The sequence below is a fragment of the Tiliqua scincoides genome, chromosome 8 (assembly GCF_035046505.1).
Source record: "Tiliqua scincoides isolate rTilSci1 chromosome 8, rTilSci1.hap2, whole genome shotgun sequence".
Lineage (NCBI taxonomy): Eukaryota > Metazoa > Chordata > Lepidosauria > Squamata > Scincidae > Tiliqua > Tiliqua scincoides.
This window is the reverse complement of record NC_089828.1, coordinates 48789922-48933454: the sequence shown is the minus strand read 5'-3', so window position 1 is coordinate 48933454 and position 143533 is coordinate 48789922. Positions and strand designations below refer to the sequence as shown.

General features: G+C 44.4%; 3 protein-coding genes and 2 non-coding genes across 9 annotated transcripts; 3 read left to right on the top strand and 2 right to left on the bottom strand.

Moving 5' to 3' along the window:
* Positions 1-24732: 24732 nt before the first annotated feature.
* Positions 24733-57592, bottom strand: RAD51C (RAD51 paralog C). 2 transcript variants are annotated; one of them, XM_066634873.1, is made up of 9 exons: positions 57452-57592; positions 54125-54383; positions 52654-52820; positions 49507-49640; positions 44376-44507; positions 41121-41187; positions 33590-33650; positions 30406-30466; positions 24733-24958 (listed from the first exon to the last, which is right to left on the bottom strand). In XM_066634873.1, exons 1-9 carry the CDS (start codon positions 57570-57572, stop codon positions 24851-24853), a joined length of 1110 nt encoding a protein of 369 aa, XP_066490970.1. In that variant the 5' UTR covers positions 57573-57592; the 3' UTR covers positions 24733-24850. The 2 variants fall into 2 exon arrangements, with proteins under 2 accessions (XP_066490970.1, XP_066490972.1); XM_066634875.1 differs by lacking the exons at positions 30406-30466; positions 33590-33650.
* An 8308-nt stretch (positions 57593-65900) lies between these two features.
* LOC136659580 (small nucleolar RNA U3) lies at positions 65901-66115 on the top strand. Its single transcript, XR_010794851.1, has one exon. It is a non-coding gene; the product is annotated as a small nucleolar RNA U3 (small nucleolar RNA).
* Positions 66116-72760: 6645 nt separating this feature from the next.
* On the top strand, positions 72761-72975 carry LOC136659581 (small nucleolar RNA U3). The gene has a single exon (XR_010794852.1). It is a non-coding gene; the product is annotated as a small nucleolar RNA U3 (small nucleolar RNA).
* A 2129-nt stretch (positions 72976-75104) lies between these two features.
* On the top strand, positions 75105-135583 carry TEX14 (testis expressed 14, intercellular bridge forming factor). Of its 4 annotated transcripts, none has more exons than XM_066634870.1 (27): positions 75105-75264; positions 76279-76415; positions 79615-79696; positions 80481-80611; positions 82658-82771; positions 84049-84172; positions 84685-84863; positions 85208-85359; positions 86330-86520; positions 87152-87302; positions 89008-89945; positions 90510-90616; positions 90960-91042; positions 92572-92832; positions 94846-94946; positions 99581-99703; positions 100703-100814; positions 104148-104232; positions 105724-105786; positions 107118-107239; positions 111199-111392; positions 115040-115118; positions 115982-116075; positions 117781-117876; positions 119462-119556; positions 120447-120504; positions 135409-135583. In XM_066634870.1, exons 1-27 carry the CDS (start codon positions 75178-75180, stop codon positions 135485-135487), a joined length of 4038 nt encoding a protein of 1345 aa, XP_066490967.1. In that variant the 5' UTR covers positions 75105-75177; the 3' UTR covers positions 135488-135583. The 4 variants fall into 4 exon arrangements, with proteins under 4 accessions (XP_066490967.1, XP_066490966.1, XP_066490968.1 ...); XM_066634869.1 differs by having other exon boundaries at positions 115979-116075; XM_066634871.1 differs by lacking the exon at positions 135409-135583 and adding an exon at positions 121445-124654 and having other exon boundaries at positions 115979-116075.
* LOC136658364 (pinopsin-like) lies at positions 133406-137869 on the bottom strand. Its single transcript, XM_066634876.1, has 5 exons — positions 137521-137869; positions 136859-137041; positions 135993-136138; positions 134448-134687; positions 133406-133546 (listed from the first exon to the last, which is right to left on the bottom strand). The coding sequence occupies exons 1-5, from the start codon at positions 137867-137869 to the stop codon at positions 133406-133408; spliced, it is 1059 nt and encodes a 352-aa protein (XP_066490973.1).
* Between the last annotated feature and the right edge of the window lie 5664 nt (positions 137870-143533).

Here is a 143533-nt window from a genome sequence, read left to right as displayed (position 1 = left end):
CTTCAGTCTCAAAAGACTATGGTATCACGCTCTGAATGGTGGTTCTGGCACAGCGTCTAGTGTGGCTGAAAAGGCCAATTCGGGAGTGACAATCCCTTCCACACTTGGAGCAAGTATAGTGTGTCCCTGGTCTGTCTCCCTGGCTTCCTTCTTTGCCTCTTTGCCTCAGTCTGTCAGCAAAGTCTCTTCAGACTGGGAAAGGCCATGCTGCACAGCCTGCCTCCAAGCAGAACGCTCAGAGGCCAAGGTTTCCCATTTATTGAGGTTCATTCCTAAGGCTTTCAGATCCCTCTTGCAGATATCCTTGTAGCGCAGCTGTGGTCTACCCGTAGGGCGCTTTCCCTGCATGAGTTCTCCATAGAGGAGATCCTTTGGGATCTGACCATTGCCCATTCTCACGACATGACCAAGCCAACACAGGCATCAGCAGTGTATACACGCTTGGGATTCCAGGACTGGGACTTTGTCCTGCCAGGTGATACCGAGGATGCATCGGCACAGCACATGTGGAAATCGTTCAGCTTCATCTCCTGTTGTGAGTGAAGAGTCCATGACTCGCTGCAGTACAGAAGTGTACTCAGGACGCAAGCTCTGTAGAACTGGATCTTGGTATGTTCCATCAGCTTCTTGTTGGACCAGACTCTCTTTGTGAGTCTGGAAAATGTGGTAGCTGCTTTACCGATGCGTTTGTTTAGCTCAGTATCCAGAGAAAGAGAGTCAGAGATTGTTGAGTCAAGGTACACAAAGTCATGGACAACCTCCAGCTCATGCACAAAGATTGCAATGCAGGGAGGTGAGTCCACATCTTGAACCATGACCTGTGTTTTCTTCAGCTTGATTGTCAGTCCAAAGTCTTGGCAGGCCTTGCTAAAACAGTTCATGAGCTGCTGGAGATCTTTGGCAGAGTGAGCGGTGACAGCTGCATCGTCGGCAAAGAGGAAGTCTTGCAGATGTTTCAGCTGGACTTTACTCTCAGTCTGGAGAGGTTGAAGAGTTTTCCGTATGATCTGGTCCAGAGATAGATGCCTTCTGTTGCAGTTCCAAAGGCCTGCTTCAGCAGGACAGCGAAGAAGATCCCAAACAAGGTTGGTGCAAGAACACAGCCCTGCTTCACTCCGCTACGGATGTCAAAGGGGTCTGATGTGGAGTCATCAAAGACTACAGTGCCCTTCATGTCCTCGTGGAAAGACCTGATGATGCTGAGGAGCCTGGGTGGACATCTGATCTTGGGGAGAATCTTGGAAGAGGCCATCCCTGCTGACCAGGTCGAAAGCCTTCGTGAGATCTATGAAGGCTATAAAGAGTGGCTATTGTTGTTCTCTGCATTTCTCCTGCAGCTGTCTAGGGGAGAATACCATACCAGTGGTGGACCTGTTGGCTCGGAATCCACACTGCGATTTTGGGTAGACGTTCTCTGCAAGTACCTGGAGCCTCTTCAGTGCAACTCGGGCAAACAGCTTTCCTACAATGCTAAGGAGAGAGATGTTGCAGTAGTTACTGCAGTCACCCCTGTGCCTTTGTTCTTGTACAGTGTGACAATGTTTGCATCCCTCATGTCCTGTGGTACTTCACCTTCTCTCCAGCAGAAGCAGAGGATTTCATGCAGCTCAGTGACGATGATCTCTTTGCAGCACTTCAGGACTTCAGCAGGGATGCTGTCTTTCCCAGGTGCCTTGCCAGAGGCGAGGGAGTCCAGGGCCACATGGAGTTCTGCTAGGGTTGGTTCACTGTCAAGATCCTCCACCACAGGCAGGCACTCAATGTTGTCCAGTGCTTCCTCAGTTACTGCATTTTTTTGGGAATATAGCTCAGAGTAGTGCTGCACCCAGCGTCCCATCTGCTGCGCCCGGTCCTGGATGACCTCGCCTGTTGCAGACTTCAGAGGGGCGGTTTTCTTCTGTGTTTGACCTAGGGCCAGCTTGATACCATCATACATCCCCTTGATGTTGCCCATGTCAGCTGCTATCTGGAAACAAAGTTGGAGCCAGTAGTCATTAGCACATCTCCTGGCAGTATGCTGGACTTTGCTGCAAGCAGCTCAGAGGACCTGCAGGTTGTGCTTACTGGGACAGGCTTTGTATGCTGCTAGAGCTCTCCTCTTTTCCTCAATGACTGGTGTCAACTCCTCAGAGTGGGCTTCAAACCATTCTGCCATCTGTTTTGCCAAATCCCAAGCCACTGGGCCTTGCAAGCCAGTCCAATCAGAGTTGCCAATAAGCCAAGTTCCAGTCCAATGGTCAGGTTCCAGGTAGGTCAGTCCAATCCGTCAGGGTATCCAAATCAAAGTCCAAAGCCAATCACAATCCAGTCTTTCCCAATTCCATAAACCAAGTCAGTCAGTCTCCTACCTCCAACCTGCATTCCTATCACCCACCACATTCACTCCTCCTACAACCCACCAAACCCTTTCTGCCTCAGGTGCTCCCTATATACCTGAGGGATTTCCTTATGCTCTAGTGGCTGCAGCTGTGCAGCACACCTCCAGCTACCACCTGGGCTTTAATCCTGCATTTACTCAGAGCAAGGGGCACTGTGGACACCACACCCTATCTCCTCGGTAATATCTTCCGCAATTCCAATACAATCCACCCCTTGGTGTCACAGTGGTTCCCTTGATCAATTGCTCTTTTTCCTTGGACCATCCACCCCTTGGTCTGTTTCATCTTTTCCATACCGGTTGCTGAAGCTCCCATACAGTCCAATCCATTCTGGTGCCCATTTGGTCTATATCATGCCCCATCCCAGAGGGCAGCCTATCAATCCCAGTGGTCCTGCAATTAAGTCCAGAGGCCATCCTATTAATTGCAGGCATGCTGGCTCCTCCAGTTCCATCTGTTCCCCTCTCTAGGGCATCCCCAAAACTACGAGGCATTCCCATTCTATTTCTTGGGGAGTCTCTTTCAAACCCCCTTCCAGCAGCAAAGCCCATTTTATTCATCCTGCCAAGCCCCATTCTAGGAGGATAATTGCCCAAACTCTCCATGCCATGGAAAGGGCCTTCCATTCCTCCCATTTTGTTCATCCTAAAATCCAAGCCTTCCATACCCATTGTTCCAGGTCCCAAGTTGCCTATCCCCATGCCCTTGGTCAAGTGGTTTGCATTAATAGGTCTCCCTCCTGGTCCCAGCCCCATACCAATGCCCCCAAGTCCATGAGGAAGCTGCTGGGGTTGCTCTGCAGGGAAGCAGTCTCTGTTTGATAAGGCTCGTTCATCCATCTTCACATGCATTCGTCTACCAAACAGTAACTGTCCATTGAACATGGAGATGGCCTGAACAGCTTCAATTACTTGCTCAAAAGTGACAGTGCCGATCCCTCGACTTCTGCCATCTTTGTCTTTAAAAATGTCCGCACGGACAACCACACCAGCCATGCTGAACACATCCTTCAGTTTCTTCCAGCCAACTTTGTACTTCAAATTGGCAACAAACACAGTGCTTCCCAATCTGCCAGCCTGAAAAGAGTCAAAGAGGCCCTCTTTGCTGCTCCTGCAGCCCCACCCCTTTATCTCTAGTCCAGACCGGCACTTCAGTTCAACCAGGCGTCCTGCCTGTGCCTTATACAGGCTCTCTGCAGCCTTTATATCTTTCTGGGCATTTGCAAAGGCCTTCACATATGTGAGATTCTTCTCTCTTTCAATGCAAATTAGCCCTTTTAACTTGGCAACTTCCTCCCTCAGAATTCTCTTTTCCACATCCTCCCCACCTGACCCCCTGAGCCTTTTCAGGGAAAGGATGCCATATTTAATGAGTCCTCCCATATACTGCACCATCTGGAAAATGGTCCAAAGAATGCTCAAAGTAGCCCAGACATTCCATAATAGGACAGGAGCATTTGCTTTCCATATAGCAAGGTCCAGGGCCTCCCAGATCTGCCAGAGATCCATTTGCTTGCTCTCTTGTTAGACAAGGGGATACTACTTGCCTTGGGCTTGTACCCCACTCCTGGTACCAATTGTTTTGCCAAATCCCAAGCCACTGGGCCTTGCAAGCCAGTCCAATCAGAGTTGCCAATAAGCCAAGTTCCAGTCCAATGGTCAGGTTCCAGGTAGGTCAGTCCAATCCGTCAGGGTATCCAAATCAAAGTCCAAAGCCAATCACAATCCAGTCTTTCCCAATTCCATAAACCAAGTCAGTCAGTCTCCTACCTCCAACCTGCATTCCTATCACCCACCACATTCACTCCTCCTACAACCCACCAAACCCTTTCTGCCTCAGGTGCTCCCTATATACCTGAGGGATTTCCTTATGCTCTAGTGGCTGCAGCTGTGCAGCACACCTCCAGCTACCACCTGGGCTTTAATCCTGCATTTACTCAGAGCAAGGGGCACTGTGGACACCACACCCTATCTCCTCGGTAATATCTTCCGCAATTCCAATACACCATCTTGTTGGTCTTCTTGCCAAATATGGGCAAGGTGGTGTTGTAAATGGCATTTTTGAAATGTTCCCATCTGTTGGATGTGTTTGCGTCGACCGGGCCTGGAAGAGATTCCTCAAGCGCTCGTGCAAATTCCTCCACTTTTCTCTGATCCTAGGTCTTGCCGATATCAATGTGAGGTCTTCCTTTTTCATGTGATACAGTCGCTTTGTTCACAGTTTCACTTTGCTGCACACCAGGGAGTGGTCAGTGTCGGAGGCAGCACCCTGATAACTGCGTGTGTTCTTGATGCTGGGAAGGCTGGAGTGTCTGGTGAGAATCAGGTTGAGTTAGTGCCAATGCTTTGATCTTGGGTGTCTCCAAGAGACTCTATGTTGGGGCTTCGTGTTGAAGAAGGTGTTGCTGACACAGAGACCGTGATGACAGCAAAACTCTAGCAGGCGTTGGCCATTTTTGTTCATCCTCCCAGTGCCGAACTGGCCTAAGCAAGTGGGCCACGAACTGTGATCAGCACCAACTCTACAATTGAAATCGCCAAGGATGAACAATGGCTCTTTTCTTGATAGTGGTGGCCAGGTCATCATAGAATTTGTCTTTAGCTTCTGCTGAAGATGACAGAGTTGGTGCAGATGCACTGATGAGAGTGACAAGTCCTACTCATGAGTGGAGCTGTAGGGACAAAATTCTTTCTCTTCCTGCAGAAGGTGGGATGATGGATTTCAGCAGGGTATTTCTGACCGCAAAGCCAACGCTGTGTTCCCTGGTCTCCTTTGGTGGTTTTCCCTGCCAGAAAAATGAGAAATTTCTCACCTTGACAGATCCTGAATCTGGCAGCCTCGTCTCTTGAAGGGCAACGATGTCCATCTGCAGTCCACTCAGCTCCATATCGATGACAGCTGTTTTGCGGGCATTGGCTATTTCTTGCAGGTCGTCAGAGAAGCCAGGTGTCATTGTCCTAATGTTCCAGGTGCCCAGCTTTAGGGCAGGTGTTTTCTGTTTTCTGTTGCCTGGTGCAGAGTTGTCGATCCGCTTGTCAGTTTTCACCCTAAACCCCATGCACCCCATGAGGTTAACGGACCGTGGCGAGGCAGCACCTTACTGGCTGGGGACTGCCCAGCTTAAGGCGGGCGGTAGCTGCCCAATGAGATGCAATGATCTCTCCCACTGTCGGAAGCAGCCCCTGGCGTCACGCTCTATGCCAATCGAGCAAAGACTTATAACTGGTAAACTGCTGCTTCCCATGTTGTGCCGATGCCGTATGGCAAAGTTGGAGTGTCCTCTCCAGTGCGCGAGGCCTGGGTAAAGTGGGTATGGAGGATAGACTTACCCATGCAGCAAATCCCACCCTCTCCACATCACTAAAATGGTTCAATGGAAAGACAAAAGCCAATACGGTTGGTTCCAGCGGCGTCACAGGAGTTGCCAGAGCGTGACTGTGTTCACCTGCGAACTGCCTCAGGGACTCTGGCTCTGGATTTTGCCTCGAGGTTGACTCCTGAAGCCTTTTCCACAACTGGATATAACCACAAGGCAGTGGAGGTTTGAGGTCAGAGTTTCCTTCTCTTAGATTAGCTGCCTTCCCAGGCTGATGAGCCTCATCTACCCAGTGGCTGTTTTGTCGCCTCTTACGACAAGTAATTAACAAAAATATAAAAGCCTAACAGATGCACAGTCCAAAACAAGGTCACAGGGCAATCCTGTGCATGTTTCTGCATTTAATAGATGTTTCAAATATTGTGGAGGTTTGGAAAGTAACAGAAAAGGCATGTACCAAACAGTTAGTGTTGGGAATATTAAACATACCCCCCATGCATACCTATAGTGTGAATGCAACTGAAAATAAAATTGAATTGATTTCTGGAGCTAAACAAATCCAGTTGCAGGCACCTCAAATCTCAACAGTTCAATGCCCTAATAGGCATATATTAAATAATAATGTCCTAAAAAAGAGAGATTTTTTTACAGAATGTAAATTTCAGTATATGTGACTGAATTTTCATGAAAAGTAGGTCCCATTTGTATGGTCAGTGAGGTTTACAGTGCAATCATATATACAGTCACTCAGAAGTAAGTCTCACTATGTTAATTGAGGCTTATTCCCAAGTAAATGTGCATAGGATTGTGGACCTCTGGGCAGCACACACAGCTATTTTCTCCCCTAGCCGTTTGAAATGTTCATGACAATGCTGTGAAGTTAGGCGGAGAGATGGAGGCTGCCCTAAAGTCACCCAGGGAGGGAGGATTCAACACCTAGGTCTTCCAAAATCTAGTATGATACACAGACCACTTCACCACACCTTTCTAGCTGGCATAGTTATTCCAAAAACCAAAGAAAATCATTTTGTGGTATCTTCAAGAATAACAGATTTATTGTGACATACACATTTGTGGACTAGATCCAGCAGTCAGATTTATGCACCTGTTGTAGTGGGCTCTAGTCTTCTGCCACAATAAATCTTTAAGGCGACACAAGACTCATTGTCCTTTTTGCAGTAGCAGTCTCAGGGCCAAATCCTATCCAGTTTTCCAGTGCCAGTGCAGCTGTGCCAGTGGAACGTGCACTGCATCCTGTGGTGGGGAGGCATTCACAGAGGCCTCCTCAAGGTATGGAAACATTTGTTCCCTTACCTTGGGGCTGGATTGTGGCTGCACCGGTGCTGGAAAGTTGGATAGTTTCCCACTTTTCAGCACCAGTGCAACTGCAAAGCAACCCAAAAGTAGGGGAACAAATGTTCCCCTACCTTGAGGAGGCGTCTGTGAATGCCTGCCCACCACAGGATGCTGTGCATGCCCCACTGGCACAGCTGCACTGGCACTGGAAAATTGGCTAGTATTTGGCCCTAACAGCACAATCTCTATGCATGTTTACTCAGAACTAAACCCTACTGAACCATTGAACTCAATGGACTTTCCAGTTAGTGTGAAGCCTTAGGGCCAAATCCTATCCAATTTTCCAGCACTGATGCAGCTGTGCCAATGGGGCATGCACTGCATCCTGCAGTGGGAGGGCAGTCATGAAGGCCTCCTCAAGGTAAGGGAACATTTGTTCCCTTACCTTGTGGCTGCATTGGCGCTGGAAAGTTGGATAGGATTGGGCCCTTAGGCTGCAATTTTATACACACCAGTAATTCTATACACTTTGTACTACTGTATACTTATTGAACTCAGTGGGGCTCTCTTCTGAGGAGACATACCTAGGATTGCACTGTTATACAGCTACCCCTCTGGAGATAATTACTGCAGAATTCTGACTGGGGAATATAAACTGGAAAAGTGCAAGATTCGAACACAGGGGGTTATTCCCAGCCTAAGCTTCCTGTCAATAATTTTGTACAGGCAATGCTGGCCTGTTCATGAGAGACTGAAGCAGTTGCCTTAGATGGTTGATTGACAAAGAGCACCTTTACCTGCCTGCCTCTGCCACTCCTACTCCTGGATTCAAAAAGGAAGACGGAAGTGGAGCGGAAGAGGAAGTGTGGAAGAAAGGAAAGTGGTGGGTTATCACAGATTCTCTTGCCCACCACTTTGCTCTTCTCCAGACTTCTACTGATCACTTTCCTCCTTCCATCTCAGATTTAGGAAGCAGCAACAGCAGTGGTGGTGGCTGGTGTGACACCAGGTCACCAAGAGAGCATCAGGACACCAGTTGGACTGCAGGTAACCAGAACGTGGACTTGGAGGGAGAGGAGACAGTACCAGCTACTGAGATGCAGCACCCAGATCGTAAGAGTGAAATGGGAGCAGACAGAGATAGTCCTGCTTGACCCAGGCTCTGCTGAGGACCCTGGCATAGCTGGATATACTTTTGCCCTTCGTTGCCTGTCCTCCAATGCACTGGATGGGACAGTCAAGAAGTGACTGAGAAGTGGCAGAGTGCTTGGCTCCAGTCATGGAGACTGCCCCAGTAAGGATCCTTATTCTCCAGCATTGAATTAGAGTGGGGGGAGGGACTAGTCTGAGTCAAGAGATATTAAAGAACACAGATCCTAAGCCTGTGCATGTTTACTCAGAAGTAAGTTCAATGCTAGTCAGTGGGCCTTACTTCCAGGAAAGTGCAGATAGGATTGTAGCCTCAGTTGGGTCTGGGACTCTTTCCTGCTTCCTTGGAGCTGTCTGAGGTCCTAAAGCCTTTCCCTTGCCTCAGGAGGTCTTGGGCTGGTTCTATGTATAAGAAAGGATCTTCCTTGGCTCTTCCTCTCCACACAGTCCCTCCAGAATTTGCCCTCCAAACAACAGAATCAAATGGTTTTGGCAAGATAATACTGTTTCTATAGCCAGAATGATATAATTTGCACGAAATCTTTGATTTGCATATTTTTTTCTGCTTTTAGAATGAAGGTATAGGTCTTGCTGTGGAATTTGTCTTGAGAATACCCTTTTACTTTTATGAAGGTGAATAAGATCAACAATAATGTACATTTTTTGTATGTTTTGCTAATATAATTGCACTAATACTTTAACTGAAATGTTGTATGTTACTGCCACCTGACTCCTTGCTTACGTGAGTGTTTTCTGACAAACAGCAAGACCAGGCTCAGCAGGAAATGCATAAACAAGTACTAGATCTCAGTTCTTATTTTATTCTGACCAAACACCCCCCAGAGACACAATTTTGGAGTTCGCATTACTAAATGTATGATGATTCGTGAAAATGTATGATAATTATACCAGTTCTATTTCATGTTTTCATTCAGTTAGAAATTACAACTGCAACTGCAATTGGAGCAAGACAGTGAAGCTGGAAACAAACGTTTCAAAAACGTAGACAACCTCAAGATTATTTTAAGATCCAGGGAGAACAGGCTGTTTAGGAGAACTGATCTGCCTGCCTAATTTGAAATCTTCTTTAACTTTATTTTATTTCGTGCAACAGGGAAAAAAAAATACATAAATGTGATCATTATAAATTTACCAGTTGCCACAAAATAAAAAGGTATAACAACAGTGGTTCTCAAACTTTTAGCACCAGGATCCACTTTTTAGAATGAGAATCTGTCAAAACTGATGCCATGACCGGAAGTGACATCATCAAGCAGGAACATTTTTAACAATCCTAGTCTGCAATCCTACCCACACTTACCCAGGAGGAAGTCACATTTACTATCATTGTTAAAAGCATATACATAATAGCCTGTTAAAAGTACAGGTCTGTAACATTTTCCCAGATGCAGTCACATATCACAGTAAAATCATCTAATAGATTAAAAATAAAATATAGAAATGAATGGGGACCCACCTGAAATTGGCTCATGACCCACCTAGTGGGTCCTGACCCACAGTTTGAGAAACACTGGTCTAAAAATAAATGTATCTACATGGTACATGCAGTTTTAAGTGCTTTGTCAAGGAATGGCCTCCAGATAGTTTCAAATTTGTGCACACACAATTGCCATCTATAAACCATTCACTCAAAAACCGATAGGCAGAGAATATCATCCATCTATTGAACACAATTTGGTGGGCTACATTCCTTCCAATTAAGTACTATAAGTCTTTTTGCCATTGTGGGGGCACAGAAAGTCCACTTTTGTTGACCCCTTATTAATCACAGGTAAATAGTTTAGAGAATTACATACATATCTGTAAATATCACTGGTTGCTGTAACACTATTTGAATAATATTAAGAACCTCTCCCCAAATGTTTATGATAATTGGACGTGACCATAACATACATGAAAGAGAAGGATCCATACTCCTATATTGCCAATATTGCTAAATCCTTTTATATATAGTCTCTGTGGTGTCCAGTAATACCCCCCCCCCCAATTTTTTTTACTGTATTAAATGTAATCAAAGATCCATAGATATTGCAGATACACTCTGGAGTACCACATCCCACTGATTACTCAGGACAGGGCAATCCAATTCCAAATTCCATTTATCCTGAAGCCCATGTGTGTCATACTTATTACATGACAATAAATATTTATCAACAAAAATTGCCGGCTTTGTCCATTCAGAGGACTGGATGACTTTAGCAGGGCTGGTCAAAGCATGAGACCAAATGAGGCAGTAGCTTCGGGCTGTAGATTACTGGAGGACCACCTGCCTCATTTCATCCACCTGCCTTCATTGTTTCTCCCCTTCCCACTCTCTGGATTCAAAATGAGGAGGACTCAACAAAGGAGGCAGTGGAGAGAGGTGGGTTAGGCCCAGCACTCTAGTCCACCACTCTGTTCTATACTCCTCCTCTTCTCAGCCACTGTGCTACCCTTTGATCAAGGTGCCCAGTATGTGACCTTCAATATATGGGTGATTCTTCTCCATCTCCAATTACCTTCCCCCACCAGTCCCTGGATTCCTTTGCCCCAGCCCTGGAGCACCCTGTTTACCTCTGCTTCCACCTCCTTTCTGCTCCCTGCCCTTTGAAAAGGCAGAAAAGGAGACAGTGAGGAGACAGCTGAGACTGATGACCTAGAATGACACCTCCCCCGCTTCTTCTGTGCCCTGTCTGCCTTTTCAAATGGCAGGGTACTGGGAGATGGAAGAGAGTGGTAAGAGTGGCTCCTTAATCGCCATACTGGCATATGTGGTCAACCAGTAGTAGGCAGCCAGGCCACTCTCCCTAATATACTGTCACATTCCATGGTCACAACGGAGCTTAATAGAGGGCTAGCCTTGTCCACCACTAAACTATGGCCTGCTCTGAGTAGGGAAGATGGACAACAACATTTATTTCATTTATCAATCCATATCAATTTCATTTATCAGTCCAGTAAAATGTTTATGGTATCCAACAATACACCTGTGTATTCCAAAGCCAGCAATGGGAAGCGTGCAAAGGAAATGTGAAAGTACAATAACAAGTCCACAGGCTGTGGTTTCTATTTCACGCCAGATTATGCGCAAATGAAGCCAATTAACCATGGACATTGTCCAGTGTGTTCTTTCATCCCAATTGGGTTGCCCACCCTTGCTTATGATCAATTACAACACTCATTAGGCATTTATCACCCTTGGCTTGACTGCAAAGGTCGTTTGAATATAAGAGAAGGGGGTTCTCTGGTTAAGATGCCAAGTCAAGATTTGGTTCTGGGAGGCAGAGTCTATTTTTGCATTTGAAATACAAAACAGTAGACCTACATTTTGGCAATGTCCCTTTTTGGGGAGGGCAAGTGAAAATACCTCTTTTATGATTCTACTGTGTGTAACATATGGTATTCAAGGGTGGTGTGGCTGAGTTAGGCAGCCCAGAAGCCTGTAACTGATTCATTCTGACATTATGATACAGCAGGAGGTTCTCGGTTAGTATTGCAGGGGATAAACTAGGTGTCACTTGGGTTTATAATGGCCAAAAAGTGGATGAAAAACATTTAAATCATGGGAAGTAATTGGTGAAGAAAGAAGAGTTTGAATGAAGGATGAGTTGATAGACCCTAAACTAGTCCTTTTGTCTATTTATGGTGAGCATTGCTTTTTCAGTTTCTATAGTGCTATTTTTGGCATTTTACAAAGTTCTGTAACAATTAGTACACCTGACCTCTCTCCACCCTTCTTACTCATGTCTTGGGCTTATATAAAAACAGAAATCTCCTAATTGGTTTCAACAACAGCAGACTACATGGAGAGGCAATTGGTACAATATTGCCCAATTCATGTACAAGCAGTTTTTCTTTTGAGATCCCCCCTCCCACCCCTGCCACACCTTCCCCCATCTCGTAATGCCTCCCCCATGCCCAGACTCACCTCTCCACCACTGGTGCTCACCCCAAGCTCTGGGCAGCAGTCCTCTGTCTGCTGGCCGGCACTGGCTCAGAAGAGACTTGCGCTGAGCCTGCTCTGGTGCTGGACAGTCGCAGGCATACCTTATGGCATGTTAGCAACAGTGCACTCGGGCACTGGGCCAGCGCGCATTGCTTAGGATCAGGTCCTCAGAAGTGCTACCTGACCACCCACATGCCACTCTAAAGGCAAGAGAAGTGTGACAAAATGGTACTTGTGTTAACAGAATTTGACAGCGGTCCATAATGGTGTAGTGAGAGCCAGGATGGTGTAGTGGTTTGGGAGGTGGACTTAGACCTGGATGATCCAGGTTCAAATCTCCCCTCAGCCACAAAGCTTCCTGGGTGACCTTGGGTCAATCACTTTCTCTCAGCTTCACCTACCTCACAGGGTTGTTGTGAGGACAAGAAGGAGGGGAGGAGCAGCTTAGCTCTTTGGAGGAAGGGCGGTATAAAAATGTGAATAAATAAATAAATAATAAAATAATGAAGTGGGGATAAAGTTTGAGGCCTTGACACACCACCCTTCACTACCCCTGAGGTTGGGAATTCCACATTCTGAGTGCCACTGATTGAAGATTGCCTTGTATCATCCTGGCACTCAGACTTCAGAAAGTTTTAGCTTTTGTTTATTCTATGTGTGGATGATGCTTCAGTGAAGGGCATTCAGTTATTGTGTTTCAAGGTCAAGCTTTTATTTTTCAGCTCCTTTAAATATTGTCCCACAGAAATGCTTGTCAAGCCTTCAGGCACCCTTTATAACACAAAATTGGTTTCTCTCTCTGTCTCTCCCCCCCCCCTCTTTCTGCCAGTGTTCTACACAAGGAAGCATTTCAGCAAAACCTTAATTTGCCATCCAATAATTATAACTCATAATGAGGGAATGAAGCCCAGGGAACCAATAAACCAGCCGCCAAACATTAAAATTGCTGAGAAGCTCAGACAAGAGTCTGAGTTACTGGTATGTGTTTGCCCATTCCATGCAACAAAAATACCTTTAGAATGTTTTTTATTATTAGAGGACTATTTTGAATTATTGTATTTCTCTCCTCCTTTCTATTTCATAAAATTTAAACATTTAAGACTCATAAAATATACCTTTTTTGCACATGTCAACACTCGTCAATGTCAACACTCTATTTTCAAATGAAGCACTAATAAAAAATAGTTATTTTAGCAATTCTTTGGGATGTGGCTTGTTTTTCATGTATGAAATTCTTATTAAATGTATGAATTCTTATTAGAAGTCCATATTGATGCTCTGCATTGACTGCACAGCTAGGAGCCAAAAATCAATCATTTTGCCATGCACTTCAATAGCCCCTGGAATCCATCCTATGTGGAAGATTGCATTATCTTAGAGGCATCATAAATTGTGTACATTGAGGTCTTTTAATATGCTTGAGTGGTATGTTCAGACATTCATCATTGAACAGCAAATGGAAATAGATTTGCAGCCTGATCCACAGTCCAGTTAAGCTGGAAATGCTTGGTTTGATGGGAGTTTTGTTCTGCTCAAAACCAACAGGGACTAAATCAAACGTAGTCTGAATATTTTGGGCCCTCTGTGAATCAGTAGATCGTCTATGTGAAAATGAGACTTTTAGCATTCAGCAGCTTAGTTAGGTGGTTAACTAAAAGCAATGCCAGCAGTGCTGCTAAACAGTCAGTTTTTTACTGATTGAACCAGTTCTGGTGACTGGGGAAAAAGGACAACTCCAGTTTCTGGTGTAGTAGCTGGAGAGCCAGGGATCCTTAAGTATGAGAACTGGGATACTGAAAAGACTTAACTGATGCAGGATTTTGTGTTCAGGTTCTTGCATACAGTAGCAAAGCATCCACTATCCTTCCTTTGTTCTAATTTCTCTTGTCTTTTTCAGTCCCAAAGTCCTGGAATGGATTAGCCTGTAATTAACCCAGGACATTCTAAAATACTGACCTGAATGAATGTTCCAAACACAAACATGATGATGTTTCACAAACATCACATCGTTTGAGGTTCACCCATAATCTTCTAAACTCTGTTTGAACATGTCTTGATCCACCAGATTCTGCTATGGCTTATCACTAGTTTCATTGGAAGCATGCAATAAACCAGAAGTCTGAATATAGATGTTCAGAATTTATCTAACTTTGTTATAAATAGGACTGGGCAAGGTAGTTGCATTTGTAAGGCACCTTACAGCTTAATCCTATGCATGTAAGAATGAGAATTGGCCCAAGGCCCAAGGTCTCCTGATCTTGAGGGCAGGAGGTCTGGTCTAGAGGGTAGAGCCTCCGTTAGCCCAAAGATAACATCAGAAAGTCACCAGTTCGAGGACACCGGCAGCTCCCTGAACGGCTGAGTATGGCGAGACCTTGAAGCAGCTGACAAAGCCGAGCTGAGTGATTCCACCTGCTCTTGGTGTGAGCAGGTGGAATCTTGGCTGCCTCCTTGTGAGAGATGGAGCTGCTTGTCAGCCTGCCTGGGAGAACTGGAGGCCAGAAGTGAGACCAAACCAGGAAGATCCATCCTGAAATGTTGTTGGTTCTTGAAAGGGTGAACCTCTATGATTGTAAAAATCCCCTTGAGGGATTTAGAAACGCCTGCCTATGTAAACTGCCTTGAATAAAGTCAGAGGAGTAATCCGATGACCAGAAAGGTGGTATATAAATACCTAGTTCTTGTTATTTTATTATTATCTCTGAAGCCATCAACCCCCCTTACCCCAAACAACTGCCTTTGCTGCTGCTTCTCCTCCTCCCAGGATTTTTTATAAACAGATCAGCAACTGCTTGGGAGGGTTAGGAGGGTTCTTCTTTATTTTAAATAAATTTTTACTTATTGTAAACTTTTAACTTACTTAATTTGATTTGATTTTGTCATATGGGGGATGTTAAAAATTATCCTGCTTGATGTCACTTCCAGCCATGACATCACTTCCGGGTTAATGACATCACTTCCAGGGGGGTCCTGAGAGACTGTCATTCTTAAAAGGGTCCCTGTGCTAAAATGTTTGAGAACTACTGCTCTAGATTATCACTCTCTTCTCTTCCACATTGCCTCTTATGCTCTGTTCCACTTTTCCCTTTCTTATCCAGAGAGCAGGAGAGGGAGGAATAGGAGAGGGAGGAGGGTGAAAATGAGTGGGTGGATGAAAGCAGGTGTCCTCTCTCCTCTGCCAATCCTGAGATGATCACTTTAGTCACCTTCATGGATGGGACATTTCTGATAAGAACTGGAAGAGAGTAAATGTATTCATTTATTAGTCTTTCAGAGATAGAAACCCATAAAACAAGACGATTCTTTTGATGAATTGCCTTAGTTAAAGCATTTGGGAGCTTCAGTACTTCTATAGATGTTCTCTATTTTAAGGGAGTGATGCTTTCAGATTCTGTCAGCGTGTACACATAAAAACAGTACAATCTGCTTTTTTAATATATCCAAAACATATGCTGCACTACATTCCATCAAGAAATGCTAAAACCTTTTGAACTGTGTTAAGTTTACATGTCTTGCAAGCATGACATGACAAGCAATGCAAGAAAACATACTGGCTAGTGTTCCCCCTCAGCAAATTATATACAGTTGCTTTTTTTAGCACAATAAACACACCACTAAATATACCATCCTGTTTTCCTTCTGATGAGCTCTCAAGGTACTGTAATGCTTCCAATAAGGGAAGGGACACAGTACATGCAGGAAGGAAGTGCAATGTGGGAGGCTATCAAGTTAGAGATGGAATTCTGAGAGGACATCAGCTTGGATATAGTGTAGAGAAGCAAGCAAAAGAATAGAAGCATATCAATTTAGGGCCAAATCCTATCCAATTTTCCAGTGCTGGTGCTGCTGTGCCAGTGGGGTGTGTGTGGCATCCTGTGGTGGGGGAGGCACTTACAGAGGCCTCCTCAAGGTAAGGAAACATTTGTTTCCTTACCTTGGGACTGCACTGCGGCTACACCAGTGCTGGAAAGTTGGATAGGACTGGGCCCCCATCCATGCATTCAGACCAATTTCAGAGCAGAAGTTTGTCTTGTGCCTCTCCCCTACACACCATCTGTTGTTTGGTCATGGCACTCAAACTGTGGAACATCCTCTTGAAAGATGATGTTTTCTTACCTGTGATCACTACTTACCTTTCAGTGAGTAGCAGATACTTGGTTCTTTCAGTGGGTACCTGTGCTGTATGAGCTGATTAAATTTGTGATGGCGACGGTGGTTTTGTATTTGTTTTTTTTTAGCTGTTTTGATTGAATGAGTGTGTGCCTTTGGACTGAGAAACAACATTTTAATAAATGAATGAATTAGCCTACATGATTGGCACTGCTGTATATATCACTTTTCAGCAAAAAAAAAGTTTACAAAGTGGTTTACACAGCAAAAGAAATTAAGAAATGGTTCCCTGTCCCCAAACAGATCACAATCTAAAAGAAAAAGACAAAAGAGAGACACCAGCAACCAGCCACAGGAAACTATGGTGTGCTGAGACAAACAGGGACAATTTCACCTATGTAACAAACTCAAATGGTGTCAAGGCTCCAACTGTGAGCAAAGGCCCAAGACTCAGACTCAGAGAGAGATATGCCAGTCAGAGTGTTGTCCGTGGTGCTGACTCCTGAGGGGCAGGCCCCAGGCTCAAGAGTGAGCATTCATCAGGCAATTAGGAGCACCAGGAATCTAAACCCATTCATTCAAAGGTGGTTTATCCTGGTCTTTCCCGTCAGGCCATGACATGTCAGGAATCTGTGACTCTCCCATGCCTGCTCCTGCTCACTGACTCAAACAACACATCAGGGAGGACGGGGTGGAAAGATGGGGGAGTGACCTAGGCAGGGAGCTGTTCTTTTAAAGATCTCCACACAGCTGCAAAGGAGTGCAGCTTGGGAGAGGTCATCAGGGCCTGGAAGCACAACAGGTTTCAGACAGAGTTGTAATACCATAAGATGAAGTGGCTGGTATGGAGCTATCCAAGGTCCTGCAAGTCTGAACTGCCTTGATGCGAGCCTGGGATAGCACAATTAGTTTAACAGCCACATAATCCTGGGGATTTTGCTTGGCAAGGACTACTGAGAATCCTCTCTATTAGACATCCACAGCCTCCCCACTCCTAGAACTTTCTCTTCCTGCATTTATTCCTCTGAACTGCTCTATCTGCCAACGCTCCTTTCCCAGGTCTCCTAATTTTCTTAGACCAACCATGTCTGTAAGCCCCTGCCTGCTCTTTTTTAAGGCCCTCATCCTTCCTGTTGCCCCCACTCTGTGATCTGAATAGCTCAATAGTCAATCATTGCTTGAAGATTCTTAACCCACATAAAACCCTTTGAAACATGTTTAGGGGAGATTTATATCAGTTTAACAACCAAATAATCCCTGGGATTTTGTTTGGCCTGCTCACTGACATCTCTGAAAGAGATGGGAACGTATGGAGCTGCTTTCTCCTGAATCAGACCCTTTGTTCATCTAGGTCAGTGTTTCTCAAACTGTGGGTCGGGACCGACCAGGTGGTTCGCGAGCAGGAAGCATGGACGAGAAAAGAAATCTCTTCTACACTTCTTTCAGACAGTTGAAAAGGAATGAAAAAGGCAGAAGAGGTTTGGAGGTAGATTCTTTCCTGCAAATCTACTACCTGAAACAAGTGCCTTATACAGAGTCAAACCAGTGTTTCCCAGCTGTGGGTTGGGACCCACCAGTGGGTCGCAAGCCAATTTTTGGTGGATCATGAGCAGTTTTTGAATCATTAAACACACACACCCCTTTTGCAAGCACCCTTGCCTGGTTTGCAGAAGAAAATAACTGGAATGCTGCTAACTTGTGGTATGAGATAATCTTCGTATCCCCAAATTAAAATGTCACATTTTCTCTAGCAATTGGCAAGGTGTAGATCACATGTGAACCCAGTTTCAGTCTTTTGTCTGGTCTGGAAGTTCCAAACTGCACATTTTACTCTCCTGTTCAGCCTTCTGGGTAACCTGGAATGACTATAAGGGTTTGAGGGAACAGTCCCTGAACTCTATTTATAGGGAAGGGTCTAGTCTACACACACAAACACACACACACTATGTAAGGTCTCTAGTGCACAGGCCCCAATCATTAATAATAGTTAGTTGGCAACCTTCAGTCTCGAAAGACTATGGTATCGCGCTCTGAATGGTGGTTCTGGAACAGCGTCTAGTGTGGTTGAAAAGGCCGATTCGGGAGTGACAATCCCTTCCACACTGGGAGCAAGTGTAGTCTGTCCCTGGTTTATCTCCCTGGCTATGGGCCTTCCTTCTTTGGCTCTTAGCCTCAGTCTGTTGGCAAATTGCCTCTTCAAACTGGAAGAGGCCATGCTGCACAGCCTGCCTCCAGGCGGGCCGCTCAGAGGCCAGTGTTTCCCACCTGTTGAGGTCCACTCCTAAGGCCTTCAGCTCCCTTTTGCAGATGCCCTTGTATCGCAGCTGTGGTCTGCCTATAGGGAGCTTTCCCTGCACGAGTTCTCCATAGTAATAATAATAATAATTTATTAATTATTATTATTATTATTAATAAAATATTTCTTTACACATCTTTTTCGTCTAGTGGGTCATGATAGATTGTTGTTTTAAAAAGTGGGTCCCAGCGCTAAAACGTTTGGAGTGCCAGGAATTAAACCTTGGTCCTTAGGCACAATATACAGGGGCCCTATTGCTGAGTCATGACCCCAGCCTCATGAACAGGCTGGCCATGGAAAACCTAGGGCCCAACCATACCCAACTTGCCAGTGCTGATGCTTCCTTACCTTGACGAGGCCTCCATGACCGTCCCCTCCCCATAGCAGAATGCACAGTATACCCCATTGGCATGGCTGCATCAGTGCTGGAAAAATGGATAAGATTGGGCTCTCACTTGCAAAAATCTTTCCTGTGCAAAGACCGTAGCTGCTTACAGTACTACTTGTCACTCAGCACTGGGTTTACTTAGGTCTTATGTGGAGTATAAACTTTGTATTGGCCCTCTGCCCATTTACACAGTCTAGAATAATGACACTTAATTTATTTTGTTTCATAGAGTCTCACTGCCTTTGGAAAATGTCAGACTCAGACAAACCTTCATAACCCCATAAAAATAAATTACAAATATAATTACTGTACACCAGGGCAGAATAATGCTAGTTAATTAGTCCTTCTATTGCAATTACAATTTCAAACTCAGTCAACGCAACCTCTGCCAGCACTTGGCGCCACACTGAATACCTATGCGAGGCTGTACTATTTTATTCCTTTTCCGATCAGGGGAAAGCTGTGCTGTGGGAAAATGTCTCTGAAGATGATTTATAGTAAGCCTCACACTGAGACTAGTTCTTTAAAGAGCAGCTGAAAAACTGGAACCTACTGCTCACCCATTCGAAACATCAATTTATTATAATAATGATTAATAATATCATTACTTCTGTTTTAAGATTGCATACCCCACCTCTCAATCAAATAACCTCAAGGATATTTACAACAGGATAAACAGAGCTGGACCAAGATCTCCTGGCTCCTCAGTGTGTCAAATGATGCACCTCCCTTACCCAGAAGTCTGCTGTTTTCCTCCCACTCCCCTGGAGAGGATGAGGAAGTGTGGAGGAGAGAAGTCTCTTCTACACTTCCTCTTTCACTCCATTCTTCTCTTTTCCTTCAAATTCAGGGAGTGGGAGAAAGAGGAGCAGGGCAGATGTCACCTGTGGAGCCAAGCCAGTCCCAATTTATTGACTCATGCTGCTGGCATGTCTGTGCCTGTCCATGATCCACTAGTCTGCTAAGGCTGCTTTCTCCCCCCCCTTCACCCAGGAAGTACCATTTAGCTTACCAGGCAGTGCGGGAGCAGTGCCAGAAGTCCAACTGCTCTACGAATGCTAGCTATTTCCCCTCAGACAAGGAGATTGAACATAGCTCTTAATAGAAACAAAAATTAGAGGTGATATTAGAGTCCACAAGGCCCCAGGGCATGGCCTGATGCAGCAATCTGGCTAAAGTTAAGCTAAACTGGTCAGGATCTGGATGAGAAACTATTTGGAAACCTTAAGTACATTGTTTGAGTTCCGTGATGGAAAAAGGTGGGGGGTTCAAATGTAATCAAGTATCTGGGACAAAACTGAACTCTTGTGACGTATTTTGTTTCCAAAGTCAAAACTGTGTTTTCTTGATTCTACATGCTTATTCTGCCTGGAACCTAATTGGTTCTCACAGAGCTTCTCGATGGGAAAAGTGTTTTTCTCCCACAGCAGAGAATACCTATAATAAGAAGGAATGACGTAGTTCATTTTCTCTCTCTCTAGAAGAGAGAGTTGAAGAGCAGCTCTTGGAATTTCAAAGCATGCCTCAACTATAGGGTAATCTTACTGCGAAGTGCTTTCTTATGAAACAGAGACTCATGGTGGTGATGATTATAGCTCCCTTACACCCTAAGCAAAGGGTTATGCTGCAGTTTCAAATTAGAGAATACTAAAATCAGCAGGATCTTTGGGATTCGTGCATTTAGACACAACTGGCATTTCAAGCAACAATTCAAAACAAGCTGACATTTACTTTTGAGTCAACGTGACAAAATTGGACAGTTAAGCATCTTATTTTGTACAATTATAGAATTCTCTCTCACAGCGTTGAGATATGGGATGTCCCCTCCCCGCCCCGTAGTATGCTAGGCCAAACCTTGTTTCAGCCTCAATTCAAAGGGAACCATTATTATGTCTGGCCATACAAATACATTTAAATCATAATTATAGCTCTGGCTTATGCAGCTACATATCCGCACCAGCTCTACAGAGGTGTCAAGGTCAAAGCATAGTCAGAGAAGAAAGAGTCAAAAGTCAATTCCTTGCTAGAGAACAAAGTCATATATAAGACAAAATTCAGAGTCAGAATCAGTCATGTAATAGGAGATGGGAGACAAAAAGATGAACGGATTCCGACAACTGAGAGTAAGACGCAAGGACATGAGATGTTGTATACCTAGATGAAAGCTTAAATCAGTGTTTAGAGAGAAAAAGATAATGAGAATCACTCAACTGCTGAGGTTATCGACAGCCAGCTCCGTACACATCATACAAGCTTGTATCTGTTACCAAAATAAGATTGGGGGGGACGGTAACATACAAGACCAGCATTCTGAGAACCTGAATTTTATTCACAGCTTTGCTACCAGTCTGCTGTATGCAAATGTTTCCCATGTTGGCTTTCATTTATTGATACTTTTAATAGAACAATTCATAATGTACTGAGAGGCAGTGTACCTTAGTGGTTAGAATATTAACTAGAGCTGAGGATATCCAGATTCAAATTCCCACTCAGCCAGGAAAGCCTATTAGGAACTTTGGGTTAGTCATTCTCTCAGTTTAACCTGCAAACAATACTAAAGGGCTGGTGTAGGTCTTTTGAATGGTCAAAGTGTTTTACCTGCATTATCTCTTATCATCTTTACAACAACCCTATAAAGAAGGCTTGTGTCATCATCATCATCATCATGGTGAGGGGGTAATTAGCTTACCTATGATCACTTAATAAATTCAGGGCAGAAGCACCATTTGAATTGGTGATGTCATAGATCACAGCTCAGTCTCTTAGGCACAAAGAAAAACCTATGCTTCTCATTCATATTTTAAGAATTTTTGAAGAGCTGAAAATGCAGTAATTTAAATGTGAGCATTAATACACACTTTCTTAAAAGCTTAAAACCTAACATTAGAATATATCTCAAAACCCCTCTCTATAAATGATTTAACTGTGAATAGGTTTGGAGGTCTCTGCATGCATAAGAATTGTGGTTATTGGAGGAAGCTGACACACTATTCATGAACAAGCAAAAGTCATGTATAAGACAATGAAATCAAAATATGTTTGAGATAGATCTTTAAACAAATGATACTCCCTGAAAAAGTAAGAGCGTTAAGCCATAACCACAACACATCAGAATAATCTTGACTGAACAGATCTCCTGCTCCAGAGTCTGACACAGTAAGCATCAATCAATGCCCAAACCAGTAGTAATCAAGGTTTTTGAGAAAGCCCTTCCAACAGCACTCCTAATCAGTGCCCCTTTTCCACGTGGCCAAGCAGGGCGTGCACAGTTTGTCAAACACCCCTCTCAGCTGGCACTGCCAAGACGTAAGCAGCTATTATTCCCAAATAAAGCGTTTTTTGTTGTTGGTTGTTGACATCACCCAAGGGTATATCCTTTTGTTTGCCCGCATCTCCTGCACCAAAACCGTTGCCTGAGTCACAGCTCAAGCTCCCCTCCTTCCCTGTTGTCTTCCTTTCTTTTGTTTCACGCTGGCAGGGAAAGCTCTTCCTGACTTATGAATTCTAAAATTTGACGTCTCATTCCCTAAATAGAATTTGAATATTTTATCATGCAGCTAAATCTCTACGTTACAAAAACACTAGCTCCATTTCATCCTATTTAAAAATAAAAATAAGGACTCTCTAACATCCTTTGGACCATTCATCCTATTTAAAAATAAAAATAAGGACTCTCTAACATCCTTTGGACCAATCCTTTGTTTCAGAACAACAAAGCAGGTACCCCTGCTCGCACACATTTCTTTAACTCCTTCCTCACCATGTCTATTTGCCAGGAGGACTGGACATTTTTTCCTATCAACTGGACACTGATGTCACAGTTAACATCTGTTGACAGTTCAGGTGTAATGTAAACAGAGCAGTAGCTCATGCTTTGTCCCTTTAATGAAGCCAAAATGTTGTTCACTGTATCTTTTAACATAAGATAAATGAGCTCCCTTGGATGCTTCCAAAGAGCTATCTGAACAGACACAGTTCCACTACATTTGGGAACTAGCTCAGAATGCTACAGTGATTGCTGATGAGTCTCCTGAATTGAGTACAAGTCTCCAATCTTGCAGATATTGCACCAACTTCCCATATTTCTAGGTCCATTTCAAAGGTCTGGTTGTTACCTTCAAAGATTACATGGTTTAAGGCTCCAGGTATCTTAAGGGTTGCAGCCGTTTGCCACATAAATCCACTGACCTACTAGAATCTTTTTTTTAGGGGGAGGGGGTTGGCTGCGCTCTGCAAGCCATCATCAACTGAGACTCAACTGACATGGAACAGAGATTTCTTTGGGGCAGGGTATAAGCCCTTGGCTGCATAGCATCTCTCAAGTCTGTGACGCCCTCTCTCTTCCAGTGTTTATAAGATACTAAAAGCACACTTGTTCCACCAGGCAGGGCGGGGGGGAGGGGAGGGCAGGGAAAGAGGACCTGATTATGTTTTAGTTCTGCTGTTGATGGGAGAGGAGTCATTTGTTTGCTTTCTGTTGGATGTTTGATTTGGGATGTCTTATTTTTATTTTTAACTTGTTAGTGTTTTTAAATTTTGACTATATTTTATTTTGTTTGCAGCCAGCTTTGGCCCATATGTGAAATACTGGATCAAAAAATGTTTAAATAATTTAGACAAAAGTTATTTTCCCCCTTCTCAGTTCTGCTGGAGAATGACCAAGAAACAGAACCTAGCATGGGTTTCAAATATTTGGTCTTAATTCTCAGCGATTCTCTGGGGGGGACACGGGACATTTTGTATGTTTTTAAGTACTGTATTAAAAATCCTCTCTTAAATAGCCCCACCCTTTTAAAAACTTTTTCACTGCTTTAAGTAAATTCCCCCTCCCTTTGTTGGCATTGAAAGAAGCTCCTATGTTCCACAGTGGGCAACCTTAAAATTTGCAGGCTCTAGAGACCTGTTTTGATTGATGACCTTGCAACTCAGGACTTTTTCCCCAGGAGCCTGTCTGCTTAGTCATGCTACATGGTTGTAGAGCAAGAGAAAAGGAAGACCAAGAAAAGTCTTTGACCAGTAGTGACTGGCCATGGAATATCAGCTGGCCACAGATCTTCCTAGCCCACATTTTCTGCTTAAGGATGTGATAATGATGGTCAAAACCAGTCATAGTAGAAGTAAGATTAGACCAGAACTGGAGTCAGAGTTGGTCCCATCAAGTTCTGTGAAACTGAGAGCCCAATCCTACGCATTTCTACTCAGAAGTAAGTTCCATTATAGTCAATGGGACTTACTCCCAGGAAAGTGCGGATAGGATCATAGCATTAAGCCCAAATCCTAACCAACTTTCCAACAATGATATAGCTGGCCAATTGGGGCATGTGCTGCATCCTGTGGTGGGGGGACGGGACAGTCATGGAGGCCTCCTCGACATAAGAGAATATTTGTTGTCTTACCTCAGTGCAGCACTGCCCTTACCCCGGTGCTAGAAAGTTGTTTAGGATTGTGCCCTAAGTTAAATGGACTGCAATCAATAAAACTATGTAGGGAGGGAAATTAGTTGATCACACAAGAGGGTAGGTTTGGCCTCTCACTCTGTGTCCCCGAGTGCACCTCTGATGGCCATTCACTGGCCTTGGGAAATACCACTGTAGAAGGCGTAAAACTTTCCAGGCAATTTAAATAAAATCTTGATACGAGGAGATCTGACCACTGCAGACAGGGATCCCATAGTAAGGGCAAAGCTTCAGTTTTATACCCTTAAAGCAGCTGGAGTCACATGTATATTTCCTGCTCTCCACTCCAAGTAAAACTGAGAACAGTTTTGTTGTAGATACAATTTTCAACCTTCATTTGAAAAGAAAAAAAGATCACACAGGGAGGGAAAAAGTGACAAAAATAAAATAACCATAGTACTGATTAAATCAACATATCTTTTATTCAAGTTGAATGAACTCCCATGCACCCTTATGTCCACCTGTAATACAGACATTCTCAGAATGCACTGCTTGTTGAAATGCTGTCTTTTATATTAATGTTCTTCCACTTGTTCTACACGCGGCCTTTTACAAGGGTTTGTGTCATTTTCCACTGGGGTCAGATTTGGAGGTGGAACCTGAATATCTCTGAAACCATGAGGCTGCAAAACACAAGAAATGTATATATTTAAGTAGCAGTAATGAAAGTTTAAAGATACCCTATAAAGAAACCCTTCCTATAGCATCCCTTACAGATCAGGACTAGGCTGGAAAAGGGATGGGGTAATTTACATGTTACAATGTCCTTCTGTTCTCCAGCTTGCTTTGGGGGTAAAAAAAAAAAAAAAAAGCAAGATGAGCTTCAGGTGACTTCCAATTGTTCAAAAATGCAGCAAAGCTGTTTCAGAAGAGATGACATTCAAACTGGCACAGTGTGAAAAAATCAGTAGAATTATGATCAAGAGTGTGACTTTTACAAAATGCCAGTAGGTTCAAATGAGCAAGACCAACCTGATCTGTAACAAAAACAGCAAACATGTTTTTGCTGATCTCTGGGACTTCTGGTTTACTGCATCTGAGCTGGTTTTACCACATGTAAGCCTACCATATTAAAAGGACAAAGAGAGAAGTCAGAAGGGCAAATTTAGACAAGTCCCCTCTGCTATTTGGAGTAATTAAGGGTCAGACTATAAGCTGAGTAATTTTAAAGTGAAATCCTTTGCTGTTTCTACAACATCCCTTTGTTGCACATGCAGAAAACTTCCCCAAAACCTGGTCCGTTTTCTTCCCCAAAAACGGTGGCCAAGAAAGTACCAGCAAAAACATTCCAGCTGTTATGTAAAGCAGAAGTGCTAAAATTTTTTCAAGAAAATAATACCAATGCCACTGGGGTAGTGATATCAAAAAAATCAGTATCATTCTGTGAAGGTCATTAGTATTTATATGACTTGACAAAGGAATTGTAGCCATCCAAAATGTTGCATGCAACATACATCTTTAATATGTACGTGTGTAGCCATTTCCCAAGATATTCGGCTTTCTTGGTGCCTAAGTCAGTCACCATCAACCTCAGTGACTTCCAAAGTGGGTTGCAATGTCATTGCTTGGTTGTGTCAGAATGGGTAGGAAGGAACATCCATCTGCTTAAACAACGTATCCAGGAATTAACAGTACAGAACTAGGCACTTAATAGGTTTCTAAGTGTTCTGCATGAAATAATAATGCTCCATTGTTCAAGAGCCTGGTAATGGAAGCTAAATATTATGATCTCTGTATTACAAGGGAAGAAATTGTGTCATTAAAAGATGTGAAAGCGTAGATGAAGATGGCATCTCCTATTGCACCAACTTGTTCTCTGGGAGAAGAGAATGTTGAGACTTACTTGATAAGTTCCTTCTCTGCAGGGGAATGGAGGGGATCCTACAATAGGTGCTCCTGCCATTGGCTCTAGAGGCCCCCCCAGGGATTGATTTCCCATGGTTCATTGGGTAGTAGTCATGCCCCCATTTACAGCCATTCTTCAGCTATCAAAAAATTCTTGGCCTATAACATTGACCTGATCAGAAAAAATACATAGAAAAACCAGCCACAAACAAGATATGATACACACAACAATAAATAAAGCACTCCTTGAGGTTGTTCCTGGGTGGGAAGAATTCTGTCCACACCACTGAAGAGAAAGAACTTATCAGGTAAATCCCAACAGTCTGTTCTCTTGCAGCAGAGGAGGGAATTCAAGAGTGGTATTTTCAAAAGTGGATAACACTGCTGCTGGGAACCTTGTCAAAACCTGATCATTTCTCCACCACTTGCTGATGCATCCTCCAAAAGAAGTGTCAGAGGATGCCAAAGTGTTTAACTTATAATGCCTAAGGAACAGGGAGACTGATGATCAGGCAGCAGCATAAGCCATATGCTTGTAGCTTCCATATGAGATGGACCACTCCCTGAAATCAATGGGGCGGGGGGGGCACAGCTTTCTGCAAGGGTCCCTGAGTCTTAGAATGCTGAAAATAAGCTATTGCCAACCACTTCCTGTTTGCGATCGCTTATTTTCAACATTCTAAGACTTGGGGACCCCTGTGGAGGGTTGCGTGGGGCTCCCCGCAACTCCTGGACATTGCAGTTGCCCTCAGTAAATAAAAGCAGCCCCCCCTTGCCCCTGTTAGCAACGCAATCCTGGGGATTGCACAGCTGCCTTCGCACCCCCCCCCCCCGCAAAGACTTACTCCTGGCAAAGTTTTACTCCCAAGAAGTTTGAGAATCTGAATCAGCTTCTCAATGGAGGTGGAGAAGTGATCCTGTCCTGACTAAACTACTCCCTGTTTTGACTAAGGGATGAATATAAAAGAAAAGGAAGCAAAGAATAGACCTCTTAGGCCTTGAAAAAGGCAAGCATTATAGAATACCACTGTCTCAGAGCAAGACACAATCAAAACTGGGGGCATAGCTACCTCTCAATGCACCATAAGCAGTGAAGTCCTTTTTTTCAGCCTTGAATCTGGAGTCGGTGGAGCATCAATTCTAGGATGCCCCCCTCCCACTGCAGAAATTGTCAGGGTTTAAGCTTCTCATAAAAAAAACACAGAAAGTCTGCCATTTTTGTGTCAAGAAGAGCTTTAAATAAGAGCTTGAAATCTATCATTTCCACCAACAACCACTGTTTCACTAAAAAGCTATCATCTTATTCTCATTCTGTGTCTCACTCTGTATAACCATGACAACACCATCTCTAACCTAAAGAAGCAAGTGTCTCGCCAAGCTACAAATGGCAGGAAGCCTCCAGTAAGAGACTAAGGAGTTTGTAGTCTTCCTGGATCTTCGCTGATCCGCATGGCTAATTAAGGACATAGAAATTTCTACAGATGTGCTCGTTGAATCACACACTCCATTGCACTGAACAAGCTAGCTAAGGAAAAATCCAGAAGAGGAAGAAAGCAAGACAGGGAAAAACCACTGATGGGATACTCAGGAAGGTGTTGCAGTCTTCTTCTCTAGATGTACTCCTGGAGAAACTGGGTGATCACCTGCAAAGATGGCTTAAGGTTCTACTAGCAAAATTTTAAACACTGTATAGAATTGGTTGTAATGAACCAGTAAGTTGAACAAAGCCTGAATTTTCTCACAACTTGATATTCACTGACCAGTTTTGTTGTCAACCAAGTAGTAGCATAAAGTAATTGGAGTGATGGATAACAGCACATCCCAAAGCAGTCCCATTCCAAGAAGCAAAGTTTGAGTTTCTATCTGAAAAACCTTCAGTGCCCAAAAGGCAGCCTCAACAGTCAGCACAAACTGCTATGGCAACATGTTACCAAGAGCACACATAACAAGCAAATCATTATAATGTGGTAAACTACACTCGTGGCATTTGAAGAGAGTTTAACCCATTTCTGCCTGGCCCACACTGTGTACATATTGATGCCTGTTGCGTATATGCAACATGGAGCAGAAATGGCTTAAAATCAGTTTTGCTCAATTTCACCTTCAGGAGAAGTTGTCCATGAAGAATTAAGAGCATGTGCTGCTATAACAGTATTTACCTCAGGACTATTCTAGGACCTTTCAAATTCCAGAAAGCTTCTGTCACTGGATCCTGGTCACTCAAAACAGCAATGGGTGTTACAATCCCATTCAGCCAGCCCAATGCATAGTTCATTCTACTGGCAGTGCCAGATCACAACAAACCCTTTGGACTTTACAAATCTCTGCTGACAGCCACACTTAGAAGCCATAAAGCATTTGGTTGCTTGCATGGAACTAAAGCATTAGTAGTCTCTCTAAGACAGTGCTTCTCAAAGTGTGGTGCACTGGCGCTGGTCTGTGAGCCACCAGCCGCCAGTCCACAGCAGTCAGCTGCCAGTCCACAGCTGCCCACTATCTATCTATCTGTCTATCTATCAGTCCACAGCGCAGCTCCCATTGGCTTTTGACTTCTATTGGGGTCAAAGAGTGTTTGGAGACATCGGAACTGTGAATTCTCCCGAGGCTTACCACAGAACTTGGACACTAACTCTGAGATTGGTGCACCAAGCCTCATGAGAGGCTACTAGACAGTAGAGCATGAGACAAGGGAAAAGAAAAGGGAAACAGGAGACTTAAGAGCAGCACAGGCACAGGGAACAGATGGGCCAGGAGGTATATAGGGGAATGGAGTCAGGAGAGATAAGCCTATGCAGAGAAGGAGCAGAAGACACGAATAAGACAAGGCTAGCCAGAAAGGGAAAGCAGACATGCTATCTGGCTATGCGAAAATTTTTATATATAGCTTGAGAAGCAGTGCTAAGAGAAACTCTGTGGTGGCTGGATTAAGTAGATTATGAAATGTTAAATTGGATTTGGTAGCTGGTGTTAGGTCTGTTGTATGGAGAAAACAGTTATAAATAGATTGTACAGAAGTACATTTTTATAGTGTTGCTAGGAGCATGTGGGCAAGCTTATAGATGGACAGTGGCAACAGGAGGTTTTGGGCATCAATCTGCTCTGTGGCAAGACAGTAGATGAATGGAAGTGATGGCTCACGAAGACATCATACCAACCATGATTAAGGAAGTTTAAGTAAAGTGATTTGGCATGATACGTGAAATACAAATATGGTGTTTATAAACACAAATCAGAGTAAGAAACCTGTTTAAGTCCGTTTGTAAATGAATTTGGTGCCACAGGACGTGTTATGACTCCTGGCTTGGGTGGTTTTAAAAGGGGATTAGACAAATTCATAAAAGAGGACTAACAACAACAACAACAACAACAACTTTATTTATACCCCGCCCTTCTCCCCAAAGGGACCCAGGGCGGCTTACAACGATTAAAAACAGATTAAAACATGATTTAGCAAACAGATAAAAACATAATAACACATTGACAGATATGATAAAGACAGTAATCAGATAAAAAGTCAGGTAAAAAAAGAGCATATAGCAGCAGATCATAAGGAATCAGGCCAGTAAAAAATACTAAAAGATGTAGAAAAGATGTTAAAAAGGCCATGAGCTCAGAAGGCTTGTTTAAACAGAAGGGTCTTCAGGCCTCGCCGAAAAGTCTCAAGCGAGGGAGCCATTCTCAAGTCAAGGGGAAGGGAGTTTCATAAAGTTGGTGACACTATTGAGAAGGCCCTATTTCTTGCCGCCACCCCCCATACCTCCCTAGGCGGCGGCACTTGTAAAAAGGCCTTCTCTGATGACCTAAGAGAACGAGCCGGATTGTACGCAAGTAGACGATCTCTAAGATACCCTGGCCCAGAGCAGTATAGGGCTTTAAAGGTCAAAACCAGCACCTTGAATTGGGCCCGGAAACGAATGGGCAGCCAATGGGCAAACTATCAGTGGCTACTGGTCCTGATTATTATATGGAATCTTCCTGATCAGAGACAGAATGCCTGTGAAAACCAACTGCTGAAAAGATACAGGAAAGAGGGCTAGTGCTTTCATGCCTTGCTTGTGGGCTCTCTAGAAGTATCTGGTGAGCCACTGTGGGAAACAAAATGATGGACTTATTGATCTTTGGTTTGATCTGGCAAGGATACTCTTACTTTCCCCTTCAAGGCATTGCCACCCAACTTTTCATCTCCAATTTCTCAATTCTGTCTACCCAGCCACACTGGACTTACTGTAACACAAAATGGCACAGTTGACTCCTTTTGACTCGGTGACTTGTACAATGTTGCCAACCTAGAATGAAAAAGTCACTTTTCATAATATTGTCCTTGTCATTATCTGGTTCATTTACAAACTAGACGGTGCAGAATATAGATCCCCACAAATGTCCTTATCAGTCAACCAACACTATAGCCCAGGTGGGAAGTTCTCCATGGCATGCCTCAGTGCATCACCTGGGAGCTGCACAACGGCAATACGGAGATCTGTTTATTTTATTATTCAGAGATTTGCGTACTGCCTTTTCCTAAGTAACAGAGACTAGCATTCAAGGTAATTCTTCTATATTCCATCTTTTTGCCATCAGCATTTCAGACAGCCTGAGCAATTCCTATTTGGTTTAGCAGGGCTTGCAGCCTCAGCTGGGTTGTACCCAAAGCGTGAGAAATGAAATCTATGGATGGATGCCATCTTTGACTGCAAAGGCCAAAGAAATTATCCATCTGTGGCTCACACAACGGACATTTTGCAGCTTGCCATACACGAACATGTCTGACAGCGACCAAACTGAGAGCACATTGTGGTAAAGGTGTTTGAAGTAGGAAGGGCAAAAAAATTTCTTTAAGAAGCCGTTTGCTACTCTGTATTTCTTATTTTTAAACTGATGTTTTTAACTGGTGTTAAACTGCTGTTTTGTGAATTTTATTATTTGAAATTGATTTTGTTAGCCGTCTTTGGGATTTTTCAGTGAAAAGGCGGGGTGTAAATGTTTTCAATAAACAGCATCATGTTTCTATATTATTTTTAACCTAGAGTCTGGCCTCAGGAACTGCCTGCTGAAATCTAGAGTAGAGAGACAGGCTTTTGCCCTCAACAATTCCCAGGAAAGTGTTCTGACTAGCTCTGAAGTAACCTGCCAAGATTCCTGTTAATTATTTTTAGGGCTCTGGCTCCCTTTCCTTCCCCTTGGTGCCATTCTATTAGAAACCACATAATTACTGCCCGAGGAAGATTACCACTTCACATTAGCTTCACAGGGAATTCCTTAGAACATTTAAATTGGTGGGTTGCACTTTGCAGAACAGCCTCAATCTTGAGACACCCTAAGCCATGTTTTTAAGAGCCTCTTGGATGGAGTTCTGCTGGGTGCCTCTGACTCAATGGGGGCCTGTTCTCACGGCAACGGACCCCCCCCATTATAATTAAGTACTGACACAATTCTAACACTGAAGGGGGAAAGAGAAAAACAGTTTAGCACACACACAAAAATGAAAAGAGAAACAATGGACAAAATTGTTATATGCCTGCTGTCACACAAGCTACAGATCAAGAAACACCACAAAGACTATAGAGAAAGGTCTGTGCTGCTTACAGAGGAAAATTTTAAGTTTATTGCCTTTAAATGGGGTTTTACTCATCTTCCATTGGGCTTCCGTATAACATGAAGACAGCCTTAATTCAGTAATCTCTTCCCCCCCCCCTTTACAATTTAATTATTAGATGGGCTGTGAAATATGTAACTTCACTTACCCAACACTAGACTTATACCCAATATTACTAGTTTGGCCCAGAGAGGCAGATGTGCTCCTGAAGACCTCTTCTTAAGATGTACTGATGCTATAAATTTAAATCATATCATCTTAGTGAAGATCTAGTTCTCCTTTGCTTTTAGCTATTTGCTCTTCTCCTGCTCCCAAATCTGACCTACATTTTTTGCCACGACCTGCCTTTGCCACAGTAACTGCAAATCTCAGTGTTTTGCTGCAGACACTGGGTTGTCCCTGGGGACAGGTGGGCAAAATCTGCTTCTTTAGCAGCCCCCCCCAGAGTGTCATGTTCCGGTTTTGTTTTTAAAGCCTCCCTGGAGAAATGGGCAATTGCTCAGTCTCCACTTCTGCTGAAAACTGCGGAACTGCAACAAAATTAATGGTGCGCATTTATGCAACTGCCAAACAAGAGAACTGCATGAAGTAGGAGGAAAATGAGCTTGTCTAGATATCATCTTGTACCCTATGAATTGAATGCACTGTCACTGTGTCCATTTCCACCAACAATTAGCTGTGCAAGAGATATGAGTGGGAAGAGCAAGGGCTTGGTCAGAAGGCCTGGATCAAAAGAGGAGTTGTCCATGTTTCCAAGGAGTCAGACCTGTATCCATAAAGCTAGGGGATGAGCTTCCTCATTTAGCTGTTGCACCAATACTGAACAGTTTAGGGCTGATGGTTTCATAGCAGACTGGATGGCTCTGGATCTTCTCAGGATTCTGATCCAGAGTATGTGTGGGGTTTACCTGTTGTTCCTCCTCAGTAGGTTCAGGATGCCAAAATGACATTGTATTGGCACCAAGAGTTCTCCCCCTCTCTTTCTCAGCAACTGGTTAGCAAAACCAAGTCATCTCTCAACACACCCCAGTAGATGAGGAACACAGCTGCCATAAATGTCTGTCCCAAAATGCTGGATGAAACTTAATGCCTCGAAGATCACAGCCGTTCCTTTGGTGGCTGTAGAAATGCTGTCTTGGAGAAAGCAAGACCCAGACATGGAATTCATGAAGGTAGAGAACCCATGTCTTCAAGCATCTAAAGTGGGGTGGGTTGGTGCATGCGTACATGAGCAAATTGAATTCCAGGGCATTGTCTGAAGACAGCAACCTTGCTAAAGTATAGCAGATCTAGATCTGGTCTATGCCTAGACAGTCAACCACTGGGAAAACCCATGCACATTGCCATGAGTTTTGCCCTGGAAGCAGGGTGGCATACAAATATAAACTGATTAATAAAAGTACAAAAAAGGATATGGGCAGAGGGTGCTGAGTTTTCTAGCTAACTGCTGCTCTTATCTCTGAAGTCTTTCCCCCCACAACTGGGCTGCAGTACTGAAAATAAGTCCAGCTCCTAGAAAGATGCCTTCTAGAAGGAGCCACAAAGGAAGAGACAAGGTGCCCATCTCCCAGCTGGGTTCATTTCTAGTATCAGAGCCTGAGTGGGGGAAAAAAGGGTATCCAAGAGGTATGAGTGGCACTCAGTTCTGCACTCCCTGCTTGCATGCCCTTTTACCACTTAATAATCGCTCCCTACCCCACTGTGGGGTGAACATTAGTTTGAAGATGAAAATCTTCCAGCATCACATGCGGTTTGGGCTTTAGTCACTAGATCCAGAAAAATCCCAGATAGCTCATTTCACATCATTTTTACTCACCTCTGTTTATTACCCCAGTGTAGAATTAAACGGATGGTAGCTGCATGACCCCAGCTTTCTCCTAGACACACAAAAAATCCATTGGTAATAATATATTGCCCTGTGTTCATGCCAATAAAGGTTTTGGAATTGGATTGGAATATATTGCCCTGCATAAATATCCTAGCATTCAGTGTAACTCCTCCCCCCCAAAAAATTTTCAACAATGAGAACTCAAAGACGAAAAAGCCACACAACTTGCCTCAAGAACTTACTGCTACTAAGATAAGCCAACCTGTAAACTGATATAAAACAATATGAGGTAAATTAATGGTTATTAGATAAGAGGTTAGATACTGGTTATTAAATAAGAGATAAGATAATTATTAGATTAATGGTTATTACATAAGAGGTCAGAACTGACATCTCCTTCAGGGAATCCTTAAACCATGAAAGGGTAGAAGATGGAAATTAACTGCACAGAAAGAAACACTAAGGGAGGCCTGCATAAGATTAGGTTGTTGGGACTTACCTGATAAGCTCCTTCTCTACAGTGAAAGAGAGGATATTTTGAGAATGGGTTGCTCCTCCCATTTACTCCGAAAGGCAGGACTATGTCATCTCAAACATCCCACAGTATTGTGGTAGGCAGCCACAACTCTCAGTCCTTAAGTTACCAGAACCTGAACTTTTCTTAGCAAGTAGAACTTTAATTATAAAAACCAGAACACTAGAACTGAAGAACTGCAATCCTAACCTACTTTCCAGCACTGAGGTAAGGAAACAAACATTCCTTTACCTTGAGGAGGCCTCTACAAATGTCACCCAACTGCAGGATGCAGCACATGCCCCACTGGCACAGCAGTGTCAGTGCTGGAAAGTTGGTTAGGATTTGGGCCTAAGACAGGTATCACATACAACCACTATTCCCCTCTGCATCATACCCAGTACTCACCTCAGCATTAAGCCGTTTCTGCCCAACATTGGATATACACAACCAAATGTGTACACCTATGGGCCGTGCAAAAATTGGTTAAGTATGAGACAAAGGGCGCAATCCTAATCTGCGCTGGAGCAGGCAAGCCAGGAGGCTTGTGCTGCATCTAACGTGGGATTGCAGTGAGCAGTGGCTCAGCCACGGGCAAGGGGAAGCTCTTCCCCTTACCCATGCGTAAGGGCTGTGCGCCCCTATGGGTCTCCTCAGACCTGCGCCACCTCTGGAGGTGGTGCAAGTCCGAGGAGAGCGGAGTGGCTTGAAGATCCGGGATAACCGCTGGGTTCCAGCCCCACCCCTGGCTCCCTGCCTTGAAGTGGCCTTGCTGCATGTTCAATTAGCTGTGATGCTTCAGGGCACCCTGAAAGCTGCTAACTCATAGAAACAGACTCAAATCCAATGCCCCAAGGCTGCCTTGGAGCCTTCTTCCCTGGAGATTGCAGACAGAAAGATATGAAAAAGGAAGCCAATGACCAGATCGGTTTTATGCACTTCAGACAGATCCAGTCCTCTCCTAATATCTAACTTTTGCCATTCCCTTTTCAGCAACTGAACACCAGGCAAGACAAGCTTCCATGAATAATAATAATATTGAGTTCATCTTAGGAATGAATGTAGGATCTACGTGCACCACTGTATCTGGATACACAATGCAGTTTCTTTTTCCTGTGCCTAGAAAGCCCACAGTTCTGATATTCACCATGCAGAAGTAACTGCTATGAGAAACCAGACTTTTCAAGAAAGGAATTTCTGGAAATTCTAGGACACCTGTCTTAGCAGTTCAAACAAAATGTTGGTCAGAGCTTTCAGGACTGTATGCCAAACCCAGAATGCTGGTAGTCTGAAACGCTACCCTGGTCTCCCAATAAGGCATTAAAAATGTCACTTTCACTGAGAAGCCAGAAGTAGCAGTCCCGTCCCCCCCACTGTTGGGCTCAATCCAAGCCAGGCAGAGGTCGTGGATGGACATTCACGGCTTCTGCTGGGCTGAGAGGACCATCTGAAGTGATTGGACCAGAGCTCCCTTCAGCTCTGGAGGGTGGGGGGAGGCGTTTCCCTGTATCCACGGTTTCGCTTAACTGCAGGGGTTTCTGCAATGGAACCCCCACAGATACAGGGGCACGACTGTACAAAAAAAATGCAGCTTTGAAGGAACTCTGTTCTTTCTTAAAACTCTGTGGCTCTTGAAAGAAAGTAATCTCATCAAAGTAATCTCTCATCATACTAGCTCATTTCTGACCATATCATTCAATTCCCAGGCACAATTACAGCGCCTGCCTCTGAATACATTCTAGATGGTGCTCCAGAGTCAGAAGATGGAATGGTTTTTAAAGTAGTCATTTAAGGGAGACATTGCAGGCAGTCCCCCAATTTGTCTCCAGAATCTCCTAGTCAGTGCATATGTCAGCCCTCTGGCAGATGTGCTAGCAGGTCCACCCACTCATATCTTCATTACTGTACACAGAATGCGAAGCAATGTAAGTTCCAATGGAAGGATCTTCAAAATTAAATGCCTCCAGGGTCTAGACATTTTGCCAGCCCTCACCACTGTACTAGGGTAAGATGTGATGTTTAAAAGTTCAGATTAAAGTATGAATTATACAAATGAATGCTGTTTCCATTTTCAGTTGCATTTCCATCAGGGGAGAGGAACCACTGTATAGTCCATGACAAAATGCAATACTTCTAAATTAAACTGGTGGGAGATTAATATTTGGCCTTGTTACTAGGTATATGAAATAAAAATTGTCTAGAATTGTGCTTCCCAAACTTTTTAGCACTGGGACCAATTTTTTAAAGTGATAATCCATCATAACCCAATGGGCAAAAAAAAAAAAAAAAAGACACCTAGAAAGAAATATTTTATTTATTAATACCAATAATAATAATAATAAATAAATTATTAATTAATAATCGGGGTACTATGCTTCTTAGGCTGCTAAAGACCTTACATATACTATGTGCATGTAGACATTTGTTAGTCTCTCCCTAGAAACTGAGTTCAAGGACTGTCCGCCCAAACCTTTACAGTCATTCCAGGATACCCAGAAGGCTGAACTGGAAAGCAAGACTGTGCACTTAGAGTAGTGGTTCCCAAACTTTTTCAACTGGCTCTCCCTTGACCGACCAGTCCATTGGCCGTGGCCTCCCATTAGGGCTACAATCCTATACGTTGTATAGGGCGGCAGGTTTTTCACAATGATTCCCTGGCTTCCCTGGCTGGTTTCCATGGCTCCCTGGGGAGTCACGTCTCATAGTTTGGGAACCACTGACTTAGGGACTTCCAGGTCAGACAAAAGGCTGAAACTGGAAAGTTTCACATGTGAAACTGGGTTCGCATGTGATGTACAGCAATTACTAGGTTAAAACAGAAAGTATGACATTTTAATTTGGGGATATGAAGATCACCACATACCACCACATGTTAGCATCCCAGCCAACATTTTTTATCTGCAAACTGGGCAAGGGTGCTTGCAAAGTTTTTTTTTCAACATTTCAAATACATTTAGCAACTCATGCAAAATTGGCTCATGACCCACTGGTTTAGAAAACACTAGAATCATCCAGACTGGAGCTCAGTTCTGTGAAATATAGACTTCTCAACAAAGCCTCTGAATTATTGCAAACCCACTCCCCATGGGTTTCTTTCAGCTTTACAATAGCTGAAGAATTTTCCTCCAGCTAATAATATTTTACAAGTCTAAATACAATTTTAGGGATTTTGAAAAATATTTGTGGAACCCATAAAATAAAAAAACAGTGAGAAAGGGAGACAAATATAATGGGAGGAAGCAGGTATGAAATATCTTGACTCCTTAGGAAACAACTCTGCAAAGCTTCCTTTGGTAAGGGATTTGTTGCTGCTGGCACTACAAATTGGTCCCTCTGGTAGAAGCAATACTGGAAAGAGAATGAGTGTAGGATTTGAGAGGAAGAAAAATAAGATTATCTTAATCTTAATGTAATTTAAAGTTTCCCTCTTCTTCAGTTCAGAGATTGTTGCAACTAAAACATTATATTAATGCCACAGCGGATTCAACAGTACCATTATCCATTTCACAGATTAAGAACTGATATTCAGAGGTGTTAATAGCACATTCATAAGGTGACACTCTAAAGACAAACTCCAGTGCAAGCTTGCATCTGAAAACATCCATAAACCCCTTTTTGTGTAGTTTTTTTGCTATACCAACAACAGGAGAAAGGAGGTTCTCTTATGGACTTTAAAATGTTGAAAAAGGGCTTTCAGTGCTTAACCTCCCATCCCCATACACCCCCACCATCTTCTGCATGGTACAGCCGTACAAACTATGAAGCAATCCTTCCTCTTCTTTGGTTTTGTGCTCTTGTCTTAAGGCAGCATTTTGAAAGTACTATTGTTCATAACACCAAGCAATAAAAGTTCAGGCTACCTCCTTTACACAGAATCTCTCTTCACTGTTTTTCCACTCACACAAAGTGTTTTGGAAGTTTTTGTTTATTGGGTCGTAATGATGGCTGTTCATTTTCCTGGTCATCAACAGCGTTTAATGGAAGGTCAAGTTCCAATCTAAAAGGCTTTCTGGCATACCCAATAACTACTCCTGTGCTGCCTAAAAGGTAATGGATGGGGAAGAGGGTGAGGAAGAGGCTGGCAAGTAACAGCAAGAGGGTGATTACTTCTCTTTTCTGCACCCTAGGCTCAAATTTCCTCACCAACTTGATTCCCCAGGTGGGAGAAACACAGCAAGGAACATAAGAAGAAATTGTCCACTTGCTTCTTCAGGTTTTTGTTACTTTAGACTCTTTCCTTCCTTTAGGCTCGTCTAGGAAGTATGAAAGAGAGAGGATTGGCAGCTAAGGGACCAGATGGCACCTCTCAGGGAGACAGAGTCAGCTCATGGACCGCCAGTTGCTGACCCTTAAATCTTTTAGCTTTAATTTGCTTTCTAGTCTGAATGTCTGCCAAAAATCATGTATACAGCAGAGGGAAGGAGGCGCAGAAGACAAAAGGTCAGCATCTGAAAGCAAGGTCTTTATCTGCATGCACATTTCAAAACCAACATTCTCCAAGGACATGCCTTTTATTTTGTTCCATTTATCTTACATCTCTGCCAAGCGGTTGAACTGCTGAACACACACATTAAGAATGCCATTGCCTTAATATGCTTCCCCCAGCCCCAATAATCAAGGGAATCATTAACAGAAACCGACGCTGTAGGAATGCTTCGCTTCCAATTACAAGAAGATTTTTAAAACTACTATTCAGTTGTCAGCAAAAAGCTGCGGAGAACCTGGACTCTGAGAGTTTAAATTTGGAAAATGGATTTGGTTCAGTTCTAGCCAGAGTAGGATCCCTTTTAAGAACACCAGGGAATCTGGCATCTGGTAAAGTTGGCTGCTGCCAACAGGAAGTTGTCTTACATGAAGACATCAATACTCCTCACCTCTTCCTCACCCCCCCCCCATCCATTATCTTTTAGGCAGCACAGGAGTAGTTGCTGGGTATACAAGAAAGCCTTTTGGAGTGACCTTCCATTAAAAACTGTTGATGACCAAGAAAATGAACAGCCATCATTACGGCCCAATAGCTCAATATTGTCTATAGTGATTTGGTAGCTGCTCTCTGGGGTTACAGACATCTTAATCCTATCTGGGTATGCCAGGGATTGAACCTGGAACTTTCTACATTTAAGCAGGTGCTCAGCCACCAATGAAATGAATGAAAACTCATGTCACAATAAATGCAAACCATGCCATGTATCATAGAATCTGGTAATACGGTGGTCTTCTAAGACCCCATAAGGATTTCCAAGCCGGGGGGAGGCAGGGAGAAAGAAAAGGAAGGTTTCTAGAAGAGAGGTCAATCAAGTCAAGAATTATAGATGATTAGTTACAAGCAGGTGATTGACTGATTACATTTATATAGATGTACATACTGTCCAAGTAAAAAAATTGGTACTTTTTGAGGCTGAAGATTTATCTTACAGTATAATAATCAGGAATACTTCTCATTGTTAAAAAATAAATGGAAAAGGAAAATATAAATGATGGCAATTACAGAAGTGCACCAGAACTCAGACAGCCTCAAAAACAAAGGGTAGTCTGAACTCTCAGCAAAACTGATGAAAAACTTACTCTGACCAATAAAATTAGCCTCTGCTAGTTAATCAACCAAACCTCAACAACGTATTCTCACCTTAAATTAACAATACTGCTTGAGTCCTCAGATCTGTTTCTCCAAGCTGAAGTGATAAATCTGAAACATTTTTAAGACCTTACAGAGGTAGGTATGAACTACCAGCAGAAGCACTACCAGCAGAAGCTCCCCACTGCTTTCCAGCTGCTGCCCTTCTCTTCTTGTACCTGCACAACTCCACTGGAAGACAACAGATTCCAAAAACTGCAACAAAGAATCTCATGCCTTGCAGCTCTAAATAAGCAAATCAAGTCTAACAGTCTAGCTTATTCTGTACACAAAATTTGTGATTCCTGCATTCTTTATGTCTTACAAAATGGCTTACAAGGACCAGATGTGATGAAGAAGCACATCCCCTTCCCCTGCCCTTCCCGCAATTGCTCATGCATATATCCCCACATGCACATCTTGAAGCTGAACATGATTTAATTAAAGAGAGAGCGAGAAAGAATAAAGCTAATCATATTTCCATGTTGATGAAAGCATTAACTGCTATCTCCAAAAGAGTGCAATTAAAAACAATCCTCTCTTAGGGGGTCTTGGATGCTATATTTCAGTTTACAATGAGTTTGTTAAGAGACACTTGAGAGCTATGATGTTCATGTTGATATGAGCTGGTTTACTATGCATTTTTCCCCTAACACTGTGGATAATTAACCCCAGTTCCAATCACTCTTTTGCCTTCTCAAACGCCTGTAACTTAGGTGAACAGTAGATTCTAGAATGCTCCCTCAGCATTCCAAAGGATGCTTTAATGCAGAGAACATGCTGTAAGTATTTGAAAAAAAAAGGTGCTGCCTCTTGGTGCCAATTTCTGTGACCACAGTGGGCCATCCTTTTTTCCAGCTGGTGCAATCGTGGTACTTGGCCCTGAGAGACAGCAGCTCCTGGGTTCACATAAGATAGTGTTTCTCATCATTTGTCCCCCGCTATACCACTTTCACAGTCCACCTATTGGAAGTTCCACCAGAAGTAACTAGTGATTATGTCATCGCCAGTTACTTCCAGATTGGGAGGCCAGACGCAACACGACAAACACTGGTAATAGACTCAGGTGAACAGGAGGGTTTTTGAGCAGCTGAAAAGTACACTGCCCACTGAGCCTCCTACTGCTGCATTGCATTGCTGGTCTAGCTGCCAGCTGGTGGGGCTCTGGGGGTCCTGCATGTACCACCAGATACCACCTCAAGTACCACTGGTGGTACTCACACCACTGTTTGAGAAATGCTGACACAAGACATTATTGGTATGTAAGAGTCTTCAGAGAGAATCACTGGTGAGGCAAAATGAACCACTGTCATTGTTGCTGATGGCACCAGAAAACAAAAGTTAAAGTGCAGACAGAAAACTATCCTTCAACTTTCGGTCTAAACACTTACCTAAGGCAGGTACCAAAGACGAATGACCCTGGCCAATTCTTGTTGTCATTTGATTGGTTAAAACTACCTGGAAGAAAGGTGGAGTGAACAGAGGGAGGTAAGAATCCGAATCAGATACAGGACACTCACATGTAAAGGAGAGGGGCTGGTTCCATGTTAAGTACAAATACTTTTTCCAAGAGGAAGGAGAATTCTTTTCTGCATTTCTGACTTAGTGTTAAAATTCTAAACTATGTGACAAAATGTTCCCAATGTAGGCATACTTTATTGATGGATATGGTATTACTATACCTGAGAGACCAGGGCATTAGCAAAAATATTCCTTAAAAAACGTGTTAAATGTGTGGGAAGACTAAACAGGAGTACAACCTATGTAAATTAGTAATGATGTGCTTGTGTGGGTGGGTTGGCAGGAAAGGAAAAAGCACAGTCAGTTTATATGCTAAGGGGGTGGATAGTGAGGCTTTAGAAGGGCTCTTTTATATGTCAGATGAGGGGAAAAATGATCTCTATTTCACATGAGAACAGGAGCAATGAGTTTACAGTGAGATAAGAGATTTTCATGAAGAAGATTTACAGACATCTGTCAGGGAAGCCTTAGGGCATTCGGCTGGACTGGGTCCTTCACAACCCTATCATTCTGTTTACCAGAAACCTATCAACCAGCAAAAATGCTTATGCAAAAGCTAGCAATTGCAAATAACTGTATGTTTCCCTTCCCAACCTACTTCCATCACACAAGAAATAAAACCCACTGCAATGAACTGTGTGGGCCTTCACTGCATTCAGCAGCCAGAACTGTGAATGTCACAACTGCGTTACAAGACAGAACACACATTTGCTTGGCTTTCTTTCCTAGCGCTGTCTGAGTAAAAACATACGAAGGGAGGTTATTTTTAGCAGTAGAGAAATAAAAAAGAAATCCCAGTGTGCACACAGAATTGCAGCTTGGGAGGAGCCAAGTTACCTGGAAACGGGGTAGAGACAAATACCATTCCAGAACTTGCTTAAGCATCATTCCTGAACAATCCTTTTCTATGTGGCAGGGCTGGAAAAAGTCCACCTATAAATAGCTGTAGCTCGAGTATGCCCCCCACTGGTGTGAAGTCGATCACATCTGTGACACCTATTAAGGAGAGGTCCTAGGGTGCATCAACAAAGGATCTGCAGGCAGGAGGCTAAGGATTTCTCCACAAATGCATCCGCCAGCAAAATGGCTTCTCTTTTGACAAGTTGTTTGTCCTTTTGTGGAGGCCAGAGGTTAAGTTTCAGTACAGGACTAGCTGAAGGCAGGAAATTCTTACCCCATTTTGAAATGTGGGTGTTTGTAGAAGGGGGAAGAAAAAACTCTTGCTGTGCTCATGTTTGGAGATCAGCCAATGAGGCTCTGAGTGCCCTCACCATCTAGGATCTGGATTCTGGAGCCTTCTGAGTGATAGTGCCTCAGTTGTGGAATCTCTTTGCTCAGAGATGTTGGTCTGCCACACTTCTTGCTAAGTTTTACAGAGGAGGTTAAAGCCATTTTGCTTCAGATTGCCTTAAATCTCTGGACAGCTGACGTTCATTAGTACTTAGTGAATCCCCTCCCCCCCTTTGGCTTTTGTAGTCATGCTGAAGCAATAACCTTTTTTGAATCTCCCCATACTTGTAAAGGAACTGGATAGTTAAAAGATGCCTATTACCTCTTGTAACATATATGGGGAGAGGGGTTAGACTGCAGTTGCGGAAAGGACACCTCTACCTGGAATAACCTGTTTCTAGAGCCTGCTTGCCTCTCCTTGGTGCTTGTTGCCACTGCTAAAGGGAAACTTGGGGAACAATATGGAACACTATCCTTGGAACAGTTAAGATCCTAGGGAGACCAGGATATCACCTGGGACAAGATGGAGGCTATTAAAGTTGGGGGACATAGTAGCCAAGACTGTGGTTGACAGCAGCTGGAGTCATTTGATCTTGCTGGGTTTAGAACGTGCTACCGAGGATGATTTAGCATTTTGTGCCAGTTTTATAGGTGCTCCTGGTTTTGCTTTTGTTTCTACGTCTTTTATTTAGGTTTATTAATATGAACCATTAGAGGATAGTTTAATTTCTGTAAAATGTTGGCCTTAGATGCTTTGCTTGATTTATTGAATCGTTGGTGCTTGTTTGTTTAAGATGTGCTGTTCTGAATTATTAATGATCTGCTTTGAATTTTGATACTGATGCTGTTGTGTTATTGTTGTTTTCATGATGCCTATGCAATTTGACATTGTTATGGGTTGCTCAGAGTACAAGTCTGTTTGTGGAAGAGTGGCATATATTAAATCAATTTGCTTTTAAATGAAGGAGACAAAACTTGAATCTAGAAAATACATGGTTTTAATTTGTGCCTCAGGATGTTTTTATGGAGTTTTGCTTTTTAAATTATTTTATGGTTTTCTGTTTAATTATGCACCGTGAACCATTCAGAACCTTTGGAAGAGAACAGAAACTGAATACAATAAAATAAATGTATATTAAAGACCAGCCATTCACAGGAGGAATTTCAGCTTCTGTCTTCAGTATTTTTAGTAAGGATGTTAAAATCAATAATAAACTGGTAAAAGCAGGATAAGTATATAGCTATGTATGTAAAAGTTCTCCTTCAGCAGAAAGAGCCTCCCTTTTAAATGATCTGTGGAACAATAGTCACTATGCCTGACTGCATGGGACAATTACATGGGCCAAAGATTGCCAGAGATCTACCTGAAGGTGGTAGTGGAGAGTATGGAGGTCAACTCCTCCCCTACATCTGCCAGCAAAATGTGTGCCCCCTTCAAACAATTGCTTCACCATCCCCATTCTCCCCTAAGAATTGGGAAATTTCAGACTGATGAGGCATATCTGTAATTGCAGCAAAAGGTCATGTAGGTTACACTGTTTTTTACAATGAAAGTTTTCTCAGAAAACTGTTTTATGCCCTGTTCAAGATCATGCATTTTGTATAATTTTCAGAAGGTGTATATTTTGTATATTTTGTAAAATTTTGTATAATTTTCAGAAGGTGGTATGTTGAAATCCTAGGATTCTAAATTATGAATCTAATATCACCCTCTAAAAATCACACAAAACACTTCAAAAAAGCATGTTCCTGTATCTTTTTTATTCTGCTTTTCTGGGCAGCAACTTAACTGCACTTTGACCCATGCTCTGTAATTTGTATATTGCAAAGCTACACCTTGACTTGACTGAACCACATATTGTGTTTCCCCCACTTATTTCAATCCCTAAACTCACAGCTAATGTATGATGGTTTGCAAGACTGATCAGCTGTTGGGCCAGGCCGTTCAAGAGCCGTGTTCGCAGTGAGAGATCCTCAAAGTTGTGACGAAAAGGAAAGGCCACTCCATCAATTACAACTAATCGAACCTAATGGTAAGATATAAAAGGGAGAGATGTCATTTTCCACAATGAACGTAAAGAAAAGCATACAATATTTTTTACAATATAAAGATTGTTTCTTCACTGTTGTTGTAAGGTCACTTCACAAATTACATTTTTAGGCCTTAATATGCTTTGAGTTTATATCTAAAAATATGAAATCTAAATTCAGCACACATCCACATCACAAATTACTGCAGATACTCGCCTATAAGTCGACCCCACAGATAAGTCGAGGGCAGGTTTTGAGCCAATAATCATGGAATTTTCTATGACCCTCGGATAAGTTGGGGGTTAAACTTAGGTGGGGTGTCTGACTATAGTTTTGTCTGATTTTATCCGAGGTCAGATCCTGAAAAATAACCTACCACTAATTGTTACCTAAGAACTGTAGTCTCTAATTTATTAAAAACATAGTAAAAGATCATAAGATACATTTTTATTCTTTTTTACATTCTGGTCTTCACCACCTTTTTGTAAACACTATCAGAGTAAGTGCACTGTAAACTACATACCAGTAAAACAGTGGTTCCCAACCTGGTATTCATGTACTCCCAGGGACACTCAATAGGACCTTTAGGGGTACTTGAATGCCTTGCAAGGACCAGCAAGGCAGGAAGGGAGGTAGCTAGTTGGCTGTGAAAGCCTCACCAATAGCTAGTTTTTGGTCATCAATTCATGTATGAACCAGTGATTGAAAACCAGCACAGTAAAAAAGCTGAAACATAATATGGAAAGTGATCAATCACCCAGAATTTCTCAGCACACTTCTGGTGCAAAACAGTGCAAAGGCATAATATTCTGTTCTTCAAACAGATAAAAAGAGAAAACAATAAGTCTGGGCTTTCATATAGAGGAGATGAGGGCTTGTATTATTAATTACAAACATTTTGCTAATAGGAAGGGTACAATTTATGGAAATGGGCTGCCAAGGGATATGCAAGTGAAAACAGGTTAGGAACTACTGCAGGAGATCCATGAATCAAATCCACCTTTAAGCCCAAAGCTCTACATACAACATACAACCCATAACACATAACTGAGTGTGTGCAATTCAGTTCATAGCAGAGAGATGAGCTGCATATAGTTGCAACCCTTTTTACTCAGAAGTAGACCCACTGCTTTCCATGGGTGTTATTCTTAAGTAATGGTGCACTGAACTGTAGCCTGGGAAGGAGGATCCCATCCTGGTGTTTCAAAAAACAGCATTTGCAAAGCAGAACCAGGCTGCAGCAGAAGGAAGGAGAATAAAGGGTTAACTTTGGCTGGAATGTTCCAGGAAAATTACTATAGCAACTAAAGAGGTGCCTGCCTGAGCTGAGCTGAGCAACAAACTTTTCAGAGCTGAGAAACCAAACTTTTCAGAGTTGAAAGGCTCTGCCCTCTGACTGACCTGGAGATAAGGCAAAGTGATAATTGGAGCTTGATTACTTGGCAAAAATTTCAGGTACTATACATGAGTATCTACAGCAGGGATGCTCAATAGGTGGATCGCGATCTACCGGTAGATTGCGAGGCAAAATGAGTAGATCGCGGAGTGCTGACCCCCCCCTTCAGGTGCCTCTGGGAGGAAACGCCGGGAGTAAGGCCCATTGTACTCAATGGGGCTTACTCCCAGGTAAGTGTGGCTAGGATTGCAGCCTCACAGCCTAATCCTAGGCATGTCTACTCAGGAGTAAGTCCTGTTATACTCAGTGGGGCTCAAGGTACACCAACATACATTGTACACATAAATGTTATATGTTATGATGGCGCGAACATTGTAAAAAAAACTCTGGTAGATCTCCAGGCCTTGCTGGGTTTCAAAGTAGCTCTCGAGCCAAAAAAAAGTGTGAGCACCCCTGATCTACAGTAATCAGGGAGTCACAATTGCCTGCAGCTCCCCCTTGAGGATACACCCTGTAGTAAATCCAGATTTGCTCTATATGTAATGGCCTCTATCAAGTGGTTTATCTAACAATTCGAGATTCTCCATGCAGAATGTTATCTGACCTGCACATTGTCAACAACTCTCAAACAGACTGAAGTTCTGTATGAAGGAAATACAAATTCTGTGCTAAAAATAGATTATGCAAGGATATGAGTATAGTTTTACTTCTTACAGACAGTCAAGATTTCAAAGAATTTAGAATATTTTGGCAAGCCTGGGGTGAAAGTGACAGAGAGGAAGCAAATGATGGAGGGGAAAAAAACTCAGAAAGTATGTTTTAGGTGGTAAAAAATAGCAGGCAAGGGACAAGGCAAAGCTGCAAAGGTGCAATACCCACACACAGATAGTCATCCAAATCCCACACCAGCACCTCTGCATTTTTGTGGTTCACCAAAATGGTGAGTCTCAGGATGGAAAGACCAGAACCAGATATAAGGATCCTCCATTTGTGCAGCAAATCCACAGGCGCACATAGAACATCAGGCCGTGTACTATGGAGACTTGTTCCTGTCTTCTCCCTCTAGGTATTTGCTTTGCCTAAATGTTTCATTTATAATTAATTAGTTAAGAGGATGTCAACAAGGACGCTTAGGGCTCATTCCTATCACTGTGCTTAATCATGATTTATTTCAATTCCTTCACTGCAGCAAAAACTGATGCAAAAATTTCTTCTCTCATCAAATAAACCTTGGTATGCTTGCCTGCAGTATCTCCACTGCCTGGAAAGTTTCATCTTTTAAGATATGTGCCTGAAACAACCTGCACTTGTGCCATGTAGAATTTAGTGGTTTGTTCAGATCCTCTTTATGAAGGTGGAGCTGGAAGATTCTTTTCGTCATAAGCGCACCAGACTTTAAAAAGAGTATAGACCAACTGAAGTAGGTACAGCAGATGGCAATGAAGATGATCAAGGATTTGGGAAGTAAGTTTTATAAGGAGAAGTTGAAGGAACAGGTTATGTTTAAGCCTGGAGAACAGAAGACTAAGGGGACATGATAACACCCTCCAAATACCAGGAGGACTATCACACAGAAGAAAGTAAAGTTTTATTATCTGATACTTCAGAGAAGTAGACTATATCTAATGGGATTAAGTTACAAGAGGGTAGATTTTGAAGTAACATTTGCAAGAATGTCTTAGCAGTAAGTGCAGTTCAGCAATAGCACCAATTTCCTAGCTGGTCTCTCCTTTGCTAGAGGTCTTCAAGCAGAGGCTCTACAGCAATTGTTTGAGGATACCCTAGCTCAACATTTCTAGCATTGGACAGGACCAGATACTCCACAAGGTCTCCTTCAACTGTATGTTTCTATGTGTGTGACAAACCCTTGCTGAAACCTCAGCAGAGAGTGGATGAGATTCTTTAACAATTAAAATAAAGGCTGGACTTTTGAAAGTCAGAATATTCCCCTTTAACACCCCTACCCCCACCCTCAATATCTATTTGTCTTGATCCCCAGTCTCCATATTTTTCTTTTCCATCCTTGCAAAGAAGAAAAATACAAGATAGGAGAATGTGTGAATCTTATAACAAGTCAAATGATTAGTCCATCTAGGTCAGTGTTGTCTCTACTGAAGGGCAGAGGCGCTCTAGGGTTCCTGACAGATTGAACCTGCATACAAAGCAGCTGTTCTGCTACTGAACTACAACCCCATTATCCCAAAAACCAATGTATCTGAAAACTTTCCACGAAAATAAATACAATGCAAGACAATCGCACTGTATCAAATGTGTTTTAGAAGAATATTTTTAAAACTTTCCATATCCATTTGCCTGCCAGGCAATTCCCATGTGTTAGAGGGTACAAACTCAGGTCATGTAGAGCATGAGCCAGGCCTGCTGAGTCTCACCACTGCCCTACCCGAAAGGAGAACATGACCTATGACACATCCAAACTCCCTTGCAGTTGTACATTACATGGAGAATATTTCACAGTAGCAGGCAAGCAGTTTTTCAGGTAATTATCTGATCTTCTCAGTAATGAGAGGATCATTACATTGGGACGGTCATAGCTCAATAGAAGAACAGATAATTTACATGCAGAAGATCCCAGGTTCAATCCATAGCAAAGTTTTTAAGAAGTAGTGATAGAAATTAATCACAAATACACCCTTCTACGAAAGAAGATTCCTACAGACAGGAGAAAGATAAACACTTCATGACACTTCAGAGACAGCTGAGCACCACTTTTCTCAAGATGCAGAAATGGCATCACTGTTGCTCATAACAGCACATGCTGCAAGCTTAACACATTTAAAGCTCTAAGCTATTTTCCACTGATGCGCAAAGTCAATAACACAAGGACGGCTGTGTCCTTTTATAGCTGTTGCTCTGCCCAGTAATAGAGAATGTTCCAAGCTTATTCACTCTTCAGAGATACAATACAAAACTACACAATGTTACCCATAGAGGACAAAATCGGCCTAACTTGGAACAACTGCACTCCCATGGCTGGCTTGAGAGGGTAGCACTGTAGGGTAGACAGAATCCTGAGGTCAACAGTGGTCCAGTGAAGAGGTCAGAGGAAGCTGAAAAAAACCTTCTGGAATAGCTACTGTTTCTGGGTAATTTGTTCAATGTACATATAACATAAAGACTAAGCCAAACTCCAAGTGCAACAAGAGAGAGCAGTGACAGGCATTTAAACAGCAGACCTCCAGAAATAGCTGGTCTAGGCAACTGTTAGTAGATAAGACCCAGAGAGCATGCAAGACTGAGGACGAAGGGGCGATGTGTACAAAGCTGACTGGCTTGGGCAGCACTGTATCTTGTCCTGACTTGGGCAGCATTGGTCTGCTCTAGTCCTAAAACAATTACACCAGCAGACTTAAGCATATCTAACTGCATGCTGAATAATGACTACAGTCAGAAGTAAAATCTAAATAAACTTGTATTGATAGATGAGAAAATACTATTTAAAAAACAAACAAATCTGACATCAGTCCAAACAGACAAACAATACAACTTGGAGCAGAGGAGCCATTTATGCTACATAACAACAAGCAATTCCTGATGCACAAAGACCCTTTCACACATACAGACCTCCCTTGATCCCCTACCTTTGAGTGCTCAGAGAGGAAGTCTGGGAGGAGGTAGACCTGTGCCAGCAACTCCACATAGTCATGGCAACGGAAGTAATAAATATGAGAAAGAATATTTTCAAGGGAGAAAGTCTCCAGTGCTGTTTGATGATCTGAAGGAAAAGGAGAGACACATCTGTGCTGAATACATTGCCTGCATTATCCCATTATCTTGCCAAGCAGTCCTTTATACTAATCATGCAAAGACTGTGTGATGGGGCTAAGAGCATGGGCCAATAAATCCCAAAACTAAATAGATAAATCCCAAATGGAACCAAGAATTCACTAGGGGATCTTAGGCAGGGGTCCACAAACTTTGCCTGGTAGTCTTGGTGGTCAGCTACCATATCTATTAATAAGTGAGCTCAATTTTCTCACTTCCTGATCCATATCAGCAAAATATGTGTGTCCATTTTGTACTTGCTGCCTGGAGATTTTTTTAAAAAAATAAATTGGGGAAGTGGAAACAGGAACGTGTGTGTCTTTGGCAAGTACTCCCTCCCGGTCTATTCCCCCTCTCCCCCCTCACAGCTATTGCTGTGTCCCAGACACAGTACAAGTCACCGTCTGGTACCATTTTGAAAAAGGCTCACTCTGCTTTTATAACTGCTGGCAGCTTTTCAAAACTATGATATTCTTATTTTGGAGAACCCTGGAAACTTTCTCTGTTGCTTGCCAGAATTAAATTTCTGGTCACCACTAGAGATGGCAATTGCATTCAGATGCAGTAGGAAAACATGGTCTGCTGTTATGAGCATATAACCTTGAGCTCATATGCTCCCTCTTCCGTGTGCATAGAGAGGGGATTAGAAGCAAGCATCCAACTGAAGTTTGTGTCAAACTAGTTTGCTGTTCAAATCCAGCAAAAGATGGTTTGTTCATCCCTTATGCACATAGGAAGCAAAGGAGGGAATGTGCAGGCCTATCTGTGGATCTCTATCTTTAGGCAAGCCACGAACTCTCAGCTTCGTCCCCCGTGCTTGCGGTACAGGGATAATAATAGATAAAGGACTGCCTTTCACTTTCAACACTGAATAAGTGGTATATAAATATTGAGTGACTATTCAGGTAGCCAACCAGTTTATGAGTTGAATTTATGAGATGAATCAGCAGCAACGACTGTTTTGCTATTTCAGAATCTAGTTCAACATTCAGATGCCTATGAAAGTTGGTAAGAGTTCCCTCTCTCCTGCAAAGGTTATGCAGAGGTTGGTTAATTCCTGAGGTCTGTTGTCAGCAACTGGTATGCACAAGTACACTGCCTCTGAAAACAGAGGTTCTATTTGGCTACTGCAATATAGGAACACAAAATGCTACAATCATATGGCAGGGAACTGGAATACAAGAAATTATTATCTAAATGCAGAGCTTTATGTACACCACTATATGTCAGGAAAGTCCCAAATGAGAAATTATGTGCATAATTCAACATCCTAGAATTTCAACTTACTTTCTAAAAACAACAAAGTCAGCTTCTAGGCCTTATGGCTTTGAAAACAGGTTTGAAATGACAAAGGCAAAGCCTGCTGAAATCTCAGAAGCCAGAAGAGCTACTGACTGAGGGCCCAATTCTATCCAACTTTCCAATTCCAATGCAGCCACAATGCAACCCTGAGGTAAGGGAACAAATGTTCCCTAACCTTATGAAGGCCTCCATGACTGCCCTCCCCCACCACAGGATATAGTGTACACCCTGTTGGCACGGCTGCATCAGTGCCAGAAAGTTGGATAGGATTTGGCCCTAAGGCCAGGGATGGGAAAGGGAAAAGGGTCTTTAGAGTCCTGTAGAGCTCCTTGTTCCTCCCTAAGACTAACAGAAGTAAAATGAATTTTGCAACACAGGAGTCACTATAGAATAAATTAGGGCCCAATCCTATCCAACTTTCAAGCACTGGTGCAGATGCAATGCCAACCCAAGGCAAGGAAACAAGCATTTCCTTATCATCTGAAGGTCTCCATAACTACCCTCCCACCACAGGGTGAACTGTGTACCCTCCCACCACAGGATGCACCACAGGATGCACTGGTGTAGCCATTAGCATGGCTAATAGTTTTCCTATATTTTCCTTTGTAGTTTCCCTTTGTTTGCATAATTTACATAGGTCACAGAATTCAGCCTTGCTTGGTGCAGAAGCTAGAATAACTTTGTGCAGAGTCTTTAATCATTTTCTTTATAAAGCACAGGGCAGGACTGACCCGAGGGCTCTTAGTCCCTTAGGTGACACACCAAATGCCCTCCTTACTTGAAGCTATGCCAGCCATTGCCCTTTGAGCCTCCAAGACTCTAGCCCAGTGGTCTCCCAACTAACGCCTGCGTAACACATCTGGCCCACCAACACATTTTGACTGGTTCGCTGAGCCCAGTGGCACTGTAATCATGGGTAGTTCCCCATGACTTCTCCTTCTTCTCCCACCTTGCCCACCACCCTAAACTTTCTGCCTCCTGCTGGACGAAGTGACTGCTGGGCTGAGTTGCTCTCGCTGAGAGTGACAGCAAGCAGTCCCACATCTGCAATTTTTTTTCCTACTGTGAAAATTATTAATGATGTATAAAATGCATATATTTTCTATAATTGGCCCACCACAACCCACTGTAAGAGCAAAACAAAATGATGTGGCCCTGACAGCTAAAAGTTCATGAACTCCTGCTCTAGCCCATTACTCTCCTCTCCTCGCCTCCACATTTCTTCTTTTGTTCCACTTCCCTCTTCTGTTTCAAATTCAGGAAACAGGAAATTTGGAAGTGGGCAGGTGGGTTCCTCCTGCCAATATGGCACCTGAGGTGACTGTCTTAGGGCCCAATCCCATCCAGTTTTCCAGGACTGGTGCAGCCGTACAAATGGGCCGTGCACTGCATCCTGCAGTGGGGGCAACAGTCACATAGGCCTCCTCAAGGTATGGGAACATTTGTTCCCTTACCTCGGGGCTGCATTGTGGCTGCGCCGGAGCTGGAAAGTTGGATAGGATTGGGCCCTTAGTTAGCTACACAGACAACCAGACCTGGCACAGAAGATATACAGAGCTGTCTACACTGCACTATTACAGAGGTTCTGACAGAAAAAACAAGGTAGAAGTTAGATTTTTAGCTGATTACAAATTCAAGAACACAGCTTAATGAACACCAACCTTCCTCTGGGTGCATTTCAGCAATAAGCCGGCAATGTTGGATGCAGGCTGCTGCCATATCTGCCACTCGTTCTACCATAAAGCTCCCCTCTGTATCTAAGAAAACAGCTTCTCCTGCAAGCCCTCCAAAGCATTCCGGAATCTGCACGTCTACTGCCAGTTGCATGCTGAGAAAGAAGACACAAAGAGAGTCACAGGCTGAGAGATAATTAAATATCAATAAATAAAGGTTATTAAAAATCTACTCTAAAATTGTCTCTGGAGAAATCAATTCTTCTGGCGAAAAATAAACCAGACAGGAAACACTATAGAGAGATTTCTACAATGTGGAATGGGCAATCTAGTACTGTATGAAGCACCTTGAGATCACTGCTATGGTCATAAAGAGGGTAAACAAATTCTGTAGTGATTTTTTAAAACAAGACCAGATTTGGCTTTAGTTAGCTATTAAGACATGACATTTTAAGCACTGTTGCATCCTTAATTGGAAGTAAGATCTGTTGAAATTAATGTGATTAACACCCTGATCCTATCTAATTTAGAAGTCCCACTGAGTTCATTGGAGCATCCTGTGATCAGGGGATTGCTTATATTTGCTTATATGATGGCTACAAATCTGTGGTAACCAATAATGAGAAATAGTTACCACTGTGGACAAATGGAGCTCCAACAGGCTTGGGGAATGCATTTTGCTTGCTCACTTCTATACAGTGTGTCCTCTCCATCCATAATACTTAGCATTTAAATAGCACAATATTTATTCACAGATGAGCAATAGTTCAGTGGGTAAAGCACACAAACATGTTTGATACCCAGCACTGACCACTGATTCACTGAGGGATCAGACATTGGTCTTCTTAGTTCTGATACCCAAGATTATTTTAACTGGAGCTGCAGGAAAGCAAATCTAGGATCTTCTGTATGCAAATCATGCACTCTTTGCTTTGAGCTATAACCCTCTTCACCACATGCTTTGCATACATAAAGTCTTAGGTTCAATCCTTTGATAAATGAATCTCAATAGCAAGGCTGGGAAAAGAGAGTTGCCTTGGAGTACTGCTGCCAACTGGGGTAGATTGCACTGAGCTAGACCAACCAATGCTCTCACTGCAGCTCTCACTGCAGGCAGCTTCTTCTATTCACATGCCAAGCATTAAAAGCACTTCACATACATTATCTCAGTAACAGTTAAAGCAGTTTTTGAAAGTTAAACCAGTGTTATAATCCCACACATTAAAACACCATGCCCCCCCCCCAGACTGAGAGGATGGCAATTTGCCTAAGGCCACCCAGGCTAAGGAGAGAGATGAATTGGAGGCTTCCCAGCACACAATATGCTTCACAAAGACAAGAGAGCAGAAAGGTCCAAAATTTATCAGCATGAATATTACTTCCTCCTGCCCTACTTCTTCAGAAGTGATGGTGAACAAGAGTAGGTACAGAAAAACCTTCAAATGAGAGTTGTTTTTACCATAACTGTGTTTTGCCAACACCTGGTGCTCCACAGATTTCTGTTATTTTAGTCAACTGCATGCCCCCTCCCAGGGCATCGTCCAATGCAGAGCAGAAAGTTATTATGAAGCCCTGAGTTTGTTCTTCTTCCAAGAGTTCAAGTGCTGTGTACTTCCTGATCAGTCCTGGTTCCCCAGCAGGACTTGCTCCATTGCTGCGACAATCCCGTTTAATAATTTGCAAAATTTCTAAGGCCTCCTGTTTAGAAACTCCAATTTCTAGAAATCAAACACAAATTTTTTTCTCAAAAAACAGCCTGTTGACCAAACCTTTTTGTAATTTATCATCAAATATCGAGTGAAATCAAGTTAACTAGCTAAAATCAAAATGGATTAACCAGAATTACTAATTGGTGGAACTGAAATCTACTGACTTCCAATGTGATACCGACATCTAGTGGTTCCACAAACCATAATTCAATGCACACACAATGTGAGAATTTATTTCTGTTTTCTTACAAAAAGGCACTTCATTTGGAAACAATCTGTTTCATTATCATACTAAGTTTTTGTTATGGCTTAACCAAGCATAAAAACTTTTCTCCAGGATCTTTACTTATCTTTGTAAGTGCATTTTTCAACATGAAATACCAAGCCTAAACACAATAGCATACCATACCAAAGTTACCCAAACTTATGGGTGGTACCTCATAAGTCTTTTTCCTAATACTGTATTAAATAATATAAAGTGGTTCACAATTTAAAAAGAGCTGCAAGAGAGACAACAGAGGAAAGAGAGTGAAGGGGAAAAGAGGGGAAGAATAATTGATGACTACTTCGATTTAATCCATTTCTGCCCAGGCCACAGGTATACACATTTGATCCCTGTTCATATATGCAACTATGGGCAGAAATGGCTTTAATGACAGTATCATTCTGATCCTTGTGAGGCCAATAGAAGGGGCCTAGCTGTCTTGCTTCTCCTTTGGCTGCTGCCAGATTGAATTGAACTTTACAGATCCAAATGCCTCCACCACCAATGTGGATGGCTGGTAAAAAGATTAATAATTTCTTTTGATAATAGTGCCTTGGTTATGGAATGGTCTTCCTAGAGAGATTTATCTGGTGACCTAGTCATTTTTCTGGCAGCAGGTATTACTAGGTAATATTATTGCCTAGTGTCTGCAGATAAGCTGCCCTTAAAGGAGAAGACTACTAAGAAGGTTGCCAGTACAAATGGAATAGGATGGTCACCTTTTCTAAATGGGGTTCCTTGCTCCTGGGCACCTCCTAACAGCTGTCTGGGGGGCATCAACCCAATAGGTGCAGACTTTCTCCCCACCACAGAAATACAGCAGTGATGGGAGCTCTGTCACTCATGATTGAGACATACAAAATTATGCATGGGAAAGATAAAGTGGATAGAGAGATGCTCTTTACACTCTCACATAACACCAGAACCAGGGGACATCCACTAAAATTGAGTGTTGGGAGGGTTAGGACAGACAAAAGAAAATATTTCTTTACTCAGCGTGTGGTCAGTCTGTGGAACTCCTTGCCACAGGATGTGGTGATGGCATCTGGCCTGGATGCCTTTAAAAGGGGATTGGACAAGTTTCTGGAGGAAAAATCCATTATGGGTTACAAGCTCTGATGTGTATGTGCAACCTCCTGATTTTAGAAATGGGCTATGTCAGAATGCCAGATGCAAGGGAGGGCAGCAGGATGCAGGTCTCTTGTTATCTGGTGTGCTCCCTGGGGCATTTGGTGGGCCACTGTGAGATACATGAAGCTGGACTAGATGGGCCTATGGCCTGATCCAGTGGGGCTGTTCTTATGTATTGTATGAAAGGGACAAGGACATTGCTAGAAGAAAAAAGAATTGGTAACACCCTAGAAATGACTGTGAGTGACCCTCCCAAGAGGAAAAGGTAGAAAATTAAGATTTGCAGCTAACTGAAATGGGAGGTTAAGGGGCAATTAGAATAATGTACTTGAGGGTGAGAGTTATTTTAATTTTCGACTATCTTTGATCAGAGAATGATGGTCTGGTCTCTGACAGCTTCACCAGTTCTGACCTAACTGAATGGAGAAAGATGGCAGTACATTATTTTAACTGCAAACCACTGGCAGGTATTACAAAAAATTTAGGACAATAACTGTGATAAGACATTGTAGAAGAAAATGTATACTGTGATTCTCAAAAGTTCTGCTATTTTGGGGGTTGCAGAAGGGGGGCAAAGGAAAATATTTTTGGGGGGGTATTCTTTATCTCCTGGGAGGGAAGAAGGATTTGAGTTAGGACTGTAGAATTTTATTAACATTTATCCCATTCATCCTCCAGGAGCTCAGAGTTATATAAATTATTTCCTCCCTCCATTTTTTTTCCTTTCACAACCCATGCGGTATGTTAATCTGAAAGAGTGTGACTGGACCAAAGTCACTCAGTGAGTCTCACAGCTGAGGAGGGATTTAAATCCAGATTTTTTTTTAAATCTGTCTGACACTCTTAAACAATTTCACCATACTTATTGTATGCTCCTTGGGGCAGAAACCCATTATTCCTTTGTTTTCCCATACTGTATATTTTACCACACTTATGGTAAACTCCAGACTACAGGGACTTCTTATTACCTATTACATTTTAATATATACTTCACCAAATGTGCTGTAACTATCTTGGGGGCAGGAGCTTACCATTATACGTATATAGTAATGCAAAGATAAAGAGTCCAATCCTATGTCTGACTATGCAGAAGTCTCATTATAATGGGGCTTAGTTCCAGGTAAATGTGGATTGGATGCCAGCCTAAGAGCCCAATTCTCTGCTTATCTACTGAGAAGTCTCATTATAGTCACTGGGGGTTACTCCCAGGAAAGTGTGGACAGGATTGCAGCCTGAGAGCCCAATCCTATACTGTTGTTCAATCCTACACATGACCTACTCAGGAGAAAGTCCCATGATAGTCAATGGGGCTTACTCCCAGGAAAGTGAGGATAGCATTGCAGCCTGAGAGCCCAACCCTATGCCTGTCTACTCAGAAGTAAGTCCCACTAGACTCAGTGGGGCTTACTCCCAGGAAAGTGTGGATAGGATGGCAGCCTGAGAGCCCAACCCTATGCCTATCTACTCAGAACTAAGTCCTATGATAGGCAGTGGGGCTTACTCCCAGGAAAGTGTGGACAGGTTTGCATCCTGAGGGCACAAGCGTGTCCATACAGCGACACCCTGGAAGCCACCCTGAGACTAGACGACGACTGTGGCTAAGTTACAGCGGGGGTTTTTGGCGGGAAGCGTCTGCGCGGGAAAAAGCCTCTCCCCAGCTGCGGCGCCTCCTCCTGGGTACCTTTGCTGAGGTCGCAGGGCCCCACCTCCAGCACCTCCTGGGCCACCTGGAACCCGGCGGCGGCCAGCTTGGCCCGGTGACTCGGCGCCAAGGGGAAGCTGCCCACGGCCCTCTGCTCCATGATGGAGGAGGAGTCCCCGGCTTCTGGCCGCCCCTTTCCCCACCTACAGACCCGCTTTTGGTCCAAACGCCGTCGTGAGGCGGGGCTTAGGCGGCCCAGCAGCCCTTGCCAGGAAGGAAGGGATCCCCACTGACTGAATGAACAGGATCTAGGACTGGTTTCCCATGCAAGGCTGCCATCCTAGCCACACTTTCCAGGGAGTAAGCTCCACTGACTCTAGTGGGACTTACTTCTGTGTAGATATGCATAGGATTGGGCTCTCTGACTGCCATCCTATCCATGCTTTCCTGGGAGTAAGCCCCACTGACTCTAGTAGGACTTACTTCTAAGTAGACAGGCATAGGATTGGGCTCTTTACTGTTGCATTGGGCTCTCTGACTGCCATCCTATCCATACTTTCCTGGGAGTAAGCCCTACTGACTCTAGTAGGACTTACTTCTAAGTAGACACGCATAGGATTGGGCTCTTTACTGTTGCATTGGGCCGTCAGGCTGCAGTCCTATCCACACCTGGGAGTAAGCCCCATTGACTCTAATGGGACTTCTGAGTATACAAGCATAAGATTGGGCTTTCAGGCTGCAATCCTATCCACAATTTTCTAGGAGTAAGCCCCACTGACTATAACGGGACTTACTTCTGAGTAGACATGCATAGGAACGGGCTCTAAATCAAATACACTTTAATTCAGAACTCTTCAAAACAAGTGAACCCCAATGACCTCAGAAACATCTCTTTTACCCAGTGTGTGATAAGTCTGTGGAACTCTTTGCCACATGATATGGTGATGGTGTCTCTCCTGGATGCCTTTAAAAGGGGACTGGACAAATTTCTGGAGGAAAAGTCCATCACAGGTCACAAGCCGTGATGAGTATGTGCAACCTCTTGCTTTTGGTATGCTACCTTAAGCATGCTATGTGCAAGCAAGGCAACCACATGTCATTACCACAAAAGAGGACAAGGCATCCCAAAATGTAGGACATGACAAAATAAAAGCTAGAAACACTTGTATATTGATTTCATGTGGTTAATTTAAACACTAGATTACTTATTAAATTTAAATTTAAAATTATATTACATATAATGTACTAATTAAAAGAAGGCTATGCACTGCTTGCAGATACCCAACCACAGAGAAAAGGAAGAGTTCTTTTCCAGGACATGAGGCTAAAAAAGAGGACATGTTCTGGGAAAAAGAGGATGTCTGGTCACCCTGGGTGCAAGGGAGTGGCAACAGGATGCAAGTGTCTTGTTGTCTTGTGTACTCCCAGAGGCATCTGGTGGACCACTTATAAATATAAATGCATATGATGAAAAGGCTGTGGCTAAACTGTGAGATAAGGAAAATGGACTAGATGGGCCTTTGGCCTGATCCAGCAAGGCTCTTCTGATGTTCTTAGCATGGGACTTATTTTGAGCAAGGATGCTTAGGGATTGAGATGCACAGATGGTGAAACCACGCATGTATATACTGCATACTTATAAATATAAACACATATGATGAAAAGGCTGCGGCTAAAGCTCATATCTGGCAATCTACAGGGATCCCTCTGGATTTGCAGTTGCTCTCACTCCACTCTTGTGCCTCATAACAGGACAAAGGAGCTTCTTGGGGTTGGACTAGATGACCTATTAGGCCCCTTCCAAATTTATGATTTCTCAGCCATGAGGGGGAGACTAGTGGCTGCAAAAAGAGACTGCGGTCCCAATCCTATCCAATTTTCCAGCTCTGGTGTAGCCACACTGCAAGACCAAGGTAAGGGAACAAATGTTCCCATACTTTAAGGAGGCCTCTGTGACTGCTGCCCCACCACAAGATGCAGTGCACGCCGCATTAGCACAGTTGCACTGGCACTGGAAAACTGGATAGGATTGGGTCCTGCATCTCCACCTCCCACATATCTGCACTGCCTCTGACCTACTGAATGCAAAAAACTGGCCGGAGTCATTACACCACTGGTTCTCAACCTGTGGTCCGTGGACCACAGGTGGTCTGTGAGACCTTAGTCTGAGGTGTCAGAAAAATTGCCTTCCAGCATCACTTCCAGCATCTCACTGAGCAAGCACTCCCCCAAGGACCACCAGAGAGGGCTGAAAATGAAATGCCTGCAGTCAGCACTGAAGTGTTGGCTGCAGCTGCAGCTGCAGGTGGTCCATGACATTCCAATTTTTGCCTCACTAGTCCACAGGCTCCAAAATGTTGGAAACCTCTGCATTACACTGACAGTAATAGGACTGAGATTTTTAAAAAGGCAAGCAATGGAAGAGCCTTGCCACTGAGCCTCCTGAGGAATGCCTGACTGATAACCTCATTCAGGGCTCTCTGGGCCCTCCTGGCTTTGCTTCAGGCAACTTCTGTGGGTTTGAGTTGTGGCTGCTGACATGTTACTGAAGGAGCAGGACACAACCAGTTGCATTCCCCACAGCCTACTCTTCCTAGCTCAGGGAGAGAGAAAAGAAGCCTGGCAGAAGCCATTTTGAACCAAGGCTGCCTGGAGGAAGAAAACTATCTTGTATCCCTTCAGGAAAGCATTTGGCTTCTGCCTCAAGAACACACCTTCTCCTGTCACAAAGAGCATATTATATGTGTCAGAGAGAAAGAATGGTAGTGCCATACACAGGGTATTCTGCTTTTTCTTTTCTCTGTGAAGAATGATTCTTTCACAAGGCATTTAGCTAAACAAAATGTTGTGTGGAGCCTCCACTTTAATTTTGCTTTCAGTTAACTGGAAAAACAATACCTCAGCAACTCAAAAGAGCAACCAGAGACTTCAACACCCTGTTTCACTGTTTATAGTGCTAACTTGCTGATTTGACTGACAAATGATAATTCAGAGGTGGCATTCAGAACAACATACAAGCTTTGCATCCCACTGATTTTTCTTATCCATGATTACCCTGGGAATGGAATTGTTGGAGGAATTTGGGACTCCTGTTAGGGGCACAAGACTCCCAAGGATCTATGGGGCTTGGCAAGTTCATACAGAAAAACACTGACAGACACAGATATAAACAGCATAAACATACTGTTTATGGCACCAGGATGCAGGTCTCTTGTTGTCTTGTGTGCTCCCTGAGGCATTTGGTGGGCCACTGTGAGATACAGGAAGCTGGACTAAGTAGGCCTATGGCCTGATCCAGCGGGGCTGTTCTTATACTTTATTCTAAACTTATTTCTTGAGGAAGGGTAAGTACACAATAGCAAATATGCAATAGCAAGGTAAGCATAATAGTCAATGGCAACCATATTGCTAAACTGAGCCAAGTAGTCACAGCCCACAAGCTATCCTGCATCTCTAATTCCTTGACAGCAGGATTAAACTGACAAGGCAAGATTCCCTAATTTCCCTTACAGAATGGCCAGAACAATGCTGTGGCATAAAGTCTCCTTGATAGCAATACAAGAAGCTATTAATAGAAGAGTTGTCAGAAATTATTCAGATTAGACTTTCGAGTAAATATTGCCTAGCCAAGTTCAACAGTGAGGCTTCATTGTGTTAAGTTTTACAATGATTTAGAAGCAGAAGGTACCCAGGCTTGGCACAGGCACACACTGTGCTTCTCATTGATCTCAGGGCATGCACTTCAATGTTCTTTTAACAGGGAACCATGCAAAGCTAGTATGGCTGAGGAAGGTTTCTAGTACTTAGTGTTTATCACAGAATATTGATTTCTTCATGATCCTTAAGTATTTTCAGACTGAAGTTTTGTAACAACACTGTGACCACTATGAAGAGCTCCGCGAGGGCCAAACCCTCACCCAGGCAAATTCTTCTCCCTAGAGGGGAATTTTTTTACAGTGCACTTTCAGAAGCAGCACGCTCTCCCTCATATAAGCACACACTGCGCTCTCCCTCACACAGGCGCACACACAAGTCCACACTGTGTGCACGCTGCCCCTCTCTCTCTCTCTCACACCCACACACACTGTGTGCACTCTCCCACACACACCCACACTGTGTGCACTCTCCCACACACACACACACACCCACACTGTGTGCACTCTGCCTCTCTCTCTCTCACTCACACACACACAGTGTGCACTCTGCCACACACGCCCACACACACACGCCCACAGTGTGCACTCTGCCTCACACACACAAGCCCACACTGTGTGCACTCTGCCTCTCTCTCTCTCTCACTCACACACACACACACACTGTGTGCACTCTGCCCCTCTCTCTCTCACTCACACACACACACTGTGTGCACTCTGCCCCTCTCTCTCTCTCACACACACACACACACTGTGTGCACTCTGCCCCTCTCTCTCTCACTCACACACACACACACTGTGTGCACTCTGCCCCTCTCTCTCTCACTCACACACTCACTCACACACACACACACACACACTGTGTGCACTCTGCCTCACACACATGCCCGCATTGTGTACACTCTCCCTCACAAACACATATACAAGCCCACATGCTGCACGCTCTCCCTCACACACACACATTCTGTGCACTCTTCTTCACACACATACACAACCTCACAGTCTTTGCACTCCCCCTCAGACAGACCCCAGGCACACTCTGCGCTCTGCGCACTGCCCCCCCTCCACTCTGCGCGCGCGCCCCTCACACAGGTGCGCGCGTGCTGCTAGGGCCCTCCAGAGCAACGGCTGGAGGCGTCGACGGTTGGGGCGAGGGGCTCCTCGGCCTGGTACGCGGGCTGCAAAGGGGGGCTCACGTGGTGAAAGGGAGGGGGACTGGTGGGGGCGGCCTGGGTCTTTGAGGGTCGCCACGCAAGGGGCGTGCAGAAATCCCGGGAAGGAGGTGAGCTCGGCCGTGGAGGCCTCGCAAGGCCCCTCCAACCACCGCGCTCGTTGGGCAGGCCCGGCTCCTGAGTCTTAATTAACGTCGATTACCTGTCCCTTAAAGCGCCAGAACGAGGTTAGACCCCCCAGCCGTTACCTTCTCCCCTGTTTATGTGGAAATTAGACCCAAAGCCTATGCTTGCCTACTCAGAAGTAAGTCCCATTATAGGCAATGGGGCTTACTTCCAGGTAAGTGTGGATAGGATTGCAGCCTAAGGGAGTAAGCTTCGTTGACTATAATGGGACTTACTTCTGAGAGTAACCTGTGAGTAAGCCCCACTGACTATAATGGGACTTCTAAAAGTACTTACTAAACTGGGGGTAAGCCCTATCAACTATAATAGGACTTCTGAGTAGACAGGCACAGGATTTGGGCTCTTAAAACTGCAGTCCTGTGCACGCTACCCTGAGGGTAAGCCCCATTGAACACAATGGGACTTACTTCTGAGTAGACAGGCATAGAATTTGGGCTTTTAAAACTGCAGTCCTGTGCACACTACCCTGAGAGTAAGCCCCATTGAACACAAAACCCTCAGTAGACAGGCCTAGGGTTGGGCTCTCAATCTGCAGCAACATAATGGGGAACCAGGAGGAGGTTGTCAAAGTTGTTTCTTTGGATTTAAAATAAACTTTTTTCCTCCAATGAGGGGTTTTAGACCCGATCCTATGCAAGTTGGCTGGGAAGTAAATCCCCATTGATTTCAATTAGACTTATGCAGATCGACCTGCAGTAGGTTTGTAATGTTAAACAGAGACAGTAATCCCCCTCCCCTACATAAACAGTCCAATCCTATCCACACTTTCTTGGGAGTAAGCCCCATTGACTTTAATGAGACTTACTTCTGAGTACACATGCATAGGATTGGGCTGACAGGTGGTAAGACTCTTAAATCTGTTTTTCTTCTTCTTCTGAACCAGGCAAAATGGCACATACTCTTCCCATTCCCTGCCCTGTCCAGCTGGGCACGTTTAAAAACGATTCCCTCGAAGCTCAGTTGCACGACTATGTGAAGCAAGGGAACTACGTGAAAGTGAAGAAACTTTTGAAAAAAGGTAATTTCTGTGGTGGCTGTGTTTGGTTGTTGAGATTGCAGGACCCTGGTGACCAGGTTTAATAACGAAAACCCTCCCTAGATATTTTTGTACCATCCAGAGTGGTAAAAAAAACACACACAGGTTGCAAACCTATCCACACTTTCCTGAGAGTAAGCTCCATTGATAATGGAACTTACTTCTGAGTAGACAGGCATAGGATTGGGCTTACACTCTTTCTGACAGTTGGTTGTGCTTTGGATGAAATGACATGCCAAGTTTAGACATTCATAGAATGGTGGTGGTTCTTTGTCCTTATTTACGAAGACTGTTGTCTTTGATGGCTCCACATCAGACCCCTTTGACATCTGAAGTGGCGTGAAGCAGGGCTGTGTTCTTGCACCAACCTTGTTTGGGATTTTCTTCGCTGTCATGCTGAAGCAGGCCTTTGGAACTGCAACAGAAGGCATCTATCTCCGGACCAGATCTGACGGAAAGCTCTTCAACCTCTCCAGACTGAGAGCAAAGTCCAAAGTCCAGCTGAAATGTCTGCGTGACTTCCTCTTTGCCGACGATGCAGCTGTCACTGCCCACTCTGCCAAAGATCTCCAGCAGCTCATGGATCGTTTTAGCAAGGCCTGCCAAGATTTTGGACTGACGATCAGCTTAAAGAAAACACAGGTCATGGTTCAGGATGTGGACTCACCTCCCAGCATTACAATCTCTGCGCATGAACTGGAGGTTGTCCATGACTTTGTGTACCTTGGCTCAACGATCTCCGACACTCTTTCTCTCGATACTGAGCTAAACAAACGTGTCGGTAAAGCAGCTACCACGTTTTCCAGACTCACAAAGAGAGTCTGGTCCAACAAGAAGCTGACGGAACATACCAAGATCCAGGTCTACAGAGCTTGCGTCCTGAGTACACTTCTGTACTGCAGCGAGTCATGGACTCTTCGCTCACAACAGGAGAGGAAACTGAACGCTTTCCACATGCGCTGCCTCCGACGCATTCTCGGCATCACCTGGCAGGACAAAGTTCCTAACAACACAGTCCTGGAACGTGCTGGAATCCCTAGCACGTATGCACTGCTGAAACAGAGACGCCTGCGTTGGCTCGGTCATGTCGTGAGAATGGATGATGGGCGGATCCCAAAGGATCTCCTCTATGGAGAACTCGTGCAAGGAAAGCGCCCTACAGGTAGACCACAGCTGCGATACAAGGACATCTGCAAGAGGGATCTGAAGGCCTTAGGAATGGACCTCAACAAGTGGGAAACCCTGGCCTCTGAGCAGCCCGCTTGGAGGCAGGCTGTGCAGCATGGCCTTTCCCAGTTTGAAGAGACACTTGGCCAACAGTCTGAGGCAAAGAGCCAAAGAAGGAAGGCCCATAGCCAGGGAGACAGACCAGGGACAGACTGCACTTGCTCCTGGTGTGGAAGGGATTGTCACTTCCGGATTGGCCTTTTCAGCCACACTAGACGCTGTGCCAGAACCACCTTTCAGAGCGCGATACCATAGTCTTTCGAGACTGAAGGTTGCCAATAATAATAGAATGGTGGTGTGACTTCTTTGTCCTTATTTACAGACAGGTCTGCCTTCATGCTTTGTTTAAAACTTCATAGAGGTCAGTTCATAGAGGAACTGACTAGCAGCTGTGAAAATAGAATGCTGAATTAGGGCTGCAATCCTGTGCTATTAGCCACAATGGATAAATGGAACCTCCATGTTCAAGGGCAGTGCACATCCATGTACTGGTTGCTTGGGGCAACTTGGGTGTGTTGGGGAGGAGGGAGGTTGTCTTCATGGGCTCTCTTCAAACTTGCAAGTGGTATCTGGCCTGCCACTGTGGTGACAGGATTCAGAACTAGGTGTGTCCTTTGATCTTACTTTAACTTTTCTTGCTGCAGCAAGAAACCTGTTTACTTTTTCTTGCTTTCTTGCTTACTTTACTGTTTTCTTGCTATAGCAAGAAACCTGTTTAGCAAGTATACCTGTTTACTCAGAAGGAAACAGCATGAAGTTCAGTGGGGCACCTCCTAAATAGAACCTACCTATTCCAGGAGGGAACGTATTTATCTGTCCTTCCTGAGAGGTGCAGAAGGAATCCCCACAGGAATTCCGTGCGGCTTCCTCTCCAGGAAGTGTGGCTTGGGCCATCTCACCTCATTTAGAAAAAAAGGCTCCAATTGAGCCACAAGGGGCGGCGCTTATGCAGATTAGCAGGCGTGACTGCACGAGAAGCCATGGCGAGGTTTTGCCCTTCAGGCGAATGACCGCCCTTAATTTCATGTGGGAGGGAGCCACGGCGGCGGGCACGAGCCGTAATCGCACCTGAAGTGTGTCCCGGTTCACACCGTGGTGGACAGGGTCGCGGACGGGGTGGGAGGAAGGTGGAGGCGGTCGGAGAATAGGGCGTCCGCTGTAGGGTGGAAAGTGGTGAATGGCTGCCTGTGTGTTTTCTGGCTGGGTGAGAGGTTAAGACTATACTTTCAGGGATCATTTCTATAGTGTTAAACTAGAGAAGTGCGTTCCAAAGTGTTTAGTCCGTCCAACCTCGAGGAGGAGGCGAAGTGTTCTCTTCTGAGCGCGAAGCGAGTGGAAAGTGCTGCGTATGTGGCTGCTTTCTGCTATTGATGACCGTTCTGCTTTCTCCTTAGAGAAGGTCAGAGGGAGAGAACACAGGCTGAGTGGTTGGCCTAATTTTTTAAGCAGTTTTAAAAAATAGTTGTGTGGAAGTTTTACTGTCTTTGCAGCCTGTTCAGGTGTACAGATTTTTAGGAGAAACTTTGAAGGCTATTAAGCTTGGTAGTAGAAGATGCTAGATATGCTCACTGTATACTTGGAAAGAAACCTCTGTATTGAGTTAAAGCCTGACCTGAGATGAGTGCATAGAAAGTATCCTTAATCAGATTATCTTCCAACAGTCACATAATGGTTGTTGCCACATAGTTAATTTTTTCCCCTGTACCTCTGTGATGCTAGTGGAAGCTGCGATTTCTTCTTGCAGTTTGAAATTTCTTGTATCTAGCAGAGGCTAATGTAATTAAGTCTGCCACCTTTACAGCATCTTAAGAACCAAACTAGATGTGTATCTGAATCTAACAGACACCTTTGAAGCAGCAAGTGAACTAGAAGTGGTTTGTAATTCTGCCCCCACCTCCCTGTCACGCCTCCTCTCTGCCCTCTCCCCTCTGAATGCCTCCTCCCCAGCCCCCTCCCCACCCTTGCTTAAACTGCCCAGTGCTAGCTCAGCGCAGGGTTAGCAAGGGCAGTAGCCTGGCAGTAGAACTCACTGGCATGCCTTACTGAGCTGAGTAAGCTGAGCAAGCTGAGCTCAGGATTGGGCTCTAATACAGTAGCTCCTCTTGGCAGTGTTTTGTAAATGCTTCCTAAAGATGAGCTCTATAGTAGAAAAAAACAATAAAAAATGTTTAGTGGTACTATAAAGGTGAGACCATGGTGACCGAGGCAGAAGCTTTTCTGAAAACAGACCCCTAATGCATGAAGTATCATCTTAATTTAGGGTGTTTGCTCTTTGGGAATTGTTTGATTTGCCCACAGTTATTTGTGAAGCTTCACAGTCATACTGTCGGAAACTTTATGGAAACATTGCAATTTTTAGGGCATCAGGCCTTCTGCCATTATGGGCTTTGTAGGTGAATCGGTGTGATAGCTCTGAGCATTTGTAATTGTAGTTGAACTCTGTAATTGTGTTAGGTTGTCGTCTGCCTTGTGCAGTTCTAAAAAAAATACCTGGAAAGGTGGGATATACCCCCTTAGGGGTAAAAAGGGGGAAAAAAGATTGTTGATTTATGATTATGTAAATATAAGTGGAATATATACTTTAAAAAATTAAACATCAATAAAAAATACAAAAAAGAAAAAAAGGTGGGATATACATTAATTTAAAATAAAATGTTGCATGCATACAAAGCTGCATCCTAATGACAGACTGTTGAGCCATCTAACCCAGGTTGCCTAAATGATTGGTGGTGGCTCTCCAGGATTTCAGACTGCAATCTTTTCCAGCCTTACTTGGAAGTACTAGGATTTGAACCTGGGACTTTCTATATTATGTGCTTCCCCACTGTGCTGTACTGTAACAATGCAAGGTGTATGGTCACTTTGAATGCTCAGGAGGGAGATAAAGCAAGGTATAAACAAACAAGAACAGTTTTGTCTGGGTAAATGGTGTGTTAAAGCATAGTGTCTGTGGATTCAGTTTTGAAAATCCACTTTTTAGGTGTCTGATCCTTGCCTTGTGATGTCCTGAATGGGGGAAGGAATGGCTCAGTGGTGGAGTGCATGCATGTAGAAGGCCTTCGGTGTTCAAATCCTCAGCTAAAGATCAGGTTGCAGGGGAATGGGAAATCCCTAACAGGGAGGCAATTAGGAGAGATATTTAAACACAATTGAAGATCTCACTTGGTCTGCCTCTGCAGATGTGGCTGACATGATATATGAGCAGCTTTATGTTGAGGCTAGTGTTGGTCCATATAATGCTCACTATTTTGACTCCCCCCCCCCCCCACTGTACTACTGAGTCTCAAGCAGAGATCTTATCCAGTCCTACTTCCTGGAGTGCTTTTAACTAGAGATGCCAAGTATTAAACTGGAAACCTTCTGAATGTAAAGCAGACAGTTTGGCATTGAGCCACAGTCACTTCCTATGGAAAATGTGTACAGGTGATGTCCTGTGTTCAGCTATCAACTTGCTCCTTACCATTTAACTGATGAGCCCGTTTACATGCTCTTTTAAGTATGATATTGTGGAGGTGATCATTTAGGCTCCTTGTCACCAAAAGGGTTGAATAGTTAACAATAATAATAATAATAACAACTTTATTTTTACTCCGCCTTTCTCCCCGAAGGGACTCAAGGCGGCTTACAACATATTAAAAACATAATTTAAAAACAAATAAAAACATATTAACACATCATAAAAAACAGCAGTCAGAGTAAAAAATAGGTAAAAAGAGCATAGAGCAGCAGCAAGTCATAAAAGAGTCAGGCCTGTAAAAATATTAAAAGATGTTAAAAAGATGTTAAAAGGCCGAGAACTCAGAAGGCTTGTTTAAACAGAAGGGTCTTCAGGCCTCGCCGAAAGGTCTCAAGAGAGGGAGCCATTCTTAAGTCAAGGGGAAGGGAGTTCCATAGCGTTGGTGCCACTACTGAGAAGGCCCTATTTCTTGCAGCCGCCCCACGTACCTCCCTAGGCGGCGGCACTTGTAAAAAGGCCTTCTCTGATGACCTAAAGGACGAGCTAGATTGTACGGGAGTAGGCGATCTCTAAGATACCCTGGTCCAGAGCAGTATAGGGCTTTAAAGGTCAATACCAGCACCTTGAATTGGGCCCGGAAACGAATGGGCAGCCAATGCAGCCGCTGGAGAAGCGGACTGACAGAGTCGAACCGCCTACCTCCAGTAACCACACGGGCCGCCGCATTCTGCACAATTTGTGCCCTGTTCAGTATTTTTTTAAAACTCTGGTTCTATTTCTCTCACAAGCTGAAAAAATGGCTTGGTAAGCATTTAGACATTTCGCACAGGTATAGATCCATTTCATGCAGAATAAAATTTTTTTAGCTTTTTGTTTCTCATTTTTTAAAAGGTTTTTCTCCCCCCCCCTTTTTTTTTGGACAAAGAAAGTTGGTTTATAAAGAACCACAGGGAAATAAAACATTAATCATATGACTGAAAACTGAGTACCTGATCAGCAAACCATATATATTTAACCCATTTCTGCCCAGCCCACAGGTGTACGCATTTTCTCCCTGTTGCATATATGCAACTTTGGGCAGATTTGGCTTAACTGGGTCTCAGTGTTTTCTGTGTAAGGGGTTTGATTCAGGGTTACAACCATGAGTCTGTAACTCTGGGTTCAGTTCTACTTAACTGGAAAATAAGTATCTGAACCAGTTTTTGGGCCCGGGCTTGGGTTCGATTCGGCTCCCTGGTTGTTGTGACAAGTCCAAGAAATAACCTGAAATAAACTGGAGGATCACTGCCTTCTGAGTCAACCCACAATTCCAAGACCTTTTGTAGGGAGGTAAAGTTTTATGAAATTATACACGACACAGATGGAGTGGATGGATAGAATGTCTTTCACTCTCAAAATACTAGAAATCACAATAGTAACACTGATTGGCAGTAGATTTTTGCATAGCTCACAATACTTCTTCACACCACACATAATATGTGAAATTTGCTGTGTCAAAATTTGATGATGGCTTAGAAGACTGATTTCAAAGGACTGGACAAATGTGTAGAAAATTTTACGTTTGTCAAATAGTTAACTAGCTAAATGCATGCCTGGAACAGCCATGTTCAGAGGCAGTATACATCTGAGTACCAGTTTTGGGGGGCAACTGGGTCTGGCGGGGAGGAGAATGTTGCCTTCATGCCCTTTTGCAAACTTGCAGCCTGCCAGTGTGGCAACGAAGTGCATCTTTGGATCTTATTTTAACCCTTCTTGTTGCAGCACAGTATACCTGTTTACTCTGAAGGAAGCCACATGAGTTCAGAGGGGTGCCTCCCAAGTAGTGGGGTTTTCTTAAGGACTTGCCTGTTCCAAGAGGAAACATATTTATCTGTCCTTCTCCAGAGGCGCTGTGCTTACCTACTGGGAAGGAATCCCCACAGGAAGTCCTGTGTGTGGCTTCGTCCAACTTGCCTATTTAGGAAAAAAATTGAGCAATGAGGGGTGGTGACTGTGCAAATTAGTAGGCGTGGCTGCATGAGGTTTTGAGTCGCAGATGGAGTGGGAGGAAGGTGGAGGTGGGCGGAGAATAGGGCGACCACTGTTGGTTGGAAAGCGGTGAACTGCCGCCCGTGTGTTTTCTGGCGTGATGAGGGTTGAATGTTGGCAATCTTCAGTCTGCAAAACTATGGTATCTTACTCTGAATGGTGGTTCTGGCACAGTGGTCTAGTGTGGCTGAAAAGGCTGATTTGGGAGTGATAATCCCTTCCACAATGGGAGCAAGTATAGTGTGTTCCTGGTCTGTCTCTCTGGTTATGGGGCCTTCTCTCCTTGCCTCAGTCAGTTGGCAAAGTGTCTCTTCAAACTGTGAAAGGCCATTCTGCACAGCCTGCCTCCAAGCAGAATGCTCAAGCTCAGAGGCCAAGGTTTCCCATCTGTTGAGGTTCATTCCTAAGGCTTTCAGATCCCTCTTGCAGATATCCTTGTAGCGCAGCTGTGCAAAGTGTTTAGTCCTCCAACCACGAGGAGGAGGCAAAATGTTCTGAGTGCAAAGCAAGCAGAAAGTGCTGTGTATATGGCTTGCTGCCTTCTCCTTGGAGGGGGTCAGAGGGAGAGAACACAGGCTGAGTGGTTGGCCTAATCTTTTAACAGTAGAGTAAAAAATAGAATTAGTATCTGTGATGTTAAAGTGTTATGTGTTTTTATAGTTAGTGGGTGGTAAGCTAGAATAGGGTGTGGTGACTAGGCATCTAAGCAAATAAAAAAAATTGAAAGAAAAGTTATTAGATGCTGTAAAGCAGGGGTGCTCAATAGGTGGATTGTGATCTACCGGTAGATCGCGAGGCAAAATGAGTAGATCGCGGAGTGCCAACCCCCCCCTTCAGGTGCCTCTGGGAGGAAACACCGGGAGTAAGGCCCATTGTACTCAATGGGGCTTACTTCCAGGTAAGTGTGGCTAGGATTGCAGCCTCACAGCCTAATCCTAGGCATGTCTACTCAGGAGTAAGTCCTGTTATACTCAGTGGGGCTCAAGGCACACCAGCATACATTGTACACATAAATGTTATATGCTATGATGGCGCGAACATTGTAAAAAAAACTCTGGTAGATCTCCGGGCCTTGCTGGGTTTCAAAGTAGCTCTCGAGCCAAAAAAGTGTGAGCACCCCTGCTGTAAAGTAATTCAGGTGTGTAGGAATTGTATATGTTCATAGGTTTTCATGGCCAGCAGTAATCCAACAATTTAATATATATTTATTCAGGTGATAAGACCATGAGAGCAAGCCAGAAACAGCTCTTTGTCTCTAGCAACGTGTCCTGTCTAGGCACATTTCCTTGAGGAAACTCTACAGAACCAAACGTTGGACTTTTTTACATGAATTCTAATTTTTTGACACAATCATGGTCTTCTCACCCGAATAAATACATATTAAATTGTGTAAGAATTGTTGAGTAGACTTCTAGTGAAATACCAGGCCTGTATACTTGGATGTAAGTCCCTGTGTCCGGTAGAGTTTGAGATAAGTGTGCACAGAAGGCTTTTACTTATTCTCTACCTTGTTTAATAAGCAACCCTTTATATTTTTCTATTTGTTTCTGTTTTTCTTTCCTCCTGGGCTAATGCACTAGCAATATAATTAATGTATAGTTTTTTTAGTTTATTCTCTGAATTTACACTGAAGGTAGTAGGTGTTAGTTACAGGTGAAGGATTGGAACAATACTGCCTGGTTGTTTGGCTTTCAAGCCAACTGTGCATGTGATAGTAGCTGTATAACCTGAGCCTATTTATGGTTATTTTGGGATAAGCCCCACATTACTAGGAGGAACTGCCAGAGAAATGTGCATAAACTTGCTCAGACACTTTAGATCCATTAAAATACTGTACATGCAGCTAGGAAGGTGTACAACAGCCTTGTGTGGTAGACCAACAATTTTTAATCCCGATATTGCAAGAGGCTGGGAGAGACTAGATATGGGGAAGCTCCATATTGTTCAGTGAGGCTTACTGCTATGTAAGCGTGTAATTGGAGACCCGTAGTGGCAGCAGTGAGATTCAGGCTACAGTCCTATGCCCACTTTCCTGGGAGCAAGCCCTATTGAACATAATGGGACTTACTTTTGAGTAGAGCCAATTAGGTTTGGGCTGTTAGACCAGACCCTTCCTGGTTCGCTGTGTGGTAGCTTGCAACACGAGTCTTTGCACGTAGCAAATTGACAAACCCTACCGGGTTGCAAAGAAATAAGATCCCTTGCGTGCAGGGCCTTCGGCAGTGATATTGCAGCAGCGTCATCCGGGAAGATGTACACAAGAACTCCGAAGCCTCGACAATCACATGGCTTTGAACGACTACTGAGCGAGGGTGGGGAGTTGCCGAGATTGACGGGGAATGTGATTGGCCGCCTGGGTATCTTATGCAAATTAGAAGCGTAAAGACTTGTGGGGCGGCTTCAGATCTTTTCTAATGTAAGCTTTATAAAGCGTTCCTGAAGGAAACATTTCGGAACAAGTTCAAAATTGTTGGGGCTTTGGTGTGCAAATGAATCGTTTGAAGTTGAAGTGTTGGTTCTGATGTTGTTTGCTGTGACCTGAAGCGCTAGTAGGCAGAGCCTGGTTTCCTTACTGAGCTTGTGTTTGTTAAGACTATACTTTCAGGGATCATTTCTATAGTGTCAAACTAGAGAAGTGCGTTCCAAAGTGTTTAGTCCGTCCAACCACGAGGAGGAGGTAAAGTGTTCTCCTCTGAGCGCGAAGCGAGTGGAAAGTGCTGCGTATGTGGCTGCTTTCTGCTATTGATGACCGTTCTGTCTTCTCTTTTGAGGAGGTCAGAGGGAGAGAACACAGGCTGAGTGGTTGGCCTTTTTTAACAGCAGTTAAAAAATAGAAGAATACATTTACGTTTGTTTTAATTTTCAAATCTTTTACCTGTTTTTATAAGCTTGGTCTCTACAGTGCAGGAGAGGTTTTGCCAAGTTATAATTGCTGTATTTCTTCAAACTTTAAAATCCATTTTTAGTACCTTCTCAAAAGATTGAAAATCACTGGTATACAGTCTTTCTGTTTTAGCTTATGTAAGACATAAAGTGGTAACTTAATGGCTTTTTTCAAAAATAGTATATGGCATAACTCTTTGGTGGGAGAATAGGGATAATTTTTTTTTTTCTAAAGGGTGGGTAATGGGTTTCCAGGGTTTCAGCCAAGAATACCCTTTGTAGAAATCTAATGGATCCACTGATACAAACATTCAGCAGAGTCCTCTAGACCCCTATTGTATTGGCAACCTTCAGTCTCGAAAGACTATGGTATCGCGCTCTGAAAGGTGGTTCTGGCACAGCGTCTAGTGTGGCTGAAAAGGCCAATCCGGGAGTGACAATCCCTTCCACACCGGGAGCAAGTGCAGTCTGTCCCTGGTCTGTCTCCCTGGCTATGGGCCTTCCTTCTTTGCCTCTTAGCCTCAGACTGTTGGCAAAGTGTCTCTTCAAACTGGGAAAGGCCATGCTGCACAGCCTGCCTCCAAGCGGGCCGCTCAGAGGCCAGGGTTTCCCACTTGTTGAGGTCCATCCCTAAGGCCTTCAGATCCCTCTTGCAGATGTCCTTGTATGAAGAACATTAAAGTCAGGCATGAAATTGTAAATCCTCAGATGCCAAAGTGCAATCCAGTTATGTGCATACCATACATAAGAATTAAGCCTGCATCATTCAACTGTACTTACTGCTAGGAAAGTGTGCATATTGCAGTCCCAACTACTCATGCTTGATAGTGGTGTGTAGAGATAACTTGTACGGATGAACTGAGCTTGTTTTCAGTAGTAGTCCCAACACCCTGGACTTCAGCAAGGAAATCAGTCTTTTCTGTGCACTGTCACTAATGGTACTTCTGTGATGGAGACACTTGAGTAGCCATCCCCCCCCACTTTTTAAATAGCGGAGAATCTGAGACCAGGTTGTGGGTTCTGAGAGCCCCACCACTGACTTAAAGCCCAATGATAGAGCACTTGCTTTGTTTACAGAAGGTGCAGGTTCAATCTCCAACATCTCCAGATAGGATTGAGACAATTCCATGGTCCCTCTCTGAAACTTTGGGGAGCTACTGCCAGTCTGTATAGATAATAATGAACTAGAATGGACCAAGAATCTGAGACAGGAGAAGGCAGCATCCTAAAGAGTGTTTCAGTGTGAAATGGGGTGGAGCATGGTGGCTAACCTTGTTTCCGTTTATCTTTTGCAGGAATCAGTGCTGACTGTGTGAACTCCTTAGGGCAGACTGCACTGTTCACATCTGCCTTGCTTGGTCTTGGAAAGTTGGTTGATATTCTTCTGGATTATGGTTCAGACCCAAACCAGTGAGTCCCAAAGCTCTGTATTTCACAGTTTGATATTTCTAGGCATATAAGTGTTAGAAATTTTAGGGGTTAACCTAACTTCTCTCAGAGGAGGAACATTAGGAAAAAACATGACTCGTGTTTTCTGTTAAAAACAAGGTAGAAAATGTCAAGATGACCTGCAGAGAAAAACATGTGTGTCGTAGCTTTCCCAAAAGGAACATTCCAGGGTGTTGTGAAATCAAAGTTGCAGGCCAGAACTTCCATACATGGCTCCCAGTGAGGGCTGGAACCATGCACCAGTATGCCAAATAAGGAGAGGGAAGTGACATGTATATCACATGGGTCACTTGTTGTCCATAGAGTACAAGTACTGGAGTTTTAGGTGTGGTTCGGAGAAGAAATCAAAGATCCACCATGGGGTAACTTAAAACCTGTATCCATCCAAATCTATTCTTAATCTGTAAATAGCATGTAAATAAATTTTCTATATGCTTATAAAGAAGTCTATGTCTGCTTAACAATTTGACCCAGAGACCAAGTCCCAGGAATCTCTCTATCAGTTTTTAAAGAAATCCCAGGAATTTAGAGGAGTCCCAGGAATCTCTCTATCATAAGCATTTATCCTTCTTGTGTTTATTTGCTATTTTCTCAGCCGCTGTTATGATGGGAGTACTCCAGTCCATGCCGCAGCCTTTTCAGGCAACCAGTCCATTCTCAGTAAACTGCTGGACATGGGTGGAGACCTGCGAATCCATGACAAGAATGGAAAGAACCCACAAAACTGGGCTATGTCAGCAGGAAAAGAAAGTAGTGCCCAAGTGAGTGACAGTGAGCAATGCTTTGCCTTGGAAGCTTGTGTGTAGATGAAATTTCATTACATGATGAGAATGGAGTAAATATGAAGCAGGGTGTTCACAGAATCGTGAAGGAGGCTTAGGCTGCAACTCCATTTGCTTGGAAGTAAGTTCCCTGAGTTCCTACCATAAGGGCCCTGCTAGATCAGAGCAAAGTTTAGTTCTCTAGTCCTAGTTCTTCCTGCAGTGGACAGTTAGATGGGAAAGACCCACAAGGAGGACACAAAGGCAAAAGCTTTCCCACATTGTAGTACTGCAGCATTCAGTCCTCAGAAGAATACAGAGATCGCTCTGGTCAGAACGTCTAGTCTGGATCTTGTTTCCTATAGTAGCCAATCAGATGCCTCTGGGAAACCCAGAGGTAGGGCTGGAAAGCAATAATCCTCTTCCCAGACTACTTTACCCTATGTTAAATATGTGTAGTTTAGGTTGCAGAAAGTCATTTCTTCCACTAGCCCCTACTGCTACCCAAAGGTTTCTTATCCCCCCCCCAATGTACTTTTGAGCCAATCCCTGCAGCCTTGGGGACTGGAGACTTAGGTTTTCCTTAAAGTATAAGAACATAGCATTCTCAGAATGATGAATTTCTGTACCCAATATCAGTTTATTATCTTGTGTGATGTGATAGTGGAAATATGGAATGCATATAAAACCTGGGTGTGGTTTAAACTCTTTCTGTAACTGCTGAATGTGGAGTGCGGGGATGATTATTTTCTATCCTTGATTTTATTTCTTCATTTTGTAACAACTGTAGTAAAATTTCAGCAATTCTTTGCTTCTAAGAATAATGAGAATTTTTCCCCCAAGTATACCCCATTTGTACTCAGTATTAATGAGAAAGAAGCTATTTTCCTGTAACAACACTTGCTCTATCAATTTCTCCATGCCCTCTTCCTTGTCTTGGACTGTACTTCTTTTAAACCCATGAGTGCACATTGCTGCAATTGTTCCTTGAGGCTGCTGCTGCTTCTGTTACAGATGTTGGAGTTTATCCAGCGCTGCACTGCACACATGCAGGCCACGCTACAGAATTCTTCCTTCAACTTACTCCGAAGGGTGGACTCACCCAGAGCTCTGGTTTGCCCCTCCTCCAAATTTGGGGGTATCACACAAGGGTAAGTGCTTTATTGAGGATGACAGTATAGAGTGCTGGCTGGGTGGCTGGTTGGCTGTATGAGCGGCTGGAACACAGGAACATAAGAACATAAGAAGAGCCCGCTGGATCAGGTCAATGGCTTATCTAGTCCAGCTCCTGTATCTCACGGTGACCCACATCTATAATAAGGAGGTAGCACATACCCATCAGGCCTAGTAACCCATGATGGACTTTTCCTCCAGAAATTTGTCCAGTCCCCTCTTAAAGGCATCTAGGCTAGATGCCGTCACCACATCCTGTGGCAAGGAGTTCCACAGGTTAATTACATGCTGGGTAATTGTGCTTACTGTGTACACGCTGGGCAATTACATGCTGGGTAAGTGGGTGTTCCTCTTTTATTGAGCAGGGGGAGAGTAACTGGTCCTCCGCACCCCAGCAGTGTCTTTTCTGGTAGCTGTGTGCTGGTGTTCTTTTGTTTCTTTTTACATTGTTAACCCCTTAGGGACAGGGAGCATATAAATGCTGTCAGTAATAGTAATACTGTGCAAGATTGCATTTATTTTTTAATTAAGCCAGCAGTATCCTAGTTGGATGGCTGCATCATGCTGTATTTCATGAACACTCACAGCTATGTGAAATTCTGCATGCACTTCTTTTCCAATAGGATTGGAGAAGCAATTGTGTGGTTTACCTTTAAGATCATATAAACATTAGTTTTGTGTGAGGTTCTTACAGATAAGCAAGCAGCATGTGCAAGGCTGGCGCTGCAAAGCCCGTGCTGTGGCTCTGATCCCCTCCAGCTCTGATCCCCTCCAGCTATGCCACGCTGTGAGCTGTGCTCCTCTCCAACCCTGCCAAGGGAATGTCTGTGCCACGCCCTTAGGCTGCAATCCTACCTTCACTTTCCTGGGAGTAAACCCCACTGACTACAATGGACTTACTTCTGAGTAAACATGCAATCCTACTGCGTAGACAGTAGGATTGGGCTCTGAGGCTGCAATCCCAGCCATGCTTTCCTGGGAGCAAGCCCCATTGACTCTAATGGGACTGACTCCTTTGTAGACATGCATAGGATTGGGCTCTTAAACTAGGAGCACTCTCCCCCCCCCCCGGTTTTGATTAGGGCTGCAATCCTACCCTCACTTTCCTGGGAGTAAGCCCCACTGACTACAGTGAACTTACTTCTGAGTAGACATGCAATCCTACTGAGTAGACAGTAGGATTGGGCTCTGAGGCTGCAACGTTCCTTGGAGCCACACGTTCCTTGGAGCAAGCCCCAATGACTCTAATACCTACTTCGTACAGGGCTGGCCCCTCAAACCCCGCAGCAGTAGCAGCAGCTTTGCTGAGCCCGCCGGACATGCCGCACCTTCATGCTGCATGCGAGCCTCCCGTTTTACCCCAGACAGGGGAGGGAGGAAGTGCTCCCATTGGGCTGCTGGGGGTGACGTGAGAAACGCCCCCTCACAGAGCCTCTCAGCCTTGCTCCTCCCCGGGGGCCTGGCTCTTCCCCCTGTTGTCCGTTCCTTTCCCCCAGCTGCTGGTGCCTTCCAGGGGCGGTTTGCAGAGGCTTTCGCCTGGTAGCTGGGGCAATGGCTTGAGTGCCCACCAACAACGTTCTGTGTGCCCTCTGTGGCACACGTGCCATAGGTTAGCCATCACAGACTGTTGCAATGGAAGGGAAGTTTCAAGGCCAGGCCTGCTGTGAAGCTAGTGCTATAAGGACTTGCTCTTTCAAGTATCTGGTGATCAGACTGGAGGAGATCTCTGATGAGGCCAGGGTCCAGCTGTGCAAGGCCGCCATCTTAGATTGGTCTCTTATTGTTTCAGAATATCAGAACCATTCTTTAACATAGGTTACTAAACACACAGTAAGATAACTTGATGTTGTAAATGGTCTTTTATTTGTTCGTTTGTTTGCCACCCTTCTTCCAAAGAGCTCAGGGTGGTGTACACAGCTGTTTTGTCCTTACAGCAACCCTGTGAGGTAGGTGAGGCTGAGAGAAAGTGACTGGCCGAAGGTCACCTAGGAAGCTTGTTAATACTATATTTTTTACATTATTTTATTTATTACATTACATTTTTTATTACATTTACATTAATGTAAATAATTTTACATTATTATTATATTTCCCTGTGCAGGGAAACTACAGAAATGCAAATTATGGAAAAGTTGTGATGTTTAAAAACTGAGTTTCTACTTCTGTTCCACTGAGGGTGACCCAAGATTTTTCAACACCTACACCACCCCCTTGCCCCATAAGAGAGATTTCCTTCTCACACAACACCAGAACTGGAACATCCACTAAAACTGAGTTTTGGGAGAGTTAGAACTGACAAAAGAAAATATTTCTTTTACCCACTGTGTCAGTGGTTCTCAAACATTTAGCACCGGGACCCACTTTTTAGAATGAGAATCTGTCAGGACCCACCAGAAGTGACATAATCAAGCAGGAACATTTTTAACAATCCTAGGCTGCAATCCTACCCACACTTGCCCGAGAGTAAGTCCCAGTTACTGTCATTGTTAAAAGAATATACATAGTATGTTGTTAAAAGTTCAGATCTGTAACATTTCCCCAAATGAAGTCACATACCATGGTAGCATCAAGTCTAGTATATTAAAAATAAAATATTAAAATGAATGGGGACCCACCTGAAATTGGCTCATGATTCACCTGGTGGGTCCTGAACCACAGTTTGAGAAACATGGCACTGTGTAATTAATCTGTGGAACTCCTTGTCACTGGATGTGGTGAGGGCACCTGGCCTTGATGCCTTTAAAAGGGGATTGGAGAATTTTATGGAGGAAGATTTCATCACAGGTTACAAGCCATGATGGTTATATCTCCTGGTTCTAACTGTAGGCTATATCTGAATGCCAGATGCAAGGAAGTGGCAACAGGATGCAGGTCTCTTATCTTATTTGTTCACTGAAGCATCTTGTGGGCCACTGTTAAGCTAGACTAGGTGGATCTTTTGACCTGATCCAGTGGTGTGGTTTTGATGTTCATGAAAAAGGAATTTGGTGATTCACCCATTTGTTGTGTATCAGAAGTCTTCTCCCCCACCGAAAACATCAAGTGCAACCCTTGTAAAATAGCTTTTTCTTTTCCAGATTTGGAGGAATGCCAAAATGCCCCCCCCCCCCCAAGCTCAGGCAGCACAGGGTGGCAAAAAGAGATTCCGCCTGTTTTAATTTTTGCTTCGTCCTTCAGGTCAACTGACAGCCCTCTAGGGAGATTCCTGAAAGGTGGGAACAGTTCATTCCGAAACATTTTCAGTTTTGGCTTTGGGAAGGTAAGTTGATGGGATCCCTCATGCAGATAAATTGCTTAGAGGAGTTCTTGTCGGAAACAGTATATGAGGCCTGAATATTTGTAAATAATAAAAATGAACAGAAAATTAATGTAAGGCCTTGTGGTGATGAGGGGGTGGGATTGGGTAACCGATGACTCCCTCCTTCCCCTTGATCTGCACCATGCTAGGGGCAAAACCAGTAGATTCCACTGCCACCCCAAGGACAGAACGAGACAAAGTATATAAAGCTTCCTTTCCAGTTAACTGAGAATTATTAGAAAACTAGTTAGGGATTATTGATCAAAAACAAAGCATAATGCCTTTGGTTAGTCCAGAATCATAATGCCATTATGTAAAAATGTAGTGCAAATGCTATCACCTATCAATTTATGAGTGGAATCAGGCCTGCAAAAGGCCTTCAGCTGGTTCTGGGTGGAGTGTCCATCTCACTCCTGCTTCTTTAAATGAGGGTTGATGACAGTGGGGTGGCTTTCATTAAATAGTTGAACTTGAGTAGAAGGAGAAGTTGGTCGAATTGTGTGGACAGCTGTGCAAGCTTTCCCTCTTTTGTTTTTTCTTAGTTTAGAGACATTTGGAAAAAAAATATCTGTATATGTTCTTAGAAACCTGAAAGATGGTCAGAAGTTTTATGTCCCTGCTGACTTGCAAAGTTGAAGTCGCCCTGGCAACTGCTGCTTCAACAACTGCAACTCCCCCCCCCCCCATGAGTGATCCAGGAAGGGTTTGAATAGAGTGACACTGTTCTCTTTCTGTTTTGCCCCAGTTTTATCTCACAAGCAGTAGGCAGCTGGGCTATCTCGCGTCCCTCCCTGTTATCATGGATAAAGAAGTGATTCAAGCCGATGACGAACCAACCTTTTCGTTTCCCACTGGGCCATACATGATTATGACCAAGTGAGTTGTGTCCCAAGAGGTGGATTTTGTCTCTTACATGTTAGTGGTAATTTTTAAACATTGTGCTGTAAGTCTCCTTGATCATCTCCCAGACAGGGAGGGAAAGTGTGATATAGAAATGTGTTTAAAATAGATGCCCGCAGAAGATGAAGCTGCCCTTGGATCTGTCTAGCTCAGCATTGTCCACTCTTGACCAGGAGCAGCTCTCCAAAGTCTGAAGCATGAGTGTTTCCCAGCCATGCAACCTGGGATTCTTTAACAGGAGATGCCTGGCATTGAACCTGAGACCTTCTGCATGCAAAGCAAGTGTGCTTCCATTTTGCTCTGGCCTCTTCCAAATGGAGTCTCTGTTCTTATGGAGTAATCTTCTGGATGCCAGATGCTAGAGAGAAGTCAGGGTGAACGTTGGGGGAGACTGTTTCTTGCCTTCTGTATTCAGTCTGTGACCTTTATATCTGAATGAGAGCCCTGGTCTGTCTAGCTCAATATTGCTTACTGGCACTGGTTTGTCATGGTGCTCCACTATGGGTTATTTCCAGCCCTGCCAGAGGTGGCCCAAGATTCTGAGTGTCTGAGGCAGAGATCCAGATGCCATCACCCTGCCTGCAACTACATCTTCCTCGCTTGCCCCTACTCCTGTTGTCATTGTTGTCATTTCTGCTCCAATCTCCTCTAGCCATGCTTGCTGGATTTAAAAAGGAAGTAGGCAACAAAACAGAAGAGAAAATGGGAGTGAAGGGAGAGTGGTGGCTAGGGCATCACTTCCATCAGAAGAGGAAATGAGAGTGGCCAGGGCAAATGCAAACAGTGGCAAAGGCGGCTCCTCCTGCCAGTCAGCTGCCTGAGCTGACTTCTGCAACCTCATAGGAGAGTTGGTCCTGAGTTGTGGGGCTTGAAACTGGGACCTTCTGCTCATAGAAAAGTGGCTTACGCATATTGGTATTAAAAACATAAAAATACAAAAGCATGTGCTATATTGCTTACAGGGCTAGTCCAACACCACCTGGGATGGTGTGCCAAATGCTGTCCCCTGTCCTCCCCCCACAATGTGCCAGCCTCTACTCCCTCTGCTGAGGAGAGTGGTGGGCAAGAACTACTCTGACCCTCTAGCTTACTGTTCTCCTCAACTCTTTTGTTCTGTTCCTTTCCTCCAATCTAGGGAGTGAGAGGACAAGGAGGAAGAGTAGTATAGGTGAGAGGACAAATGGTTATGAGTGTCTCCTACTAATCTGCCCCCTGAGGTGACCAGCCAGCCTTATGGTGGGCTGAGCTTGACCACATAGCCTTGTTAACTGCCTCAGCTCCTGTTTCAATCCCCATAGTATCCAAGCGAGCTAGTTGGAAGAAGCCAGTCAGTGTTTGTGAGGCCGATAGGCTTCAGGAACTGCAGTGATTCCACCTTAGAACTAACACTGTTGTATACTGCATTCCTCTTAATTTTTCTCTCCTGACCTGCATGTTTCTAAACAAATAGTTGTTTTATGAAGATGCCACAAATATCCAATTTTTAACAATCTTCTTAAGGAAAATAACTATACAGATTGCTCCTGAGTTTCATGTTGCCTGGAAAAGGGGGAATGAAAGAGTGATAACTTTCTAAAATTATAACATGAAATGAAAAAAAAAATACTATAGACTCTGTTTGATAATCTATTGAATTTCAAAAACAACATTAAAAAGAGAGCTAGAGAGATGCTCCGGTTTGGAAAGTGCTGTAATTTCCTAATTTTTAGGCAAGTTCATTTGGCAAGTTTGGCTGTTAATTTACTTATTTTACAATAGTTTTAAACCATGTCCCAACAATAAAGGTTCTCCAAGCAATTTTAAGAAACTAAGATGTAAAGGTGGATACTGCCTTATGTGACAGATCTGGAATATCAAGTGATGTTGATGGTACTGAACTATAGGATCACTTATCTCCTGACTCTGTTCCTCTGAAAGGTGGCATTGTAGAAGCTATTCTACACAGTCTTCTCCCCTTGGAGTGTTTCTGCTACCACTTCTGATGGCACTGAATTGTGTCATTTATCTTTTTTCTTCTTGTAGTTTGATGTGGGGCGGGAGCCGCATCACAGTGAAGGAGCTGAACCTGAAACCTCACCAGCACTGCAGCAAGCTGCGGCTGTCTGATTTACTCCTTGCAGAACAAGAATACAGCAGGTATGAGTGACCCTCTAACAACAAATGAGAGCCAGCCATGGCATAGCAGATGCAGCAGCAATCTGCAGATTGTATGCTGGGGCACACAAGTGTGCCATGAGAGAATGGTCACTGGGCTGTGGGACATAAAGTCCATCCACATTGGGGGCAAATTGAGGCAATTAAGTACTGTGTTGAATGGGGTCGGTGCAAGATCATTTGAGATGCCAAAGAATAGTGCTGATGAAATCTGAGAGCCCTATCATGTGATATGACTGTGATATAATTGTACGGGACAGTGCTGCTTTAGTTTTAAGGTGTCTCACTGCTTGAAACCACAGGAATTTTAGTTTTCTATTCCTCTTGGCTGAAAGGGTTGAGTCAGGAGGACTTGTCCAGAAAACTTGACAACAATAGCAGCTTGAGAGCATGCTTAAAAATGTCACTTCTGGGAGCCTTGGGAAAGCATAAGCAAATTTATATAGCGTAACTCTTTCTTTCGTTAGAGTACAGATTTTCTTCACAGAGTGAAATTAAGGGTAATAACATCATAAATGTATCATTTTGATTTCCTTCTGATGAGCTCTCATGGTACAGTAAAACTTCCAATAAAGAAAGGGAGACAATATGTGCAGGAAGGAAATGAAGTGTGGGAACCTGGAGTACCAATAGACTTCCTCACCTCATCTGTTTTGGAACTTAACCCCATCCTGGTCATGATTACATTTTCTTCCTCTGGCCCTTCCAATTGTTGTCCAACCCATATGGCACTTTACTCCAGCCTGCTCTGACCTAGTCTGGCCTCTGAGCCATGTCTGCCTACTCTGCAATTGGAAGTTCCTAGCTGCAGTCTGGCTCAAAGTCAGACAGTCCTGACACCATTCTAGATTTCTCTTCCTCCAGTCAGCTTTAACTCTGGGATTGGATAATTCTGCTGCATCTCTGCATTGAGTTTAATAGGATTGTTCATATGTGAATGTGGCCAGAAAGTTTCAGGGGTGTCAAGACAACTTGCTTGGGGCTCTTTCCCCATCCCTTATACTCTTGGATAGTTTACACTTCAAAACACCTCCCAAAATCAAGCTGAGTTATCTTGTTGTATCAGCAACCTAATCACACCAGCTTCCTCTCTGTAGTAATAGTTGTTTCAGTTTTTTTTTTTGTTTTAGTTCTGGTTCTGAGTGAGTTAGATTCACTTTGTGATCCTTTCCTCCAAGAACAGATTTTTCATAGCTGAAAATGTTCTCTTTATAATCTAATTTTCCCTTCATATTTATGCACTTTTGTCTCCTTTGTAGTAAACTCCGCCACCCTCACTTGCTGCAGCTGATGGCTGTCTGTTTATCCAGTGACTTGGAAAAAACTCGACTTGTCTATGAGAGGGTTAACTTTGGCACTCTCTACAGCATCCTTCATGAGAGGGTAAAGCAGTTATTTCCTTCCTTCCTCCTGCCAGCCCTGCCTTTGCTCAATCAGACCATGAGTTCTCAGGTTTTTTTTGGCCAGTGGTCCCTAATTTTTAGGAACCTGTGAACCACTGTGGCAAAAATTGGAATTGTCCCGGACCACGTGCAACCCCCAACCACCTTGGCACACAAAAAATACAATTAAATTCGTAATAATTAGATAAGATTTACTAGAGACTTATATTTATTATTTATTGAGAAAAATCTGAGGGTTGTTGCAACCGGGCATACAAAATTTCCATAAATTTTCTTGCAATCTTGTCTCATAGAGGAGGACAGCCTTGAATGGATTAGCTCCACTCCTGGAGGTGGGGTTTGAAAAACCCCTTTATTTCTAGTGGAAGCAGTTCCTCCTAATTTCTGTTCCACCTTTAGAGGAATGTCCTCCTTCTCAATAAGGAGAATGAATTCTCCCACAGTAACTACCTGTGATCTGTTTTGTTCTGACACTCTCCTGTTGTCCTTCAGCGTTCAGAGTTCCCCATTGTGCACATGGAAACAATCGTTCACTTGCTGCTCCAGGTGAATGATGCCTTGAGATTCCTGCATTCACATGGCTTCATCCACCGCACCCTCAGTTCCTATGCTGTGATGATTGTTTTGGCTGGCGAGGCCAAGCTCACCAACCTGGAGTACATGGTCGAAAGGTAGAGGCTTCCTCTGTTTCCTGTTGAGCAGCTAGTAAAATGCTGTTATTGTTATAGCAACTGGTGGGAGGGGTGTATAGTGCAAGGACTTTAGCAGGTGCAATGTGTCTCTGCATAGAAATGTATTGCACCCCTTTGTCAGATCTCTCTGTGGAAGCTGGTGAAGGTTGCCCAACGGTTTCATTCTCCACCTCATGCCATTTGTGGTGCCTTACTTTACCAAATACTGCTTCCCTTAACCATTTAAAATGATGGGTTGATTTTAAACAATGTATATAACAGAGCATATATGGTATATTAGATTCTCCCCATGCTTGGAATCCTTGGTCTTTTCTTTCTGGCAGCAAAGATGGGGGAGAACATAGTGACCTGACCCGGGTACCCATCCCTTCCCAGCTGTTTAAATGGTGTGCACCAGAAGTGATCCTTGAAAGGGCTGCCACCATTAAATCTGACATCTACAGCTTTTGCACATTGATGCAGGAGGCGCTGACAGGTATGACTCAAGTGGCAGAACATTAAACTTGGAGGTTTAAGCTCTCAACAGACCAGTTCAGATGTAATGGGAAACCATGGTTTCCCACTTAACCAAACACAACTTCTCATCATCCAAAGCCCATGTGCTCCCTTCTCTCCCCTCCCCTTTCACACCTTGGCATGTGCTCATCAACCCCTTGATTTATTTTAAACCATGGCTCTGCAGTTTGTTCTGAGCCAGGAACTGTGACTTGACTTGGGCTTCCAGTCAAGATGTAAAATCAGGACTGGAAATAGGCCTGACATCCTAGTTTGGAAGCCAGGGTTTAACTACAGTTTCCATCTTTGTGCAAGCCACAAAACTGTGGCGCACACACACATGCGTTCCTGTCCTGGATTCTCATGCAGACTGTGCCATCTCTTCATTGGGTTGTATTTGAATCAATTTATGTTTTGCTTTTGTATATTTGTTAATAAATCAAATGTTGCCAAGGTGCTACGAGTATCCAGTACTCTTCTAGTCTGTGGGAAACTAGATACTGTAATGTTATCCCTGGAACTTCCCACTATTAGGGGAAGCACATAACCCTATAATGGGGTCCTCCACCATTCCACAGAGTCCCTTGTTGAAAAGGAAACGGGGTCATGTTCAAGGATACCCATCCTTCAGAGCAGGGTTAGTCCAAGCCTCCTAGCACCTGAAGGGACATATCGAATGCTGCTCTCCTCATTACCTGGTGGTGTGTCAGCTTCTCAGAGTTACTCTAGCCCACTACTCTCCTCTCCCCCACACTTTCTCTTCTGCTCTGTCCTACTATTTCTTTTCCAATCCAGGGTTGGGAAGAGGCGGCAAGCGGGCGGACATAGGGCATCCATGCTAATCTGCCACCTGAGGTAACTTCCTCAGCTGGTCTCATGGATTGACCATTCTTTCTTTGGAGCCCTGCCACACCACATTAGTGTGCATGTTTGGGATGTGTGTCTTTCAGATACTGTCCCCTGGGATGAATTTGAGGGTTTGACAATCAAGGACCTCCTCATGTCTGGACAGTGCTTGCAAACAGATGCCAGACTGCCCAAACCCTATTATGATATTGTGAAGAATGGTCTAGAATACAGACAGAAGGACCGTACCATGAACTTGCAGGACATTCGCTACGTTCTGAAGAATGACTTAAAGGTAAAACCAAGTGTTTCAGTTCCCCTTCAGTCAGACTTATAAATAATGATTCTCCTGGTCCCTTATGGAAATTAGAATCTTCTCAGGAGGACTAGACAGGGCAATCTTTGAGAAATAGATGAGAAATTGGTTGCTTTTTGTCTTATGGAGAGTGCAGGCCCTCAGTGTACCACAAGTGACATATTTTACCTGGCTACTAGTTAAAATGTTGTAAACCTATTTGTAGGGTTGTTTCTAGCATATCCAAGATCCAAAAAACCCATCTCTCTATACCCTGTAAGCTAACGTCTGAAGTGGTAAAACCTGCTTGCTTTCTATAGAGTCTGTGAATCTCTCCTTTTTAAAAAGAAGACTTAAGATACTTGTTTTCATGGTTTTCAGAGGAAAGTGAATATTGCAGTGAAAGCTATCTTGAACCAAAATAGGAGGGGCTTCTCTTGTGGTCAGGAGGACAAGCCCCTCAAATCCTGTTTGTGGCAGATGAAAGAAATCAATCTGTGATGAGTGTTTGTCTAATCTACGTTATTCTGATTGGATTATTTGACACTGGGGTGGTGGAGGAGACTGTTGGACAAAAATCTCCCTCTTCCCTCCCCCACATATGCACTTGACACTGTTCTTTCCATTCCAGGATTTAATTGACTCTCGCAGGAACCACCCCACCAAAAATTCCAGCACATTGAAATCTGAAGCCTGTCCTGACATTAATATCTGCATGCCATGTAACTTTGCAATCCAGGTGGAGACGCCACAACTGCAGGTCGAGGAGACGGCTCGAATTGGTCTGTGTCTGCTTTTCAGGCGTGCATAGAAGAGGCATTTCCTGGGCAGAGCCCAGAATTGACCCTAGAAATCTTTGCGAAGCTAGGGGCATAGGATCCATCCCTTCTCACCTCCTGTTTCTAACACCCACTTGCTCTGTACAGTGGAGCTGTTACCTGTCTCTGTTTGCAATGTGGCCAACTGAAATAGCAACCACATATGGTGGGTTGGGGGAGATGATAGAGTGGTGGGGGGTGCCCCACAACTGCACCATCCTGCCGCTTTCCCAGGCTGCTGCCTTGGCATTCCACCTAACTACTGCCCAGGATGGGAGAGAGTTTCCCTCCTTGTCCAGCTCCCTTGCTGCTGCAGTCATTTTCCTGAGCACTAAGGAAAAGAATTGCTGCCTTTTTTCCTTAGCTGCTGCTTGTAAAACGGCCGGGTGGGAAGGATGCTGGCAGCAGAGAGGTTTTGCTTATTACGATTCTCCTGGCATTTTGCAAGTGACAAGTTATGGAGGCTGACAATGGTGAGGTGCATACTGGCAGTGTGTGGATTGGCAGAGGATACTGGTACATGTGCTGGTGTGTAACCTGGTGGCGGCATGCTTTCTGGCAGAGTGGTTGGCAGTACTTGGAGCAAGTATTTGATGGAATTGACCGCTATTTAGGGCAGTGGAATAACTTGGAGTGCCTGTTGATTCATTTCTAATTGCTAGGCTAGAGACACCTGTGAATAATCTGTGGGTGTCACTGTTGCCAAGGGGGAATCTCTGATCAATGGAAGTAGGAGGCTGATACTCTGTGAGTCAGTGGGTAGGAGACACCTACAGAAGGTAGGAAGGGAGAGGGGAGGTAGGAAGGGGAGGTATTAGGTAGCAAGGGAGAGGGGAGGTAGAGGCAGTCTGTCTCCTGAATGTTTTTATTTATTGATTTAATGTTTTGTTACATTAGTTTTCAAAAGACAATGGGTTGTATCCCTAGAAAGTACTGTTGAAATAAGTGAGACATGCTTTTCATGATTAACTTAAGTCCTACACATTTCAGTATCACTTAAAAATCCTGACTTTCTTAGAACACAACCCAATAGGATTAAAAAACCTAAATAATTTTTTTCCCAGCTCTCTCATCCCCTCCCCAACCCTAACCCAAAAGTGCAGCCTCTGTTGGGGGGGGGGGGATGTTTTAGCCTGAAGTTTTTGGACTCTGGACTAAATGGGGCAAGGGGAGTCTGCCTGGGTGCATCCCCTGCCTTGCTTAGATTTTCTGCTGCTGTTCCATCGCATTCTTGATGGTGATTGTGGTCGTATGTGTGCAAGGCAGAGTTGTACGGAAGCATGGGTGGCTTTAAAATCCAGCCCTGGGGGTTGCCTTGGGCCACTCTAGTAGTCCAGCAATATAGGCATTTTCACAGTGGAGACTAAAAATGACCACTGCTCAGGAACACTTTGTAATGTTAGTAGGAAGCCCATGTTGACTAGATAGCTCATGGGCATTACAAGTGCCTTGCTTTCTTGTCCACATGGACAACAACAGATGTTCTTATTAGTAGCACTGGGAGATGTTGGAGAGATGTTGGTTTAATTTCTCTTCCATATTCTCTTGTGAACTAACAATATTAACATGAGGCAAAAACGGTGTGCACAAGAATCTCAAAGTCTTCATGTGTGCAAACTGTGTCGATGGCCAAATCCCCTTCCATTCTAATTCATGCCTGATTTTCCAGCTAGGAGTTTTACTGTGTCACGATGTGCTGTGTCCTCTCCCGAAATGGAAGCTGCTGTCCTCCACAGAGCAAAGACTGCAATTTGTCCCACTCAAACAAGCCAGGCCTGGGATGCCACTCTGGAAGCCCTGGGTAATGCCAGCGATGTGAATGACAGCCTTTGCAGCTTCGAAATCAATGAGATCTACACATGCTGTCCAGAGCTGTGTGAGGAGAGTGCGGAGGAGGAAGAGACAGCAGGCTGGAATTCAGAAGCCCAGAGGAAGTCAGTGGGTGCTCCTGTGGGTGGGGATGAAGTCCCGTTGCCACCTGCTGAAATTCTGACTGAGCAGGTGAGCTGTAGTGAAGAAGAGGGCTCTTCTGGCACTGAAGCAGAGTATAGAGTTGAAGAACTGAGTGAGGCCCCTAAACCCTGCCTGATGAACCAAGCAGGAAGAAGTACCAACGAAGCCAGGAAGAGCCAGTCCCAATTTGAGCAGAAGTTTGGCAAGTGTGTCTTGAATTTGAAGATTTGTCAGACCTTCATACAGCAAGCGACAGACTCCCTCTGCAGGACAGAAAGGAAATTAGATGAACTTGAGACCATCGTGAAGCAGTGCCAGCCGCACAAGCAGAGCCAAGGGGAGCTGTGTGTCCCCCTGAGTTATTCTGAGGCCTACTTGGAGAAGGTTGAGAAGATGCTGAGAAATAATAAGATATCGTATAGCAGAGGCAGAGGATTTCTTTGGAAGGCGGTAGGTCCTCCGACAAGGAACTACATCCCACCACCACTGCGAGTCCCAGGCATGCAAAGGCCTCTGGCTATTCATTCTTCCCAAGTGAGAGAACATGAGCTCAGAAGTGAGATTGGGAGCCAAGACACCACATGTTGGAGCGATTTTGGATCGGACATAGCCCCAATCCCTAGAGATAGAGGAGGGGAGGAACCAAACTATCAGGTAAGAGAGACAACTCCCTTTAGATAACACAATTGTATTGTAGCATGTTGGAGCCTGAGTAAAAGTGGGGAGCATTGGTAACCTTTATAAGTCCGCAGATGGGGAGGTACCCCAAAATCTGCAGAGGCCACAGAAATGGGGGTAGGTATACAGCATCTACCAGCTCCTACATATAACTGTCACTTTTGCAAGGAAGGTGATCGCCTCATCCTTCTACTCTCAGACTCCTCTGCAAGTGTTCTCAATATTTCTTTGCAACCTCTTGGTGATTTGGCTTTCTAGTCTTCTTAGGTGTTGCCCTCTGTTGACATAATCAGCAAGCTCATTGTTTCAGCCAGCAGTACTACCACTTTGCCCAGAGTTCTGGTACCCACTGATCTCGAGCAAGATGCTCAGAGGACAGAATCAGCATAGCAGTTGTCCTTTGCAATCACTGGGAGTGCCATCCCACCACACCCAAAATGCTGAATGCTGCTCACCCTATCAGCCCTTACTTTCAGCTGCTTGACAGGCATGTGGATACCAGCCAGTGCTAAGTGATGGTTGGCTGGGATGGTTTTCCAGCTCTTGCACCCAGGCGTGACCACCAGGAGGACGAGGAACAGAAATGCCCAATCACGTCGAGGGAGCAAGTCAAGCTGTTCAGGAGATGGTAGTGGAGATGAGGACAGGTGAGTGCTTTTTCCTGTCACAATGCCATGTAGTGTATAAGATAGCAGGAGAGAAATGCAGGTGTAGTTGGCGGGGGGGGGGGGCGCAGAGCTTAATTTGGACTTGGAAGGATTCCGCCCTGGGTCTGTTAAGAGGCAGTGTAAACATATAAGAAGCAGAATTCTCTGACCTGACTATGTTACAGTTGGAAGGCACAGGGTGCAGTACCTTGCTAAACTTATGCATGCCTGAGGCTGACAAAGACATGGTTAGGAGATTACCTGCAGTCTTCCATCTATGCTGATTGTTATGCACATTTGAAAATCCAAACTAATGAATGATCTCATTCAACATCTCTCTCAGGTTCTGTACAGCATCAGCGCCTGAAATTTACGAAGCAGGGTTGAGGAGTGAGGAGAGGAGGATGGCCCAGACTGAATGGACTAGTGAGTGTGTTCTTGTCCATTTTGTCTTTGAATGTAGGCTGTGTGGCTCCTTTATCTCAGAGATCATAGTTTCAACATTGCTAAAAACAATTCCTTTTTGGAGTCTTGAGGTAACTCAAGTGATCACATTTGTATCCCATTTTTTCTCTAGGATAGAATATTTGGGGTGCATCCTTTTGTATTCTTAGTGTAACCCTGGCAGGTAAGCTAGGCTGTGGTAGCAGCTGGGTCAAGGTCACCCACCAGCCTTTCAGGCCAGGCAAGGTTTGAACACAGGACTTTTTGGTCCAGGAGCAACATTATCCAGTGCACCGGTAATTTTCAAGGTTCTTGTCACCAGACTTTTTTTCTACATTGATCAATTTGCTGCAGAAGCCCCTGTGCATTGCAGAGGGTTCTGAAAAATGTTCTAGGATGCTCAGACAGGACACTACCCAAGCCTGTTGGGCTTACCTACTTCACATGGGAAAAAAGGAGGGGAAGAGCAGCACCAATATAAACCTCCCAAAATGGGAAGACGTTGGAAACAACCTGGAAAATTGGAGAAAACAGAGTTTTTCCAATCTTTTTCTGAGGCGCTTTTTTTTAGTTTGACCAAAGGAACAAATGGAAATTTTGGCAAACACAGGAGGGACAGACTTTGTGTGAAATATTTTCTCTGTAGACTATCAACAATATTTCCAGTTCTCAAATTGGCCACTGGATGTTGGTGTGAGGCAAAGAACAAGAAGTTAATAACCAAAAAAATTGAACCTATGCCAGTCAGCCTGAGTGACAGGTACAGGGTCGAGAAACCAAGTTGGCCTCACATCAGTTGCAAGGCAGAAAGTGAAAGACAGTTGTTTTTCTCTTAGGGCTAAAGTGAAAATCCCACTCGTTTCACTGTTCCATTTACAGGTGATGAAATTGGGTTGGGCGAACCAGGGTCTTATTAGTGGAAGTGCTGCTCCTCTGTGTGGCTTGTGGATGCGATTCCTGCTTCCTCTCCCCCCTACCCCAAGCAGGTCCCCTAGGAACAATATTATATGAGGATGTATTCTTGTCCCGTTTACTGCTGCCTCAATTTATCTCATGTTCCTCTGATGTTATCTAGACTGTAGGCCTTTTGGGGGAGAGAGCTATCTTCTCATTGTTTGTAAAGTCTCATATACATAAATAGTACTCTGTAAATAAATAACTTATGGTAGCCTGTTGTGGACCAATTACTTTTTCCCCATCTATGTTGTTACCTTGAAAACAAAAACCTTCAATGGTTTTATTAATTGCTGGAGCCTGGCATCTGCAGGTTAAGTGACAATGGCATACAGAAAGAGTTGAGACATTCAGCAATGGGAGATATAAGGTGGGGAGGGCATTCAAACTAGGTTCTGTGATATGAAGATTGAGACATTGCATGCATGTCCCAATTTTTCTCTGTAAAATGCTGAAAGGGATGTGTGCAGTAGGTGCTCTTCACTCTGTCCAGTTTGCTTTAAAAGGAAAGGGAAATCACAGAGGGCTTTTTTTTCCTACCTTTTTCTCTTGCCTAGTGGAAGTGAAACAAATGGCCAAGAAGGCAGCTTCTGGGCATCTTGGACTTCCAACTCATCAGCCTCCCAGTGGATGGACGTCAGACAGTGAGGCTGAGAGCCTCAAGGATGCTTTTGAAAGTTCAAGCAGAAGGGAGCGAACCAGAAGGGAGCAGAAGGCAGAAGTGAAAGAGTCACAGGTGGCTAGTGGGATTGGAGACAACAAGCCTGTCTATGGCCTTGAAGAAGAGAACAACCTGAAGGCTGCATTTGAGAGCAAAAGTAAGAGTCTGGTAGGCTGACCTCAAATCTGGATCCCAGGCAGCTGTTCCCACTATCGCCCCTGCTTCTTTCCTGGGAGAAAGGGCAAATCACAAAGTGGTTGGCTGTCCAGACCACGATGGCACAGTCACTTTCAGATGTGCTGTGGTTGGGAAGGAGGGAGAAGGTTGGAAAGAAAAAGGGGAGCAGGTGGATACCAATCCTGGGTGCCAGCTTTGCACAGTGGTTGCTGGGCAGAGGCTGGAATGGGGGTGCATAACAAAGTATTGGTGAGTGAAACAAATGAATGCAGAAAGAATGAGCAAAGAACGACATGAGGGTCTGGTGACCCAGGTTTTTTATAATTTTTCTCCTACAGAACATATGGGATCTCTTGTGGGGTGAGTTAATCAGGGTGAGTTAATCAGGGTATCTTCCTTTGTGGCTTGATGTCCCTTGATTGCTCATCCCCAGCTCTAAGTAGGTTCAGCTTTTATTGCAAGAAGGTTGCAACAAAACTTGTGACAAGCACTGGAGGCCACTTACTTCATTAGCTTGGACTTCTTAACTGGCCGTGGGGTTGGTAAGGGCAGTTAGGGATGAAGACTCTTCTTTGTGTTTCTAATTACTTATGTTGATTTCACGTTCCTGGAGTGCCACTTTTGTTCACAGGGTCAGCTGTGCTGTGCAATCAAAGTGTAATCACTCATGGACTTTTCCAGGAAACAAAAGTCAAGCAAGGGTTCTTCCAGGCAGGCCTGATAAAATTTGGGGTTGGGTTATTGCTCTGATGAACCAAAGTGTGGCCTTCCTCTAGGTCTGTGAGACCTCTCGCTATCAGTTTTGCTTCAAATCACATTACTGGCCTGGGTCATGCTCTCCTGGCAGGCACTAGTGGTTGCTTATATATGCTTCATGCATTCAGATGACAGATATAAAAAGTTTGTCAAGTAACACAACCGCCAGCCCAAGAACTGGGACCCCCCTTTAATACCACTAAAATAACTTTTTAGGCCATCTCATGACGTATCCCACACTTGTGAAAAGTCCATCAGAAGCAAAATCTGTGCTGTTCTTAAATGGCAGTGGAGTTGCAAAGCAAAATTCAGTAGGACCTTTCCTTAATAGTGGGCATGTTTACAGTTACTGTAAGTGGCACTCCAGGGTTTTCAACTGGCAACTCTTCCAAGCCCTGGTCTCTAAACCCCCTAATCCTGGGACCTTATGCAGGCAACACATGGGCTCTGCCACTAAACTATGCTTCCTCATACAATGTGGAAGGAGAGTGAAAGATGTTATTGTAGAGCAAGGTCACAGTTGATGACGGAGGGGTTAGATTTTGTTACAGTCGCACCCATCTGCATCTGTTTCAATCTTTCAAATAAAGTCACTCTTCATTCTGGATGCTTACATTGGCTTGCGTTGATTTCCCATCCAGGAAGGTTTCATGATCAGACCACCTTAGCCTTGAGACCAGTCTCTGGATACAATACTTTGACCAATACAGATGTTGATTAAAGCATCTAAATATCGTAGTTTCTGTAACTGCCAGCAGATAGCGCTATTGCATCGCAAACCTCTCTTGCATGACACCTGCCTAATAGAGTTTGAAGTGAGCATAAACCCTGGTAGGTTCTTTTAAAAGGGCAAATGAGGGACTTTTAGCAGAAACCCCAGTGTGCTAAGAATTTTGAGTCTCAGTTGTGATTACTGGTTAAGGTGCTTGCTTGGATATCCATATGCAGCAAATCAAAACTTCAGAAAGTGGACTGTTAATTACCTTTACAGTGAAATAATTCATTGGTGATTCTCCCTCCCCACCAATGTCCGTGACTTTATAGACATTATGAAGTAACTTTATATTGTCATTAACTTTGTGGAGCCCTGTGTGGCTATGTAGTCTCTGTTGCCATTTGCTTTGTATTTGTCAGTTGGCCAATTTCTGCTGTTCAGAATGGAATTTGCCTTTGCATGCAAATGTTTTGTGTTGGGGTTTCTGTTTTTGCCTCCCATCATGCTGTGATTTATTATTAGGCAGGAGTGGCCAGTTTCCAGCAAGTGAGGTGCAAACCAGGTGCAGCATCACCTCCCACATAACTTCAACTATTTCTGCCACAGCTGAGGACCTTTGCAGGGTACGTACCTAAATATGTGCTATGACTTGCTTAATTAAATTAAGCAAGGAAGCCAACTATATGTCTTCTTCCAAACCAGCCTGTTCAACAACTCAGTGATGTACTAAAATGTATAGAATACTAGAAATGAATGAATTGATTACAGTGAAACAGAAGATGGAGATGCTGATGCTACAAGAGTTGATCCCAGAGTGTCTGACCTTGAATATTTCTTGGATGGGAGATTGACAGTAAGCTGTTGTAAGCTTCCTGGACAAAGAGTGATATGTATGTAAAAGAACTGCTCTTGATGGGGGTAGAACTTCCTGTGAAAGAACATGTGTGCAGCTTTGATATATAAACACCATTAGAAGAGAGAGGGGAGCTTTCTCTTTCTCCTCTGTTGAGCCGGGGAGCAGGCTTATTGGCTCATGTTCCTGCCAGTTCCTCTCCCCCCAAATATATAGAGATCATATATCAGGGTGATGTCATTTCAGCTGGGGAACAAACAGTGCCTGACCAAAGGCTTGTTCTCTTCTTCCAATGAACCAAGGAAGAGTCCACCAGATCACGGAGGAGGCAAGTGGTATGAGCTGGTGGTTCCATCATCCAGATACAACCAGATAGGGAACAGTTGATTAATTGGGAATCATTAACTTTAATGTTTTGGGGTTTGTCTTTATGCCCTGTTTCCACTTTATCAAATAAGTTGAATTTTGTGCTAAAGCTTTGAGCTAAACAGTAGATGTGTGAAATTTTGCAGCACTTCAGTGCCACCTGCTAGCAATTGGCATTCTTGCCCTTTCTTTGCCCAATTCAATTCTTTTTTTTATCTTGTTCATTTGATTTAGTCGTTTTCTATTTCTTTTATTAGACTTTTCATAATCCTTTTACAGTTAATCTGTCTGGTTTTGGGATTCAGTGGATTGTCAGTTGCCTTGCTCTGCAGGTGGTACTGTGAATTGTTTTGATAGTACCCCTGACATTCAGTATTGCTCTAGGAGAGGGTTCTGCCCATGGAGCACCTCTGGCTAGCCTGGTCTCCTGGCCTGGTAGCAGTGGATTCAGTTTGTCAAGGCTTTTCCCCACTAAGCTGCATGTCCCAACATGGAAGAGAGGGGAACAGGAAGGGATGGGCTTGCTAACCACTGGTAACTACTGCCCTGGATCAGCGTGCAGTCACTGCCATCCCCCTTCTTGACCTTGACAGAAGCGAACAGGTGAACTTCCTTGGGCAGTGAATGCAATACTATAACCATTAAGTGAGCACAACAATTACAATATAATTACAATAATTAATTAACAACAATAATTAAATGCTGATTGATGCTGTTTTTTTATTTTGGGCCTTGTGGAAATGTTCACAAAGACTGCACCCTGGCCTTGCTGAAGGACCAAAACAAACCACAGTTCAATCAGTGTGTAATGAAAGCCCATAATTTTGTTTGACGAAAGGCGCAATTCTAACTTGTGCTGGAAACAGGTAGGCCAGTGGACCTGCGCTGTATCCAGCGCAAGTTCAGGGCTGTCAGAGGCTTGGCTAAGGCAAGAGGAGACTTCTCCCCTTACCCTGGGGAGAGCCACAGCAGCCTCAATGAGTCTACTCGGATGTGCATCACCTGATGAGGTGGTGCAAATCTAAGCAACCCGGGAATACCCCAGGCTACCCGGGAACAGGGTTAGAATCTGGCATAACTACCAGATCCTGGGCCTGCCTCCTGCTCCTCCCCCACTCCAAAACACCTCCTCCCTGCCCCGCCTCCTGCCCCCCCAACCTCTGCACTGGCCGAGCTTGGTCAATGCAACTCACCTTTCCTGGTGGCCCGCATCAGTACAGGGAAGCTGACACACTCTATGTGCCAGTCTATCTCTCCTTATGTTGGTGTGGAAGTGCTTTATGGCACTTTCATGACAACGATGGGCCAGTGCAAGGGACTTGTGTCAGCCCATCTACCAGTCAGGATTGTGCCCAAAGTTTTTCACAAAGGCTATCAACAATATTCTTATCTATTCATTCCGGGCAGCTTCAAACTGTTAAAATATTTGACTACACACCCCATCCACTGATCAAAGCATGACCTTGACATCAGTAAACAATGTATTGTAATTATACATTGCTTTAACCATTGCTTGTTTTGTCCTGTTGGTTTATGATGACAGCACAAAAAATTTGTGCATTTTTGCAGGTGTTATTAACCCTTAACAGCACACACAAAATTAAGAGAGAACAGCTGTGTTGGGAAAACAAGGCTTTTGAGAAAGACTTAAGATGTGATGCTGTTTTATTTTGTAGCTAGTTTCTAGTTGTGTTTTTGTTGACTTCTGTTGGATTTTGCCATCTGGTAATGGCTGCTGCTTCTGAAATGGTAATTGATTTTTATGTTTGAATGTTTATTTAGAGTATTTGTATACTTTGCAATATAAAAAAAATTATCAAAGCTGCTGACTGTATTTTGTATGTTTTTTATTTTGGGGGGGGGGGGATGTTTGCCTCCCTTGGAGCTATATGCTTAAGGAAATATTATAAATTCCCTAAAAACATAATGAAATATGTTTGAAGATGGATAAGGATGCCCACATGGGTAAGGAATACTCTGGGCAAATTAAGGAAAACCAAACCGCCTTCTGTCAAATACCAGATTCCACTGCAGAAATAAATGTTTGTCTTGCATGTTGATGGAATCTTTGCTCAGCAAACTGAATCCTGTACAGTCCTGCCTATTAAGTGTAGCAAAAGAGAGGCTGAGTGTAATATAAATTGCTGCAAGGAGGGATCTCCTTAATGAAATTGCAGTCCACCACTTTCCTGGGAATGTCTCCTTCATGAGTCCCATTGAAACAAAGGAATCTTGCCCACAAGATTTTGCCCAAATTCTCCAGTGCAGCTTCCTTGTTTCTTTCAGCAGGATTCTTGTGTGGGTGGTGTCCCTAAGACTGTATGAGGTGGCATACAGTGTTGCACAGTCTTTGAAATATACTCAGCCCTATTGATAAACACAGCATTTCTCTCTCCAGTTTGTTAAATCTGAACTCAGGTGCTTCCTGGAACAGGTGTGAGGCTTCTCGGAGCATTCAGAAATCTGATCTGTCTTCTATAACCACATGCCTTCAAGGTTTACTAGACCATAAGAGCAGTTCAGTGCTAGAGTTTTACAAGAACAATCTGTAATTAAAACCCTAGGGGCAGTTTACTGCCTGTGGGATGAATGTGGGTTGAATACTGGCTAGAGGCAACTTTGGGTCATGTATCAACTCTTGGTACTTTTTTCCAAGGGTTCAGAAATTCTGCTTTTGGATCCTCTGTCTCTCAGTTTTAGAATGAAGAGTTGAATGGATTGATGAGGCAGAGCTTGCAGTTCTGGGGTTGAGAAGACTGTGGGTTACCTGGCCACTCTTAGTTAGCACAGAGGTCTATGCCAATTGTGATTTGCCAAGCCAGATGTAGCCCACCAGCAGCCAAGTAACACCAGCTGGCCCACTAGATGGTTGATGAACTCTCCCTATCACCCTCTCCCCAATTTTTGCAGTTTGAAAAGGAGGTAGCAACAATGATGCTGGTACCCTGTGTTGGGGCCAGGCCATGGCTGTGGTTGGCAGTACCTGCTCAGGGTCTTGAAGTCAGTTGATGTTGCTGGGAGTTGTCATGCAGCAGGGCAAAATGTGCTGCTTGCTTGCCTGGGCAAGAGCAGTCCCTCACTAAGCTAGATCCCAGCATCTGCTCCCCAATAAACACTTGGATGCTGGACTTCTGCTTTTGTCAATAGAGTAATAGTACCATTTGACAACCTGGCCGACTGTCATATATGCCTGGTAATTTAACTAGCAAGCCTTGATTTGGCTGCTTAGATGAAATATGTAAAATTTAGACAGCTGCCTCCTGCCTCTTCACCTTTCTTTCTCTCTTTCCGGATGGCCCATCAATGAGGTGACCTGAGGCACCATTTGTTAAAGGTGGCAGATTAGCTAGGAAGAGGTACCTGCTGCCTGCCTCCACCACTTTTCCTTCTGCTTCTTTGATTCAAAAAGGAAGAAGGGAACAGTGTCATGTAAGGGGTGTGTGCCATGTGGTGTGTGGGGGAGGGGTTTGGGAGCCAGTCCTGATCACTCATCCCAATTCCCTTGGCCACCATCTTTCAGCCTTTAACTGTAATCAAGTTAAGGCAGAGAATGAGAGTGAGACTGAGAGAGCACACAGGATTGAAGTTGGCTTCCAGCCAAGATCTAGTAACAAGAATAGCTTGAGGGAAGCTCTTGTGAGGGGTCAGAGAAGCTGTCTGGAAAAAGCACTCGGTATACTGTGATCCATTACTTGCAGCTGGCCCTGTTTTCATCTGTATCACAATTTTATTCTAACTACCTGAAGACCCAGAACCACAGCAATAACCTGCCCTTTTCTTGGTTTTCACTTGGGGTTGAAATGTATTTGAACTCATTTCTGTCAAGGAACAAATAAGAATGGACGTCCACCATTGCCATGTTGGAATTTGGAGAACTGAAAAGCAGTGCCAGATACCTTGACCTGATATTTTGATAGCAGGCACCAATATTTCTGTGTCATAATATTTAGAAAAGTTAAAAAAATATGTTGAGGAAATACAAATGAATATAGTGGGGGATCAATTGTAGAGTTCTAATTTACCTATATTATTCTGCAGGGGCAACCAGAAAAAATGAGTTACTCCATTTGTTCCTCTGCGGACATATCAGAGGAGTTTTTTACTCCTGATCCAGACTATTCTTTTGACTCTTCAGCTCCTCAAGAGAATTCAGAACAAGAGGTAAGAAAACGCAGTGGGGAAAGTGTGGCAATGCTTGCAGGGTCCTGAGTGTCATAGTATTTTGGTTTTTGTTTTGAATTGACTGAATATGGAAATTCATTTGTAGTAGAATGGGCAAAGTGTCATATCTGGACCGAGATGTTCAAAGGTCATGACCGGCTTATTCAGAAGGTAATAGCAAGGTGAACTAGTTAGTCCTTAGTAGTCTTTTGGACCAGTCCTATCCCCCTTCAGTGCCAGTGGAGCAGCACACACACTGCTAGCTTAAAAAAACCATAAAGCACTTTGGGATGGTGCACCTGTGTGCAGTGCCAGCATAAGGAGCAGAACCCACCAGAGCAGGTAAGTGCTGTGCTGAGCAGTGCAGTGGCGGGGGATAGTGGACAGGGGGGTGTAATGGGGCAGGGGTGGGCAGTTTGGCCTGGGAGGGGGTGGGATCAGTGTTGCCATATACTATCCCCCTACTCTGTCCCAGTCCAGCAACATGGATCAGTGCAGACTTACGCCAGTCATTTTGCTGGCACAGGTTTGAGTTGACCCATTGCACAGGCTGAGGTTTACCCTGGGGCAAGGGGACGAATGCCTCTTGAGGAAACCTTCTGCTTGCTAAACTTCCCACAGGATGCAGTGTAACCTTTGCCAGCGGTGCTATATTGGGTAGGATCAGGCTGTTAGAGTGGTAGAGACATGTACTTTGCCTGCACAAGTCCCAAATTCAGTTCCAGTATCTCCAACTTAAAGGAGCAGGGCTGAGAGAGACTTCTATCTGTCTGAAATCTGGAGAGCCACTACCAGTCTGGCAGTACTGGGCTACCTGAAACACTGTCTGATAAGGACATGAAAAGAGTCCTGCTGGATCTGACCTGAAAGTCTGCTCAAATCTCAGACGTAGAAGAGAGATAACTCTGGGGTGGCTCATTGCTGTGCAGTTGTTAGTGACACAGTGTTCTGTTTTCAGTTGCTCTGGAGAAACTGAGTCCAATGTATTTGTCTCTTCAGAACTCAAGTGCTGAAGAAGAAGAATTAGTAAAAGGAACAACAGAGTTTGAAATGACCTATACAATCTGTAGGCAGAAAGAAGACTTGGAAATAACCAAAGATGGAGAGCAACGTAAGTAGGGTCCTAAAGTGGCAAAATAACAGATTAACATGGTAAATTGGTGATGATTATGCTATAGGTGTACTGATGTTGATGTGGATATCAGTGGATGGTGTCGTTGTCATGATGTTGGTGTGGTGAACATTGGAAACTAGTAATGTCAGCAAACCTTCATTGGAAAAGATCCATAAGACTTCACTTTCCAGCTCTAGCATTCATTTGAGTTTGCTACTTCTTCAGTGCCTATTCATGTTCCCTCTGCAAATCCTGTTGTAACTTTTTACCAGATTCATCATGTTTAATGCTTGCTTGACAAGATCCAGCCCTTTTTCACAATCTTCTAGCTACTTACTCAACTGTATAGTTCACTCGTTTTTTAAAATTTTGCATATTTCTAAAGAATCTTAATTCATCTTCTAAAATTGATCTAAACTCCTCTGTACGGACTCTGGACTCTTCTGACAGGAATCTTTGTTCTTGTAAAATAAGATAAGATACAAAATAACAAAAGATGCTACTTTATCTGCCACAATGTAGTCCATTTTCAGTCCTGAGCAGAATTAAAAACCTCTTATAGCTATAGTTGTCTCCTTTGTTTGTCTTATTTACAGTACAAAAAGAATTTTTCTGTAGCTTCATTAAAAAAATTTCTTAGCTGAGGCCAATGTTCTTGCCAGATGGGAACCTCTAGCTGCATCCTTCTAGCAGTGCTACACTGGCAGCTCTTCCCTTGGAGCTCCACACACATGTTGTGTGTCCTGCGTTGAGCCCCTTGAGATTTGGATCTGCTGGACTCTGAGGGCTATAAACAACAGTGCAGCGCACCAGTCATCAAAAGAAAGCCACTTGCAAAGATGTTTCTTGGCTCTCTTAGGAATGCTGGGTTCTCCGTTTCATTTCTCCACCATACTAAGTGTCAAACCCTTCCCTTCTAGGTCTCATTCTGTTCTGTCTGAGCAGAAAGAACCACCAGGTTATGCCCAGTGGTCTATTCTGTCAGGGCCACAAGGGATCTTAACAGCTCCCTTTACACTACAGTCCCTCAGTCTTTGTACAGTTAGATCAGGGGTCGGCAACCTTAAACACTCAAAGAGCCATTTGGACCCGTTTTCTGGAGGGAAAAAAGCCTCAGGAGCCACAAAGCCCTTTTGACATCTAAAATGAAGATAACACTGTATATAGTTTTTTTTACCTTTATGCTCTTATAGGTCCCATTTTTATAATGTAGCCCCCTCTTGTAGCTTTTAGTTAGTTTTGTCATACATTCTTGTCCTGTATTTTCAGACACCTGGTCCTCTATGGTGTTTTGCCTGATTCCAAGGCCATTCTCTACCTGGAGAATTATGCCCACTTTAAGCAAATTAGCTCCCCTTCTTTCCCCCAACAAATGACCAGAGCCAATAAGCTGAGTTACAGTCCGAGGTCAGGTTCTAGGTAAGTCAGTCAGGGTATTTGAGTCACATTCCAAGGTCAATAAGCCCAGTCAGTCTCCTCTCCAACCTGCACTCCTTCTACAACCCACACCCCCTTCCTGCCTCTGGTGCCCGTTATATCCCTGAGGGCCCTATTGCCTTCAAGTGGCTGCAGCTGTGCAGCACACTCTGCTGGATGCCCAGGCCTTACCCTTAAAGGGGCCACTGCTAACAACACATCTACCTCCTCACCAGATCTTCCAGGATTCCAATACATATGGCAGTTATGACATCTGCATATTTTACATGGATACTAAAGAACTCCCCGCATCTTCCAGAGGCACCCTGCTGGAAGAAAGGAAGGACACAGACTCCGGAGGTGGGGAAGAGAAGAAGCCAGAGCTGGGGGGGAAGGTGGGGGGGGCAGCCACAGGCCAGCTTCTGCCCTGCCTGCCTGCCCTCCCTCACTCACTCAGGCTGCAACCCTCTCCACACTATCCTGGGAGTAAGCCCCATTGACTACAATGGGACTTCTGAGCAGACAAGTTGGTTGGAGCTCTCAGGTTGCAGTCCTCTCCACACTTTCCTGGGAGGAAGCCTCACTGACTACTTGTGAGTAGACCTGCATAGGAGGGGGCTGAGGCTGCAGCCCCCTCCATACCTTCCTGGGAGGAAGCCCCACTGACTACAGTGGGGCTTACTTGTGAGTAGACCTGCACAGGAGGGGGCTGAGGCTACAGCCCTCCACAACTTCCTGGGAGTAGCCCAAGGACTACAGCGGGGCTTGTTCACAAACAGACCTGCCGGGTGCGGGCTCCCACTCACCAGTGGCTGAGGAGGAGGGCGTCCTGCTGGAGAGTTGGGGAAGGGAAAAACAGGGAGCTTAACCCTGCAGAGCAGGCAAAATTGAAAAGGGAAACCAATGCAGGGCAGGTGGGGGTGAAGGGAGAGGAGGGCAGTGAGCTCAGGGAGCGGAGGGAAGCAGCCTGCCCTCCCAACACAGGTGCCTTCTGTCACCCCCTTTGCCACTTTCACCCGGAGGAGCCGCAGCAGATGGCTGAAAGAGCCGCGTGCGGCTCCAGAGCCGCGGGTTGCCGACCCCTGAGTTAGATGAACCATTCTAGAATAGAGTTCTATTGTGCCAGGGGACAATAGAACTCCCCATGTGCCAGGGGACTGGCACATGTACCCCAATCCGAGAGGAATTTAAAACCCTAGTGTGCATGCAGTCCCCAGGATTCTTTGAGGAAAACTAGGGCAGTTAAACAGTTACAAAACCAACACCCATTAGTTTAGCTGCACCCTCTGTGTTTCTCTACCTTCTGCTAGTGTGGCTGCCTCTAAAACCACAGAAGAAGGGAAAGTCAATTTAAAATTCCCCCAACCCCAGGTCATTATCAGATGAAGTCTGTTAAAGGCATTTTGATCAAATACAGACTAAGAAGCGGGGTGGGGAGGAGCACTTTCCTGTATCCCTTTTGCCTCCTGTATCCCACTGCCTTTTGCCCCTACAGTGCTACTGTTAGCAAATCTTATTATCGCTATCAACATCCGTGACAGGCTGTTGCTGATTCAGCAACTGTGTGCATTTGACTGAGGAACTAGGCTGGAGATTGAATTAGATTTTCACACACAATATTTTGACTTCCATCTTCCCCCTAGAGTGGAAAGGTACTCTTGTACATCTGCTCTGACACTGGGTTAGTATTCACTGAGGGTTTGTAAATATTTCAGCAGCTCTTGGGAGCTCTAGATGTGATTATTAGGGGAAAAGAGAGTGAAAGAAAGGGAGCTTTTTAAAACCCCATTTGTTTTGCAAGCAGCTGAAAGCAGCAGTCTGAAAATGTAATAAAGTCATGATTTTCTAAGTTATTCCACCCTTTTTTATTTACAAAAAGCCTCAAACAAGCATGTTTTTGCTATTTGTATTCAGAAGGAGAACAATGTCTCCACAGCACAGAGATGAAGCATCTTCACAGTAAAGTGCCAGGAGAGTTTCCATCTACTGTTGCAGCCAGGTAGAAAACTGCCTTCTGTTGGGTTACTGCTTTAGACATGAATTAAATTGCATCTCTTTCTTTATTAATCTCGCTGAACCACTGAATGGCCCAATAAGCTGCTAGATGAGTTTGTGTTTTTTAAAAGATCGCTAGATCTCCCTAGAAAAGCACACAGTGCAATCATCTTTATAAACTTGACAAAACTTCTCTTTTATGTTGCTTTTGGTGCTGCTTTGCTTTTGTGTAACAAAGAACTTGCAATTACATTGAGGGGGAGAGAATGCTGAACATAATCATTAAAAGTACCTCATTGAAACAGCACTGAAATTCAGCAAGCCTGGAGTCACTGGCCTCCCCTGCCACATCACTTTGAGGCGAAGGCCCACAGTTCTTGAGCTCGCAGATAGTTCAGCAATGACCAGCTCTGACAAACTGGCATTGGGGCTTGCTCATCCATGAGGTTGACTGAGGTGATCGGTGGGGGTGGTCGGTTTTGAGTAGGTGAACAAGAATCAGAGTTGCTGGAGGGATGTGCCTGATTGGAGGTAAGCAGACATCAAGATCCAAGCCACAGCAATCAGAGTGGTGGAGCGTAGGCAGCAGTGTTGTCCTAGAGATAATCTGCTCAGGCCAGGACTTTGTTGTGTCTGGTTTGTTGGGATTTGCCCTTGATGTTAGCTGACTAGGTGCTGAGTCAGGCTGGTACTACAGCTTAGATTGTGCCTTTGAACCAGAGAACTCAGTCTGCCAGGCTTGTTGTTGGAACAGAGCATAGGAAGTAAGGCACCAAAAACCTGATTGTTAGGGGGCCCCGGTTTGAGGCACCCGGATCCTTACAATTATGGTAAAGTCTTTGACTGTTCATTCTCAGTGATCAAGATGACTAAATTCGCAATGTCCAGCATAGAGAAAACAGTGGGATGAGTTAGTTTGCCCCAGTTAACAGTACCTCTGTTGTACTGCCTTCATTAGTTCTAGCACAGGGAACTGTCTCCAGCCTTCCTTCAGCAGGGCTGGATGTGCCATCAGTCTGATTCAGTATCAGGCAGCTCCATCTTTCTAGTTCTTGGAAAAAAGAATTGTGGAGAAGGAAGCTAGAGCTCTTGGTTAGGGTTTTTAGATATTTTTGGTAACACTGTCCAATACTTATTTTGGCACCTATTCTTGGGGCACTGATTCCAAAAATGGCATCAGGTTTGCCTTATCAGCTCTAGTTTTGGTGATATGGCATAGCCACTTCGTATGCTGATGGGCAGAATATGAGTGAATAAGTAGAGCTGATATGGCCAAACAGATGCCATTTTTGGAATTGGCACCCCAGATATATTCAATAATAGATCTAACTTCTGAAGCATCGGAATAAAATTGGAGGGCGGGGGAAACTCTTTAGAGTTTCTTAATCACCTCTGGAGGACCACCCTCAACTTCAGGTTACTTTCCTCACCGTTGCATTTTAAAGCTTTTGGAGAGAATTAATACCAATCCCTTATATTTATTTGTTCTCTCCAGTGCCGGAACTACGCAAAGCATGAGACCTGATGTGGTGCTGAAAGAATTCAAAGAGAAAGATGCGTAAGGACTTTTTTGTTGCTGCTTCAAAGGGAACCTGTTATGAGCTCATGACACCGCTTGCTGTTGCTATCAAATGCAAGAGTTGTAGTGGGGCTTGATGTAAGGACAAGGGATGGGGAGAGGCGTCGCTTCATCATGATAAAGCAGAGGTCGATGAACATAAGAAGTTGAAGTGACCCCGGGTGGGGCTCAACCATCTTACAGCTTTACGGAGTTATAACTTTTTCAACCAATTTTTCAAAGCAGTTGCAAACCCACCTGAGTACCATAACTACTGTAATGAGGCACAGGGTTGTCTGATGTACTTGTGTTAACTTTAGGTGTTTGAGAATTATTGATTTTTCAGAATGGGGTAGGTAAATGATGCTAACAGAACAAATGCAATGTTTGCCTAGAGACTCTTCTTAAATGAGCATCTATGCCCACATCATAAGGTTCATAAATGCTCAATTTAAGAGCTAAAATTACAATCTAATAGCACCTCTGTTGGGGGCCAACCAAAGTTACAAAGTGTTGTGTTGCTGGCTTTTGAGTATTCCAGAATTCTATATCTGTCTTTAGATGGATTGATTATAGAAGTTGTGCAGGCTCACTAGGTGCCAGACATCACTCAGGTTGCGTCTGGGTCAACTTGGTTCTGGGGCAAGGAAGAGGCTATCATAGTTGACACCAGGGTCTAGCGGGCCCTGGGCATGATGAATTTTTGTCACCCTGTGCTTGTATGCATTTGGACTGCCTCCACAGTTCAGTTCCCCCAGAGAAAGCATTGGTATGTGCTCAAGTTTTCATCCCCCTCTTTGGGAATCAGAGAGGTATAGTGGGCCCCTCAAGATGATACTGAACAGAGAGCAATGAGATTTAGATGCGTTAGATAATTGTTTTGCCTTTAAGTTTGCCTATATTCATCTGCTTATAATTTTGCCAAGATTCGCAGGCAGAAACTTCTGACATCCGAATCATTTCCCAAGTTTACTTGTTTCATTCTTTCCTTCAGGTATTATCCAATCCCATCACACCCCATTTATAAAAAGTTTGTTTTAAATAAACTTTTAATGTTTTAACTCTTACCTATCTGTGGTTGATTGAACTCAGACAGAGCCTTGTCCCAGACAAGGCTCTGGTTAGGTTTATGGGAAATGATCTGTGTAACTGGGAGGGACAATTTGAAAGACACACTCTCTCTCTATGTTTGATTGTGTCCTTGTGGTGGCAGTGGAATCTTTACCATTTTGGCCCTGGTGTGGGACAGATCAGGGGAAAGGAGGAGGCACCTGCACTAAGGCTCCCTCCTGGATCATCACTTACCCTTACAGCCATTTCTGCTCATTTAGATCACCTACAGATATTCAGGACTTGTCCGATAGCTCTGGTGAGAACTCCTGTAAGCAAAGAGCTTGTACAACTCCCAGACGTATTTCCTCACCAGTGAGTGCCAGCACCCCACTCAGCTCAGGTAATGGGTCAGGAAGAAAGGAGGTAGGGCTTCTCCAGGTTTCAGTTTCCAGACTGAGCGCTACAAGAGAATTGCTGGTGTGCTACAAGGACTACATTAATTTACAGTGAAAGGCTCCTATGATCCTCACGTAAGTGTCCAAAGAGGAAGCTACCTGCTGCATCTTGGCATGATTTCCAGCCATGGGTCTTTTCAATTAGTTGTCTTTCTGCCTCTCATCTTTGCATCAGGTATGACTGGAACTTTCAGGTACTTCAGATACTGTGATGTTGCAGAATTACTTGCTCTGGGAGGTAGCTGTGCTAGTTGTATCTCTGTCTGAGTCACTGCTCTGGGTTTGCTTTCTTCCAATGAGGAACTGTGTCTGAAACAAATGATTCAGGCAGAAACACAAGGTGGGGGTTTTTTCTGAGTGTGTGGAATTATACTTTCTAAAAGAAGAGTCTTTGTTTTTAGAGTAAGTAATGGAGCATGTCTTAGATTTAACTGAAGATGTGAAAACAACTATCAGGATTTTGTTTAATTGAAAAGAAAAGCAAGTAATCAAAGCAATAACACCAGTACAATATTGGCACATGTAAAATCAGCTTTTTACAATACATAAATCTACACTATTGGGATGTTGGGGAAAAATTGATATAAGGATCCAGGGAGTTTGTTAGGGTGTGTTTCTTTAACATGTGAGAAGTGTTAGAGAACTTCCATGCAAGTTGGAGAAAGAAAAGAAAATGCTGGAGAAAAAGACCACATAATTATAAGGGACTCTTAAGAACATAAGAACAGCCCCACTGGATCAGGCCATAGGCCCATCTAGTCCAGCTTCCTGGATCTCACAGTGGCCCACCAAATGCCCCAAGGAGCACACCAGATAACAAGAGACCTGCATCCTGGTGCCCTCCCTTGCATCTGGCATTCTGACATAACCCATTTCTAAAATCAGGAGGTTGCGCGTACACATCATGGCTTGTACCCCATAATGGATTTTTCCTCCAGAAACCTGTCCAATCCCCTTTTAAAGGCGTCCAGGCCAGTTGCCATCACCACATCCTGTGGCAAAGAGTTCCACAGACCAACCACACACTGAGTAAAGAAATATTTTCTTTTGTCTGTTCTAACTCTCCCAACACTCAATTTTAGTGGATGTCTCCTGGTTCTGGTGTTATGTGAGAGTGTAAAGAGTATCTCCCTATCCACTCTGTCCATCGCCTGCATAATTTTGTATGTCTCAATCATGTCCCCCCCTCAGGTGTCTCTTTTCTAGGCTGAAGAGGCCCAAACGCCGTAGCCTTTCCTCATAAGGAAGGTGCCCCAGCCCCTAATCATCTTAGTCGCTTTCTTTTGCACTTTTTCCATTTCCACTATGTCTTTTTTGAGATGCGGCTTTATCAGATATTTACATTATTTTTGGCATACTGACTCATATACCTCCAATCCAAGATAGTAGGTGGTTCAAAGAAGCATTTAGTGTTTCTCAAACTGTGGGTTGGGATCCACTAGGTGGGTGCCCATCCATTTCGATATTATATTTTTAATATACTAGACTTGATGCTCCCATGATATGTGATTGCATTTGGGGAAATGTTACAGACCTGTACTTTTAACAAGCTACTATGTATATTCTTTTAGCAATGATAGTAAATGAGACTTAATCCTGGATAAGACTGCAGCCTAGGATTGCTAAAAATTTTCATGCTTGACGATGTCACTTCCAGTCATGACATCACTTCCGGTGGGTCCTGACAGATTCTCATTCTAAAAAGTGAGTCCCGGTGCTAAATGTGTGAGAACCACTGATTTAGAGAATCTTTTTTTGGAACTCTATGGTGTAAGTAATTGTATCTGTTTATTAACTGGTCAGCATGGAACAGGGATGGTTTCAGAGGGCAGGCCTACTGGGATATGTGCTGGGGGCCCACAGCTCCTAAAAGGCAGAGCAATTCTGCCATGGCACTATAATTGAAAAGCCTAGTGTCATGCTGTGACTAGATTTTCTTGACCCTGCGTGTAAGTAGCGCATAGTTTAAAAAAATCTACAACTATGGCGTGACTAGGCTTTCTGTAGGCTTCTCAGTGGCTACCGCTGTCTTGCTCCCAGAGGCACTTCGTATGCAGAGGGTCTCCAGAAACAAGCAAGATTTAGAAGGGGGGAGGGGAAGCATCTGCGGTGGTCTCACATGGGCAATTCCTACATTTCCTATTCCAGTGGTTCTCACACATTTAGCACTGGGACCCACTTTTTAGAATGAGAATCTGTCAGGACCCACCCAGATGCAGTCACATACCATGGTCTCAAGTCTAATATAATAAAAATAAAATATTGAAATGAATGGGGACTCACCTGAAATTGGCTCGTGACCCACCTAGTGGGTCCCGACTCACAGTTTGAGAAACACTGTTGTATTCCAACAATTTGGCTTGCTTCCTAGGGATCTTCTGTGCCCAGAGGATCTGTGGGGAGAAAACCAGTTGGTTGGGATTGGGAAGGAGGAATGAGGCTGACATGCACTTCTTCCTCCCACATTCCCCTAGCCAATCAACTGTTTCCAGGGATCCTCTACGTGCAGAGGACCCCTGGAAGAAACCAAGGCATACTGCAGCACCAACTTCTGCCTACTTATGATGCTAACCTCCTAGGTAAGCTGTGTGCAGGAAGGGGAAGTAAATGGTCAAGTAGAGGGATGGGAAGGAAGCCACAGAGGCATGGAGAGAGAAGACATGTGAGGGGAAGAGATGGAAGAAAAGTTGTGCAAGAGGGAAGGGGAAGCCATGGAAGGTCTCATGTTATGCATTATGTGGCCCTGGCACGGTCACATTTCACAGACCATGAACTAATGTGCTATGCTGCAGTTGCTTTGATGTTGCAGGAGAGCAAGGCATTGTACAATAGGCAGTAGTGTTCTAAGAGAGGCTTGTGACACCTTAGAATTGTAATTCTCTGGTCGGCAAATGGGCAGTGTTCATTCATCTAAAATACTAAAATGTTGACTGCATACCATGGGCTTCCAAATGAAATCTTGTTAATGCAAATTGAGTGGTTTTCAGGCAGGAAGGCTGCATTTACTGTTTATGGCCATGCATGAATTTTAGGGGGACAACAGCTGATAAAAGATGCAGTCCTGATTCTCTAGGCCAGGGGTGCCCAAACTCCGGCCCTGGTGCCACTTGCAGCCCTTGAGGCCTCTCAATGCGGCCCTCAGGGAGCCCCCCGTCTAAAATGAGCCTCTGGCCCTCCGGAGATTTGTTGGAGCCCACACTGGCCCAGCGCAACTGCTCTCAGTGTGAGGGTGACTGTTTGACCTCTCGCATGAGCTGTGGGATGAGGGCTTCCTCCACTGCTTGCTGTTTCACATCTGTGATGCAGTAGCGGTAGCAAAGGAAAGGCCAGCCTTGCTTTGTGCAAGGCCTTTTATAGGCCTTGAGCTATTGCAAGATCTTCATTCATTCATAAGTTCATCTTTAATATATTCATTTATGTAAACTTATGTAAATTTATTCAAATTTAAAATGTGAATTAATTCTTCCCCCCCCCCCCGGCCCCTCTGACACAGTGTCAGAGAGACAATGTGATCCTCCTGCCAAAAACTTTGGACACCCCTGCTCTAGGCAAACCGGTTCAGGTCCTCCAAAACAGAAACAGTTCTTAGTACATCTGCAGACCTCTACAATATTACCCCTAGAAGGAAATACTTAATAGCCTTTCTGTGCGTGCATTCCAAAGTACGCTGATAGCGAAGCCTCTACATTGTTCAATGGGCAGTATTTGTGTGGTCACCTAGAGATATGTTCTACTCATCACAGGTGAATGACATTTTAGAAGCCTATCTAAATAAATAGAACCTGTCCTCCTTAACAGTCCTCCTGTAGAGTTTTCCGCCTCTTTTTTGGGGTTAAAAGGGGGGGAGAATGCATTCTTACTTTTGAATAGTTAGCCTCTTCATTTTGCCACTGTATCTTTTCAGCCTCTGCAATGACGTTTTCATCAGATGTCACAAAACATAACAACTTCTGCATGATGACAGTAGACGAAGGTCATTGGAATAGCCAGGAAGCCTCAGTGCAGGGATGTAGCACCTGTGCCACAGCCTCCAACGATGGGCAGAGTGCAGACATGCTTTCTGCCCTCCAAGAGCCATCAGCCACATTCTCTGAACCTGTAAGTTGAACCAGGCTTCGACTTGTTTGTAGGTCTTGAGGAGTTTTTGGCAAATCAGAAGTAATACATGAAAAATTTCACGCATCCCAAGAGAAGAGTGTAATAGCATCTTGTACTATTTCCAGTGGAAGATGGGGCAAAAACAAACCAGTGCATAATATCTTTCAAGCACTGTTGGCTTTGGCATTTGCCAGGAGCGGGGTCAGCTTGGCCAGAGGCAAGCTGTCCTTCTTTCACATTGTCTCTGACCACTTTGTGTCCTCTGTGCAACATGGGAATAACAGTGCTGTTGGGTATGCTTACAGATTCCCCTTATTGATGGAATTGTTCCAGATTGCCTAATTGTAAGGGGGGGTGTGTGGTTGTGCATATATGCGAGCCTTAATCCTGTGGCTTATTTTCTGTGCTCTCAGTACTCTGACATGGTTGCAAACCTGGAAGAGTATACTTTGGGCATCAATGATGCAGTTGTACATTACACTGCAATTAAACTGATTACCACAGGCCAATGTCGGCACCCTAAGCCCTATAAAACCCAAGTCTCAAAACATTTTCTCAGTCTGAGCTCCTGGTTGTTTGCTATGAGGTCTCTGTTCAGCTTGTGTTTTTTTCTTTTTCTTTTTAAAACTCCTAATTGCCTTGCATTGTGGCTTGGTCTTGTGTCTGCTTCTGGCCTTCCACTTCAGTACTGCTGTATCAAAACTCTGCCTTCTGCCTAGTTCTGCCTGTGCCCCTCGGGCTCTGATTGGTTTTTTCTGAGCACATGACTTTGTTTTAGACCACATCACCGTTTCTACCCAATGGGCTAGCAGCCAACTCTACTGAGTTTTGGCACCTGACAAAAGTCAGTTGGACCCTTGTTGAGGCTTTAAGCTAACTTTGTTTCCAGATTAGAACCAGTGCTTTTAGTGATCCATCAATCTACTGTAGTTCAGTCTGCTGAATTTGCCATAGTTTTTAGTTCACATACTGATTAAGGGTGCAGTCCTAACCCCTTATGTCAATGCTTTCCAGCACTGTCATAGCGGTGCCAATGGGACGTGTGCTGCATCCTGCAGTTGGGTATCACTCATGGAGGCCTCCTCAAAGTAAGGGAATGTTTGTTCCCTTACCTCAGAGCTGCATTGCCCTTATGTCAGTGCTGGAAAGCACTGACATAAGGGGTTAGGATTGCTCCCTAAATCATGCAATCACATCAAAGTTCCTTAATGCACAGTGATATTCCTCAGTGTATACAGGTGGGAAAGTGTATACAGGTATACAGTGTATCAGTGTATACTGATTTGACTCACCACTGATTCCAAGGTCTACTTTTAAATGTCTTGTGACAAGGGAAAAAGCATCAAAATCCAATATCCTACCATTGCGCTGTTAAATAATTTTAATTTCATTCCACTAGTTTCCATTATTCACCCCATCTAGTGGCTGAATGTGGGGAAAAATGAAGACACAAGGAATCTGGAAGTGGGTCTCTAATACTATTTGTCCACTGATTTCATATCCACTGATTTTTTTAAAACCCACTGCGGGTTCCAGAAGATAACAGCAGTGGATAATGAGGCACAACCTGTATTGCTGAAACCACATTCCAAAAGGAAATCCAGGTGCAGCTATTTAATCACATCAAGATTCCTTCTTACACTGTAATTTCAACAATGTGTGCATCGCTAATTTTTTTTTTAAAGAACTGAAAACAGTCAAATAATGAGTGCGCCAGTTCCACAATTCGTTTTAGAAAATCCTATTAATGAGGAGGATAAAGTGGCATTGTTAGAGGGCACTGTTCACTTTTTTGCTACAGATCTGAAAACCAGACTTTTCACGCAAAAATTATTTCTATTGAACCAGAAGATAGCTGTTGAAGAATGTGGGGCAGAACAAACCCATAGAACAAAATGGGGGAATTGTTCATTCCTAATAGTGGGTCTTTTGCAAGTCTTGGGAACCCCTTGCAAATGCCGAAATTTTGCCAACCTCAGAAGTGGAACTTTATAGCATAGGCTGGCTATCCTGCCCCCATGCTAAGGGAGCATCCTGGGTTTACGAAGACATCAGGCTGGCCTAAAAGCATTGAGAGAACCAGCATATCAAAGTGGGGTTTAATTTGCCCATTTTGCTACAAGCAATAGCACTCCAGGTGACTTTATCAGTTTGGCAATGTCACAGCCCTTGCTCCATTTGCTCAGCACATTTCCAAGACAACCTCAGGCAGTCCCCTTGACGTTCTTCCTGTAGTCAAGTTCTTCCTCAAAATTATCTGTATTGCCATTCAAGAGAATTTTAAAGAATTGTAGCCTTCTTTGTACCTTGCTGGTTGTCATGTTGGCGGAGCTGCTGCTTCTAGGCAAAATTAGAGGTCAATAAGCCAGAACAGCAGCAAGAGCCCTCACTATCTGCAGGTCACTGCTGCTTCTCAGATTGGCCAGGCAGCCAGTCGGTGCTTATTAAACTCATTAGGGGCCGCAGATTCATCTTGACTGGATTCATCAAGCAAAGCTCTGTTTGCCGAAAGAGCTGGGGCTGTTCACTGTGAGGGATAAGTTTACTATGGGAAGCTTTCCCTTCAGTCACCTCTTTTCCTCACATTGCAATGAAAGGGGATTCAATGTTATGGTAGGCAAAGAGCAGGCATGGGTAGTTACCCATTTCCAAGGCCGGAATATAGCTGGCTTGCCTCCAACTGGAATCGCAGTATTGCACAGCATGGCCCCTCAGATGCTGGCTTTTCCAGTGATTCAGTGGGGTAACCAGTGCTCCAAAGAAATCACTCTAAAACTATAAATTACCTACTCCAAGACTCCTCCCTTCTACCCCTTCCTCCATATATCTGTGCTGGGATTTCCCTCCTTGTTTCTCGTTTGTGGTCCTCCGTACTATCACAGATAACTGATTGTACTCCAAATGTCTAGCAGAGTTTCTCACACATTCAGCACCGGCACCCACTTTTTAAGAATGAGAATCTGTCAGGACCCGCCAGAAGTTATGTCATGACCGGAAGTGACATCATCAAGCAGGAAAAAATTTTAACAATCCTAGGCAGCAATCCTACCCACACTTACCCAGGAGTAAGTCCCACTGGCTATCATTGTTAAAAGATTATACATAGTAGCTTGTTAAAAGTACAAGTCTGTACAGGTTCCCAAATGGAGTCACATACCATGGTAGCATCAAGTCTCATATATTTAAAATAAAATATTGAAATGAATTGGGACCCACCTGAAATTGGCTCGCAACCCACCTGGTGGGTCCCGACCCACAGTTTGAGAAACACTGGTCTAGCAAATTAGTCAGGGAACTAAAACCCAGAGGTTTTAGGCTGCCTGATGCAGCACATTGCAAATAGATGGATGTGCACTGCCCAGATATAGACATGTGCATAAACTTTTTGGGGAGGTTGTGTGAGGAAGTGCACACAGGGTTACACTTGTACCATCAGGCTTAACAACAGTTACCTACCCCCCACCATGCTGCTGATCTGTGTATGGGATCTTGCCCATCTCCAGCTCACCCATTTATTCTGGATTGGAAGTCCCTCTCAGCATTCTGTTCTTCTGATCCAGCCTCAGTTCATCATTTTGAATTAGGAAAGGCCATTATAACAGTTTGCACATCTTCCAGTTTTAATTTTGAGCATCTGTGCTTCACAGGGCTTCTTCTCAGAGCCTGGTGTTCAGAAAAGATCGGAGAAAATATTTCCTGCCAATCAGCAGAGTGACCTCTGGGAAGGTAATGCAAGTGCATCTTGATTGACCTCAAGGCCATCCTAGACATTGGATAAACATAATTTTGCTCCAGCATGGTTGGGTTTTCTTTTGTAAATCACAGTAGTGTGTGTGCTTGTGTATGTGATCCAGAGCCAATGTGTGTTTAGTCCTGCTCCCACTGTGGTCCTAATCCTAAGCCACATCTGAATAGGACGTTTTCTTTCTCCATCTGTGATCCAGGGTTTTCGGAATGGGCTACTCATTACGATTATTCACTTGTTGTCCTTAACAACAACCTAGGGGCATTATCCAGTCACCTGGCGCTCCCAATGTGCAGTGTTCCACTTGCAGGAGTTTCCTTTCTCCCATCTTGCTCCTTTCCTCACCCACATTTTCCTGGTGTACACAAAGGACTGACTAACCTTATCCCTAATTAAACTTTTAAAACTAAATTCAGATAAGTGCTAATGAATAATAGGCATCAAACTGTGCCAGAAATCTGTTTCTCTAACGCTTAGCCCACCACTCTCCTCCTCCCCACCACTTCTTCCACTTTGCTGCCATCTTCCTTTTTGAATCCAGGAAGTGGGGAGAAGAGAAAGAAGTGGCAGTGGTCAGGTGGATGGAGACAGGTTGCCTGCTGACCTCAGCCAATTCTCTGCCTGAGGCAACTGCCTCAGCTGACCTCATGAATGAGCCACCACTGGTCTCTCATAGTAAAGCCAAGTTTCCATTTTGATGGAAGGCGAGGGTTGGAATACGAAGATAGAGATTACTGCCAAATTAGAAATTGGCTAAAGGAATTGTTGCTGAGGATGCACAGAATATCTTTAGCTGTTTCTGCCATCTCCTTGACATTTACAATTGCTCTGTTTATGCCAGCAGTTCCTGATTCAGAAGACCAAGAGCTGGAAGAATGTGAAGCTTATTGCAACCACTGGACCGAAGAGACTTTGTGTCTGTTAGATGAGACAGACAGGTATAAGACAAGCTGCTGAAAAGAAAAGGAAAAAAATCAATCCCTCCCCCCTTAATTTCCTGAACATGTCTGAAGTTCTAGTCTTGGAATTCTTGTGCTGTTGTAAAATGGAGATGTTGACTAAAGCACCCCATCTGCTGTAAGTTAAAGGGGTAGCTGTGCCTTGCACATTAGCAACCCTCTTGTGATGTTCACTCTCAGTGAGATAAAACACCTGAGAAGCCCCCCTGGGATTGCACCGCTTAGTCTTCCTCTCTACTGATGAGGTGTGAGAACTATTCCCTGCCCCCCCCCCCCACTTGTTCAGTGTTTATCTGCAGAGATGGATGCTGAATGCAGGGAGAATTTCTTCCCATGACTGCCAGCATGGAGTATTTTCTGCTGCCAAGTGTAGGGGTATGGATGAAAGAGTATGGATGTAGGGGTCAGGCTGGGTTTCTTGCATCATGATCAGGGCTCGGGCTAAGTGGCACAATCCTGAGGCCACTCATGCGTTTGCTTGCCAGAGCCCAGATGTCTGAAGAGGACAAGAGTGACAGCCCAATCCTATCCCCCACCTTAACTTAGCATGTAGGAGGCTGTGCCGCTTGCTATGATGGGTGGGTACCAAAAGGCAAACTGGAGATAAGTAAAAAAAACATTTTTCCTTCTGCTTAGGCCTTCTGGCTGCCAGTGGCTCTCCTTGGATGCACACGAGCTACTGAGCTGGTATAACTGAGGAGAGCTGGGGGCATTACAGGGAAAGGATCTGGTGTGTGGAACTGCCATTGGATCCACCCCCTCCCCTGAAGCACCCCAGTCTGCTGGTGTTCTGCATCTGTTTAGATTATGAGCCCTTTTGGGACAAGGAGCCATTTAGTTTATTGTTTTCTGTAAATCACTTTATGAACTTTTTTGTTGAAAAGGAGTATAGAAATACTGTTAATAATAATAATGAACCTGCTCCCTGGCAAGGCCCACCCCTGCCACCAACTGACTGGCACCAGCAGAGTGCCCAGATGAGTCTGGCATGTGCACAGAACTGGCACAACGCTTCTGCTGTTGTTGGGTCTTTTGTGTTAATGAATCACAAGATCCATTGATTCAGAAGGCCCATAGGATTGGGCTTTACTCTGCTAACTCTAAATGCACTTTGGATGAGTGGCTGTTGGTCATTACCACTGATTCTTACGGAGTTTGAAAATACAAGGTGCATTGGTGTGTCTCCTTTGCCTGCAGAAGGTCTCTGGTTCAATCTCAAGCAGCATCTCCAGGTAAAGCAGAGAGAAATTCCTGTATGAAACCCTAGCAAGCTGCTTTCCTGCCTGTGTTGGCAATACTGGCTCAGCTGGACCAGTGATCTGATTCATTAGAACGCAGTTGCTTCATTCACACATTTAGATTTTTTAATATACTGTATATAAAATTTTCAAATTGTGTTTGGTATTTTTTAATAATATAAAGTTCATAAACCAAAAATAGACAAAAACAATCAAAAGCAGATCTTTGCGTGACAGAAACCAACCAGCCTGTTTTCAGGGTCCAGAGCAAACCAGTACAAATGACAATGGAAAATACATTGGATGCTTTAGTGAAACAGTTTTTCTGGCCTTGTAAGCTTGAGTTACATGGAGGAAGACAGGGATCTGGGAAATACCATTCTCTCCCCCACCTTCTACCCTTTCAGCCTATCATAGTCTTTTTCTCATAATCTTTTCTTCTATAGAGCTCACTCAACCCTTGACAACATTTTGGAAGGAGTTCTCAGGCATGCTGGCAATGGCTGTGACCTTCATGAAGAGCTGCTAGACCCCATCGAAAGGTTAGTGAGGTGGCTGACATCTCATTCATAACTTCAGAAATGATCTTGTTTTTGTGGATAAACAGATGGCTTGAGAAGGTTAGCAAGCAAGATACCATTAGTAGCGGCAGCATGTTAGGAGATCACAGACAGAGATCTGCACCAGTTTTTTTAGATCTAGATGAAAGAGAGTCTTTTATGGGGAGAAAGACAAAATTACCCAGTAGGTCAAGCACAGAGGCCTGTTTGTACCAGATTATTTTTCTACTGTTTGGCTCTGTGCAGATATAGTAATAGCAGTCTCCTAACCATGGTCAGGAGGTTGGGACTCTGCCTCACCCCCTCTCCCACATAAATTCACTATTTCTATTCCCTACTTTGTGGTATTACTTATGTTGCAAGATGCTGTCTACACTGGTACTAACTGTGGTAGCACCATACGTTATAGGTATAAGCAGGTTATCTTGGGCTTGCAAGCAGGTTCCAGAGGTGGAACTACGCATTCCAAATGATTTATTTGATGAGTTATCATGAACATAAGAGTGGGGATTTGTAGGGGGAATAATTGGTTGGAATCAGGAAGTGCTTAGCCTTACAGTATCCATAGATTCTTCCTTGAAAATTCCTCTCCCCAACACTTCCCCAACTAGATTTATGTCTTGTCTCTGAGATTAGCAGTGTTGGTGAATGGAACATTAGGAAGAGAGAATCAACAGGTGAAGAGAGAGTTAAGCACTGCTCTCCTGCCTGTCAGTTTTCTAAGGCAGATATACTCTCCACACCGCTGCCATATTAAAAGGACAGTTTTGTCTTCAATAATGGTTTAGGTTCTTCTTTTGAAAACTAACCATGGTTACTGTTAATCATGGTTACTAGTGGCAGCAATGCAGAAAGAATATTACACCATAATAAGCACAAAGCAGGGAAGTGAAGGGAAATTTATGTAGGAAAATATTGTGCATGTCTACCATGCCTAAGAGGCTGCTAAATACCCCTCCCCTTATCCAGCACCACTGCTCATGAATCTGAAGCATAAAAAGCAAGTGGACCAGGAGCAATGAGCTAGAGTGTCTGACTTCCTTTTCCTTTTGAATCCAGGCAGTGGGGTGGGGGGTGAAGTGGTGGAGGGGATCACCTTTGCTCAGTCTGCTGCCTGAGGCGTCAGTTGTCTTAATAGAGATGCTGACTCTGTGTCTATGCTGCCCTTTTTTTACAGAAAGTACCAGAAGTAGTGTTTGCAGGCTGCATTTCACCCTCGCAACTCATCTCAATTATTATTTCCCCTTCCCTATTCCTTAGGTTCTTTTCGTGTAGTGTCAAACCTAAATTTGGCTGGGGTGGAAAACCTGTGATATTCCATGTTTCATCAAGAGCTGCCAATATGAAGTAGCTCAGTGTCTTTTCCCTTGGTCTTCCTACCTGTTGGAAAATGTAATTCCTCCTCCACAGAGCCAAGGGAGAGTTGTATGTTGATGTTTTAAGAAACAGCGCACACTGATCTTCCCCCTCCTCTGAGCACCTCTTGCTTCTCAAGGCTTGTCTACCTACTCCCATCCTGGGGGACGTTTGAACGCTGCCTTTGACGCAGACCTCTCTGTTCTTGAAGGGAGCCGAGTCACACACATCACGGAAATGTCGAGATGAAGGGAACAGAGGAAAAGAGCAGCAGAGAACCCGAAGTGTGTGCCAAGAATGCCAAAGGTCTTCCTTGATCCATAAAAGAAAACTGAACTGTGCTTGTTAAGTGTTTTATGTTCTTTCCAGTGCCAAGTTCAAACCCCCCAAGGTGGTGTTTTGTTTTTTTTAAATCATGTTAAACTATTTCCAGGAAAATCCACGTTTATGCAACTATAATCCAGTTGTAGTACAATCTTATTTTTTCCCCTCTTGCACTAGGACAGGATCCAATAAGCTACACAGCTGTTTCCATGTGCCCAAGGCAATGGTGGAGGAGGGGTGGGCTTTGCACTGGTGTTCCTTAAACAGCAGCTCTTCCCACCCACAGGGCTACATGACAAAACTGCTTTTGGAAAATGAAAGCTTTTTCATTTTGTAGTGCATGAGTGACGTGTCTGACATTCATGCAGAGCTATTGGAACTCCAGTCTACAAAAACACATCCATTCAGGTGATCTAAGTTCTGACCCAGGAGAACCTGCCTTATTTATGCAGCTCCAACACAGTGGCCTGATTCTCCCTGTGTGCAACTTTTCCTTTCCTTCATCTGTTGAGGAGGGCATCCAGGTGAGGTTTGCTCCTGTCACTCGTTCTGAAAGTTCAGGATTTTCTTGGCCCTTTTTCCAGTAGGAGGAAATGGCTTTGTCTGGCCTGTGTTGTAACTTATCAGGGTGAGCTTTGCGTTCTAGTACCACCACCAATATTGCCCTTTCTCCTTCTCTCCCCTGTTGTAATTTGGATATCCTCAGTACATCTTCAGTGATCCAGTCAAAGGCAGCAGTGAGGTGTGTGCATGCAGTATTGCAGTTGCAGAATTATGTCATGCAAATGACTTCCCATGAAAGTTTTTCCTCTTGATGCGACTATACGTTTGTACTGCTTTTGTAGTGGAATTTATTCCCTCTTCATCTGCAGATCCAAAAAGTGAGAAAGCTAGCCTGTGGCAGCGAGTCCGGTGGCCATCTCCATTCAGGTAATGCTGTTCTTCGTCTCTGACAAAGAGTCAAGGACAAGATTCTTGTCTTAAAGAAGAGGGGGAGCAAGGTGATGTCAGAGACAATGGCCAGTCCATGTTCTCCTATTATCTGAGGCAGCACGCCAAATGTCACCTCTTCTTGTCCGGTGGTGCATCGGCTGCCACCCTTGCTTCTTCTCCCATTCTCTGGATTTAAAAGAAAGAAGGGATTGAAATGGAAGAGGAAGGTGAAGTGTGGAGGAGAGGAGAGTGGTGGACTAAAGAATGTCCTCTGTGCAGTATTTCCCCTTCTGTTCCCCTCTTCCTTTTCAAATCCAGGGAATGGGGGGAGGAAGAGCAATGCAGGTGGAAAGGGGAGTGTACGGAGGTAGGCACCCTTTACCAATCTGTTGGCCTTACGCATGCGCTGACCCTGTCAGAGACTCCTCAGAATGGGTGATCCCCTTTTTGCACATCTAGGTCTGAGAAAATGAGGCAGCTTGGGCTGTTTGGTTTATTTCACAACCATCTCCATCCAGATTGCAAGGCAGTCCAGCCTAGTTCAGTGGTTTTCAGTCTTTCTAGCTTCAGGAAGCTCTCATTGCTTAGTTAACAAAGAATCCTTCTGCGTTGTCCTGCAGGATTATGGGATGTATCCTAGGGTACATGCTTCATCCACACACATTACATTGCTTAAGCCTGTTGGTTCTCCCTGTTGCTGTACTTCCTGAACCGAGAGCACACCACAGAACCCACCCAGTGCTCCTGAACATGGCAGGGGAAATGGAGGCTTGCAGAGAAGCCTGTCCATCATTGCTCAACTTCTCACTGAGGAGCTACTTTGAGCTTCTGAGGAATGCCCAGTGTTCCCTGGAGCACATTTTGAAAACTAGTGCCCCAGTAGATCATAGTGTACAGATAAAAAAAATTGCAACTTGTTTCCCCTCCTTATCCCCAGGGTTATCGTCCTGGATTCGAACAGTGGACCATCAGTAACCACAGGAGCTAGCACCTAAACATTTGATATGGCACCCAGTCTCTTCTTCACCTCCCTTGTTAAAATAGGATTTACAACAGTCCTCAAATGACCTTCTTGCAGGGATTCTGAGAGCGAAGCAACAGTTATAAGGAGCCTATTTTTCATGTCCGCTCAAATGTGTCTCATACATCCATTTCATACAGTAGGAGCTTAGAAAGGGGAGGCCAAACGCCTAATTTATTTTTCAAAATGGGATTGCTTTTCAAAACACAATCTTTCAGTTATGTATGTTCTCCACCCACGGTATCCCCAATCCCTGTGCATCCACTGTATGCCTAAGTCTGCAAAATAGTGTATTTTTTTCACCTCCACACAGGATAGTAGGGGAGTGGAGGGAAATGTTCACTCAGCCTTTTCACTTCGTCTCTTAGGGCCAATTTAGATGAACTTTTTCTATGTGGGTCCAAGCAGTGTGCAATGGGGGAGTGGGATTGTCCTCTTGTCAGGGACGCAAAACTTTGCGACCCAACAGATGGCCGTACATGGACATAACACTTGCCAGGGCCAATCAAAGACCTGAAGTGAAATGCCAAGTGTTCCCCCCACCAATGCTTGCTCAGTGCCTTGCTGTGTCAAATGCTGCCATCCTTTACTCAGCAGTACACCAGCCATCTTCTTCCTCTCACTCTCTAGATTTGAAAAGGAAGAGGGGGCGCTCTTACCCACCACTCTCCTCTCTTCTACACTTCCACTTCCCCTCTTCCTTCTCAAAACCAAGAGGAGTAGAAGCCAGTAGAGTAGGGGCATGCAGTGGATGCCTCTGCAGATTTTATGTTGGCTAATGATCATGCTGTTCAGGCCTACACAAAAGGACTTTTCTCAGGCCCAAGGATAAGTTACGTCCACTGGATGTCCATCTGGCCAGAGGGGGAGCATGCTTAGAAGAGATGCACCTGGAAACTGCGCCTATGATCTCTTTCCCCCCCTGAGCCCACAAACTGTACTTGTATAGAAGTTTATCCAAACCGGCACTCATTTACTTTCTGAGCTGTCTGGCATGAAATACCCTCATTCCAGTCCATGCTGGCAGGAGACTTTCCTTACCCTTCAGATCTGACAGGGTGATGTCTCATTTTTTCTGTGTTTGTTCTCAAGAGCTGAGCTGAAGTTGCGTGCAAGGATTGATGCTTTGTGCAAAAAACCCCCAAACTTAAAAAAAAATCTCTAAAAGCAGCCTGAAGGGTAAAAACAGAAACCATATGTTAGAACTTAATGAACACAGTTTTATGGATAGATGTGAGAAAAAATGTATATTTATGCTAGCAAATGCCCCAAGTTGTGTGCAAACAACCGAGTTCACAGAGAACTTCACTTGAGTGCGATGGGAAGGGGGTGCTGTTCAGGGCCAGCTGAAGCCCCCCCTGCACATGAGGTGACATACTAACTGCCACCTCCAGTATCTGGCAACAGGTTGGCTGCTGTTCTGCTACTTTTCCATCCACTCCCTGATTTGAAATGGAAGAGGGGAACAGAGTGGAAGTGTGGGGGAGGGTAGAGTGTTGTAGATGCTCTAGCTCAGCACACTACTCTGCACTTCCTCTTCTACTCTGCTCCCCTCTTCCTTTTCAAACCCAGGAAGTTGCAGGAGACAGGTGGTGGGCATCCTCCTCCCATCTGCTGGCTGAAACAACTTCCTGGATGGGATAGCCCTGCACTGTTGAGCTGATGTAGCTCCTGGGGTCCTCTGAGCAATGCATGAGCCTGTGTCCTACCCCAGCATTAATGCCTTTTGCCATTTTGGCGACGTTCTGGTTTGTATGTGCCCGGAAAGCAGTAGTTGCTCCTTTAGTTCTGAGCTCTGCAACTTTCTACCCTCTGATTCTGCATCCTGATGCAGGCACTTCCAAGCATTCCACATCCATATAGGATCTCCCCATTCATTTTAAAGGAGGGTTTGATTTTTGCATGTGTTTAATGCCTTCCATGGAATCAGATGGACACATCTGCATAAACCAAGGCTATGTAGTCATTGAAGTTCTAGATGTGCATTGAATGCAAGCAAAAACATCATGCAGTGAATCTAATCATCCCAGCTCCCAGTGTGTAAAGACTGAGTGAGACTGGGAGAGGGGGGAGTGGTGTACCTGGAAATCCACTGAGTTACTGAGTATCAATTACTTGCTTTGGGTACTTGAGGTTGAAACCCCATTCATGTTGCAGGACTTCAAAGTCAAGCCTCTGCCCATTCATCTGCAGAGCCATTCAAAGTCAGTTCACCCAGTTGCTGGGTGTCTGGTGAACAGGCACTTGTTTCAGCCTGTATTTCTGGCAAATGGGTCACCCAAATTCTTGAAAAATAAGAATGGAAGACCAGCACAGTGGGTCAAGGAACGAGAGCAGATGACTGGCGCCCATGTCAGGAAATGTCTTGTTATGAAGAAATGCTAGGCAGCCCATCTTCGGGGGGAGCTCAGTTCATTTTGTCCTGTCACCAGATAATGCTTTGTCAGTCTAGGAGACAGCAGAAAGCAGTGTTATCTTGTGACAGCCTTGCATATGAACTGAGTTGTCCCTCAAAAAAGGTTTCAGCCTGAAACATGTCAGGCTACAGTAGTTCTTTATAATAGCAGTGAACTGATTCCTGGCAGCTGTGTTGCGGTCCTTTCCTCTCAGTCCCCATTCAAATGCAGGGCTTGAGAGGCAGCTGCAATATTGGGACTTACGTTGTGTTTCAGAGCATCTTTGTGCCAAGGTAGGGAATGGCACAGAAAGCATAAGTGGTTTGAGCTTCCTGTCCTCTACACAAGCTGTCCTGTTCTGGTGCTCAGTGAGATGTGTATTTTTAACTGGTTTGGGACTGCAGCCTGGGATAGGGGGACTTTAATCCTTTCCTCCAGTATGGCCCCAATTCAGAGTACATCCTCATGACTACTTTTTGCCGAAGGAGGGAGTCTGCCACTGGTGCCAAAGGAAGCTCCTGGTGCTAATAGGCACTGCAGGGCTTTGTGTGTGGTCTGTGATGCTCCCCTTCCTTGGTGCTTCTGTTTACGTTTTTGAAGACATGCAGGGCCAAACAATGCAATTAATGCCATGTTTCATTTGGCCTTAAGGCAGTGCCCTCCTAGCCCATGAGCCGAATTTGGGGTTTGGGTGAATCATTCTCCCCGTGACTGGTGCTTACCGTTATGGCATACCATGGGACATCATTTCCCCAGCTTGGGGTGACGCAACGTTCCAGCCAGTTGCGTCTGCTCAGAAATCCATAGATGCAACTGCCCAGAGTGTTGTGTTGTCCCAATCTGGGGACATGATATCCCACAGCGTGCCGCAACGGTAAGTGCTGGTTGTTCCGGGGAAGGCATTCCCAGTGAGCATTTGTCTCCAGTTTGAGACTGCTGCCTTAAGGCATTCCTTTTGTCAAGGAATATACAGATGCTTGGGCAGAGATCTCTCATTTGGTCACATCGTATCACACAGAAGGGCCCAGCATCAGATCACAGTATATTATATTGTGTTACATGTTGAATGAGATGTTGCTTTTTTTTTTTTTAAACCAAGATGTTCTCCCCACCACTCAGGTTGGTGTTGTCTAACTTTGCAGGTACATACTTATTTTGGGCAGGCTTTGTGCATGCCGTGTACGCATCATGTTCACCTTGAATGTTTTTCTCTTTTCCCTTCTCTGCAGTGTGATATTGCTCCTTTTCTGCATTGCCAGTTTTTTGCATGTTCTCTTCATGTGCTGCATTGTCATTTTGTAGTGACTATTAGAATGCAAATTAAAAACTTAAGAAATGGTACATGAGCATAATCTGTGAGTGACTCTCTGTGTCTGGCTTTTAACAAATGTTTCTCCAGCCAAGGGATGGGTTTGAGCAGCAAAGGCTTTTATAATGCTCGTTAGGTGTGGGAAGACACATTGCACGCATTACTCCCCCCCCCCCCCCGATCCCTTCTCAGTAGGAGCTCCAGTGTCAGGGTTTTGTCCTCAGGGCAGCATAGTCCCAAAGTGTGCCTCTTTACTTTTCTTCAGAGAAATAAATGGCTCTATGACGGAGAAGGCAAGTGGGGTGCTAGAGGACCCCATTGGCATGGCACCTGCTGCAGTGAAGTTTGCTTATTGTTTTTAACTGTAAAACCTCATCCTGATATTTTTGGTCGTACTTGAGTGTGATGGAAATATTGGGAATTTGGCAAACATGGGCAGGCAGACAGCATTCTTGGCTTGCTTCACACCTGGGAGCTTGAGCTACTGGGAAACAAAGGAAAAAGTGAACTCAATACCTTATTACAGACCCTGGAGAAGGAGGAAGGCTTGGGTATGAGGTTGGGTAGAGCATTTGCCTTGCACGCAAGGTCCTAGGTTCAGGCCTTGGCAGCACCTTCAGTTAGGTCTGGGGAAAGCTTTCTGAAACCTGGTGTGCTGTGCGAAGGGCTTCAGGAGCCTGTCAGTATGAGGATGGGACTTACCAGCCATGGGGGAAAGGAGTGCATCACACAATGATGATTACAGCATTGCAACCAAGAAACACAGGGCAACTGTGCAGAAGGGCCAACCGCAGTGCCCGCTGCCTCACAGACCACTTGCTCACTGAATGCACTGATAGCTTGGCAGTCCATGGAGAACAGTGTGGCATTCCAATTGCATTTGAAGTCAGAAAAAATTCTGCAAGTCCAGATCTTTAAAAAGACGGAAAGATAAGAAGGAAGAAACACTGGCCTGTAGTGGTTCAGCAGCAATGTCATCTGGCTTTACTGTAAGAATTGCATGAATACTTGCAGTGGAACTGCCTCTTGTGGAAGCAACTTGAACCTCCACCACTTGCCCCCAAACCTTTCCTTTTCTTTAGAACCAAGTGAGTAGGGTTACCTGGGAATGTCAGTCTTTTCATAGCTTTCCTTGCTACGTATGTATAGCTTTGGTACTCCCTACCCATCTCTCCCCTGGATTGTATTTGGGGTTGTCCCACCTTTTTGTGCGTTGAGTAGGTGCACAAGTAGCAGAAATGTAAACATGCTGTGTTCCTAAGAGATGCAGTGCTGAGTGAAGTACCTGGTTTGAGCCTGCTTCCACTCCCTGGACTTGGGGGGAAAAGGAGGAATTGAAAAGCAGAGAGTGGTGGACTAGAGCATCCTCTTTGGCTTTATTCTCACCTTTATTAGAATCCAGGGAGCAGATTGAGGAAGTGTGGCACAATCAGAGACAGTCCTGGAAAAGCCTCATGAAGCTTTATTGATCTGTTTTGTTACGTAAACTGCTTTGCAAACTACTTTTTCTTGAAAAATAGTACTGTATAGAAATATTCTTAATTATTGAGTTAGGTTTAGCTTGGCAGAACTTGTCACCAGCAAGTTCTCGATAATGCTGATGATGAATGCGCCAGTTAGACTAGGACTTAGAGGTCTTGATTTCCCAGCTTCAGGGGAGCAGAAGTAGGGGGGAAACTGTCTTCAAACAATGACTCGTACATAAAATTTTAAACAGGCTCTTATACAAAAGGGGAAGATGCATGTTAGAATCTTGTAAACTTAATTGGATGGTTTCCTCCAGTGTTTTGATGCAGGTACTTCTGAGAGAAAGCTAGATCAAAGATAAGAGGTGCTCAGGAGCCCAGGTCTTCTCGTATTGCACTCAGGAAGTTCTGGAAGACCAATGCTTTCCCACCAAAACAGTCTCTACCCTATTCACATTGGCTCAGAGAACACAAGAGTAAGCAGCTCTTCAGCTTTGCAAATTATGACAATTTCTCTTTTCTGTTTCTCTTTGTAACTACGTAGTTCATCCCCCCTTTCGCTAGTGATAGTCAACAGAACAACACTTAACATTTAATTAATTGGATTAAACCTTGATAGTTGTAAACAAAAGTGATTGAATTGTATTAATTGGAAGAAAACTAAGCGACCGGTGGCACAAGGCAGGGTGGGTAGGAATGCACTGTGGTGTTAAAAGCGGAACTGCACTCTTAATTAATTGATTTGCAACAAACTCCTTTTTGCATAATTATGCACTGCACAGCACTGTCAGTGCAATTAGCTCCCACTTGTCACTTAATGTCAAGCTGTGTGGTTCAGGTGTGCATGTCAATCTGGCTACATCGGAAATGCAGGGCTGTCCCGTTCCAGGCCATGAACAGAGAATGAGTAGATGATTTACCAGTTAAAGACTATTGACCTTGTTTACCTTCATGCCAACTTCTGATGTGCCTACATACGGAAATTAGATTGGAGGATGAAGACAAGACATGTAAATTGCTGGTGGTGGTTTGGAAAGTCATGGCTTTTAGTCCAGATATAATTTTATCTCCCAAGGTGAGCTCTGAAGAACTCTTTCTGCTGCTCCTCAGGTAGATCAATTTGCATGAGGAACACTTATTCGTCAGCACTACTAGTGTTTATGCATAATTCTCCTACCCCACACCTAAAGTTCTGGGTGTAATCTTGCAACTGTTTTAAAATATCCATGTGGTTTTAAGTACATAAAGTGAAAGATGATTTGGGTAAATGAATACACCCATGTTAATTCAAAACCTAAAAAGGGTAAGGCCTGGAGATAGGATCAGGAGTGATGACTGCTTCTGTAGTCAACTTGTTTTGTGTACATGTGCAAAAGGAATTTGTAAAGCCAGGATCATACAGCAGGTGAAGACCCTGCTGGTCAAATTGGCACTGTTGCCCATTAAATATTTGTTATTCATACAGTTACGTCTGCATATATTTGCATATGAGAGGGAAAGCTTTTCAGCCATTCTACCACAGTCCCTCTCATGCCCCCTGAACAGATGCCCCTGAAGGTTAGGGGAGACTCTAGTGTGGGTTTTGATGCAGCACAAGGAGCTGCAACAAATGGGAACACCTTGGCACCTCTCCACATAAAAGTGGAGCCTTTTGCACATAAAAGTGCGTTAATCCATGAGGTCTCCATGTCCCAGCAGCGATTAATTTTTATTTTCTTGTTTAACTAAACCTGCTTTGCCTGGAAAACAGGAGTTCAAACTACGAGTATTAAAACAACACTAAAAACCAAAGAACAGCAGAACCTAAAGGGCCAGGCATATTTCTTTTTCAGATACATGCACGAATAGCAACAGGTATGTGAATGGAGGGAGAACGAAACACTTTAATTACCTCTTTTTTCCCCTCTGTTTTGAAGATAAGATGGGAATTTTAAGTGGGCAGCCATGTTTCAGTCAGGAGTTTATCTTCCCGCTTTCCCCCAAGACGAGTTGGAGAAAATGCAAATAATGTACAAAGCTGTTAAATTGGGTTCATGACTCTTGGTCCAGGTAGTTAGTATGAAGAAGATGAAAGAGGGCAGGTGGCGAACAGTGGCAGAGAAATCATGAGACAATCTGGGCTCCCCCTGCAAAGCTCCCTTTGTAGTTTCTCAAAGGGAATTTTCTTCCCCTTAAGCCATCAGGTCCCAGAGTTTCCAGGGCTGCGAAGCCCTCAGAACCCAGAAGTGAGTGGCAGTGATGCAAAACATGTCATGTGATGACATTACCAGCCGCTCTCTTCCGGGGTCAGTGGTCGTCGCAAGTCTCCAAGGAGTGTTAAGAAAGTTGGGGCAAGCAGGAGAACTTTTCACACCACATGGTTTTTGCATACCACAGCTCTGTCCACCGTGCTGAGCCTCTTTCCACTCTTTGGAGGCTCTTGCCATGATCTCCCTGCCGGGGCATTGAGCAGACCACCACCTCCCACCAAGTGCCTCACAACACCCCAAGGAATTGTAATGCAGACTTTGGGAACCGCTGCCTAAAGCAGTGGTGTTCAAATTGTCACCCACAAGGACCCACATAAAACCTCAGATTGCAACATGGGACTGACCCTAGACCTGGAAGATCAAATCCCTGCTTGGCCATGAAGCTTATTGGGTGACCTTGGGCCAATCACTATCTCTCAGCCTCACTTACCTCAGTGGTTGTTGCAAAGATGGAATGAACTATCTACACCACTTTAAGCTCCGTGAAAGAAGGGCGGTATAGTAATGTGAAAAATAAATAGGCTTATCAATACATGCAGAGAGGAGATTTAGATGGATGAACTGCTGCCCCCTGTAATTAAAGGAAATTCCATAAAGTTCCTCAGAGGAAGGGGCCAGGACATGTGGGCTCCATGAGCATGCATATCTCTTACTGTGCAGGGCCAGTTGGATGGGTAAAGTATTGTCTGAACCAGCACCAGCTATCTGAATTCCCTGCAGCTGGAAGAAGAACCCCTCTTCAGGCCCCTTGCCTGACCCATTGAAACTGAGGGCTTACTCTCCTTGAATTGATTTTTCCAATAATAGGTTTCATCTTCTAATCACTAGTATAGTAAGGCCCTAAGTGATCTTGGTACAACAGCAATCACATATAGGCTGATGGGTTCTGAGCTGTCTGTGACAGATCAGGAGAGAGATCTTGGGGTGGTGGTGGACAGGTCGATGAAAGTGTCAACCCAATGTGCGGCGGCAGTGAAGAAGGCCAATTCTATGCTTGGGATCATTAGGAAGGGTATTGAGAACAAAACGGCTAGTATTATAATGCCGTTGTACAAATCGATGGTAAGGCCACACCTGGAGTATTGTGTCCAGTTCTGGTCGCCGCATCTCAAAAAAGACATAGTGGAAATGGAAAAGGTGCAAAAGAGAGCGACTAAGATGATTATGGGGCTGGGGCACCTTCCTTATGAGGAAAGGCTATGGCGTTTGGGCCGCTTCAGCCTAGAAAAGAGACGCCTGAGGGGGGACATGATTGAGACATACAAAATTATGCAGGGGATGGACAGAGTGGATAGGGAGATGCTCTTTACACTCTCACTTAACACCAGAACCAGGGGACATCCACTAAAATTGAGTGTTGGGAGAGTTAGAACAGACAAAAGAAAATATTTTTTTACTCAGTGTGTGGTTGGTCTGTGGAACTCCTTGCCACAGGATGTGGTGATGGTATCTGGCCTGGATGCCTTTAAAAGGGGATTGGACAAGTTTCTGGAGGAAAAATCCATTATGGGTTACAAACCATGATGTGTATGCGCAACCTCCTGATTTTATAAATGGGCTATTTATAAAAACTCCACAGTCAGGGAATTAGAGGACAGGTCCTCTCGTGGATTGAGAACTGGTTGGAGGCCAGGAAGCAGAGAGTGGGTGTCAATGGGCAATTTTCACAATGGAGAGAGGTGAAAAGCGGTGTGCCCCAAGGATCTGTCCTGGGACCGGTGCTTTTCAACCTCTTCATAAATGACCTGGAGACAGGGTTGAGCAGTGAAGTGGCTAAGTTTGCAGACGACACCAAACTTTTCCGAGTGGTAAAGACCAGAAGTGATTGTGAGGAGCTCCAGAAGGATCTCTCCAGACTGGCAGAATGGGCAGCAAAATGGCAGATGCGCTTCAATGTCAGTAAGTGTAAAGTCATGCACATTGGGGCAAAAAATCAAAACTTCACATATAGGCTGATGGGTTCTGAGCTGTCTGTGATAGATCAGGAGAGAGATCTTGGGGTGGTGGTGGACAGGTTGATGAAAGTGTTGACCCAATGTGCGGCGGCAGTGAAGAAGGCCAATTCTATGCTTGGGATCATTAGGAAGGGTATTGAGAACAAAACGGCTAATATTATAATGCCGTTGTACAAATCGATGGTAAGGCCACACCTGGAGTATTGTGTCCAGTTCTGGTCGCCGCATCTCAAAAAAGACATAGTGGAAATGGAAAAGGTGCAAAAGAGAGCGACTAAGCTGATTACGGGGCTGGGGCACCTTCCTTATGAGGAAAGGCTACGGCGTTTGGGCCTCTTCAGCCTAGAAAAGAGACGCTTGAGGGGGGACATGATTGAGACATACAAAATTATGCAGGGGATGGACAGAGTGGATAGGGAGATGCTCTTTACACTCTCACATAATACCAGAACCAGGGGACATCCACTAAAATTGAGTGTTGGGCGGGTTAGGACAGACAAAAGAAAATATTTCTTTACTCAGCGTGTGGTCAGTCTGTGGAACTCCTTGCCACAGGATGTGGTGCTGGCGTCTAGCCTAGACGCCTTTAAAAGGGGATTGGACGAGTTTCTGGAGGAAAAATCCATTATGGGGTACAAGCCATGATGTGTATGCGCAACCTCCTGATTTTAGGAATGGGTTAAGTCAGAATGCCAGATGTAGGGGAGAGCACCAGGACGAGGTCTCTTGTTATCTGGTGTGCTCCCTGGGGCATTTGGTGGGCCGCTGTGAGATACAGGAAGCTGGACTAGATGGGCCTATGGCCTGATCCAGTGGGGCTGTTCTTATGTTCTTATGCTATGTCAGAATGCCAGATGCAAGGGAGGGCACCAGGATGAGGTCTCTTGTTATCTGTTGTGCTCCTTGGGGCATTTGGTGGGTCGCTGTGAGATACAGGAAGCTGGACTAGATGGGCCTATGGCCTGATCCAATGGGGTTGTTCTTATGCTCTTATGCTATGTGACTGTTTCCATGGCTGGGCCGATTTCAAACTATTTTTGTGATTTTGCACGAATATCACCTTCTGACTCACAGGAGGCCTCTGTGCTATCTGAAATCCTTGTCCCATCTTTACAGTCTCATCTACAGCATTCGGGGCTTTTATATGATGTCTTTCTTGTTGGGCAGTCTGGGATCTGCTTTTATTGCCTTACTTCCTATCTTATTGGAAAATCGATGTGAATCCAGCCGCTCCTGGTTGACGTGGCTATAAATAAAACGCCTACTTTGTGTTCTTTTCTCTGCCTGCAATTGATTTGCTTCTTTGTCATGACTCCACTTGTGAGCCTTCACAGGAAGTTGGACCAAACAGTGCTCTTGCTGGAGCTGCCTTGTTGCTGCTTGGAACAGTCATGACTGGGAGAGATCTAGCCACTGGCACTGAGGGGCTGCCTGATGTCAATATCCAGGGTGGATCTGTGGCCAGCCCTTTTCAGAGCTGTTGTCCCTGCTTATATCAGCCAAACAAAATGCCCATCATTATGACAGATGGGTGTGTGCGTGGAGGAAGGATGCCTTTATTGTGCAGATGAAAAAGCAAAGGTAGAAAATTACTGGTGGAGACCTACTATCAGTGCAGTGTCTGCCTGTGCAAGTGCAAATAGATGTAACATTTTTAGAGTGGCAGTTGCGGTTTGAAAGCACCTTCCCTGCATTCAGAACACACACATACATCTGCCTTAGGCAGCCTCTGCAAAAAGCAATTTTCATTGTGCTCTACTTTGAACCAAAAACGGTGGTTAGAGCAGATGGCATTTGGCTAGTGCCCATGACATCCCTGACACTTCTACCCTCCCTTTGCCAGTCCACAGCACAGTTTTTCAACTGCTTTTAATGTCAATTGGGAGCGAGCTAAGGTGAAAGACAAATGCAAACACATTTAAACCTAAGTATGATGCTTTAAAATACAGGCGTGCGCTGCTTAAGAACCATTCGCTTAACGACAGACTGCATATATGATGGTGGTCAAAGCACAATAAAGATGCTCTTAATGAGGCAATTGTGCCTCCCATAACCTGCAGCAGAGTGTCTGTTTACACAACAGAGTGGCTCTTAATGCAAAAAAGAGGCAATCTATTTCCAGTAGCCTGCGCAGCCAGTGAGTGTCTGTTTACACAACAAAGGCAATAGATTGAGCTGAATGTTCACTTAATAACCTAATCACATAACAGGGATAGGAGAATGTATCCCCATCATTAAGTGGAGCACACCTGTACTGTTTAGGATAAGCCATGCAGCAGCATGCATGCAGCAGCAGCAGCAGCAAACTAATAATTGAACTAGAAACCTCTTTGGAGTACACAGATTTTTCCTGTCCAGCAGAGGTGCCTCTAACCAAAGGCAAAGTATCTCCCTCTTTGGGCTACACCTCAATTTGCACGTTCTTTAAACGACCCAGAGGCAGGAAACCAGAAGCAACTTTCTTCTTTGCCAGCGAGTGAAGGGTCCTGTCCACCCGTGTAGCTATGAAGGCGTCACCTTCTTTCCACTTCTTTCTATAGCCGAGGCAAGACTACCAGGCAGGCGGATCACAGCTGGTGTCACTTCCTGCGATGTTAACGGTTGGCGGCCAAAGCTCATGGTGTGCATCAGGCAGCTGCGGAACTGATTTGAGGGAAGCAAGAATTGACGGGAACATTTGGCCAATGTGATCTAGTTAAATTGAACAAGATCAAAGTTTGGCCTCAAAGGAGCCTGGGGGAAGGCAGGGGAAGCAGTGTGGGAGATTCCTGGAGTCTAGGGGTCTGGCACAGATCTCTCTGTGGGGCACCAGGATACTTGAACCAGGCATCGTGGATGGCTGCCTCACTCTGTGCCACAGAAGCAAGCAGCTTGCAGGGAAAGGGACTGGCTGACTTGAGCCTTTGTGCTACATAGTGACTACCACCTTCCCTGGACAGTGGCCACAAGAGAAACTAGAGCCAGACACCCCAAAAGGAAACAGGTAACCTGAAGAGCCAACAGGGCCTTTGATGGCTCTATACAAGAACTTCCCTGCACTTGGCTTCCCAGCCTGAGCTTCTGTTCTGAAAGAGGAGGTGCCTCCCCCTCCCCATCTGCCTGCTCTGGAACTTCAATGGCATCTTGCCTAGTTGCCTTTAAGAGGGGATTGGACAAATTTCTGGAGGAAAAGTTCATCACGGGTTACAAGTCATGGTAGGTATGTGCAAGGTAGAGAGAGGCTGCCTCTGATTGCTAGATGCGGGGTGGGGGTGGGGCACCAGGACACAGGTTGTGTCTGTTGTCTAGTGTGTTTCCTGAAGCATTTGGTGGGCCACTGTGAGATACAGGAAGCTGAACTAGATGGGCCTTTGGCCTGATCCAGCAGGGCTTTTCTTATGTTCTTATGACCTGCTTTTTCATGCCAGTTGCCTCAGACCATGCTGGACCCTGACACTCCCTCACCCTTAGGGGGCATGGATGGGTGTTCCTTCACATCTTGGAACTTCATTGCCTACAAGTACTTTTTTCTTACTTGCCCATTGCTAGTTTCGAAGACACTTACCTTCTTATTCATGAAGACGTAAATGATGGGGTTGTACACTGTGGCTGTCTTACAGAAGTATGATGGTAGAGAAACCAGTGCCGGCTGGATGAAGAGATCTTTGTTGATGGCGATCACCATGGCAAAACTGGCATAAGGCAGCCAGCAAATGAGAAAGGCCACCACCATAGCGATGGCCATCCGTGTCACTTCCCTCTCTGCTCGCTGTGTTGTCTCCAGTCCTTTTTGTTGGGCTGCCACCTGCAGGGAGAATGCAGAATTTTAGACTTTTATCAGGAAACCTCTTGCCTCTCATATACAACAATGACCTTAGAATGGCAAGTTGCATTCTCATCTACCTTTTCCTCCTTGAATCCTTAACTCCTCCATAAAAATGGTAGGTGCCTCTATGCCATAACCTCTGATCTCTAACTATGTGGCTTCTTCCTTGAGTCTCTTATACTATTTTCCATGCTGCAGCTCAGATCTAGCAGGGACTTGGAGGAAGTCATGAGGAACAGCTTCAGAATCAAGTTCAGCTCTGAAGGGTGCTAGGAGGAAAACGAGGAACACTTGAGAGCTGTACTTGCACTCTGAAGAGCAGAAGAAGAGGTCCTGCAAGATCAGACTCTGTTCCATCTAGTCTAACATCCTACTTCCGCTAATTAAGGATCGTCTTAATTCCACCTTTCACCCTTGGGGGAACTTAGGACTCATTCAGAGACCCATTCATCAGTCATTGACCATTGTGTCAAGTGATGATTTGTAAGTTTGAGTAAGCCAATGCAGATTAATCACCATAGATAGAACTTCCATGGTCAATTCAAACAATATACAATGGAGACAGTTTATATCATGGGTCTCAAACTCGTTTCATACCAAGGGCAGAACAGCATTCATGATGCCTGCCAAGGGCCAGAAGTGATGTCATTAGGCAGGAAGTGATGTTATTAACCAAAAATAAGCACTTTTTCTCACTTAGGAACTCATTAGCTGCAACTGACAGAAGAGAAAGATATAAGAGAGCCCAATTTTCATGTGGATTGCCCTTGCAGCAGTAACACCTCGGCACTGCTCAGCAGCCGAGAGCCGTATCCGGCCCCCGGGCCTTATATTTGACACCCCTGGTTTATACGTATCTTCTGTGAAGAGTCATCAAAGGGTAAGTGTGAACATGTTGATCAACTTTTAATTACTGTTGTTATCTGCATTCTCCAATTACTCTTGGTGGGTATGAATGAATCCTCCACAGGTGTAGGATGTTGGGCAAGGCGGTCAAGTGCCCTAGGCTGCAATCCCATGCACACTTACCTGGGAATTAGTCTCATTGAAATGAATGGTCCTTACTTTTGGGTAGACATGCATAGGATTGTGCTGCTCGTCTTCTAGTCATTCTTGCCTTTGTTGCTAGGATCCTGACAGGAATGATCTTGAAACTTGGTACCCACTTCCTGAAACCCTTTTCTAAAACTGAGAGAGATCTGCAGCAAGCAAGTTCCACTTGGACTTAAAACTTTGCAAAATATGTAAAATGCACACACCCCACACAACCACACTGGTACTTACAGCTCTCAGCGTCATGAGCAAGTTGGCGTAGGAGAAGAGGATCATGCTGAGGGGCATTGCAAAGCAGGTCACAAACAAGACCAAGATGTAGCTGTTATTGTTGCTGCCACCTGAGTACCAATTGGGTGCACAGGATGTTTTCAAGCCTAGGAAGCAAGAGAGTGGAAATAGTGCAATTCTACACATTCCTAAGTAAGCCCCATTTGAACACAATGGGCTTTCTTTTGAGTAGACATGCATAGGCTTGCACTGTAAGAGACTGGGCTGTCAGTTGGATCTTCCTCCCCAGTTCAAAGCTGGCCTCTGCCATGAACTCATGAAGTGGTCTTAGGCAAGTGGCTTCTTATTTGCAGTATGGGTGTATACTACTTAGCTGACATCATAGTAACACACATGACACACTTTTTGTGCTTAGAAGTCTTTAAATGCTAAGTATTATTAACCATATCCTTTGCATGGGGGGAACACAACTTTTTGGCTGACAACAACTATGGAGCTGTGTAAATGGTTCGCCCAGGGTCAATTGATAGTGGATCAGTAGAACTGCAAGGCATCAAGTAGACATGGAGCAGGGGCACATGGGAACCTTTGACTAATGTGCTGCACTCCAGATTTGAAGGTAGAAAGAGCAAGATGATGAGAAAAAGGAAAAGACTTGCTCTGAGTCCCCAGAATCCTGAAGTCTTTAATCAATCATTTCAGGTAATATTTAGGAAATGAAGACATTCGCAAATTAGAGCTTCCCCAAGGACCTCATCCTTTGAAGCTTCCTCTTATCAGAAGATCAAAGCATATCTGTCTTCAGTTTTTTGTTGTTACCATTTTTGGTAATATGCATTTGACTGAAGAGTTTGTAACTCTCTTACCTTCAGGAATGTAGCTGCTCCACCCAAGCAGTGGGGGAACTGTCCAGACTAATGACCATGTCCATGTAAAAATGCAACCAATCACTGCATGGCTTTGCTGGAACCGGAAATCACCCACAGGTTTGCAGACCACTAGATACCTCTCAAAGGCCACTATGGTCAAGGACCATAGACCCACAATCCCTGAAATGAGCAACAAGGATTGATTGCCAAACAGGAAGAGTGGGAAGACTTTTGGTCAATGTTGCCCCTTCATTCTTCCCATTGTAAAGTCACTAAGGCTGCAATCCTCACCCACTTTCTAGCACTGACATAAGGGCAATGCAACTCCGAGGTAAGGGAACAAACATTGCCTTACCTTGAGGGGGCCTCCATGACTGCACCCCAACTGCAGGATGCAGCACATGCCCCACTGGCACAGCTATGCCAGTGCTGGAGAGTTGGTTAGGACTGCACCCTAAGTGGCCATAGTAAACTTTTTTTCTCAGCTTCAGATATCCTTCCATCTTAGAATCTACAATATGGCAGGTAATCACAATCTGCCCTGCAAGATTGTTGTAAACATTAGTGAGGCAGTGTGGAGCACTTGAAGTGCACCCAAAGTGCTATGTAAACAAGTGTGGCCACCATTAAATGCAAAATGCGACATGGACCAGTCTTACCTGTTAAGGAGACCATGAAACCTTCAAACTTGCATGCTGTTTGGCCAAATATGAAGAAGCCGTTGACATTGTTGGCAAAGCTGATGGTGCTTCCAAAGATGGTGACCAGGAGGTCAGCCACAGCCAAGTTCACCAGGATGTAGTTCAAAGGCAAACGGAGTTTCTTGTACCGAATGGAGACCACAATGACTAAACCGTTCACCACGGAAGCTGAGATCACCAAAGTCCCCATGAGCACAGCCACTGAGGTGTAGATGCTCCGTGGAGCCAGGTAGGGCCACTGTGGCCCATCAAAAGGTCCAGGGGTTCCATTTTTCATGTTAAATTGCGAGGCATCTGAAGCTTGCATTTCTGCTTCAAGGCAGTTGTGGACCTGTGCTGGCCAAGAAGACCCTGCAGCGAAGCAACCTTGAAAATCTGCATGCCACCTTTATAAAACCATGGGTGATTTGGGAACCCAAAGATGATCCTGTTATTAAGACACCTTAAGCTTTCTTAAGCCCAGGTCTGAATAAGCTGCTCTTCACTTAAAAGCAGATCAAGTTAAGAGTTGCTTACCATCTCAATTTGTGAAAAGCTGCCCCATTTAATTGAGTGAGAATTGTGACAGCTCAGAGTTTACTTAGTTAAACTGGCTGAGAAAAAAGGTGTGTGTAAACATGTGATTATCCATATCCTGTGTGATGATCCCAGGCACTCATTCTCCTGCACTGCTGACAGCAGTATTTCAGGAGACTGACAGATATGAATACTGAAGTTGTTTTTCACATGTAATGCTAAAAGGTGCTTTGGAGCTTCTCTCAATTACCTGTGGCAGGTGTTAATACTGATGGACTCTCTCTCTCTCTCTCTCTCTCTCTCTCTCTCTCTCTCTCCCCCCCCCCCCCCAACATGGAGCTGCTCACAAACTGCAATCAGGAGTGGCTGTGTCCTGCTGTCTACTGAAGTGTTTTTGGTGGGACAGAACTTTTATGATAGCAGCACCCAAACTTTGGAACTCCCCCCCCTTCATGAGGCCCAGTCACCCCTAGTCATCAAGTGGGCAATTAAGACTTTTTGTTCTGTTTAGCTTTCTGTCTGTGGCTGCTGTTGATGATCTTGTATCTGTATCTGGGCAGGAGTTCTGGTCTAGAGGGTTGAGCCTCTGTTTGCCTGAAGATAACATCCGAAGGTCGCCAGTTCGAGGCCACCGGCACTGTGAACAGCGAGACCTTGAAGCAGCTGACAAGCCCAGCCGAGTTATTCCGCCTGCTCTTGGAGAGATGAAGGAGCTGCTTGTCAGCCTGTGTGGGAGGGATCTGGAGGCCAGAAAGTGATACAGACCATAAAAGATCCATCTGAAATGTTGTGGTTCTTGAAAGATAGAACCTTTCTTCAATTGTAAAAATCCCTACGGGGATTTAGAACAGCCTGCCTGTGTAAACCGCCTTGAATTAAAGTCTGATGAGAAATCTGATGACCAAGAAAGGCAGTATATAAATGCCTGTACTACTACTACTACTACTACTACTACTACTATTATTATTATTATTATTATGTTTTTGTCTCCTCATTTTTCAATTATTCCATGTTGCTTAGTATTGTTCTAAATTTCTTTGGGTTGTTATTTTTTTAATTGCTTTAATTGCTTTCATGCACCACCTTCAGGGTCCTTGATGGGCAGAACAGCAGCAAATAAATACATTGTCCAGTCTTAACCACCTTTCCAGAGCTGATGCAGGGACCTCCTCAAGGCAAGGGAACATTTGTTCCCTTACCTCGGGGCTGCATTGCAGTTGCATTGGCACTGGAAGGTTGGTTAGGATTGGGCTGAAATAAATGAATGGTAGAACATGGAAGAGACATTGACTAGAGAGGCCCAGCTCAACAGCAGTGTCTGTCTCCTTGGTCTGCATACCAATGAACAAGCTTGATATCAGAGTAGGGTGAGCAAAAATGAACTCCCACTCCCCCAATCTGCCACGTCAATCACTTGCAGCAGATCTGTGGCAGTTTTGCCAATGTGTGTGTGTGTGTGGGGGGGGGGAGGTGTTTGGGAAATGGATAAATGAAGAGTTGCTGGAGACGGCAGACTGGCTCAGGAGAGAGGCACCTAGTGGTTGGTCCTAAATTAAAAAAAAATGAATCCCCCATTGTGTGCATCCAGTTCAAGCTTTGGGTTGCCAGTTTTGCCCCATCACCATATGTGAGTTAAATCTTATAAATGTAGTTTTGGCTGACCCTTTACTAGAAGCTTTTCTAGGGACGGTTAAGGAGTACCACGTGCCTAGCTATGGTGTACTGCTGTTGAGAGGCTTCCTTGCTTGATAAGGTGTGCTTACTTGAGTTCCTTCCACAGAGACCATAGAAACCAAAGGTCACACACATGCACACGCACGCACGCACACACACACACACACACACACACACACACACACACACACACACTCTCTCTCTCTCTCTCCTCCAAAGTCATTAGTTCCATTGTGGTCCACCAAGTCCTCCACTGTTATCTCCAGCAACTGGTATTCAGATATACTGCCTCTGAAGGCTGCATCCGCTTCTCTTGGCTGTTAGTATCTGGTAGACCCGTCTAGGAACCAACTTGCTGGATCAGCTCTAAGGACTATCCAGTCCAGCATCTGTGTTGCTGGCAGGTTGTGCCAGACCCTGAGGTACCCCCCCCCGGGGGGTCCCTCATGCATGCAGATGGAGTCTTTCATACAACTTTCTCTCCAGCCAACTTTTTTTCTCTCCTCCTCCTAGCTTTCTTTTGCTCCCACCTCCACCTTGCCCACCCACTACCTAACATGAGCAGTGAGGCTGATAACTGGAAGTTGCAAGGCCCCCCATTGGCCAGCAGGGTCATGGGGGAAAAGGAAGCACCCATGCAAGGCTTGTGCAGGAGCTTTCCCCCCCCCCCGTGTTCCTACTGGCCAATTGGGGGACATTCAGTGGTGGAGCCTTCCAGGTGCGCCTTTGGCATGTTCCCCGACAGGCCTGCCTCCCTGCCCAGCATCTTGCTTTCCGACACTGGTCAATCAGATCCCTGCAGGAAGCCAACAAGAATGGTTGAAGGCATTTACCTCCTTTGCCGCTCCTCCAGCAGCAGGTATTCTGTGGCATGCTGTCTCTGGATATGGAGGTTCCATGGAGGTGGAGCTCTTATGGCCATAGCCAATGATAGGCCTCTTTTCTCCATGAAGCTGTCACTTCTAATCAGAAGAGCCCTTCTAAATCAGGTCTAAATCACTAGCCCATTTTTTCTGCTGTCAGTGGTGACCAATCAGCTGCTTCTAAGAAACCCACCTCAACCTTCTCCCCGCTCTTTCCTCCTACATGGATATACTGCTCCTCTATTCCATTTAGCTGGCACAGTGTTGAGCCATTGATAGACCTGGCCTTCTGAAATATAGCCAAGTGTGTGTGAGTGTGTGTGTGTGTGTGTGTGTGTGTGTTTTAAATGTAGTCTAAGTGAGCAGCCCTCACCTTGTCTTGTGGCATCAGCTTTATAACTTCCAAGACCACTTTTTTCCTCTTTTTAAATTCATTTATTTGAGGGTCTGTTTATAAAGATTAAACAAATCTGACAAAAAAAGTACACATAATACTGAAATACAAAATTTCTCGGTGGGGATGCAGACCCAGGCAGTTTTCTGCAGCCGATACATGGTAGCAAAACATCAGTATCAAACATTTAACAAGTCTTTTGCATGACAACCACCAACTGGCATGCAATTGTGTTTTGTTAATATATATTTATATCTCGTATAATATATACATACATATTTCCAAGTAAAAAAAGGCTTTGATACAAAATGAAAGAATCCGCATGGATCATGTCTTATGGTAGGCATGAAGACCAGCAGAATGGCAGAAGATGTGCTTCGACAGATTGCAACATTGATAATAAGGTATCTTTGAGGGGGGAAAAGGCAGGTATCCTGGTGGTTCTATAGGCCCCTTCCCAAGTAATGCCATCACCTCCACAGCATTGCTGGCCCAAGACCTGCACTGAGGCAGTGCACCAAATATCACCCCCCCCCCTTATCCAATGACATGCAGCCGCCTCCCTGTCCATTCCATGGATTTGGAAAGAAAGGGGCAAATGGAGTGGAAGAGGAAGAGTGGAGGACAGGAGAGTGGGAGTCTAGAGTGTCAAGATGCTCTAGCCTGCCACTCTCCTGTCCTCCACAACTCCCCAGGGGGCAAGAGCAGCAATGGAGGCAGGTGACTGTATGGAGGTGGGTGTCAGGTACCCCCTTGCTAATTCACCGCTTGAGGCAACCACCTCTGTCAGCTTCACGGGTGGCCCAGCTCTTCTACACAGGGATAATGTTTCTGTGCGGAAAAGGTCATGTACAACATCACACTGCTGATGTGTGGTGCAAAGGCTTATTTTGCCACAAGTAGAAGAGTGAGGATGGTGATGCAGGAAGTGTGAAGCAGCCCTGAGAATTGTGGGCCGTTTTCACATGAGACAGTCATGATTCTTGGTTCAGCTGAGTTTTGAATGTAACATCTAGATTAACCAGAGAGCTCATCTGCGTAACAAATGCCTCTTTCCTGCTTTCTTGTCGGCATTAACAATGATCAGAAATTGCAAGAGAAGCACAAAGGCGAGTCAAAACTCAAGGTGAAATCCCAATAGGTCTGAAACCTCAGCTCAGAATATCTTGCCATTTAAAGTGCCAGAACACTAACACAACTGAAAAGGAGCCTGTCATAACTATCTAAGGAAAAGGCATGCACTTTTGTGTAGTGCACTCTAAAGAGCACGTGAAACAACTCCACAAATGAAGGTTTCTTGGAAGTAACACTTATTGTAACAGTGGGGGGAAAATAACAGTAGATTTTTGATGAAACAGGGTTGGCTGATTACAGAAACTAGATTTTGTAGTGCAAAAAATGCATGTGTAGGTGGAGGTAAGAGTGGTGGAGGTTTGAAGGAAACCAGACAGATTTCTTTGTAATAAAAAATGTTATAAGGAGATTTGGACCCTATTCAGCATTTTGTTCATTTTGTGTACCCCAGAAGCCATGGAGGTTCCAAAAGTTCACAATAGGACATACTCAGTGCGGTAGCTAGAGGGAGTATAGAGCACTAAGTTTTGCAGGGAGCCTCACTGCAGCATACAAGGGTCCCCTCCCCTCCCCTTTGGAACCATTCCAGGCATACGCCTCTGTTTTGCTCCCACCGCCTGGAATGGCTCCAAAGGGGAGAGGGAGGGGCTCCCTGAATGCCACGGTGAGGCTCCCTTCAAAACCTAGTGCTTTGCACCCCCTCTAGCTATGCCACTGGACAGACTTCTAGTGCTTCCTGTTTTTACACTATTATTGCTCAACAGGGTAATGGTTGGACTGTGGCTTTGGCTGTGGACTGATGTCCAGTCTGGGTTTGAGTGTCTGCAGAGATTCAAATGGAAACTGACATACAACTTGAAAAATCCAGACAAACCTATGAAAGAATGAAAGAACAAAAAATACCAACCAAGAGGAATAATTCACTGCCCTTATCTAGGGAGACTGAAGTGTAGGATCAGCAGACTCATTTTTGGATAAACGAAATGATTCTATTTTTATCATTCTGTGCATCCACTACAGATGGAAGTAAATGTTAATCTTTGAATGTTGCCAAAGGATGATCTTACCTGCTGCTTGCTCCTGACTTTGATGTGAACCGTCATTGACTCTGAGCTACAGGAAGGTCTCATCTAAACTTCCAGCTAACAAAAGACTACAACAAATGCCAACTAATTGAGATGGGGGCGGGGAAGTAGTGCTTTTTTAGAAACCAGCAACTGAATTCACAAAAAAGGAAGGCTTCTGGTTTCTTACAAGTGTTAGCTGCACAGAGAGGAAAAGTGAGGTCCCCTTGGCTGTTACAAAGCAATGGGAAGTTCCACTGAGGAGGCCGTACCTCTGATCTATAGGCACAGATAACTGGTGGGAAGCCATAGATAATTCTTTGAGGCCATCTTGCATTTTCTCCTAGTGAAGAGGAGGAGATGGAAGAAGGGACAAAGGAAGGAAG

Coding starts and splice junctions, on each gene's coding strand:
- RAD51C (XM_066634873.1), bottom strand. CDS start 57,572: ATGGAGCAGAGGGCCGTGGGCAGCTTCCCCTTGGCGCCGAGTCACCGG. Junction 44,508..49,506: donor TCCTCTCTGAGCACTCAAAG/GTAGGGGATCAA, acceptor TCTTACCATTAG/GTTCGATTAGTTGTAATTGA. Junction 24,959..30,405: donor CTGTGCCATTTTGTGTTACA/GTAAGTCCAGTG, acceptor TGTGTTTTGCAG/CCTCATGGTTTCAGAGATAT.
- LOC136658364 (XM_066634876.1), bottom strand. CDS start 137,869: ATGCAAGCTTCAGATGCCTCGCAATTTAACATGAAAAATGGAACCCCT. Junction 137,042..137,520: donor TTTCATGGTCTCCTTAACAG/GTAAGACTGGTC, acceptor TGCTCATTTCAG/GGATTGTGGGTCTATGGTCC. Junction 133,547..134,447: donor ACGTCTTCATGAATAAGAAG/GTAAGTGTCTTC, acceptor CCCTCAAATCAG/TTCCGCAGCTGCCTGATGCA.
- TEX14 (XM_066634869.1), top strand. CDS start 75,178: ATGGGTGGAGACCTGCGAATCCATGACAAGAATGGAAAGAACCCACAA. Junction 76,416..79,614: donor TTTGGGGGTATCACACAAGG/GTAAGTGCTTTA, acceptor TTCGTCCTTCAG/GTCAACTGACAGCCCTCTAG. Junction 89,946..90,509: donor GGGAGGAACCAAACTATCAG/GTAAGAGAGACA, acceptor ATGGTTTTCCAG/CTCTTGCACCCAGGCGTGAC.